General features: G+C 49.6%; 1 protein-coding gene across 2 annotated transcripts; it reads right to left on the bottom strand.

The window, feature by feature from the left end:
- Positions 1-16,801: 16,801 nt before the first annotated feature.
- LOC119965115 (hepatitis A virus cellular receptor 1 homolog) lies at positions 16,802-117,801 on the bottom strand. Of its 2 annotated transcripts, XM_038795443.1 has the most exons (6): positions 117,697-117,801; positions 117,141-117,488; positions 53,339-53,395; positions 47,311-47,390; positions 42,883-42,991; positions 16,802-17,343 (listed from the first exon to the last, which is right to left on the bottom strand). In XM_038795443.1, the coding sequence occupies exons 1-6, from the start codon at positions 117,749-117,751 to the stop codon at positions 17,312-17,314; spliced, it is 681 nt and encodes a 226-aa protein (XP_038651371.1). In that variant the 5' UTR covers positions 117,752-117,801; the 3' UTR covers positions 16,802-17,311. The 2 variants fall into 2 exon arrangements, with proteins under 2 accessions (XP_038651371.1, XP_038651372.1); XM_038795444.1 differs by lacking the exon at positions 42,883-42,991.
- Positions 117,802-130,120: the final 12,319 nt, after the last annotated feature.

Genomic DNA, 130,120 nt, shown 5'->3' with positions numbered 1-130,120 from the left:
CCCCCCCCCCCCCCCCCTCTTGCGGGTGTACTGGGAAGATCTCGCTTTTGCTCATGTTGCGTTTGTAGCCCGAGAAGTCTCCAAACTCTTTCAGGAGCGCATTGATTCCGTCCATGCTGCTCTGTGGGTCCAAGATGTAGAGGAGCAGGTCATCTGCATAGAGTGAGACTCTGTGCTCTCTGCCTCCCTTTCGGATCCCCCGCCAATTTTTTGCTGCCCTGAGCGCGATTGCTAGCGGTTCGATCGCTAGTGCGAACAGCTGCGGGGACAGTGGGCATTCTTGTCTGGTGCCCCTGTGCAGCTGGAAGTATTGGGAGTTGGTATTGTTGGTCCGTACGCTCGCCATGGGAGCGTTGTATAGGAGCTTTACCCAAGAGTGAACCCTGTTCCGAGCCCGAACCACTCCAGTACCTCTATGAGGTATTTCCATTCGACTCTGTCGAAGGCCTTTTCTGCGTCCAGGAAGATGATCACCTCTTGTGTTCTCTCCCCATAGGGGGTCATTATCATGTTCAGCAAGCGCCTGATGTTTGAGGTAAGCTGTCTACCTTTGACGAAGCCCGTCTGGTCCTCTGTGACCACCTCAGGTACACAGTCTTCTAGCCTTTTGGCTAGGATTTTGGCCAGTATTTGCATTCAACAGAGAAATGGGTCTGTATGACCCACATTCCGTTGGGTCTTTGTCTTTCTTAGGTATCAGCAAGATTGAGGCCTGTGCTAACTTGGGTGGCAGTGTGCCGCTAGCTAGCGAGTCTGTGAACATCTCCCGCAGGTGCGGGGCCAGCGCTGTCGCAATTGTTTTGTAGAAGTCCGCCGGACTTTTGTAGAAGTCTGCCGGGAATCAGTCCGGTGCCGGGGCCTTCCCCGTCTGCATGGAGCTAATGCTGACCATGATCTCTCCCAGTGCTAGTGGTGCTTCCAGGTCCCGTTTTCTGCCCTCCCCCATGACTGGTATGTCCAGTCCATCAAGGAACCGGTTCATCCCAGACTCCCCCCTTGGGGGCTCTGAGGTGTACAGCTCTTGATAGAAGGCATTGAAGGTTTTCTTAATCTTCTCTGGTTCTGTTTCCAACGTGCCTCCGGTACCCCTGATTTGCGCAATTTCTCTGGAGGCTGCCTGCTTTCTCAGCTGGTGTGCCAACAGGCGGCTGGCTTTGTCTTCGTGTTCGTACAGGGTCCCGCGCGCCTGGCGGAGTTGGTGTACTGCTTTCCTGGTGGAGAGCAGGTCAAAGTTCCTTTGTAGTTCTTTCCTCTCCGCCAGGAACTCTACAGTCAGGGCCTCGGAGTATTTACGGTCTACCTGCAGCATGGAGTCGACTAGCTTCTGCCTAGCCACCCTTTCCTCCCTATCTCTTTGCGCTTTGAAGGCGATGATTTCCCCTCTTAGCATGGCCTTTAGCGCTTCCCAGAACGTGGAGGGTGTGACCTTCCCGTTTTGGTTGTTCTCCGTGTACTCTGCTATGGCCCGCGCTATCCTTTCGCTGAAGGCCTTGTCAGCTAGTAAGGCACCGTCCAACCTCCATGTGGGGCCCTTCCCGTCTCTAGCCGCATGTCCATGTAATGTGGAGCGTGGTCTGATATCACAATTGCGGAGTATTCCACTTTGTCTATCCCTGGAAGCACCGTGTTCCCCACCACAAAGAAGTCAATTCTGGTGTACATGTTGTGTACTGGGAGAAGAAGGAGAATTATTTCTCCCCTGGGTGGGCGAACCTCCAGGAGTCCACTGCTCCCATCTGCTCCATAAAATGACTGAGTTCCCTTGCCATGCTTGAGGTTTTCCCCATTTTGGGGTTTGATCTGTCCGTCTTTGGATCCTGTACACAGTTGAAGATTCCCCCCCATGATTAGTCGATGCATCGCTATGTCCAGGATTTCTGCCATGGTCTTTTTGATGAAACTCGTGTCGTCTCAGTTGGGCGCGTACACGTTGACTAGAACTACCGGTGCCCCATCCAGGGCCCCGCTGACCATGACATACCGCCCCCCCGGGTCTGTAACCGTCTTTGTCGCCCTAAACATCGTCCTCTTGATGATCAGTATTGCCACCCCCCTGGCCCTCGTTCCATAGCAGGAATGGTAGGTTTGTCCCACCCAACCCTTTCTTACCCGCAGTCGGTCCTGCTCCCTCAGGTGTGTCTCTTGGAGGAAGACTATGTCGGCCCTCATATTTCTGAGGTGGGTGAGGACTCTGTCCCTTACGTTCCAGGTGATTATTCTGGTGGGGGGCTTCTGCCCCCTCGCTTCTGTGGGATTACCCATACTTATCTGGTGGACGTGCCCCTGCCCCCCGGGGTATCAGTTTGTCCCCGCTGCTGTCCCCGCTGCTCCGTCCGGATCGTCGCTGGTCGCACCCCGCGCTCTCCTGGTGGGGGTGGTCGCTGGTCGCTCCTCCGTTCCCTCCTCTCCGCAGGCTGGGCCCCGCTTCCGACCAGGCCGCTGCCGCTCCACTCCTGACCTGCGCCCTGGTGCCACTGGGGCGGGGGTGGACCTGCCGCTGCCTCTGCCACCGCTGCTGCTGCTGCTGCCGCCGCCACCGAGGATCCTCTGCCGGCCGTTTTGTTGGGGGGGGGGGGGGGGGTCCCTTCCCTGCCCTGGTCTCCCCGCTGCGGAGATAAAGGTCCCGACCTCTTCACTCTCCAAATCCTTCATGAAATTGTCATGGTGGAAGGAGGTCAAATGACCATTTGAAATCGCTATCTGCTGTTGAGAACTCAGAAACAGGCCAGTCAGCTGATTTATTTCCAACCTGTAACCCTCCAACAGCAAAATGCCAGGCTGACTAAGCAGCCTGCAACATGCCCTTCTGAGAGCCTGTATTTCTGGAAGCCATTGGCCACCATGTGCCAAGCAGACTAAGTGTCTGACTACCAACCTCATCTCACTACACTGGCATCATCAGGGCAGCATGGTAGCATAGTAGTTAGCACAATTGCTTCACAGCTCCAGGGTTCCAGATTCGATTCCCGGTTGGGTCACTGTCTGTGCGGAGTTTGCACTTTCTCCCCGTGTCTGCGTGGGTTTCCTCCGGGTGCTCCGGTTACTTCCCGCAGTCCAAAGATGTGCGGGTTAGGTGGATTGGCCATTATAAATTGCTCTTAGTGTCCAAAAAAGTTACGTGGGTGTTACGGGGATAGGGTAGATGTGTGGGCTTGAGTAGGGTGCGCTTTGTAAGGGCCGGTGCAGACTCGATGGGCCGAATGGTCTCCTTCTGCACTGTAAATTCTGTAAATTCTATGATCTTAAAGTAATTCTGTACCAGTGCCTTCAGCATGGAACCCACCTGAACTGGAACGTCCTGTGGGGGAGCTCCTTCTGGATTTCGACTTTCTGGACTTTAGAAATCTTATGAGCTGAATCCATTTCTGTGGTTCTTTTTACAGTAAGGTCATCATAGTTGTGAAACCCCTCTTTTCTATCCCTCCTACTTTATGTGTGTGTGTGAAATTGTGAAGCTCTCCGAATTTGCACGTATGAGTAAACTAAACTTCTATTTTAATCCGAAATGCAGTTGCTGAAAGTTACATTAAAGCGACTACACAGACCAAGGTCTATTTTAAGTAAGAATTTTGGTGTGCTTTGTCCCATATTAAACAGGAAGATATATTTGCTGAGTTCAGTCTCTTCTACTCCTAGCTATCTTGCCATAAACTAGGATCTACTGAAGATGATGAAACATTGACAATGCTCCTAGCTGATCTAATGCATGGATATTGTCAGATTGTGAATGACTCGGCCGATTTTCACATGCAACATGAATGTCTGATAGCGGTACTATACCCACCTGGGGTGGCCACGTCCCGATTACAAAATGGGCACTTGCAGAGAATGAAGGGAAAAATGGACAAAGCTGAGAAAGCAAGCAGGTGCAAGGTTTGTCTGTTGTTTGGAGTTTGCAGCTCCAAGACAAGACCGATACTGCCAAACCATTAGCATACTAATGAGCCATCTCCGGGGACAAAAGAGAAACATTTAAGCAAATGATACTAAAGTAGACACCCCGGCGCCAGAGGAGACTAGAACAAAGCAGGCCAACAGCCACCTAGGCCCCGCCCAGCAATCAGGATGGCCACCCCTTTATTGGAGGAAATCGATACCAATGATCAGGATATGGTCCAATTAATTGGGACCAAGTTCAAGGACCGCCAAAAAGCACGCAAAGCCCCCTTTGGGTATAAGAAGAAGCCCCCAAGAGACAATCGTTCTTCTTGGTCTTGGCTCTCAGCGAGGAGAGACCTGCCTAGCAGCTGCACCAGAGCAAGTAAGTCCAAAGTCAACGCACGCTACGAGATAGATGCTCCTAGCTACTATTCTATACCAGTTCGACCCCAACAGCCTCAGAACCGGACAATGGCCATTGTTCCTCTGACTGAGTGGGCACCCGAAGCTAAGTATAGGCTTTAGTAGTAGTGATAGTTTAGTTGGTAGAGTTTGTGCATGAGTATATTTGACTGTGAGTGTAAATAAATGAGCATTGATTTCGAACTTACTAACTGGTGTATCAAGTCTTTGATCAGTATTCGGTTTTGAACCTTGTGGCGGTATCGAAAGATACCTGGCGACTCTTGAGCAAACGTAATTAGAATTAAGGAAGGCGATCATATTAACCGCCATAAACAGAGCCAATTAAAGACCAAACACAACGAGCAACATTTACTGGCGACATCTGAGGGGATTCAATTTAGAAGTGGCCTAACCACTCCGAAAGAACTAAAATTTGAATTGCGAATCCAATTAGAAACAGAAAATAACCACAAGCGTTTGAACAATACTGATCAAGCCTCCGAGATTCGGAAGTGTGTTAATGCATGCATACTAACAGGGATATAAGGTAAACCTGAGAGATTTTGTTGCGTCGGGTGTTTTGTAGGCCGGAAAATAGCGTAAGCCATACCTGTGTTCAAATCACCACTTTATCACCCCCTGTTCCAAATTCAGTAGAGAACCCATAGATAGAAAGATGGCAATGAAGGCAATGGAAAGCCTTATGAACCCCCAGGAACTTGAGGTCGCAGCGACCAGTAGAGTAGGACAGTGTCCCGTTTGGGAAGAAGAGATCAGGAAATATCTCAACGGGAAAGGATGGCCCCTTTGGAGTGAATTCTGCGCTAATGAGGAAACAGGTCCCGGGAGTAGAGGACATACTTGGTGGGAGAACCTGCTCGCAAGCAGATGGCAATAGTGTCGTGCTGCGCACAATTGCGAGGTCATCCGGACGCTCCGTAGAGAGATAAAGGAGAGAGACAGAACCAGAGAGGTAGACGTGAATGAGGTAGAGAAGGAGAGTAGAGATTTGAGAGAGCAGTTAGCAACGAAGGAGAGACAGGTGGATGAAGCCAAGAGGGAACACCAGTCTTGTCTTACACACTTAAGTAGCTTCCAGACGCAGTATGATAAGGCCTACCAGGACACACAACGTACGGTCTTGGTAAGACAAGATACCGAGCAACAGGAAGAGAAATTGCAGAAACAGTGCAATGATTTAAAAGCAGCCCTACGAGCACTCCACACTTCCACAACGGAAAAAAGGCAGAGCTCCGTAGACCACGCAAAGTGCCGGAAGCAAATTGCAGAATTGCAATCTCTGCTTTCCGTTCAAAATGGATTTCAGAGTACAATCGGACCCCAATTAGATCAGGAAAACGACCCCGATTGGCAGGAATTGAATGAGACTGCCCATAGATACGTACATGGAGCATGTACGCAGGAAAAACCCCAGAAAAGGAGAGCATCCCAACCCCCCACTGAACAGGCAGAACATACCCCGTGAACCCAGTAACCACACACCGCAGGGCCGCAGCAGAAGGAGACACAGATTTCCTTTACACAACCCCGTTAACCGTGACCCAATTACGGGACGCATGTGGAAAAATTACACCGTTCCTTCCCACATCGGACCCCCACCAGTTTTTCGCAAAAGTTAAACAGCAGGCCACCATGTACGGCCTGGATGAGAAGGAGCAAGTGAAGCTCACGGTTTTAAGCCTCGACCCTTCAGTCGTGGCAGCCCTTCCCGACCCACAGAATGTAGGAGGAGGCACACTCCAAGAGATTGCACACAGAGATCCTTGATGCGATCGGCTACAACAAAGGAGACCTGGTAGAAGGCCTAAACAAGTATAGGCAAAAGAAAACAGAGCACCCCACAGCTTTTGCTGGACGCTTGTGGATACACTTCACAGCAGTTTTCAAAGAGTTAGCCCGCGTCCATTTGTCCGCAGATAATATGGCCAAATGGACTAGAATCCTGGTCTCTCACGCGACAGAGGCAGGACAGAGAGCTTGCGCAAATTATGACCACTCACACCAGGCCCACAATGAAAAATGGGTTTTGAAAAGGTTGCTTGGGAGCAATCGGTACAAGGTAAAACCACATTTATCAAACCCGAGGAAGAGAAGGCAGATGCAGACATGCATCCAGTTAGAGCGCACCAGAACCCCACATGGGTAAATGAGGGCAGGAACAGGCCACCCCAGCCCAAATCACAGGAGTGTTACAATTGTGGACAGCTAGGACACTTTGCACGAGAGTACAACACGCCACAAAAGCAGCAGAGAGTCCAACAGACAGGCACCCTCAATAAGAATAGGGCAAAGCCTATTCATAGCGTTAGCACCCGTTCAGAGAATGCAGACATGAATGGCACCAACTGACGGTGTTCGGGCTCCCCAACTTGGGTCTGCGACACCCTTTGGGACAAGTCCGGTCAACTGGTCGTAGCAGGCAAAGTCCAGGGACAGCCCGTAGAATTTCTTTGGGACACAGGAGGGTCCTGCACCACACACAATTCCTCCATGATGGTTCAGAGAGATGCATGGCCCACAACAGACACCATCACATTCAGTGGCTTTACAGGTCATTTACAACAGGGACACATCACAGCCCCTGTAGCGATACAGATAGGCAACATTACCACCAAGCATACCATAGGTTTAGTTGATCTGCCCCAGACAGCAGAACATATCCTAGGGATCGATTTTATGAGCAATCTTTCCTTTGATCCAGTTAACAAGTGTGTTTGGAGAATTGCAAAGGCAGCACGAGCTCCCGCCACGCTCACAGTAGGAGAGTATGTAAACAGGATTAGCTCAGTAGGAGACTTCTGGTTCGACCCTAGAACCATTAGTTCAGACAGACAGGTTGGGGCAGTCCTGCAGGAACACAAAGCAGCATTTGCACAGCACAAGCACGACTGTGGCAAACTGGCTGGCTCTATGCCTATCACAGGTCCTGGCCCCAGACCCCTGAAGCAGTACGGATTTCCCCAGGAAGCAGAGGGAGAAATCTCGAAAATAATAGATAGTTTACTAGACCAAGGCGTACTGAGATCAGTATCCTCCACAAACAATGCCCCAATTTGGCCCGTCAGGAAGCCAGATGGATCAGGGCGACTGACCATTGATTACCGGGAACTGAACAAAGTAACCCCAGCAGCAGCTCCTGCCGTAGCCACAAGTCCCGAGACCATGCTCAAACAGGGATTCCAGTCAAAATTCTTTTCAGTTTTGGACATTAGCAATGGCTTTTGGTCCATTCCATTGGATAAAGCGTGCCAGTTCAAATTTGCATTCACATTTCAGGGACAGCAGTACACGTGGACATGCCTTCCACAAGGCTTCCACAACTCCCCCTCCATTTTCCACGACAGCTGGCAAATGGATTAGCAAAATTTTCCCGCCCCGATTGTCTGGTCCAGTATGTAGACGACTTGCTACTACAGATAGACACAAAGGGAGAGCACATTTCGTTTCTCGTCGAACTCCTAGGACTCGTAAAAGAAATTGATTGTAAAGTTAATCCCAAAAAGGCCCAGATTTTGAAAGAAAAAGTGATTTACTTGGGTACAGTAATCACACATGGTAAATGCGAGATCGAGCAAAAGAGAATTGACTCGATCGTCAAATTGGCCCTTCCCCACAATGTCTCTGCACTCCGGTCATTTCTAGAAATGGTTGGCTACTGCCGAAACCATATTGATGGTTTTGCCACTAAAGCAGTGCCCATATCTGAACTTCTCAAGAAGCAGATGCCTTGGGAATGGCTTCCACAGCATACAGATGCCATGGATGCTTTAAAAAGAGCACTCAGCACAGCCCCCGCACTACAGATCCCAGATCCACTTTCCCCGTACGATATCGAAGTAGCAAGCACCGACTGAACCCATTCAGCCGTGCTCCTCCAGGAATGCCATGACCAATTACGACCCGTGGCATACGCCTCACGCATTTTAGATCCTGTCGAGCAAGGATTTTCTGCCTGTGAAAGCTCGCAGTTTTTTGGGCAGTACAATACTTTACATACATAACAGGACTCAACCCCATCACCATCCTCACTGAACACACCCCAACACAGCTATTGTTAGACGGCCGACTTAAAGATAGCACAGTCAGCCAAATCCGTGCAGCCCGTTGGACCCATCGATTACAGGGACGGGACGTTACAGTTAAACGAACCAAGACCCACACTTTCCATGCAGATAATTTACAGTACACAGGCACACCTCATGAATGTGAGATTATCACCACTAACCACAACACAGGCCCATTTATTCCACAAACACCTCCCAAGAAAACAGGTAGCACATCCCAGAAACCCCAGCCCACAGACACGTGCGCATCCGTGAAGATTTATGTAGGTGGCTCCTCCACAGTTTTAAATGGAGAGAGAATCACAGGTTGCAGAATTTATGTAGAGGATGCACAGGAACGCGCCCAAGAAGAGATTTCCCTAAAGTTGCCAGGACAGTTAGGCTCGCAGGCAGCAGAACTGGCGGAGATCGCATATATTGTAGACTACCCCGACTCGTTCCCGACCCCAGCCGACATCTATTCAGACAGCTTGTATGTCTGTAATAGTCGAACGGAATTTCTACCCCTGTGGGAGACAAGAGGATTTGTTTCTGCAGACGGAAAACCCCTACCCTCAGCCCCATTACTCCGGTATATTTTAGAAGCGAAAGACAGGAAATATGGAATCATAAAGGTTCACAGTCATCACCGTTCTTCCCCCCCTGGTAATGTCAAAGCAGACGCCCTAGCGAAGGCAGGTTCCAGGCATGGTTATTTTTGGAACCCCCCGAAAGCACCCCAGTACACGCAGTTCAGGTCTCACAGACCAACATACAGGATTTAGCGAAGGCTCAAAAGGAAGATGAGAAACTCAGGGAAGTTTTAAAGGGAACCTTCCCAGCCCCTTATGACAAGTTTTAAAATGTGATAACATGACGGTGTGATTCTGAAGGAAGGCATTTATGTAGTTCCCAGCCAGGACAGGAACCAGATCATTTGTCAGTTCCATGACAATCATGGGCAACAAGGAATTGAACCCACCTTAGCCCACCTCAGACCGCTCTGCTGGTGGCCTAATTTAAAAGCCGATGTCACCCACTACATTGAGAATTGCTTGATCTGTGCCCAGAACAATCCAGACAGATATGCAAAAAAGGCTCAACTTAGTCATACCCTCCCCGTTCATGGCCCCTGGACTAATCTCCAGATAGATTACATAGGACCCATACCCCCTTGCAGGAATGGATATAAGTATATGTTGGTGATCATCGACACCTTCACAAAATGGGTGGAACCTTTTCTATCACATACAAATACAGCAAAAACAACTGCAAAAATCCTAACCTACCACATCTTTACAAGATGGGGACGCCCCCACAACATAGAGTCCAATCAAGGCTCCCATTTCACAGGACGAAGTATGAAAAACGTCCTCACAATTTTCGGAATAACACAAAAGTTTCATATTGCATATCACCCCCAGGCAAGTGGTATTGTGGAGAGAATGAACAGAACATTAAAAGCCACCCTCAGGAAAATGGTGCCGCAGAATAACAGCACCTGAAATTCGGTTCTCCCATTTGCGTTAATGTTTTTAAGGAACACGGTATCCACGTCCACAGGATACACCCCCCACACTCTCATGACCGGACGCCCCATGAAAGGGACAGTATTTATTAGGATTGGATTTGGCCAGCCCCGCAGTCACAGCCCTCACACATGAAAATGCTGTACACCAGCTAATAGAGAACATTAAGGCAGCCCAACTCACACAGCTGTGAGACTTGGGACACAGAAGAAACAGAGCAAGGCTTGTTTCAACAAGACAGTACACACCACTGAGTTTGCAGTAGGGCAGCAAGTGATGCTTTCCCTATACAATCCCAGTTCATTCCTTTCCCCCAAATTCTCTGGACCGTACTCCATTTCGGACAAAGTCAGCCCCGGTATACAAGATTACATACCCCAATGGAAAGTCTGCGTGGTTTCACATCAACCAGCTCAAGGCTTATGGCTCGCAGAATAGCCACACACACCACATCCTGCTCGCAGCAGCAGACGAGCACGCCCCGCCCACAGATGATGTGTTCCTACTCTCCCCCAGCCAGTCCAGCCCGTCCTCAGACATGACTTGAACTCCACCCCCAGAGGCACGACTCCGCCTCTCCCTGCCCCCAACCAGCAGTGACAGCGACAGTGATTACGACAGCACTGACGACAGCCACAGCACACCACGTTACTACTATCCCCCTGTACCAGGCCCCACTCGCAGCAATTCCGAGCAGGTTTCTAATTACGCCTTTGAGATCACATACATAAAAGCCCCTGACCCAGACCCACCGGCCGACAATTACGGATTGCACCCCAACAGTTCCAAACTCGACACACGACTCTGGCACCGAGACAATTCGTTCAGGCTCATCTGGAACGATGAGATGGACCCCAATTCGCATTACGCAGCTTTGGCAAAGTTATTCCAGTCGAGAGTATGGCAGCCGGGAGAAGATGATGACATTGAGTCTGACTCCCACCAAACGAATCCCTTTGCGACTCTTTCGCTACTAGGAAATGAGGTGTCTAAATGATGGTAAAAAGGAACCAATGGAGAGATACGGTGTCCTTTCTGATGGAACCTGCACCATGTTTGTTGCATGTTTGTTTGTTAGTGTTACTGTTAAGTGTTGATTGTGAGAATTTGCACATTTTTCACAGCCCCACGCCACCACTCCTTCAACGCCCCCTGGCAGTTAATGGAACAGGTTTGTTCATGGACAACCGACTACTTTGTCTGCAGAAACCTCTGAGAACTTAAAAGTTTGCCCAAACACTATTTCGTAACTGCTCTTCTGTTTCGAGGGAGAAGAGGCATAACTGCAACCCCCCGACAACCACATTCTCAGCTGTTCTTGCCGGTTGCTCAGGCAGTGGAGAAACGGCACTAATCCCCGCCCTACCTGAGGAGCCCCCCCCCCCTCTGGTCAGCTACGCTCGGGTCGAGCACAAATGGCACTGATCACCGTCCTACCCGGGGATTCCATCGATTTCTTACCCGCCGCGGATACGCACCCCATTTGGCACTTTTGTTTCCAACATTTTTTGATTATTTCACGGCAACCCTTAGGTTGCTCTCCATATGCTGTTTACATCCACAAACACTAGGATGGTAAATCGCACAGGCTGCGAGCCGGCTCGCACTGTATCAGTATTGTTCTAGGATGTCTTGTCCAGCAATTCGTTTTTTTTTTAAATGAGGGAGTCACAGATGGTGACCAATTCTAAAGGGAGATTGGCAATAAAGGACAGACAGACAAATACACGAGATCTTAAGCAAGATAATAACAGGTATTATGCTTGTGTTCACAGAATTCCGGAACCCCAGGAAGCCACAAGAAGAGAAGAAGAAGAGAAAGAAAGAAGAAAGATGAAGACGACCTCCATTTTTTTCACATGGATCTTAGTGGGATCCCTTCGATTGCGCGTGGGCACTAACCCCCTCAACCGTACCCAACAGGCCGTCAATGATTCCCACCCCTGCAGTACACAGAGCCCAGCGACAGTTAACAATACCCCGACCTGGTGTGATAAGTTTATCACTTGATAGTCACTTTCAAACATTGTCGAAGCCCTCTTAGCACTGGCGATACTTTGCAGTGTCGTGCAGACAATTAGGCTCAGAAAATAGCGAAGGAGAGCCTAACGCTCTCGCACCCCGGTATACACGTTTAGGTCCCCAATTTTTGGACTCCACCAGACCGCTGAACCCCTTGACATGAATAAAGAAGTGTAATCTCTGTGCTTGACTGCCAAGCCAGAGAAATGTGTGTGTTGCTATTTGTACAGTTTAAGATGTTAGAATATTTTTCAATTGTTTGAGTGAGGATAGTTTATTAAGGATAGATAGAGGTTCCAGTTTTTTTATTTTGTAATGCATGCCTGAATGCCATAGCGCCCCGTAGAGTTTTTTTTGATAATGTATGTATTTAAAATGATTTTAGGTAAAATTGTATTTCACAGTATATGACAGTGTAGAGCCTTGTCATGGGTGCCCCGCTTGGTCAGAGAACGAAGACAACGCGGTAATGTGATCCTTCACGCTTCGCGTGGAGGATCACAAGGAGGGAGTGCAGTCACCTGGGGTGGCCACGTCCAGTTTACAAAATGGACACTTGCAGAGAATGAAGTGAAAAATGGACAATGCTGAGAAAGCAAGCAGGTACAAGGTTTGTCTGATGATTGGAGTTTGCAGCTCCCAGACAAGAACGATACTGCAAAACCATTAGCATACTAATGAGCCACCTCCGGGGACAAAAGAGAAACATTTAAGCAAACGATACTAAAGCAGACACCCCGGCGCCAGAGGAGGCTAGAACAAAGATGGCCAACGGCCACCTAGGCCCTGCTCAGCAATCAGGGCACCCACCCCTTTATTGGAGAAAATCAATTCCCATGATCAAGAGACGGTCCAATTAATTGGGACCAAGTTCAAGGCCCGCCCAAAAGCACGCAAAGCCCCCTTTGGGTATAAGAAGAAGCCCCCAAGGGAGAATCGTTCTTCTTGGCCTTGGCTCTCAGCGATGAGAGGCCTGCCTAGCAGCTTCACCAGAACAAGTAAGTCCAAAGTCTACGCACGCTATGAGATAGACGCTCCTAGCTACGATTCCATACCAGCTCGACCGCAACAGCCTCAGAACCGGACAACGGCCATTGTTCCTCTGACTGAGTGGGCACCCGAAGCTAAGTATAAGCTTTAGTAGTAGTGATAGTTTAATTGGTAGAGTTTGTGCATGAGTATAATTGACTGTGAGTGTAAATAAATGTGCATTGATTTCGAACTTCCTAACTGGTGTATCGAGTCTTTGATCAGTATTCGGTTTTGAACCTTGTGGCGGTATCGAAAGATACCTGGCGACTCTTGAGCAAACGTAATTAGAATTAAGGAAGGCGATCATATTAACCATCATAAACCGAGCCAATTAAAGAGAGAACACAACGAGGAACAGTACGAGGCATCAAGTTCAACCCAGACATACATATCTGTAAACCCATCTGTCTCCCGCCGCAAGGCATGTTTTTCATTTTTGGTGTGCTTTGTCTTATATTAAACAGGAAGATTGATTTGCTGAGTTCAGACTCTTCTACTCCCAGCATTCCTGCCATAAACTAGCATCTACTGAAGATGATGAAACATTGACAATGTTCCTAGCTGGTCTAATGCATGGATATTGCCGGATTCTGAATGACTTGGCCGATTTTCACATGCAACATGAATGTCTGGCAGCGGTATGAGGCATCAAGTTCAACCCAGACATACATATCTGTAAACCCATCAAGGGGACTGGAATAGTCATCCTTAATAAATGTGACCATATCAATATCAATCACCAGGCTTAATGATGGGTCCAAATTTATATCCATTGGAACTTCCACTCAGCATAATCCGACAGCTTTGTTCGAAAGCTAGCTAACAAAAGCACTTGTTGGCCTTGTGTAAGAGCAACAAACTGACAGATAATAGAGTTCATCCTCACAGCTCATTGCACCTGCTTCTGTATAGATTGTGTAGGACACACAAAAGAGGTGTCCCTTTATGCCCTATCTTATTTATGAGCAGTTCTGCACAATGTGAATTGACCAAATGGTTGGGCGATTTGTTACATCCAGTTCTGAACAAGTTTTCTAGATACACAGTGAAGGATTCTTTCATATGGGATTTGCATATCAATAGTGATGCCGTGTTCATGTGTTCATTTAACATTGCTGGCTTATTCATCAATGTACCGCCTAGACCCACCATCGTTGCCACCTAGACCCACCACCATTGCCTGAATCAATATTCATGGAACTTATGAAGTCAGTAACATGCTCAATTGAGGTCCGTTTTAACACCACCAGGTATATCCAAATATACGGCATTGCCATGGAATCTTCTCTTGGCCCACATCTCTTTTTTGTGTTCCACAAGAAACGTGTCTTTGATGGAATTACACCTAACCTCCTACCCCTTGCATATTTGCGATAGATGGATGATCTGTTTGCTATATTTAAATCTGCAGCTGCATCTACGAATTTCCATGCACAACTGAAGGGGTTCATTCTGCGTCCAAATTCAGTTTGGCAATGGAGAAGTCCAATGAGCTCCCTTTCTTGGACATGCCTGTTGAGAAAACTGCCAATGGGTTCTCCACTACTGTCTACAACCTTTTGTGGTCAATATACCCATTGCGATTCTTACAGTTCCACATGCTGTAAGATTGACCTTATTGGCAACCTCTTAAATAAGGCCCTTAGTAATTTTCTCACCGTGGAACCTTGAAGCTAAAATAGATGCATCAAAGCCATCCTGTGATATAATGGTTATGCTGATCAGGTCATTGAACTCTGTATATCGCAAAAACTCATGAAGGGGTCTAAGGCTGTCACTTTCAGTCCAGGAAAGTGCCCAGTCTACCTCAGATTTCCCTGGAAGAGCAAGATATCTCAAAACTCTGAGCAAACGGTCAACTAGCTGTTTCACACTGTTACTGTGCGGTAGCAACAACAGTGGTTTTTGCCCCTGACAGGATGCAGTCCCAAGCCAAATATTCTGCTTATCACACAAATGAGCAATGTGGTATATGTCGGTGTGAAACCAGTATGTAGGCCATATGTCCCAATGAGTGGCAGATCATATCAAACAGCACGTCCCTTTGGTTGTTTGCAACAGGAGACATGCTGACTGTGGCCAACCAGCCAGTACTTGCAAAACACAAAAAACAGCGTCCAACATGAGGTGTGATTGTGTGATTGAACAGCATTTGCTAAATAATCCAGATTGTGGTATGAATTAAACTGCCAACCAATTTAAGATTATCAGTCGGGCTGGCGGGATCAAGGGAAATGCCGATTTGGGGGAATCACAGATTTGAGCCAAGGAAGTGGGATGGGATTTTTCCGAGATGGGAGGAGAAGGGAGTCAGGGCATTAAAGGATTTGTTTCTATGAGGCCGGTTTGCGGGATTGAAGGAGCTGGAGGTGAAATATGGGTTGAGGCAGGGGGAAATGTTTAGGTATATGCAGTCCATGATTTTGCTAAGAAGGAGATACAGAGCTTTCCGGTGGTGCCGGCCTCCACACTGTTGGAGGAGATGCTTATGACAGGGGGAATGGAGAAGGGGGTGATGTCAGCGATTTATGGGGCAATTTTGGGAGAAGAAAGCGCACCGCTGGAGGGGATTAAGGCAAAGTGGGAGGAAGAGTGGCCTACTCCTGCTCCTAGTTCTAATGTTATGTTCTTATGTAAGAGTTGGGAGAGAGCATGGAGGAGGGGTCGTGGTATGAGCTGCTCTGGGGGATAAATGCCTCAACTTTGTGTGCAAGGTTGGGGCTGATGCAGCTGAAGGTGGTGTATAGGGCACACCTCACAAAGACAAGGATGAGCCGACTCTTTGAGGGGGTAGAGGATGTTTGTGAACATTGCAGGGGGGGAGGGGGGCATAAACCATGTTCATATACTTTGGTCCTGTCCAAAGCTGGAGGAGTATTGGAGGGAGGTGTTCAGGGTAATTTCAAAGGTGGTACATGTGAGGCTTGAGCCGGGTCCTCTGGAGGCCATATTCGGGGAATCGGATCAGCCGTGGTTGGAAGCGGGCGCAGAGGCAGGTGTTTTAGCCTTCGCCTCGCTGATCGCCCCGAAGACGACGGATCCTGTTGGGGTGGAAGTCAGCCTCTCCACCCTGTGGCCTGGCGTGGCGGAGGGGGGGGGGGGGGGGGGGTCTGTTGGAGTTTTCAACACTCGAAAAGGTGAAGTTTGAGTTGAGGGGAAGGATGGAAGGTTCTCCAATTCAGGGGCCTTGCTTGTAAAGCACTTTCAAGAATTGGATGACATTGAACATTAGGGGGGAGGGGTGTTCGACTGTGTATGTTGTTGGTGATTATGTTTGGGTGGATGGTGGATTCCTGAATCTTTTTCTTTGATGTTTGTATTTAAAATGTTGAAGGTTATTTGGGGGTTGCTGAGAGGGAGGAATTGTTGGCCACGGGATTGACATTGTATTTGTTACCATTGATTCTTTGTTGGTGGGTGCAAATTTGGATGAAAATGTGAAAAAGGAGGAGAAAAAAATATATTTTTTATAAAGATGATCAGTCGGGCTAGCAGAATGGCTCAGTTACGTGTGCTAGAAACTTCATATATTAATACACAGGGCCCTGTCCTTTGTAGACAGAAATTATGTGTACACACATTGTGCCAAAACAAAATAGGCCACAGGCATTCCCTGGCTCATTTCCCAGGGCAATGCCTTGACCAATCAGAATCAACCTGCCTGGCTTGAATGTAAACACAGTTTGGCATTTAACTATTAATTATCAGTTAACTGCTGCGTTCTCTGTGGCAATACCTTGACCAATAAGTCAATTTGCCAAACAATTAGCACTCTCTCCTCACCCAGTATAAATTGTTATCCTTTTAACAATTTGCTATTCTTGTAAATTGTTCTGATGACTGCAGGATGAAAAGTTTCAACAATGTGTGTCTTTTTTCAGCAATACCATGGTTTAATTCATATTTTAACCAGAAAATGTAACATTTTCACAACAGATATATAACTTTTTTTGAATGAGTCAGTGGAAACAAAAGACATTGCATACAGGTACAATGCACATTGCATTTACCATTAAAGTTAACTTCTATTTTGGCTTCACAATATTTTGGCCGAAATTCCCTGATCAAAAATACACTGGGAACTGTAAAGTTTAATGTCTCCCATTAAAATCTTCAAGAGGTCTTTCCCATGTCCATTGTAAATGCACAGCGCAGTGTTTATCAGTGGCACTGTATGCTGCTGCTGCTGGTTGTGCAATAATGCAGCAGATCTTCCCAGTCTTGATCCTCTGGTTCAACCAGGTAAACCTGAGTTGCAGTGAGGTCACAGAACATTGAGGAAACAACATCACATAGTTTGCTTGAATGATGCAGGATACACAGGCATGGGCTTAACCTGGAGAATGTCTCAACCCCTTCAGAACAATGGAAGTGTTTCTGTCATGACAATAGTTCCTTTGTCGAATATTTACCTGAAGGTCAGAAACAAGAGTATTAAACAACTCAGTCACAGGTTAAACATCGCAATATGATAGAGCTCAGTAAAACACCATACGGCTTCTCAAGCCTGTTCCACCATTTACTCTGATCATGGCTCCATTATCTTACCTGATTTCCAAATCTCTTAATTCCCCGAGTGACAGAAGATCTATCTTAGCCTTAATTATATTCATCAACAGGTGAATAGATATTGGAATTTCAAATATTCACAACTGTTTGAGTGAGGAAATATTTCCTCATCCCAATCCAAAATGATTAACCTTTATCTTGAGGTTGTGCCACCCCTCCCCCGTATTTTAGATTTTCTGACCAATAGAAGCAATTTCTCAGTGTCTGCCCTTTCAAATCCCTTGGGAACCTTGTACTTGTCTAAAGAAACCACCTCTCATTTTTCTGAGCATGTAGACCCCCTTGTGATGGAGAATGAACAGGAAAGTGGAGTTGAAGCTGAGTGGTGATCAGCCAGGATTGTATTGAATGGCAGAGGGAGCTCAAGGGCTGAATTGCCTACTCCTGCTCCTAGTTCTTCTGCCGGATTCTCCGTCGGCAGGATCCTCCGCCCTGCCAGTAGCGCACCCATGCCCACACGTTTCCTGGCGGCGTAGGATGGTCCACAATGGAAAATCCCATTGACCGGCTGTGGAAACTAGAATCACACTGCTGGTGGGGGCACGCCACGCCAAAAAACGGGGCTGGCAAAACGGAGGATCCCGCCCCTATATTTACTCAACTAGTGGGTAGCACCCACTACCCTCTGTGTAAAAAACTTGCCTCGTACATCTCTAAACCTTGCCCCTCGCACCTTAAACCTATGCTCCTCTACTTGGGAAAAAGTAATAATTGACTCCTCTACTTGGGAAAAAGTCTTTGACTATCCACTTTGTCCATGCCCCTCATAATTTTGTAGATCTCTATCAGGTCGCCCCTCAACCTCCGTCGTTCCAGTGAGAACAAACCGAGTTTATTCAACCTCTCATCATAGCTAAAGCCCTCCATAACCAGGCAACATCCTGGTAAATCTCTTCTGCACCCTCTCTAAGCCCTCCACATCATTCTGGTAGTGTGGTGACCAGAATTGAACACTATAATCCAAGTGTGGCCTAACTAAGGTTCTAAAGAGCTGCAATATGACTTGCCAATTTTAATACTCAATGCCCCGGCCAATGAAGGCATGCATGCCTTATGCCTTTTTGACTACCTTCTCCACCTGTGTTGCCCCTTTCAGTGACCTGTGGACCTGTACACCTAGATCTCTCTGACTGTCAACTAGGCAGGGTTTCCATAACGAGGTTCAATTCTCTGCCTCTACATCTAAGACATTAATATAGATTGTACATAGCTGAGACCCCAGCACTGATCTTTGCAACACACCATTAGTCACAGGCTACCAACTTGAAAATAGCTTAATTATGCCACCCCTTGCTTTGTTAACCGATCCCCTATTACCATATTCTCCTGTCCTACCTTTGCCACTATTCACACTCTCCAGTACCTAATGTCACCATTCAGAACGCCTTTGTCTCATGTCCATGACATCTTTGTCAATCTCTCCTCAACCCTGACCTATCTCTGACTTTCCATTCTGCCCAACCCCCTCTCCAAGTACAAAATTCATCATACTTCTGCCCTTTTTCAGTTCTGTAGCAGGGTCAAAGGACTCAAAACATTAACTCTGTTTCTCTTTCTCCGAGGTTGCTGCCAGACCTGCTGAGTTTATCCTGTATTTTCTCTTCTAATTTTAAATCATCCTATTTTATTTCCAAGGTAATATTACATACAGGAAGAGTAAAAATACAGCAAATTGAGAAAACAATTTCCCCACATGATTGGTCTCTTTTAAGAGTCTGGATAATGTAGAATGAAAAAATATTTTTACACAAGTGGTTCCGGTCTCGAATGCACTGCCTGGAAGTCTACATAGAAACATACATAGAAAATAAAAGCATGTGGAGGTCATTCGGCACTTCAGGCCTGCTCTGTCATTCATTATAAGTGATGTGGAGATGTCGGCGTTGGACTGGGGTGAGCACAGTAAGAAGTCTTACAACACCAGGTTAAAGTCCAACAGGTTTGTTTCAAACACTAGCTTTCGGAGCACTGCTCCTTCCTCAGGTGAATGAAGAGGAATGTTCCAGAAACATTTATATAGACAAAGTCAGAGATGCCAGACAATGCTTAGAATGCGAGCATTTGCAGGTGATCAAGTCTTTACAGATCCAGAGATAGGGGTAACCCCAGGTAAAGAGTTAATATTTTGCAAGCTTCTCCGGGTAAGCGTTCTCCAAGGCAGCCTTCAGGACGCGCGACAACGCAGAATTGCTGAGCCGAAACTTATAGCCAAGTTCCGCACACATGAGGGTGGCCTCAATCGGGACCTGGGATTCATGTCGCATTACATTCATCCCCCACCATCTGGCCTGGGCTTGCGAAATCCTACCAACTGCCCTGGCTAGAGACAATTCACATCTCTTTAACCTGGGGTTACCCCTATCTCTGGATCTGTAAAGACTTGATCACCTGCAAATGCTCACATTCTATGCATTGTCTGGCATCTTTGACTTTGTCTATATATATGTTAATGGAACATACCTCTTCATTCACCTGAGGCAGGAGCAGTGCTCCGAAAGCTAGTGTTTGAAACAAACCTGTTGGACTTTAACCTGTTGTTGTAAGACTTCTTACTGTATTCATTATAAGATCATAAGACATGGAAGCAGAATTAGGCCACTCGGCTCATCGCGTCTGCTCCGCCATTCAATGATGGCTAATATTTTTCTCACCCCCAGTCTCCTGCCTTCTCCCCATATTGGCTGATCATCAAGTTCAATACCATGATCCTGCCCCCCCACCCCCGCCCCGTACGGTATGGGACAATTGGGCGCGGCCGTTTTGGCGCGGCCGTTCGGACGCAGCCGTTTGGGCGCCATGGGACAATTGGGCGCAGCCAATTTGGCGCGGCCGTTTGGGCGCAGACGACAGAAATTTTTTTAGTTTTTGTGGGTAGTAAATTGTTGCAAGTAAATTGTTGCAAGATTCAGTATCATTCGAAGGAAGGACTTAAAAGCAAGCTTAAAACTGTAAATTAAAAGATGAGCTTTAAAAAGTTTTTAAACTAACTTTATTGTAAATTAAAAACCTTAAATTAGTACATTTAGTTTAGTTCATTTGGTAATTATGAGCAAGGCTCCTCAAGTACTTGATAGCATCCATGTTTTCAAATTTAAGAACAGTTTCATGTATTCTTTTATCTTTATTATAAATTAAAAACCTTAAATTAGTTCATTTAGTTAAAAACCTTAAATTAGTTCATTTAGTTTACTTCATTTGGTAATTATGAGCAAGGCTCCTCAAGTACTCGATAGCATCCATGTTTTCAAATTTAAGAACAGTTTCATGTATTCTTTTATCTGCATCTCTATACTTTTTTAGTTTTTGTGGCGGTTCATGGCCGGCTAGTAACCTTTCATAATATGCATCTCTACCTTTCTGTACTTTACGCAGGCCATCAATTAGTTTCCATATGGTGGGATGATGCATGCCAAGTTCGTAGTTCAGTATTATACAAACTACGGAACCCCATACTAGATGTTTTTGCATATTTTGAGCTAAATGAAAAATACATCCTTTTATTTGAACATCAGGGAATATGTCTTTCATAGCACTGTGCGCAGCTTGTTCATAATCACAGACGATTGAACTGGGTTTCAAGTTGGGTTCGATTTCTTTCAATAATGCGAACATTCTCGCATATGTGGTGCGTTGCTTGTTGGGCAAAAGAGCATAAACCGTAGGAGTAACTCCTCCGTGTTTTTTTACCATAATTACATAAATCTGAGAAAAGAGCCTGGGAGCAATACTGAATGTGCCATCTGCAAACCACATATTAGATGTCAATAAGTGATGTAGCCAGCTCTGTCTTCCAAAGATTAATATCCGGTCGTGACCTGGTCCGCTATCACAAAGTAAAACATTTTCTTCCACTCCTGGTTGAGGGACATATATCCTGTAGCATTCTGGCACAATCAATTGTTGTAAATCACTTGGATTGGTGGGGGCGTTCAATACATAATTACGCTTTCTGCTTATCATTCTCCTCAAAGCAGATATATTAGGAATGGCTGGTAGACTAGCTTGGGATATGTCTGTCAAACATTCATTAACAACTACAGTCGGTGCCTCAAGGGTTTCCTGTGCTCTCTTTTTTATTTTAGTTTTCACAAGTGCAACCTCTACTTGTGCAGCAGAAGCATCATGCGAATGGCTGTTCAGCTGCCTCACCAAGTTTGCAGCTTTAGTATGGAGCCGTGCTTTGCACCGGTTTTTTTGCTCACAACGCCAAAATTTCACTTCACTGTCACCTTTGCTTGTTTTGTCAAAGACGTAAAGGAATCCGTTATGAACAAATTTTTCTTTACCACGTTTCGTTGATACTTCTTCAGCCATCATATGGGTCTGCGAATTGGTTTAGTTAAAAAATATATAAAAAGATGGTGATAGAACGAAACACTTGTGACAGCGGACCCGCACCAGTAGCCAACTCAACTGAGGCTAATTTACAAATAAAGAAATGTTATTATGGCCAAAACGTCCGGCGCCAAAACAGCCGGCGCCAAAACGGCTGGCGCCAAAACGGCCGCGCCACAACGCCCGTGCCCAAATGGCTGCGCCAAAACGTACCTAACCCCGCCCCGTATACCCCCAGATCCCTTTAGCCCCAAGAGCTATTTCAAACTCCTTCTTGAAATTACACAATGTTTTGGCCTCAACTACTTTCAGTGGTAGCGAATTCCACAGATTCACCACTCTCTGGTTGAAGAAATTTCTCCTCATCTCAGTCCTAAAAGGTTTACCCCTTATCCTCAGACAATGACCCCCTAGTCTGGATTCGCCCATCATCTAGAATATTCTTTCTGAATCAACCCTGTCTAATCCTGTTAGAATTTTATAATTTTCTATGAGATCCCCTCTCACTCTTCTAAACTCCAATGAATATAATCCTGACCGACAGTCCCTTCTCATATGACAGTCCTATCATCCCAGGAATCAGTCTGGTCAACCTTCTCAACCCTCCCTCCAAAGCAAGGACATCCTTCCTCAGATAAGGACACTAAACTGCACACAATACTCCAATGCGCTATATAATGGCTATACTCAAATCCTCTTGCTATGAAGGCTAACATACCATTTGCCTTCTTTACTGCCTGCTGTACCTGTGCACTTACTTTCAGTGACTGATGCACAAGGACGCCAAGGTCTCACTGAGTGTCCACCTCTCTCAATTTACACCCATTCAAATAATAATCTGCCTCCCTATTTTTGCTACCTAAGTGGATAACCACATTGTACTGCATCTGCCATGCATATGCCCACTCACTCTGCCTGTCCAAATCCCACTGAAGCATCTCTGCATCCTCCTCACAGCTCTCCCTTTCACCCAATTTTGTATCATCTACAAACTTGGAGACAATACATTTAATTCCCTCATCCAAATCATTAATATGTAATGTGAACAGTTGGGGTCCTAGCACAGATCCTTGCGGTACCCCACTAGTCACTGCCAGGCAATCGGAAATAGACCAACTTATTCCAACATTTCATTTCCTGTCTGCTAACCAGATTTCTATCCGTCACAAGACACTACCTGCAATCTCATGCATTTTAACTTTACACAGTAATTTGCCATATGAGACCTTGTCGAAAGGCTTCTGAAAGTCTAAATAAACCACATCCACTGGTTTGGTGGAGGCAGGTTCAAACGTGGCATTCAAGAAGGCATTAGCTGATTATTTGAGTCCAACAATGTGCAGGTGTATGGGGAAAAGACAGGGGAATGGCACTCAGCCATGATGCTTGTTTGGTGAGCCAGTACATACATGTGGGGTCAAAAGGCCTCCTTCTGCACCGTAACGATTCAGTGATTCTGTGCTTACCAGTCAGGATCTCGTGATATATGGACTTCCTGTGATCTAGACTTATCACTTTGGTTTTCTTGTCATGGAGGTGCGTTGGCATTCTGTGTGCTGTCAGAGTGTTGATTGTTTTCGTACTGGTCTTCCACAATTTCACTTTCCGAGTTAAGTTGTGTTAAGGATGTGTTCAAATGCAATTTGAATGCTGGCCGTTATTCGGTTGTTCAACTTAGCTGGCTTTTGTTTCTCCTTGACATCATTCTGTGCTGTGACCTCATAGGATCGAGATTCACTGTACACTTTGGATACTTCTGTAGATTACCAGATTCCCTGGGAAGGTACAACCTGAATCTGTTGTCCTACACACAGAGTAGGAACTGATCTGCATGCCGGCCGTGTGCCGTATTCATTCTCCCCAGTTTTTCCAGAAGTGTTTCCTGTAATTGTGGGAATTGGGGCAGGTAATGGCTTCTCCTAATCTGCCTTTCAAATATATTTTCTGCTGGTGACAGTAAGCCCATATCTCAAGGTGTTCTTCTTAAACGAAACATGTCAATTTGGAAATCTTCGGCCTAAACTTCCATCAGTGTTGGATGGCAACTCTACTCCTTGTTACTTATCTCAAAATCCAATTTACGGCACTAGCCACCATAAAGCATCTACGTTTAAGGCTGCGTTTCCTGCCAATGTTGGCCCCCCCATAGTTCCTGCGTGTTGCTCCGTGACATCATGTGAAGCGACAGGACCAAAGATGCCGTTTGTCAAATCATCACAGCTGGGTTGAGGTAACCTTTTAAAGTGAAATGGAGAAAAGGAAAGGAAACAGGCTTCCCAGCCTTTGTTCCCAACTGCAGTATGTCCGGTTCACAGGGCACCCTGTCGTAATTCAACTTGCTTTTCTGTGAAAAAGAAAGAATCACACACATTGCATCGCCAGTTCTGAGGAGACAGGGACATCCACTTTGTTTATTGCAGAGAAAGGGGACGAACAGACAATATGGGTAGTGAATTAAGCTCCTTCAGAATTGAGTGGCCTGGACTTATGAATAATCTTGCACATGGCCACAGGTGGCATCAACGAGCTGGCTATAAGCTTTACCTTCCACTTTGCAAACTGCAGCAAATGAAACACCCCAGTTAATACCTTCTGTGAAGTTAGACAAGAAACGTCTTGGGTTGCGGTATTGTAAAACACACATCACTTCTGACATTGCATGTCTAAGTGATTTGAACACATGTTGATCATCCTTCTGTCGTACATCCTTCCTTAAGAGTTCTTTGTGCTGACGCTCGATTTTCAAAGTTGGGTATGGATGGCACTATGAAGTTGAAAAATCCAAGCCATTTTTGCCCTGGGAAGTAAGCATGTTTTGTAGGTCTTCCAGTTTGCCTGGGTCAGGCCAGATCTCGGAATGTTAATAGGCAGTACCGAAAAAGTTCATCTAAGCTGCACTCGCCTGGCATTTGTACGGCTGAAGATCTGTCTTTCACAATGAGCCATCAGTGAGTGTAGATTTCTGTCATGCTCTTTGGTTTTGCTCGTCACCATGGTCATCAGCAATGCACACACTTCCAGGGACAACTTCTGTAATTCTTGTCCACGTGCACTGCTGTAACAGATCCTGACTGATGAATAAACCTAAAGGTGCTGTATCTTTCACATGCTACCTTGAACGTGGTGACTTCTTGAGATTCTTCTGCCAAATGGGCCAACCAATATCGTGTTTAGCGTCCAACTCGGAGAAGAACTTTGCTCCTGTGAATTTGTGAATAAATTCTGTAATGTTGGAATCTCGTCTGGGCATCTCTTTATAAAGCGAGATTTAGATGTATTGTGCGCATGCCTAGATTATGCCATCTTTTTTCAATACGTACCATGTTGGAACTGGAGCCAGATTTCTCAGGCGAGTCTGATGTCTTTTTACACCTCGTACCTCACAATGATCTTGGAACACAAGACAGCTTTGTGTTGGACACAATAAACCACACTTTCCACATGACTTGCTTGCTCCCTGCGCCCTAGCTACTGGACCATCACTGGTGTTGCATGTAATACTAGCAAGTGTTGTTAACAGCCAAAATGGCTTCATATTTTCTGCCATCATTTAGCGCTGTGTCAATATTGTGACCTCTCTTTTCCTCCAAGTAGCCTTTTTTTGGACGTCTTTGATCGGAGCTATAACCAGCTCCATTATCTGTTCAGGTAACTCGGCTTCACAAAAACAGCAGTCCTTCCTGATTAAACTGATCAATTGATTCTTGTGGCTGTTGTCTGCAACATGAGCTCCAAAGGGTAAATGAATCCTGAAGTTTGCTGTCATACAAAGCTGGTCTTCCAGCATGTTCCACACTTCATCAGCGTCCTTCTGATCCTCCTCAGAAAGGCCCAAATTGTTGAATCTGTGCAACCCCTTATTTCCAATGGGTATCTTTATTTTCATGGCATATTTATCCGGTTCTGTGACAGATAAATCTAAAAAGCAAAGTTCCAACCTTTGTTTGAAAAGCCTTAACTTCGATAGGACATCTGTGGCCTTGCAATTCAATCTGGGGAATTGGGTTGCCTGGTTCCTGATGTTCCGTGGCTTTTACGGAAGCTCCCGATGTGTTAGGATTTCTTAACCTCTCTACTCCAGCTGCTGTGCTTTTTCTTCTCTTTTGTTTTTTTTTGGCTACAGGTTGGGTATTTTCTGTTCAGCATGCTTTTATCTTTTGCCAAGGGATGGCACCCAAGAACATAGCAATGTTCCTGAAGTTTGTGCTGCCTGATTTAAAACCGACTTCAGAGCATGCCTCTGAACTGATTTATTGCTCACATTAACTACCGATCTGGCTATTTCACAGATCAGGGGCGGAATTCTCCGCTCCCCACGTGGCGTGGGAGAATCGTGGGAAGGCCTCCCGACATTTTTTACGCCCCCCCCCCCCCCCCGACGTCCCCGCGATTCTCTCCCCCCCACCCCCACTCTCGGAAAAATAGCCACTCGCCGTTTTTCACAGCGAACGGCGATTCTCCGAGCCCGATGGGCCAAGCGGCCGGCCCGTCACGCCCGTTTCACCACGGCAGCAACCACACCTGGTCGCTGCATTCGTGAAATGGGAGCCGGATGTTCGTTTGGGGCATCCAGGGGCCCGATTGGGACGGGAGCACCGCGACTGTGCTCCGGAGGGGACAAGCCCAAGATCGGTGCCCACCGATCATCGGACCTGCGTCCAAAACGGATGCCCTCTTTCCCCTTTGGCGCCCGGTAAGATCAAGCCACCACGTCTTGCCGGGCAGCGGTGGAGAAAGACGGCACCACGGGTTCGTCGTCAGCACGCTAATGCCATCCGCGCATGCGCGGGTTCCTGCGCATGCGCGGATGACATCTGCGAAGCGCCGTTCGGGCTTCATTTCTGGCGGCCGAGGTCGCAGCCGGGAACGACGGGGGCCCGCTCCTAGCCCCCCGGGTGGGGGTGAATTAGGTGCGGGGAGCGGGCCCTGAGGCCGTCATGAACCTCGGCCGAGTTCACGCCGCCCTCCACGATTTTGGCCACCAGCGGAGAATTCCGCCCCAGGTACTCACTGTTCTCGAAAGCACTGTCCATAGAAAGATGCGGCCTCACAGGGTTTCAATGCACTTACAGCTTCTGTATTACACCAAATTTTGTCTGTGGCTTCCCCTATGATCTTCAAACATATATCACATGGTGGGCTGTACGGTAGCACAGTGGTTAGCACTGTTGCTTCACAACTCCAGGATCCCAGGTTCAATTCCCGGCTTGGGTCACTGTATGTGCAGAGTCTGCACGTTCTCCTCATGTCTGCATGGGTTACCTCCGTGCTCCAGTTTCCTCCCATAGTCCAAAGATGTCCACCGGTTAGGTGGATTGTCCATGCTAAATTGTCCTTCGTGTCCAAAAATGTTAGGTGCGGTTACTGGGTTATGGGGAAAGGGTGGCGGTGTGGGCTTAGATAGCGTGCTGTTTCCAAGGGCTGGTGCAGACTTGATGGGCCAAATGGTCTCCTTCTGCACTGTAAATTCGACAATTCTATGATTACTGCTACCATGTTGTGTATCTGTGTGAAAATTACCAACCTCAAACCAGGACAGATAAACTATACATTGGTCTGGTTTATTTGAAGGTCGATTGTAATAATCATAATTGTTATCAGTGTCATGAGTAGGCTTACATTAACACTGCAATGAAGTTACTGTGAATAGCCTCAAGTCGCCACATTCCGGCGCCTGTTCGGGTACACGGAGGGAAAATTCAGAATGTCCAATTCACCTAACACTTGTGGGAGGGGGGAACCGGAGCACCCAGAGGAAACCCACGCAGACACGGGGAGAACGTGAAAACTCCGCACAGACAGTGACCCAAGCCAAGAATCGAACCCGCATCCCTGGTGCTGTGAAGCAACAGTGCTAACCACTGTGCTACCGTGCTGCCCATGATTACACCCAGTTACACGCGCAAGAGAGAGCAGGAAAACGAGGATAGATCAGGTGAAGGAGTTGCTGGAGAGATGGTGTAGCTGGGAGGGATTCAGATTCTTGAGGCACTGGGACCAGTTTTGGGGAAGGTGGAACCTGTACAAACTGGACGGGTTGCACCCGGGCAGAGCGGGACCAATGTCCTTGCAGGGAATTTTGCTAGTTCTATTGAGCAACATAAACTAGTGTGGCAGGGGGATGGGATCCCAGGAGTAAGATTAGATCGGCCAAATTCAGATCAGGAAAATAGAGGTAGAACATTAGCTAGTGGTGTAGAAGATGTAATGGTAGACTTGGAATTACAGGAGAAGCAAATTTATAAAGTGCCCAGAATGTGAAAATGGTGATGTTAAACAAGGTAGATGAGCTAAGGGCACAGGTAGACACCTGGCAGCAGGGTGTCATTGCTGTAATGGAAACCTGGTTAAAGAAGGGAGTAAATTGGCAGCTCAATATCCCTCAATACAGAGTTTTCAGATACAATGAAATGGGAGGTAAAAAGAGAGGGAGAGTATCATTCATGGTTAAAGAATCATTTCCAGTAGTGAAAAGGGATGACATACTAAACGGGTCAACAAACGAGGCTTTGTGGATTGAGCTTAGAAATAAAAAAAGGGCAGTCACAGTATTGGGAGTACACTGCAGACCCCCAAATCTCTGCCTAAAAGAACAAAAGGGCAATAATAGTTGGAGACTTTAACTATCCCAATATCAACTCGGATTCAAACAATGTAACGGGACTTGAGGGAGAAAATTTCTTGCAATGTGTCCAGGAAAATATTTCAACCAATTAGTAATAAACCCAATGAGAAGAGTTGCAATTCTAGACCTAGACCTGGGGAATGAAGAAGGGCAAGTGCATGAAGTGACAGTCGGCGACCATATCGGGGATTGTGATCACAATTGAGTTGTGAAAAGGACAGAGATAAAGCAGGAGTAAAAATTTTGAACTGGAGGAAGGCAAATTTTGCAGAAATGAAAAAGGGCATGGCTGAGGTGGACTGGCCAGCACTGCGAGAGGATAAATCTGTGGAAAGGGGAAAAAGGGAGGCTTACAACAGATATCGAGAGCTTAAAACAGCAAAAGCCCGAGAGGTGTATAGAATGTGCAAGAGGAAACTTATAAAGGAAATTAGAAGAGAAAAAGGAGTCATGAAAGGATACAGGCAGGTAAAATAAAGGAAAATCCTAAGTTGTTTTACAAGTACATTAAGGGTAAAAGGATAACTAGGGAAAGAGTAGAGCCGATTAAGGGCCACAGTGGTAATTTGTGTGTGGAGCAGGAGGATGCAGGTCATATTCTAAATGAATACTTTGTGTCAATGTTCACTCATGAGAGGGTCAGTGTGGATATAGGAATCAAAAAGAAGGACTGTAATAAAATTAAAGAAATTAACATAGACAAAGAGGCGGTTCTGAGTGGCTGGCAGGCTTAAAGTTAGGCAAATCTCCAGGGCCAGATGAAATGCATCCCCGGCTGCTGAGTGAAGCAAGGCCAGAAGTAGCAGGGACACTGGCAATAATTTTCAATTCCTCTCTGGCCACAGGAGAGGTGTTAAAGGACTGGAGGATAGCCAATATGGTGCCATTATACAAGAAGGGAGGAAGGGATAAACCAGGAAATCACAGATCAGTCAGTCTGACCTCAGTGGTGGGGAAACTATTGGAAGCAATTCGGAGAGTCAGAATTAATCTGCATTTAGAGAGGCAGAGATTAATCAAGAACGGTCAGCATGGTTTTGTTAAGAGGAGGTCCTGTCTGACCAACTTGCTTCAGTTTTTCGAAGAGGTAGCCAGATGTGTAGATGAGGGAAATGCATTTGACGTAGTCTACTTGGACTCCAGCAAGGCTTTTGATAAGATCCCACATGGGAGGCTGATAGCAAAGGTAAGAACCCATGGGAATCCAAGGAAATTTGGCAAATTGAATCCAGAATTCGCTGAGTGGCAGAAAGCCACTTTAATGGTAATGGTCAAGGGGTGATTTTCTGACTGGAAGCCTATGTCCAATGGAGCCCCGCAGGGATCGGTGTTAGGGCCCTTGCTGTTTGTGGTTTATATAAATGGTTTAATGTGAATGTAGAAGGGTTGATCAGTAAGTTTGCGGATGATCCGAAAATTGGTGGGGTGGTAAATAGTAAGAAGGATATAGATGGGCTGGTCAGATAGGCTGATCAGTGGCAAATGGAATTCAATCCGGATATGTGTGAGGTGATGCAATTGAGCAGGACAAAGAAAGCAAGGGAATACATGATAAACGGCAGGACCTTGGGAAGCACCGAGGATCAGTGGGATCTTGATGTACATGTACAGCGATCCCTTAAGGTAGCAGAGCAGGTGGATACAATGGTTAATATGGCATATGGTATATTTGCCTATATTAGCTGAGGCACAGAGTTTAAGAGCAGGGATGCTATGCTGGAATTGTATAAAACGTTAGTTAGGTCACAGATAGAGTATTGTGTGCAGTTCTGGAATCCACATTATAGGAGGGTCAAGAAGGAGGGTCAGGAATGGTCAACACTGGAACGGGTGCAGAGGAGGCCAGAATGTTAGCTGGGCTGGAGAATTGTAGTTATGTATCGAGATTGGATAGATTTGAAATGTTTTCCTTGGGGCAGAGGAGACTGAGGGGGGACATGATTGAGATGTATAAAATTATGAGGGGCATAGACGGAGGAGACAGGAAAAAACATTTCCCCTTGCTGGAGGGATCAATGACCAGGGGGCGTCGATTTAAGGTAAGGGGCATGAGAGTTAGAGGGGATGCGCAGGAAAACATTTTACCGAGAGTGTGGTGGGAGTTGAGAACATTCTGCCTGAAAGGGTGGTGGAAGCAGAGACCCTCATAACATTTAAAAAGTATTTAGATGTGCACTTGCGACCCAGGGGCAGACAAGGCAATGGGCTAAGTGCTGGAAAATGGGATTAGAATGGTAAGGTGGTTGTTTCTGACCGGTGCAGACGTGATGGGCCTAAGGGTCTTTTCTGTGCTGTATGATTCCATGACGGTATGACTCTTTGACTCTATGACTAGGGCATCAAACAGACTAAAGCGATTGAAGGGTGCTAAGCACTGACCATCCAGCAGGACGGTTTCAGGAAAGGTGTTTATGATATTCCGAATCATCATAAAAAGGACAAGATTGAAGGGTCTGGCACTGCAGTCAAAAAGGAGGGTCAGGAACGGTCAACCTGACTCGCGGACCTATAATTCTGGCCAGAAGGCCAACTGCATAGGGGATTGTAAGTGAGCAGTGTGGTAGTATGACTAAGGGTATTACGGTACCTGGGAGTGTGAGCTGCCATTGGTGCAGAGGGCTCGCTGCCCATTGGCCAAAGTATCAAAGAACAAAGAAAATTACAGCACAGGAACAGGCCCTTCGGCCCTCCCAGCCTGCGCCGATCCAGATCATTTATCTAAACCTGTCTCCTATTTTCCACGGTCTACTTCCCTCTGTTCCTGCCCATTCATATACCTGTCTAGATGCTTCTTAAATGATGCTATCGTGCCCGCCTCTACCACCTCCGCTGGTAAAGCGTTCCAGGCACCCACCACCCTCTGCGTAAAAAACTTTCCACGCATATCTCCCTTAAACTTTCCCCCTCTCACCTTGAAATCGTGACCCCTTGTAACTGACAGCCCCACTCTTGGGAAAAGCTTGTTTCTATCCACCCTGTCCATACCTCTCATAATTTTGTAGACCTCAATCAGGTCCCCTCTCAACCTCCGTCTTTCCAACGAAAACAATCCTAATCTACTCAACCTTTCTTCATAGCGAGCACCCTCCATACCAGGCAACATCCTGGTGAACCTCCTCTGCACCCTCTCCAAGGCATCCACATCCTTCTGGTAATGTGGCGACCAGAACTGCACGCAGTATTCCAAATGTGGCCGAACCAAAGTCCTATACAACTGTAACATGACCTGCCAACTCTTGGACTCAATACCCCGTCCGATGAAGGCAAGCATGCTGTATGCCTCCTTGACCACTCTATCAACCTGCGTTGCCACCTTCACGGAACAATGGACCTGAACTCCCAGATCTCTCTGCACATCAATTTTCCCCAAGACCCTTCCATTGACCATATAGTCCGCTCTTGAATTTGATCTTCCAAAATGCATCACCTCGCATTTGCCTGGATTGAACTCCATCTGCCATTTCTCTGCCCAACTCTCCAATCCATCTATATTTTGCTGTATTCTCTGACAGTCCTCCTCGCTATCTGCAACTCCACCAATCTTAGTATCACCTGCAAACTTGCTAATCAGACCACCTATACCTTCCTCCAGGTCATTTATGTAGATCACAAACATCAATGGTCCGAGCACGGATCCCTGTGGAACACCACTAGTCACCCTTCTCCATTTTGAGACACTCCCTTCCACCACTACCCTCTGTCTCCTGTTACCCAGCCAGTTCTTTATCCATCTAGCTAGTACACCCTGAACCCCATACAACTTCACTTTTTCCATCAACCTGCCATGGGAAACCTTATCAAACGCCTTACTAAAGTCCATGTATACAACATCTACAGCCCTTCCCTCATCAATTAACTTTGTCACTTCCTCAAAGAATTCTATTAGGTTTGTAAGACATGACCTTCCCTGCACAAAACCATGCTGCCTATCACTGATAAGTCTATTTTCTTCCAGATGTGAATAGATCCTATCCCTCAGTACCTTCTCCAACAGTTTGCCTACCACTGACGTCAAGCTCACAGGTCTATAATTCCCTGGATTATCCCTGCTACCCTTCTTAAACAAAGGGACAACATTAGCAATACTCCAGTCCTCTGGGACCTCACCCGTGCTCAAGGATGCTGCAAAGATATCTGTTAAGGCCCCAGCTATTTTGACCCTCGCTTCCCTCAGTAACTTGGGATAGATCCCATCCGGTCCTGGGGACTTGTCCACCTTAATGTCTTTCAGAATACCCAAAACTTCCCCCTTCCGTATGACAACTTGACCGAGAGTATTTAAACATCCATCCCTAGCCTCAACATCCATCTTGTCCCTCTCCTTTGTGAATACCAATGCAAAGTACTCATTAAGAATCTCACCTATTTCCTTTGAGTCCACGCATAAATTCCCTCTTTTGTCTTTAAGTGGGCCAATCCTTTCTCTAGTTACCCTCTTTCTCCTTACATACAAATAAAATGCTTTGGGATTTTCCTTAACCCTGTTAGCCAAAGATATTTAATGACCCCTTTTAGCCCTCTTTATTGCGCGTTTGAGATTCGTCCTACTTTCCCGATATTCCTCCAAAGCTTCATCAGTTTTGAGTTGCCTCGATCCTATGTATGCTTCCTTTTTCATCTTAGCTAGTCTCACAATTTCACCCGTCATCCATGGTTCCCTAATCTTGCCATTTCTATCTTTCATTTTCACAGGAACATGTCTGTCCTGCACTCTAATCAAACTTTCCTTAAAAGACTTCCACATTTCAAATGTGGATTTACCCTTAAACAGCTGCTTCCAATCCACATTCCCCAGCTCCTGTCGAATTTTGTTATACTCTGCCTTTCCCCAATTTAGTACTCTTCCTTTCGGACCCCTCTTGTCCTTGTCCATGAGTATTCTAAAACTTACGGAATTGTGATCGCTATTCCCAAAGTATGATCGCTATTCCCAAAGTATTGTGTTCTCTGTATTCCTATTGGCCAAGAAGAAGGTAGCTCCGCCTATGAGGCGGGGTATAAGAACCCGTGTTCCCAGCAGCCAGGCCATTTCTGTACGTCTGCTGCCGGGCTCACTTCTTGCTGATTAAAGCCTTTCGTTTCGGACTTCACCTACGTTTCGTGTCCATTGATTGTGCATCAAGCAGCCAAATCTGAGAGGTATTCGGGTTCAGACTTTGAAAGTACATCCAAATTCCAGGGGGATTTGGGTTTGAATTGAGGAAGGTTTATGGAGAAATGTGAGGTTTTGCCTGTGTTTATTAAGTTGAGTCTTTCTGGATAAATTTTGACAATTTTATGTTTTAAGTGAAAGTCAAGGTTAAATTGTGGAGGGACTTAAATCAGACTAACCAATTGACTGTAGTACAGCATCATTTACACTATGTCAGAGCTCTTTGTATTCGGGCGTTAGGAGTTTAACAAACAACAAGTTTGCAATTGAAACAAACCCGTGTCTGTGTAAGTTTGTCCTTTATAAAATCCTAAAGTCAACAACCATCAATAAGGAGAAACGGGAGTGTGAACCTCTTACAATTCCTCAAACTCTTGCTTAGTGTCAGCATTCCTCCAATTATAATTTTTATGAGCTATTTATCAACCAGATAGGAATTATCTAATGAAATATGTTAGTATCGTTAAAATATTACTAAATATTTTATGGGTGCAAATTTGTAACAGGCAAGTCCAGTCATGCAGCCAGATATCACACGTTTTTACACCTAAATTAATCATCAACTGGAACACAGTAAGGAGTCTTACAACACCAGGTTAAAGTCCAACAGCTTTGTTTCAATTCACTAGCTTTCGGAGCACTGTGAATCCTGAGGAAGGAGCAGTGCTCCCAAAGCTAGTGCTTTGAAACAAACCTGTTGGACTTTAACCTGGGGCTGGATTCTCCGACCCCCCGCCGGGTCGTAGAATCGCCAGGGGCCGGCGTGAATCCCGCCCCCGCCGTCTCCCGACGTCTCCGAACGCTGAAATGTCGGCGAGGCATCAATCGCGCCGCCCGCCTCAGAGAATGGCGGGGGTCGGCGCAATGCTATGGACCCCCGGGCTGCCCAAATTCTCCTGGCCGGATGGGTCGAAGGCCCGCCGACGTGACCCGCAGAACACCTATATAACGGCGTCAACCAGTGCTGATGGTTGACGCCGTACAGCGTGGAGGTAGGTCACGGCATGGCAGGTGGCCGCAGGAGAAGTGATGGTGTGGCTGCAGTCTGTGTGTGTGGGGGGTGGTTGTGGGGGGTGGGGGCCCTGGGGGGGGGGGGGGTCTGTGGGTGGGGGGGGGGGGGGCTTTGGGGCTGTGGGGCGGGGGGGGCTCTGTGGGGGGCGGGCTGGGGGTGAGTGCTGGGGAGGGGGGGTGAGAGCGAATGCCGGGGAAGGGGGATGAGAACGAGTGCCGGGGAGGGGAGGAGAGTGCCGGGGAGGGGAGGAGAGCGAGTACTGGGGAAAGGGGTGAGAGCGAATGCCGGGGAAGGGGGATGAGAACGAGTGCCGGGGAAGGGAGGAGAGTGCCGGGGAGGGGAGGAGAGTGCCGGGTAGGGGAGGAGAGCGAGTGCTGGGGAAAGGGGTGAGAGCGAATGCCGGGGAAGGGGGATGAGAGCGAGCGCCGGGGAGGGGAGGAGAGTGCCGGGGAGTAGAGAGCGAATGCTGGGGGAGGGGGAGAGTGCTAGGGAGGGGGGTGAGAGCGAGTGCTGGGGAGGGGGTGAGAGCGAATGCTGGGGAGGGGGGGAGAGTGCTAGGGAGGGGGGTGAGAGCGAGTGCCGGAGAGGGGGGGTGAGAGCGAGTGCCGGGGAGGGGGGGAGAGTGCCGGGGAGGGGGGTTGAGAGCGAATGTTGGGGAGGGAGGGTGAGAGCGAGTGCCGGAGAGGGGGGGAGAGAGCTGGGGAGGGGGGTAGAGAGCGAATGCCGGGGAGGGGGGCAGAGAGCTGGGGAGGGGGGTAGAGAGCAAATTCTGGGGAGGGGGGGGTGAGAGCGAATGTTGGGGAGGGGGGGGAGAGAGCTGGGGAGGGGGTAGAGAGCGAATTAGGGGAGGGGGGAATGAGAGCGAGTGCCTGGGAGGGGAGGAGAGTGCCGGGGAGGGGGGTAGACAGCGAATGCTGGGGAGGGGGGAGAGTGCTGGAGAGGGGGGTAGACAGCGAATGCTGGGGAGGGGGGAGAGTGCCGGGGAGGGGGGTAGAGAGCGAATGCTGGGGAGGGGGGGAGTGCCGGGGAGGGGGGTGAGAGCGAGTGCCGGGGAGGGGGGGGAGAGAGCGAATGCCGGGGATGGGGGGAGAGTGCCGGGGAGGGTGGCGAGGGAAATGGAGGCCGTCCGCCTGGCCAGGTGCCATCCTCCAACAGTCGCGCCCATGCAGCCCATGGCAACTGGCTGCGCGGGGGGTGGGGGGGGGGTTGGTGCGGGCAATGATGACATGTTGGCGTTCCCCCTCCTCCCCCCGCCCCTGCAGACCGTCATGTTTTCTGATCAGTCAGCGATGTTGGCCGTTGTAGCGGCAGCCGTTATTTTACATGTTGCCCTGGAGGAGGAGGAGCGTGGCAGAGAGGCTGCATAGGCTGCCGCAGAGGGGCAGGCGGTAGGTGCCCAGGCTGGAGGGCCACCCGCCCGACAGGACGAAGAGGAGGAGGAGGGGCAGGGGGAGCACGAAGAGGAGGAGGAGCACGAGGAGAGAGAGGAGGACGTCGTGGCACCATGGCGACGGATACGCCGGAGGAGGCCCCATGTGTACCGGCCCCGTTCGTCGTACCAGGACCTCACGGACCGGGAATGCAGGAGGAGACTCCGGATGAGGCGGGAAACCGTGGCACACATCTGCCACCTGCTGGCACACCTGGCACCGCGTGGCACCGGGGGAGGACACCCTTCTCCCCGTGTCCGTCAAGGTTACGGTGGCCCTGAACTTTTATACCACGGGGTCATTCCAGGCACCGAGTGGTGACCTGTCCGGTATCTCGCAGACATTGGTGCACCGGTGCATCAGGGCAGTGACAGACGCCCTTTATGCCATTGCGGGCCGCTACATCCTGTTCCCTGTGGACCGGGCAAGCCAGGATGCCCTGTCCGTGGGATTTTCTGCCGTGGCCGATTTTCCCATGGTCCAGGAGGCGATCGATGGGATGCACGTCGCCGTGCGGCCACCAGCAGATAACAGGGCCGTGTTCACCAATAGGAAGGGAACGTATTCCATGAACATACAAGTGGTCTGCGACCACCGCATGATGATCCTGCACGTCTGCGCCCGGTACCCGGGCAGTGTTCACGACTCATACGTGTTGTCGCGGTTTTACATCCCTGGCATGTTCGAGGGACGCCACCCCCAGCTGAGGGGCTGGTTGCTGGGCAACAGGGTTTACCTGTTGTGGTCGTGGCTGATGACTCCTGTGCGGAGGCCACAGAGTGACGCGGAGAACAGCTACAATGATGCCCATGCAGCAACAAGGGGTGTGATAGAGAGGTGCTTTGGCGTGCTCAAAATGCATTTCAGGTGCCTGGACCTCTCTGGGGAGCCCTCCAGTACCCGCCAGATAGGGTCGGCCACATCATTGTGGTGTGCTGTGTCCTGCACAACATAGCCCAGCAGAGGGGCGATGTGCCGCAGGCAGAGGAGGGGGAAGGGGAGGAGCAGCAGGAAGAGGCGCAATCCTCCGTAAATGAGGGGGCTGGGGGCAATGGTCAGGGCAGACAGGCTGGACATGGGTGGGTGGCTGCCCACCATTACCGGCTGGGCCAGCGAGCACGGGACAGGCTGACAGCCGCCCGGTTCACTGACTCGGGGGCATGGGAATCGGCGAGTATGGCCACATACCGCACACCATGGCAACATCCGACCACCCTCACCCCCCCCTCACCCACCCAGCACCAACACCCTCACACGCCCCTCACCCACCCAGCACCAACACCCTCAACCCCCTCACCCACCCAGCACCAACACCCTCACCCCCTCACCCACCCAGCACCAACACCCTCACCCCCTCACCCACCCAGCATCAACACCCTCACCCACCCAGCACCAACACCCTCACCCCCCTCACCCATCCAGCATCAACACCCTCACCCCCCTCACCCACCCAGCATCAACACCCTCACCCCCCTCACCCACCCAGCATCAACACCCTCACCCACCCAGCACCAACACCCTCAACCCCCTCACCCACCCAGCACCAAAACCCTCACCCCCTCACCCACCCAGCACCAACACCCTCACCCCCTCACCCACCCAGCATCAACACCCTCACCCACCCAGCACCAACACCCTCACCCCCCTCACCCACCCAGCACCAACACCCTCACCCCCCTCACCCATCCAGCATCAACACCCTCACCCCCCTCACCCACCCAGCACCAACACCCTCAACCCCCTCACCCACCCAGCACCAACACCCTCACCCCCCTCACCCACCCAGCATCAACACCCTCAACCCCCTCACCCACCCAGCACCAACACCCTCACCCCCCTCACCCACCCAGCACCAACACCCTCACCCCCCTCACCCACCCAGCATCAACACCCTCACACGCCCCTCACCCACCCAGCATCAACACCCTCAACCCCCTCACCCACCCAGCATCAACACCCTCACCCCCCTCACCCACCCAGCATCAACACCCTCAACCCCCTCACCCACCCAGCACCAACACCCTCACCCCCCTCACCCACCCAGCACCAACACCCTCACCCCCTCACCCACCCAGCACCAACACCCTCACCCCCCTCACCCACCCAGCATCAACACCCTCACCCCCCTCACCCACCCAGCACCAACACCCTCAACCCCCTCACCCACCCAGCACCAACACCCTCACCCCCCCTCCACCCACCCACCAACTACCCCCACCCCACCCGCATGCAGACCACCCCTCCATTGCAGATCCACCTGCGGCACGACGGGCCGGGCTCACACGGATGCTGGTGGAAGGGTGTCTATTGCAGGCCATGGAGGATGATTATGACCCGCTCTGCGTTGAGCTCCTGGCTCCACATCGTTGGACAATATCTGACCCATGGCCACAGTACCACCATCCACCATGCATGCAGCCGTGACACTGCAGCGCATGGTCCCATCCTCTGCTCGGGGGGATGGAGAGGGCGACCCAGGTGGAGGGGGGGCACACTCGCCTGGGGCAGATGTAAGACCACCCCTCCCACACACACACAGGCGCTCAACGTACATGACACCCCCGCACGCTTCGGACAGAACACAAAGGCAGCTTCTGTAGGTGTGAAAGTGGTTTTAATAACAAACAGACAATACACGTGCCCTAGCCCCTAAACTCATCTGTGCCCTGCACCTGTGCCACCTTACTCAGTGTCTAATTGTTTGGCCTTCCGGGCCCTTTGACTACGCCTTGGTGGTTCCCCAGACGGTACAGCAGAACTGGAGGTGGACTCCTGCGATTCCTGCCCTCTGACTCGGGATCCCTTTGGCGGCCGTTTCCTGGCCAGGCTGCGGCTCGGGCGACTGGGATAGTGAGCTGCCAGCCTTTCCTGCCCGTTGCCCACCAGATGCACCTGGGATGGAAGTGGGGGGGGGGGGGGGGGGGGTCCAAGATGTCGTGGTGCTCCGGGGCCTCCCCTACAGGGGTGCGACTCCCTCGGGGTGCCCGATGGCCCCCGGGCTTCTACATGGGTCAGGGGTGCGAACGGACCGGCCATCCGACATCCCCCCCCGCCACCTGCCGCTGCCAGTCCTGGAGGCCTGCCCTGGTATCGACAAGGGTCTGCGGGTTTGCAGCCATGGAGCTCAGGGAGTTGCCCATCCCTGTCTGTGACTGTGCGACGCCGGGTAGCACCTGGGCAATGGCACCGATGCCCTCAGCGATGGCCTGCTGAGACTGGGCCATGCCGTTGAGCGCCTCTGCCATCTCCCGCTAGCCCTGGCACATGGCTTCCTGTGACAGGGAAGCCATGTCCTGGGCCACGGACGCCGTCTTCACGGAACCCCCCCCCCCCCCCCCCCCAGGCCTCGCATCCTGCTCCCCATGTCTGACACCGTCGCACCCATTGCCTCCACCTCAGACGCCACCCGTGCGGTTTCGGCCTGGGTGGCACACATGACCGGCACCACTCCCAGCTCCTGGACGTGGGTGGACTCCTCCTCCTGCGTCTGCAGCTGCTGCAAGCCAGCCATCATCCTCTTCCTTCGTCCCAGGTTTGGTGGCTGCATCGGGTCTATGGGTGAGTGTGGTAACTCCAGGAACCCAGGACCCGTCTGGGCGGCAGATGTTTGCTTGCGCCAGGATGCCCTCCGACCTCCCGGACACTCTGCTGCTCCTACCTCCATCTGCTGTACCGGTACGGCTGTGTGGTTCTCACCAGTGAGTGTACCAGATGCCTCATCACTAAAGTGCCCAACCGAGGTGAGAGTCTCTGCAATGGTGGAGGGTGTTGGAGACAACAGTGCCGTTGTGTCGTGAGCATCGTCCGACTCAGAGTCCATGGTACTCTGGGGTGGCGCCTCATCTCCACCCGTCCGCTGTGTGTCAGTGTCCTGTATTTCGGTGTCATGTGTGTCGGTGTCCTGGGTTGGGCTGTCCTGGGTAGGGCTGTCCTGGGTAGGGATGTCCTGGGTAGGGCTGTCCTGGATCGTGGTGTCCTGGGTAGGGCTGTCCTGGGTAGGGCTGTCCTGGGTAGGGCTGTCCTGGGTAGGGCTGTCCTGGGTAGGGGTGTCCTGGGTACGGCTGTCCTGGGTAGGGGTGTCCTGGGTAGGGCTGTCCTGGGTAGGGGTGTTCTGGGTAAGGGTGTCCTGGGTAGGGGGTGTCCTGGGTAGATGTGTCCTGGGCAGGGCTATCCTGGGTAGGGCTATCCTGGGTAAGGGTGTCCTGGGTAGGGGGTGTCCTGGGTAGGGGGTGTCCTGGGTAGGTGTGTCCTGGCTCGGCTGCGACGGGGGCCTGTGGCTGCTCCCCTCGTCGCTGGGTGTCACACGCCTGCGTCGCCGCACCCGCACGGGACGGGGGCTTCGTCTCCCTGTTGCTCCGGGTCTCTCCCTCTCTTGTGGCCGCCCTGGGGCGTCCTGCGGGCGTCGCATGCCAGAGGGGCCGGGTCTCTCCCTCTCTCTAGTGGCCGCCCTGGGGTGTCCTGCGGGTGCCTCGACGTTTGGTCCTGCAATACACCATACGGCATGCATGGTTGGACACGCGGGCGGTGATCGGGGGATATGGGGGAGGGGGAGGGGGATATTGGGGAGGGGGGATATGGGGGAGGGGGAGGGGGGCTATGAGGGAGGGGAGATATGGGGAGAGGGGATATGGGGGAGGAGGGATATGGGGGAGAGGGGATATGGGATGGGGGATATGGAGGGGTATGGGGAAGGGGATATGGGGGAGGGGGGATATGAAGAAGGGGATATGGGGAGGGGGATATGGGGAGGGGGGATATGGGGAGGGGGATATGGGGAGGGGAGATATGGGGAAGGGGATATGGGGGGTTATGAGGGATATGGGGAGGGGGATATGGGGAGGGGGAATATGGAGGAGGGGGAATATGGGGGTGGGGGCATATGGGGAGGGGGGTTATGGGGAGGGGTTATGGGAGTTGTGGAGGATATGGGGAGGGGGGATATGGGGGATGGGGATATGGGGAGGGGGGATATGGAGGAGGGGGGATATGGGGGATATGGGGGAAGGGGATATGGGGAGGGGTGATATGGGCGATATGAAGAAGGGGTTTATGGAGGAGGGGGAATATGGGGGATATGAGGAGGGGGGTTTTGGGGAGGGGGATATGGGGGAATGGGGGCGGGCCATGGGTGGCTCACTTGTTGGTGGGCCCCCGACCTCTGCATCGGCAACCTCCCGGTCCTCAGGTCCGCCTGCCAGTTTCAGGGCCCTTTCCTCATGAACGGCGAGTGGTCTTTCATAAGCTGGGCCCCCTCCAGTCCTCTCCCACTCCCTGTTGTTGTGTGCACGCTTCTCTTGTGGGGGGTGGGGGTGGGTGGCAGGGGTAAAGGGCAACAGTGTTAGACAGGTATATGAATGCACGCCAGCGGTTGCGTGTATATTGGCAGAGGTGCACAGCACATTAGGGTTAGGGTTGGTTGCACCTAGGCGTGTGCCGCACATCGGGGGGGGGGGGAGGGGGGGGGGTGGTACTCACCCTGGCTGCCCTGACGAGGTTGTTCACCTTCTTGTGGCACTGGGTGCCTGTTCTCGGTGTCACAGCCACAGCGCTGACGGCCCCTGCCACCTCCCTCCACAGGCGCCGGCTGAGGCGTGAGGCGACCCTGCAGCCATGTCCGGGGTACAGGGCCTCCCTCCTCTCCTGTACTGCGTCCAGGAGCACCTCGATGTCGCGCTCCTGGAACCTCGGGGCTGCGGGGTGGGCGTCCATCTTAGCGGGTCTTCCGGGGGGTGGGGGGGTGGTTTGTGCTGTGATGCCGCGTAGCGTTGATTACACCGCGCGGCGTCAGTGACACGGCGCGTCCATAGCGGGTGACGCCGTCGCGAATGACATCAGGCCGCTGCTCGCCCATTCGGGCCCGGATGCTTCGCGACGTTTGGGGGGGCCCAACGTCGGAGTGACCCGCGCAATTATTGGCGCCGGGTCCCGGCTATCATGCCTGTTTTCGGAGCATCCAACGGTGTTGTAAGATTTCTTACTGTGCCCACCCCAGTCCAACGCTGGCATCTCCACATCATTAACTGGAACAGTACTGAGGATACTGAGGATCACGAAACTGTGATCGCTGATCGGGCAGAAAATGGATTCCTACACTGGAATCGGGGTGGCGCAGGATAGACACCAGTCCACCATGCTCCAGCCCCTCCATCAGTGTCATTGGGACGTATGGCGCGTGCCGTTTCAATGCCGTTGACACGTCATTGGCCGGGCAACCCACGATGCTCTGCCCCAGATGGGCCGGGTTCCTGCCGGCATGGGCCACGTGTGGACCCAGAGGTCAGGAACCCGGTGTGCCCAGCGCCGCCACACTCATTCGGGATCCATGCCGCTGGCGGGGGGGGGGGGGGGGGGGGGGGGGGGGGGCTTCTGCTAGGGCGGGAGGATTGGTGGGAGTTGTCCAGGGGGTGGATTGTTGGGTCGTGGTTGGTTCGGTGTTTAAGCACGGCCGACGCCATGTTTTACGGCATGACCGGTGCAGGTTGTCAGCCCTGCGCAATGGCGGCCTCGTGCCCGCCCGTTTTTGGCGGGAGTTTCACACGGTGATTGTGCTAGCCCCTCACCGGTACTGGAATCAGTGAGGGGCTCGCGACAATTCTTCTGTTGCGAACCTCCGACAGATTCTCCATTCGTGCCGGCACTTAGCCTCAGAAACAGAGAATCCAGCCCAGAACGTTTCCATAGAAGGGTGAACCAGTACAATCTACATGTCAGCTCTTTCCTCTGGTTATCTTGGTGCAGAATCAAAACATAAAACATGTGAAAAGTACCTGTATAAAAAAACTTCAAATATTTGCGGATGAAGGCAGATTATTAAATGGTGGTACTTACATTTCCATTTACACAGGAACACAGTGATTACAATGAAGCAGATTAAAACTGAAGCACGGAAAGCCAATAAAACTGGACCAACCAGGCTGCGAGCGAGCTCTTCTAGTGCCTGAAGCAGGGAAATAGAATTAGAGAACAGGAGCTTTCTTTGCAATATGAAAAACCAGTGTCATGAATATCAGTTTACAAAGTGATTTTAATTGACCATTGAGCTCTACTTGAGGTCATTTTATCACCGAGTATCAGAGTTTCATATCAACCATGTCAATGGGATGTAACGTAGTCGATACCAAGTGATGCTCATGGTATGATTAGCTGAAATTCATCATATTCTGCCATCTCAGTTTCACTTCCCAGTTTTAAAGGTCTCTCTGATCACATTCTTATCTATTGCCAAGTCCTTCGGCCTGGATTTTCAATAAATCCACTCAGAAAGGTTAGAGTGGCACTTCTATCTGTTTTCTGAGTCAGGAGCTATTGAACATGAGATGGAAGGGTACATAGTGGAATCACTAGCAGCAACAGTGAGTTTGCCATTCATATCAGGTGGTGTGGAGAAAGGAGGCGGACTATTGAGGAGGCAGATGGGCACCTTACATTGGGTCATAATTTTAAATGGTGAGACCCAAGGAGAGGGAGAGATGTTCGTTAATGCATCCAGAAGGTGAATTGGGACTGATGTACCTTCAATTGAATGCGAGACGAGTTGCCGTACGAAAGTATTGCTTTAATCAGCTAGATGTTAGCCCTGCGGTCGACTACAGTAAATGGACGACCGCCGGGAGTACTGGGTATTTATACCCCGCCCTGGAGGCGGGGTTAACTCCGCCTCTCGGCCAATCGGGGAGCCATCACATGACTGGTCTCAACCAATCGGTTGAGAGGCACATGACCGACCAGGGCCAATGGTAAGCCGGTGTTCTGCACCAATGGCAGGCAGCTATGTTAATCATACCACCACATTCACCCCTTGCGGAGAAAGAAGCCGGAGGGGGGGGGTGTCAACGAGAGCTGGTGGGGGTGGGGAGAACTGGTGGTATGAGTAGTAGCGAGAGAAGGACAAAAAAATGTATCCTTGGCTTCCCACTGGCCCAGACATTTAACAACGGTACATACTGTCCATACAAGGTCCATGGTGGTGTTGAAAGTTAAATAGACTCGATCAGCCTTTTCGTTGCCCGTGACGTCCTGGCAGACCGCCACAGTGGAGTTGGTGACGCTGTTTCAGCCGATGATGGTGGTTCTGCTGATGTCCTGGAGTCCGGGAGCGATGGTCCTTGAACTGTCTCCATAACCCGGGCTGGTGGTGGAGACGCCATGGATGGGGGAGGGGTGGCCTGGGTGGGGCGCTGGGGTAAAAAGAACAGGGGCGGCTGCGGTGAAGGGGGGGGAGGGCCGCACGCCGGCAGGTACCAGGTCCGGGAGGAAGACCGTGTCCTGCCGACCGTCAGGGTACTCCACGTACGCATACTGCGGGTTAGCGTGGAGTAATTGCACTTGTTCCACCAAAGGGTCGGACTTGTGCACCCGCACATGCTTCCGGAGCAAGATGGGTCCGGGTCGGCCAGCCACGTCGGGAGAGGGGATCCGGAGGACGACTTCCTGGGGAAAACAAGAAGATGTTCATGAGGTGTCTGATTTGTTGTGGTACAGAGAAGTGAGCGGATAGAATGTAGGGCATCGGAGATAACCTCTTGCCATCGGGAAATAGGGAGATCTCTGGACCGGAGGCCAGTAGTATGGTCTTCCAGATGGTGCCATTCTCCCGCTCGACCTGTCCGTTACCCCGGGGGTTATAGCTGGTCATCCTGCTAGAGGCAATGCCCGTTGAGCAGGAATTGACGGAGCTCGTCGCTCATAAATGAGGACCCCCGATCGCTATGTATGTATGCGGGGTAGCCAAACAGGGAGAAGATGGAGAGGAGGGCCTTAATGACGGTTGATATGGTCATGTCGGGGCAGGGAATGGCGAAGGCGAAGCGGGAGTATTCGTTGATTACCATCAGGAAGTAAATGTTGCGGTTGTTAGAGGGAAGGGGCCCCTTGAAGTCAATGCTGAGACGTTCGAAGGGGCGGGATGCTTTGATCAGATGCCCGCGCTCGGGGCGGTAGAAGTGCGGTTTGCACTCTGCGCAGATGTGGCAGTCACGGGTTACTGTCCTGACTTCCTCGATAGAGAACGGCAGGTTGCGGGTCTTTATGAAATGATAGAAACGGGTCACCCCTGGATGGCAGAGGTCTGCGTGGAGGGAGCGGAGGCGGTCTATCTGCACGCTGGAGTAGGTACCGCGGGACAGGGTATCAGGAGGCTCATTGAGCTTCCCAGGACGATACAAGATATCATAGTTGTACGTGGACAACTCGATCCGCCACCGTAAGATCTTGTCATTCTTAATCTTGCCCCTCTGTGCATTATCGAACATGAAAGCCACTGACCGTTGGTCTGTGAGGAGGGTAAACTTCCTGCCGGCCAAATAGTGCCTCCAATGTCGCACAGCTTCGACTGTGGCCTAGGCTTCCTTTTCCACTGAGTAGTGGCAGAGTTCGGAAACCTGGAGGGTTCTGGAGAAGAAGGCCACGGGTCTGCCCACTTGGTTCAGGGTGGCCGCCAGAGCTACTTCTGATGCATCGCTCTCGACCTGGAAGGGAAGGGACTCGTCGATGGCGCGCATTGTGGCCTTTGCGATGTCCGCTTTGATGCGGCTAAAGGCCTGGCAGGCCTCCGACGACGGCGGGAAGGTCGTGGACTGAATGAGGGGACGGGCCTTGTCGGCGTACAGAGCGGGTCAGCCTTGCAAGTTGTTTAAAAATAAATAATACCATACCTGCAGATCCCTCTCGAGTTTTATTGAGGCCAGACTGACGGGTAAAGAACTTAATTTGTCAATACCATGAGAGTATTTTCCGCCTGAACTGCCTTTGAGCACATGTTTTGGATTACGCTTTGTCTGTTTTCTCACCTCCGATTTTACCATCATAGGTGACTTTGCCAGGAGTTTAAGACTCCCAACAGCATTGTTCTCAGGATCGACGAAATGTTCAAACCTCTGCACCACAGCAAGGTGGCAATCCAAGGAAATGTCTACATCAAATACCCCACCCCCTCAGCTCTTTCCTTTTACCAAATTAAGCTTTTTCCAAAACAGCTCAATAATTTACAGCACACCTCACATCCTTCTTTCCTCCAATTACATCCACGTGATCTCCAAACTAACATATAAACACTTACTATCACCAGGATCAATCCATTCCTTCTTGTCATGATTATGGACCAAAGCCCGAATTATGTACGAACGTATTGGCCTTTTAATTAAAGCATGTATTTTTTTAAATGGGCATACGAGCCTTAGACGGCTGAGAATTTAAATTCTGAGAATGTAAAATTCAGTAACTGTCTGAGAGGTTTCTGTCTGGGTGATACGAAGAGAGAGGCAACGGAATGTCACACACTTTCCCAGACCGACATTTCAAAGAAGGAGCCATGCAACAGTGAACTGCCATCTCCTGTGGAGATAACAGAAGCTGATTATCATCTCAGCAGGAATCTCATCCTGTAAGTTATATCCCTGACCAGTTTGGGGATTTCAGCCTTCCAAGAGCACATAGGAGACTGGGATAAAAAGCCAGCCTCAGACCTGGTCAGCATGGACTAGTGCTGGATGTGTCAGAGTGTGTGACACAGAAGCAAGGAACGAGAGCAGCAGTCACCCCTGTTCTGGCAGGTAAAATAAAAGTCCCGCTCTCTCTCTGATCGCTGAAAGCAACCAAATCAGCAAAGCCACAGCTGAAAAGGAACCTGACAACTCCCCTCAGTTAAACTGCAGAACCCTGGTATTGGGCAACCAACTATTCAACTGCTGAAGTTAACATTGCTGGAATCATGAATCTCAAACGGCCGTAACGTTTCGCCATCTGCTCTAACAGACGAGACAGACTGATTCGTATATATTTTTAAACCTATTTATAGATTAACTTCTCATTTCAAATCTGTGTGAATGTATATGCATGTGATATTTTTTATTTCTTCGCTTTTTGTAGCTAATAAACTCGCTATTTCTTTAACTCGAGAAAGCTTGATTAAATTATCATAAATACTGGGAGCGAAAGCATCCTTTTGAAGTGATTTTATTGCGACCAACTGAGGACGTCGAATAAAAAAAGGGAGCCCTGTTCATCACTCCTCACCAGGGGCATAACAATTTGGGGGCATCCCATCCAGAATTTAACAAATTGAAGCTCACGCTGAGACAGCTCGCACAGAGGGGATGGAGGGTAATAAACTTGGGCACCTCATTCAGGAACCAGGCGTAACACTTATCCAACATTGTATCCTCTGACAGCCCATCTGTACTGGGACAGGAGATTGACCAGCAGCAAATAAATACAGAAACAAAAGTAGAAGTACATTGAGAAGAGGTAATTGCTTACAGTTGAATGTGGAGTTTGAGTTGAATTTTGCTTAGTCGGTGAGATGGATGGTGAGTTAGTGGAAGATGAAAACTTGTTACCTGAAAAAAAAAGTGATCAGGTTTAAATGATCCAGAAATCCTGACGAGTGGCAACCCTCTCATCCACACAGCGCTGGAGGATCCCTGAACCTGAAAAAGCAGGAAGCTGAACAAGCTGTTATCTCAATTGAATATGGGAATAGGGCCGGAAAGTGGGAATGAAATGGAAGATCAACTGTGACCTTGTTAGACGGCAGAAGGGCTCAAGGGGGTCGATGATCTACTCCTACTCTTATATCTTACGTTCTAATCGCTGGGTTGGATGGGATGGTTCCTCCCAACAGAGGCTTCATTTGACAGGATTATTCATTCCCATTCCACAGAGCCAGAGTGAATGAATTCTTTAACCAGGAACTAATTACATAATGTGAGCTTCTTTTTTACTGCAGGTACAAATGTGCTGCAATGGATCACAGAAGCACATCATCATTGACAAGGCCACTGATGCAGCTTTCCACTATCCTGTTTCACAAGAATGGCCAGCTGCATGAAATCATTTGAACCTTCATCCCTCTGCCCGTTGACACTTTGGGCGGGACTCTCCGATATTGAGGCAAGGTGTCCGTGCCGTCGTGAACGCCATCGCATTTCACGACGGCGCGGACACTCTGCCTCAATATCGGAGAATCCCGCCCAAAGTGTCAACGGGCAGAGGGATGAAGGTTCAAATGATTTCATGCAGCTGGCCATTCTTGTGAAACAGGATAGTGGAAAGCGGTGGACTTGGTGCCAGAGCAGTGGCGTCATCACGCGATGCCCGGCTGATGCCGCCTCACGTCATTTAAAGTGCACGATCCGTGCACAGGACCCGAAGGATCGAGGTGGCTGAGCCCCTGGACGTTGTAGAAGAGCGCAGGGCCATCTTGTGCCCAGGACATGGGCACCGCAACCATCCAGCACTGTGAAGCGTGGCTGGCATGAGGTAGGCACCGTGGTTAGCGCCGTGGGGCAAACACCCCGCTCTGGGGACCAGTGCCAAAAGAAGCTCCACGACCTCACGAGGGCTGCCAGGGTAACTACCCCGAGGGTTCCCCCGGCCACACACCACCCCTCCCTCCTCACCCACCATGTCTCGTGGGACCCCCCCCCCCCACCCCCCCCCGCCCACACAGGAGGTGGGGGGGGTTGGGGATACCACTTTGGCAACACACCCCCCTTGAGAGCTGCCATGGCGTGGTGCCCAGTGTCCCCCACCCAGTCATATTGTTGCCAACATCTGCGCGTCTTGATGCTGACCGCCCAACTCTAATGCTCCCCCCCCCCCCGAGCAGAGGGCTCTGGACCTCGCTGAGGGAGCCGCCACCCGGGAGGTAGCGCCATGCCAGATCGGAGGCGCAGGACCAAGTGAGACTCCCCTGCCTGGCTACATCCCCTCAGCTCATCACCTCCCCCCCACCTCACACAGCACCGACACATACCCCTCCACCCCCTAACCCACCCGACACTCCACCCACTCACAATGCCCCCAAGCCGCCCCCTGTCAACCCACCCCCTCACACTGCCCCCTCCACCTCCTAACCCCCCTCACACTCCACCCCCTCACATCCGACTCTGCGTGTCTAACGATACATGCCTCATTGTCTTCCCCAGGGCCAGGAGCCGATAGTCCACGGACGTCTCGGACAAACCCCCACCGTCCAGCTGCAAGTTCATCCGCCCCCACAGACGCACGGCAGAGAGGGGAAGGAAGGTGGCCAGGAGGGCCCTCCTCTGAGGCCATGGCACTGGAGGGGGACGCACAGAGGACATACAAAGACGACATTGATGAACACAGGACGGACAGTCAGGACACTGATGGCCGTGAGACAGATGAGGAGAGGGGTGCGAGCCAGGACAGTGACGGAGAGAGGACGGAGACTCTGGACAGTGATGCACAGAGGACAGCCAGACAGACGATGGACAGATAGGACACGGCACCTAAAATGGGCCGCGGTCTAGTTGCATCGGTCCAAGGATCAACCCAGGAGACCCCAGACCTGGGGACAGATGAGGACCTCGAGTTTGCGGCACTGCTGTCACCAACATCCACCATCGCAGCGACACTCACCTCAGTTGGGCACATAAGTGATGAGGCTTCGGGGTCACTGACTGGTGCGCACCACACAGCCGAACCAGTACAGCAGGTGGAGGTAGGAGCAGCCGAGGGGCTGGACGGTCAGAGGGCAGCCCAGGCCCAGCATCCAGCTGCAGCCCAGATGGTTCCCGGGTTCCTGGACTTACTAGACCCACCCACAGACCCGATGCATTTGGAAACCCTGGGAGTGGACAACGGGATGAAGGCCATCTTCCAGCATCTGTAGATGCAGTTGGAGGAGTCCATCCGCGTCCAGGAGCAGGGATTGGTGCCAGTCATGGCTGCCACCCAGGCCGACACCGCACGGGTGGCGGTCCACGGTGGAGGCAATGGGGGCAACGGTTTCGGCCATCTGTCAGGTTCTGCAAGGCGTGGGACTTGATGTGCACGCGTCATCCGTGAAAGTGGTGGTCTGGGCGGTAGGGTTGTGCGATGGTGCGGGACGTGGGGGGTGCTGGGTGGTGCGGTTGTGCACGATCCATGGCACAAGTGCCTTGCTCGGCGATGCTCTCCCCGTAGTTAGTGAAACGTGCGGCGATCAACGCCTTGCATGCTCGCTCTCCTAGCCGGTGTCGTCGTCCAGCCTCCCAGCCATATCCCGCCCCCAGGTTATGTCTGTGACACGCTCTGCCCATCCTCCTCCTCCTCCTCTTGTGCAGACGCATCGCCTTCCTCGGGCTCCCCATGTGCATCCTCCTCCAGGACATCGCCCCTCTGTTGGGCAATGTTGGGCAATGTTGTGCAACACACAGCAGACCACAACCATGCGCCTGACCCTGTCGGGATGGTACTGCAGGGCCCCTCCATACCGGTCCAGGCACTGGAATCTCATCTTCAGGAGGCCAAAGCACCTCTCCACAACACCCCTGATTGCTGCATGAGCCTCATTATAGTGAGTCTCCGCATTGGTCTGTGGCCTCCGTATAGGCATCATCAGCCACGACCGCAATGGGTAAACCCCTGTCGCCCAGCACCAGCCCCTCAGCTGTGGGGGGGGGGGGGGGGGGTGTCCCTCGAAAATAGTGGGGATGAAAGAATGTGCCAGTATGAAAGCATCATGCACGCTGCCAGGGTATTGAGCGCACACGTGCATTATCTTCATGCGATGATTGCAGACCACCTGAATGTTCATCGAGTAGTTCCCCTTCCTGTAGAGGAAAACGTCCCTGTTATCCGAGGGTGGACGCATGCTGACGTGCACCCCATCAATCACCCCCTGGACCATCGGCATCCCGGCCACGGAGGCGAATCCTGCTGCCCGGGCATCCTGGTGTGCACAGTCCTCCGGAAAATTTGTGTATCTGTCGGCGATGGCATACAGGGCGTTGGTGACGGCCGGGATGCACAGGTGCACCGATGCCTGCGAGATTACAGACAGGTCCCCGCTCGGCGCCTGGAAGGACCCCATGCCAAAAAACTGAGGGCATCTTGACGGTCACCACGATAGCATGTCCTCCCCCCATTCCACGTGGTGCCAGGTGTGCCATGAGGTGGCATATATGTGCCACGGTCTCCCGACTCAATCGGAGTCTCCTCCTGCATGCCGTGTTCGGAAGGTCCTGGAATGACATGCGATCCCGGTGCACTTGGCACCACCACCTGCTCCTGCTCCTCCCCCTGCGCCCCATCGGGATCCAAATCCTCGTCCTCTGCATGCCCGACGATGTGGTGGTCATTGTCACCCTCTGCCTCCTCATGCACCTGTCCAGCGGGAGGTCCTGCAGAATGACCGGCTGGCACGGGGCCCTCTGCAGCCAGTCCAGCTGCTGCAGCCGCCGCTCCAGCAGCTGCTCTCAGCCGCCTGTGTCGAGGGCGCCAAATGGCTACCTGCACAGCTGCCGCTCCTGCCACAGCGGCAAACATAGCTGGCTGGTGCGCAAACATGACGAACTATGCGAAGTGGGGGGAGAGGGGGTGTTTGGGAAGGAGAGACAACAACATGTTTAACGATGGCGCTTTGACACCTCGACAGCCAGGGCCTATGGGACACATGGGTGCCCCAGCTGCCTGGTTTCGCTGAAGACACGCATGCAACCTTCGCCCTGCCCACAGTATCCATTCACCGTCCACTTCACCCCGTCCCTCCTCATTACGGCGCCACTGGCCTCAGACCATCAACATGACCTGCACTTGGAAGCATGTCTTCGCCAACGTCCTGCCATGGCAGGCCAGCTGGCATGTCGCTCCCACGGGTAACCTTGCCCGTCCTCCCCTCCCATAGCATGGCAGCATCATTTCCCCCACCCCCTCCTCATTCCTCCACCCCCTCCTCCTTTCCCTAACCCCTCCTCCATCCTCCATCACTCCTCCATGCCCACCCCGCCTCCTTTCCCCACCCCCTCCTCCTATCCCCACCCCCCTCCTCCTTCCTCTACCCCTCCTCCTTTCCCCATTCCTTACTGCAACCCCCCCGAGCATGGAGGCATCCTTCTCCCTTTATCTCACTTAAATTTTTGCTGTTTAATTGGCAAATTGTCAGAATCATACCTTTTGAATTAGTATTTTCTTTTAAAATATGGTAAGCCAGTACACGGTACTGTAGTGGCACGGTAGCACAGTGGTTAGCACTGTTGCTTCACAGCACCAGGGTTCCAGGTTCGATTCCCAGCTTGGGTCACTGTCTGCATGGAGTCTGCACGTTCTCCCCGTGTCTGCTGGGTTTCCTCCGGATGCTCCGGTTTCCTCCCACAAGTCCCGAAAGACGTGCTGTTAGGTCATTTGGACATTCTGAATTTTCCATCAGTGTATCCGAACTGGTGTCAGAGTGTGGCGACTCGGGGCTTTTCACAGTAACTTCATTGCAGTGTTAATGTAAGTCAACTTATAACAATAATAAAGATTATTATTATTATCATTCTTTGGGCACTGGGATGTTAATTTAAAAGGGTTATTTGGGCCCTTTGGGTTGGGAGCAAATCTGCCTTTTCCAAGAATTCACCTGGCCAGCATGATATCTTGAGAGGGGAGAGCTGTTTGCTTGTTTGTACTGCAATTATTTTAGTGAATGGAAAAAACTGGTTTAAAAACAAAGACCCGTGATTTACTGCATTCACATGACAAAGAGGAGCTTTCAGTTTTGAACGTTTTTTCAAAATTCAGTTCGAACTGAAGTGGGAAGTGAAAATGCTAACTACCTTGCATGCTCTTCGCCTTACCTGAAACTGTGTGATACTCAGTATCCAGCTAGGAATCCTCACCTCAGTGCAACCTGTCTGTCTTTGGAACCCCAAGAGACTGAGATAAGAAGCATTGATCTGGATCTATTTCCCTCCGTGCCAATGTGTCATTGATGATAAGAGCCAGGCCTGGATTGGGACTAATGACCTGTCTTCACATGAAAAAGCTCTAAATCAGCAACATCAAAACCCTGTGAACTTCATCCGTTTTTAATATAAAGTTAACTCTTCAACTGCCATCTCTGCGGAGACCCATATCTGCTTATTCTTTGTTTGTTTTCATATTTCAAAAGGAATAGTTAGTTACACCCACAGGTGACAAATTGTATGTTAATCAGTTCTTGCCACTTGATTTAAAAAATAAGTTTTGTTTTCTAATAAATCAATCATTTATTGAAAGACACCTGGTTAAAGTCTCTTTTATTCTGGATCTGACAACAGCAAAAGGAAATACCTGACCATTTTGGTGAGTGAATTAAACTTTTAAACTAATGGTACAATCTGTGGAGTAGTGGGGCTAGATGAACTGCACACTCCTTCCATCGGGTCATAGCAATATGTGATCTTTAACATGACTATTCCTTGAGAATAGTCGCATAAAATTTCCCTTAAAATTCGATATCAAATGTCTAAATTTGTGGCAACGGTTGAACAAATACAATCAATATATTTGTTCTCATTGCATTTGTTAAGCTCACCATGTTCAGTAGTATGGGTCACATCAGTGATCGGCGGAGTCATTACTGGGGAAGGAGCTGTGATAGATTAAAAAAAAGATATTACTGACAGTCAATTTAGCAACAACTTAAAACTATGCTGGCCCGAAGCTCTACCAATACTATTCATCTATGTCTAAAATATACCCGTGTATATATATATACTGTATATATATATATATATATAAACATATACATAAATATATATATACCAGCCAACAGGTAAGACAGAGGAAATAGTGAAGTGAGTGGAGTTGCCTTGATAAATAATGGTGATACCACTTCAATTACAAGAGAGAACGTAACAAGTAGTAAGTAGGCAGCAGAGAATTTATGGGTAGAATTAAGCGATAGAGAATTATTTAGGACTGTAATAGGGGTTTTATATATAGGTACCTGGTCATGGTTGTGAAGTGATATCTTGCACAAATACTAAGATTAAATAAGCATGTGGCAAAGAAAGAGTGGTTCTAACGGATGAGTTTGACTTACATATAGATTGGAGTAAGCAGATTAGCGTATGACATGTCAAAGGCACAGTTAATTTCTTAAGTGTTAATGTTGGAATCCTGTTACTGATTTCTAGTCTGTAATTGAGAGAAGTTGTTACTAATTGTGGAAAAATGAGGGCATGATTCTTAACTACACCAGAACCGGTTTCCACCTGTGGGGCGAAATTCTCCGACCCCACGCAGGGTCGGAGAATCGGCCGGCAGCGGCGTTAATCCCGCTCCCGCAGGGTTTTTAATTCTCTGACCGGCTAAAAACCGGCGTTGTGCAAATCCCGCCGGCAGCCTCTGAAAACAGCTGGTGCCGGCGGGATTTCATTATATTTTTGTTTCCACAAATCTCCGGCCCGGATGGGCCGAAGTCCCGCCGACGTGGCCACGGGTCACGTCGGCGAAAATCACAGTAGCTTTAAAACGGCATCAACCATTGATGATGGTTGACGCCGTTCAGTGTCGGGGGGGGGGGGGGGGGGTTGCGGCATCGGGGGGGGGGTTGCGGCATCGGGGGGGGTTGCGGCATCGGAGGGGATTGCGGCATCGGGGGGGGTTGCGGCATCGGGGGGGGTTGCGGCATCGGGGGGGTTGCGGCATCGGGGGGGGTTGCGGCATCGGGGGGGGTTGCGGCATGGGGGGGTTTGGAGGCAGCGGCGTGCAGAGAGGGGGGCAACGGTGCGTTGGCCCCGGGTATCCATCGCCCCCCTCCTCTGCACGCCGCTGCCCCTACCCCAACCCCCCCCCCTCACCACCCCTACCCCCTTCACCACCCCTACCCCCCTCCAACGCCGCCCCCCCTCTCTCAACTCAACACCGCAACCCCCCCTCTCAACTTAACGCCGCAAACCCCCCTCTCCCCCCCTCTCAACTCAACGCCGCAAACCCCCCCCCCTCTCCTCTCAACTCAACGCCGCAAACCCCCCAACGCCGGGTCTGTCTCTCTCTCCCCCCCCCCCCCTCCAAAATGCCGGTCTGTCTCTCTCCCCCCCCCCCCCCCCCCAAATGCCGGTCCCCCTCCGGGAACTGAGAATAGCCGCCTAAAAGAAGGCCCCCACGCCGGAGTCATCTACACCAATTTTGCTCGCCGGAAATCTGCGTTACGACGGTCTGCAGAGAATTTCGCCCGTGGAGTGAAAGGAAAAGGGAGTAATCCCCCCGCCCCCCCGGGTTTTCTGAATGAACCTATGTTAAGTGTTATGTAATGTGGCAAACTTCTGGCACTGTCAAGAGACTTCGGACTTTGTTCGGACAAGAAGGTATTTATTAATAAAAAATAACTTGGTGCAGGAGATTTTGCAGCACTAAGCTGTCTTTGAAGTACAGCTCCAGGTTGATGCATGCTTACTACATGGCTGCGAGATATATTCTGCCTGAGAGAGCACTCCACCTCTGGGGTGATCACTCACTCTCGGTTCCAATTGGTCCCTCAGTCAGGGTGACCATCTTAAGACCATAAGACCATAAGACATAGGAGTGGAAGTAAGGCCATTCGGCCCATCGAGTCCACTCCGCCATTCAATCATGGCTGATGGGCATTTCAACTCCACCTACCAGCATTCTCCTCGTAGCCCTTAATTCCTCGCGACATCAAGAATTTATCTATCTCTGCCTTGAAGCCATTTAGCGTCCCGGCCTCCACTGCACTCCGCGGCAATGAATTCCACAGGCCCACCACTCTCTGGCTGAAGAAATGTCTCCGCATTTCTGTTCTGAATTTACCCCCTCTAATTCTAAGGCTGTGCCCACGGGTCCTCGTCTCCTCGCCTAACGGAAACAGTTTCTTTCCGTCCACCCTTTCTAAGCCATGTATTATCTTGTAAGTTTCTATTAGATCTCCCCTTAACCTTCTAAACTCCAATGAATACAATCCCAGGATCCTCAGCCGTTCCTCATATGTTAGACCCGCCATTCCAGGGATCATCCGTGTGAATCTCCGCTGGACACGCTCCAGTGCCAGTATGTCCTTCCTGAGATGTGGGGCCCAAAACTGGACACAGTACTCCAAATGGGGCCTAACCAGAGCCTTATAAAGGCTCAGTAGCACATCGCTGCTTTTATATTCCAACCCTCTTGAGATAAATGACAACATTGCATTCGCTTTCTTAATCACGGATTCAACCTGCATGTTTACCTTTAGGGAATCCTCGACTAGCACGCCCAGATCCCTTTGTACTTTGGCATTATGAATTTTCTCACCGTTTAGAAAGTAGTCTATGCTTGGATTCTTTTTTCCAAAGTGCAAGACCTCACATTTTCTCACGTTGAATTGCATCAGCCATTTCCTGCACCACTCTCCCAAAATGTCTAGATCCTTCTGCAGCCTCCCCACTTCCTCAGCACTACCTGCCTGACCACCTAACTTCGTATCATCGGCAAACTTTGCTAGAATGCCCCCAGTCCCTTCATCCAGATCATTAATATATATGGTGAACAGCTGCGGCCCCAACACTGAACCCTGTGGGACACCGCTGGTCACCGGCTGCCATTCCAAAAAATAACCTTTTATCCCAACTCTCTGCCTTCTGTCAGACAGCCAATCCTCAACCCATGCCAGTAGCTCACCTCGAACACCATGGGCCCTCACCTTACTCAGCAGCCTCCTGTGTGGCACCTTATCAAAGGCCTTTTGGAAATCCAGATAGACCACATCCACTGGGTTTCCCTGGTCTAACCTACTTGTCACCTCCTCAAAGAATTCTAACAGGTTCGTCAGGCACGACCTCCCCTTACTAAATCCATGTTGACTTGTTCTAATCTGACCCTGCTCTTCCAAGAATTTAGAAATCTCATCCTTAAAGATCCATTCTAGAATTTTACCAACAACCGAGGTTAGGCTAATTGGCCTATAATTTTCCATCTTTTGTCTTGATCCTTTCTTGAACAAGGGGGTTACAACAGCGATCTTCCAATCGTCCGGGATTTTCCCTGACTCCAGTGATTTTTGAAAGATCTCAACCAACGCTTCCGCTATTTCTTCAGCCACCTCCCTCAGAACTCTAGGATGTAGCCCATCGGGGCCAAGAGATTTGTCAATTTTAAGACCTTTTAGCTTTTTTAGCACCATCTCTTTTGTAATGGCAACCATACTCAACTCAGCCCCCTGACCCTTTATAATTTTTGGGATATTACTCATGTCTTCCACTGTGAAGACAGACGCAAAGTACTTATTAAGTTCTCCAGCCATTTCCTCGTCTCCCATCACTAGCCTTCCAGAATCAGTTTGAATTGGCCCAATGTCTACTTTGGCCTGTCGTTTGTTTCTTATGTATTGAAAGAAACTTTTACTATCATTTCTTATATTACTGGCTAGCCTGCCTTCATATTTGATCCTCTCCTTCCTTATTTGTCTCTTTGTTAACCTCTGTTTGTTTTTGTAGCCTTCCCAATCTTCTGATTTCCCAGTGCTTTTGGCCACTTTATAGGATCTCTCTTTTTCTTTGATACATTTCCTGACCTCCTTTGTCAGCCATGGCTGTCTAATCCCTCCCCGGATAATCTTTCTTTTCTTGGGGATGAACCTCTGTACAGTGTCCTCAATTATGCATACAAATTCCTGCCATTTTTGCTCTACTGTCTTCCCCACTAGGGTCTGCTTCCAGTCGATTTTCGCCAGTTCCTCTCTCATGCCCTCGTAATTACCTTTATTTAACTGTAACACCATTACATCCGATTTTGCCTTCTCTCTTTCAAACTGCAGACTGAACTCAACCATATTATGATCGCTGCTTCCTAAGTGTTCCCTTACTTTAAGATCTTTTATAAAGTCTGGTTCATTACATAGCACTAGGTCCAGAATAGCCTGCTCCCTTGTGGGCTCCATGACAAGCTGTTCCAAAAAGCCATCTTGTAAGCATTCCATGAATTCCTTTTCTTTGGATCCACAGGCTACGTTATTTACCCAATCCACCTGCATATTGAAGTCCCCCATGATCACCGTGACCTTGCCTTTCTGACATGCCTTTTCTATTTCCCGGTACATGTTGCGCCCCTGGTCCTGACCACTGTTAGGAGGTCTGTACATAACTCCCATTATGGTTTTTTTGCCTTTGTGGTTCCTCAATTCTACCCACACAGACTCCACATCATCCGACCCTATGTCGTTTAGTGCCATAGATTTAATTTTGTTCTTAACTAACCAGGCAACCCCACCCCCTCGGCCCACCTCCCTGTCTTTTCGATAGGTTGTATATCCTTGGATGTTTAACTGCCAGTCCTGAACCCCCTGCAGCCATGTCTCTGTGATGCCTACCACATCATAATCATTCACGATAATCTGTGCCATTAGTTCGTCCACTTTGTTACAAATGCTACGAGCATTCAGGTAAAGTGCCTTAATGCTAATTTTCTTATCATTACAGATATTGGAAGTCCTAAGATGTCCAAAGTTATCCTTCCTTTTTGTTGCATTCCTAGTCTGCCTCAAGCTTAAATCCACCTGCCTACATGTTATCCTCCTGCGTATCTTGCCATTTAACTCCATGCTCCCTGTCGCTTTCACTTTCCCTTCCCCCAACTCAGAAGTTTAAAGTCCTACTGACCACCCTATTTATCCTCTTCGCTAGAACACTGGTTCCAGATCGGTTCAGGTGGAGACCGTCCCAACGGTACAGATCCCCCCGGTTCCAAAACTGATGCCAATGTCCCATGAAGTGGAATCCCTCTTTCCCACACCAATCCCTTAGCCACGTGTTTACTTCCCTAATTTTCTTATCCCTATGCCAATTGGCACGTGGCTCGGGCAGTAATCCGGAGATTATGACCCTTGAGGACCTGTATTTCAATTTTCCTCCTAGTGCTTGATAGTCCCCAAACAGGTCCTCCATCCTAGCTTTACCTATGTTGTTAGTCCCAACGTGGACCACAACAACTGGATCCTCCCCCTCCCGCTCCAATATCCTTTCAAGCCGGTCAGAGATGTCCCGCACCCTGGCACCGGGCAGGCAACACACCATGCGAGATTCCCGATCCGGCTTGCATAGGATACTATCTGTCCCCCTAATTATAGAATCCCCTATAACAACTACTTGTCTTTTTACTCCCCCCTCTTGAATGGCCTTCTGCACCATGGTACCGTGGTCAGCTGGCTCATCCTGTCCAGAGCCCTTTTCCTCATCCATACAGGGAGCAAGAGTCTCATACCTGTTGGACCATCTTCTGCTGTACCATCTTAAAGAGACAGACACCACAATCACTACAGTAAGGAAAAGACTGCCTCCAGATTCATCACGTACTCAGTCAATGAGCAGTGAATTGTATCATCTGCAATAGTCTTCTGCAACGAGATTCAACAATGGGGCAAGTCATATTAGATTTGTAATGAGCCAAATTTAATTAACAACTTTACTTTGCATGAACATCTATCAAATAGCAATCTAAAGTATTCGGCAAAGGGAAGTCCAAAGAATTCAAAAGAAAGATGTTTACTCAGCATAACAGCAATATTTACAGAGGATCCAGTTACACATTTCAAGATCCTCATCCCTTCCTGTCAGCTGCTACAGCAGCTGACCTGTTATACTAGTGCTGGTTAACTCACAACCCAATCAGCACTGAGGAACAATTATCCCCAGCTGGATGAGTCCCACGCAGGATTATAACACAATCATAATATGACGCTCAGCAGTACAGAACTGGAGCCCTGCTGAAAAAAGAGACATGCTGTCAAAGCTTTTTGTCTTGCACTCATCAGGACAAATTTACAGGAATACCAATAGTAAAGAAAACAACCATTTAGACTGCATGAGAAGAGAGTGCTGACTGGTTGTCAAGTGGACCCCGATTAGTAGAGGCATTGCCATGGTGAACAAAGAAGCTAGTGGACTCTAATTGGTAGAGGCATTGCTATGGGGAATGCAGAAGAGAGCAATTAACTGCCAAGCTTTTGTTCAAAATTAAACCAGGCAGGTTGACTCTAATTGATCATGGCATTGCCATGGGGAATGAATTAGAGACTAGCTGTACCCCAATCTGTGGACATGCTGCTTCTGTATGAAAAGGACAAGGGCCCTGTATGTAAATATATGCACCATTCAGCATGGGAAGTGGCCCACACTACAAGCCTGACTGATAAACTTAAATTGTATTGCACAATTGGGATTGTTCAACAATGTTGTGCAATCGCAGAATCACATCTAATGCTGGTTTGCTTGGTTTGAATTTGAACAAAAGCTTTGCAGGTAACTGTTCCTTGCTGCATTCAGCATGTCTTCACCTCTTCCAATCAATCAGCACTCTCTTCTCATACAGTATTATTATTTTTCCCTTTACATTTGGTATTCTTGTGATTCTGTTCTGGTGAGTGCAAGATGAAAATCTTCGAAAGCCTGACTCTTTTCAGCAATACTCAGGTTTGAAAGAGAGTTTAAAAGTTAGAAAGCTGAAACAGCTACAAAGATTTAGATAAGACTGACTTCAATGGGATGAGACATAGACTGTCCATTGAAAGTTTAACAAACTTTTAATGGATAAAACAACAGAAGATCAAGGGAGAGCACACAATATTTTTTAATGGGACACATACCATGGGCAGGACGGTAGCATTGTGGATAGCACAATCGCTTCACAGCTCCAGGGTCCCAGGTTCGATTCCCGGCTGGGTCACTGTCTGTGCGGAGTCTGCACATCCTACCTGTGTGTGCGTGGGTTTCGTCCGGGTGCTCCGGTTTCCTCCCACAGTCCAAAGATGTGCAAGTTAGGTGGATTGGACATGATAAATTGCCCTTAGTGTTGGGTGGGGTTACTGGGTTATGGGGATAGGGTAGAGGTGTTAACCTTTGGTGCGGTGCTCTTTCCGGGAGCCGGTGCAGACTCGATGGGCCAAATGGCCTCCTTCTGCACTGTAAATTCCATGTAAAAATCTATGTAAAATATCAGATTTTGCTGGTGCATCACCAGCTCAGTGAAAGACTCTTTGGTTTCCCAAAACATGTTGGTCTTCCAGTGCAAAAAAGTATCCCTGACCAAGTGCTGCAGACTGGCACATTCCAAAGTCCAGGACCACGTGCTGAGGGATGCACTAAAGCTTGAGGCAGCCACCACAGAGGTACAATGGAAGGTCGCTGTCTAAGACTTTTCAGCCATAGTAAACAGAGGGGCTGCGAATTGTAAAGAACCCAATTATTCACATTGAATGTATACAGTGAATGTTACATATATCACAATTGTATTGAAACACCTCAGATTGCAACTTGATCTATGCAGACAACTTAAATACCTTGGCACCATTTGTAGTCACTATTTTGAAATGTCTGTAATGTTCCTTTGGCTGTATTGAAGCACCTCAAGAGTGCAACGTGATGTATGTAAAGAACCTGAATATTATTGTACTTTGTGTGATGGCCATTGTGAAATGTTTGTAATGTTCTTTCAGATATTTTACGAATAAAATATATTTTTGCAACAAAAGAAAATAGACTTTCACGTGATACAGAAAAAGTTGATACATAGAACATAGAACATAGAACAGTACAGCACAGAACAGGCCCTTCGGCCCTCGATGTTGTGCCGATGTTCACCCTACTCAAACCCACGTATCCACCCTATACCTGTAACCTAACAACCCCCCCTTAACCTTACATTTTAGGACACTACGGGCAATTTAGCATGGCCAATCCACCTAACCCGCACATCTTTGGACTGTGGGAGGAAACCGGAGCACCCGGAGGAAACCCATGCACACACGGGGAGGACGTGCAGATTCCGCACAGACAGTGACCCAGCCGGGAATCGAATCTGGGACCCTGGAGCTGTGAAGCATTTATGCTAACCACCATGCTACCGTGCTGCCCCTCGGTCATTACAGGTCAAGAGTTCTATCTGCCAAAAAAGACAGCAAGGGACAACTGAAGAGTTAAGAGGCAACATAAAACTTAAAGGAAAGGCATTACATTGTAAAATGAAATCACAGTTCCTGGCAAATAAGAAAGATACAAACAGCAGTAAAAAGTAGATAGTGAGAACTATAAAAAGGAAGTAGGTACTTTGGGGAATAGAATGCATGAGAGAATGAAAGTCATGTTTCAGATATACAGAGCCCTGGTTAGATCACATCTGGAGTATTATGAGCAGTTCTGGACATCAAACCTTAGGAAAGATATATTGGCCTTAGATGGAGTACAGCATTGATTTACATTAATACCCAAGAGAAAGAAAATATTTCCGCTGGTTGAGGAGTCTAGTAATAGGGCCATAATCTAAAATGTAATCTAACATTTCGACACATAATGCTGAGCAGAATTTTGGAAAACACTTTCTCGAATGAGAGAATCTAAACACCTTGCCTTGACATTAAATCATCGCCGAATTCCCCCACTATCAACATCCTGAGGATGACCAGAAACTGAGGCTGATAGATTTCTGTCAACCAAAAATATTAGGAGCAAAGGAAGGAGTATGCAGTTAGATCACAAATCAGCCATGATCTTACTGAATGTCGGGGTAGGATTGAGGGGCTGAATGGCTTGCCCTTGTTCAATGTTCCTCAAAACTGCACAGCAGTTTCCCTCAAAACTGCACAGTTGTCCGGAGCCTACCCAGCTGGGGACAAACAGCCCGCAAACAATCTGCACACAAAAAGTAATCCCTTTAGGTGTGTCTAAGTGTGTGGAGAACATATCAACCCCCTACATTAAAAAATACTCTGCAGGTCGCTATAGTTCTTTGGCAATTGGTATCTGACCGTTCTGGTATTAGAAACAATTCTTTCCTTATTTATTCTTTCAAGACCCTTCAAGATTTTGAACACCTTTACCAAACCTCAGCTTAATCTTCTTTGTTCCAAGGAGAACAATCTCAGAGTCCAATTCTCACCACGAAACTGAAGTCTTTCATATCTAGCATTGGTCTAGTAAATCTCCTCTGCACCCTTGCTAAATGTCTTGACTTTCCATCCTTGCCTGTGGTATGCAGAACTGGCTACAATACTATTGCTGGTGTCGGATCAGTAATTTATTATGGTTTGGCATAGAACATAGAACATAAACATACAGTCCAGAAGGAGGCCATTCGGCTCATCGAGTCTGCACCGACCCACTTAATCCCTCACTTCCACCCTATCCCCATAACCCAATAACCCCTCCGAATCTTTTTGGACACTAAGGGCAATTGAGCATGGCCAATTGACTGAACCTGCACATCTTTGGACTGTGGGAGGAAACCGGAGCACCCGGAGGAAACCCACGCAGACAGGGGGAGAACGTGCAGACTCCGCACAGACAGTGACCCAAGTCGGAATTGAACCTGGGACTCTGGCGCTGTGAAGCCACAGTGCTAGCCACTTGTGCTACTGTGCTGCCTGGGTTTCTAATTTCTGCCCATAATTTGCATGGTTTTGTACTTTATATATATATTCATAAAGACAATAATCCTGTGTGCCTTTTGACAGCCTTTTGACAAAATGTAGAAAAAAAAGTATAGAAAGAAAGAAACAAGAGCCAATAATCCTGTGAGGCAAGAGCTGTGGCTATAAGTTTTAAAAAGTATAACTTACGTGAAAAAAATGAGAGTTCGGCAAAGTTTTTTTAAAAGAGCACACAGAAAGCAGCAACTTGTACTTCTACCTTCAAAGGTTTTAGCGCACACACACCCATTTTCACAGTTCCTGTACCCCCTTTAAATTGTACCATTCTATTTTACTACATTCCCTACAAAAATTAAGTACTTCACTGTCCTCATTAAATTTCATCTGCAATGTGTGTGCTCATTTCAAGTCCTCCTCTGTCCTCCTAAAGTCTGCTTCACGGTTTACTGCATTCCTGAGTTTTATGTCAACTGCAAACACTGAAATCATGCTGTGGTGATTGTCCCTTTAAGGGAAGCACTGCAGAGTAATAGCGACGTGGTTTGACGGATCAACTGGGACTCAGAGTGGGTCATCACCCCAGGCGGTGGAGTTCTCTTTGACGGGAGGCATGTTGGGAGCTAGGTGCAGCCATGAGGCTGCTAATTCGTATTAAAAAATAATTTTTGTGTTCATACACAAAGAACATAAAAGTGCATCTTTACAAGTGACCATGAGAATAAAATTATCAAGGCACTGCCTCTGGCCCGACACATGTGAGTATCCTGTTTTAGTCAAAGTCTAATCAAATACTCAACAGAATGCCTCTCTTTGGGCAAATGCAAGCCCCTGAGTAATATAGAATCAGAAAAGATGGACAGTTACAAGACGTGTGAGCAGCAGAGAGAACACAGTAAAGTCCCTTGTTTAGAATCAACAAGAAGGATGAGCGAAATGCAGAAACATACTTCCACTTCCATTCTAGACTAGGAGATGGTCCAGGAGATTCAGTGCATTGGAAAGACTGAGGGCCAGACACAGAACAAGCCTGAATTGGCTGGTGCAGTCAAACGTTTAGAAAAAAATGTATTAGAGAGAGAAAACAAGAGAAAATAACCCTGTGAAGCAAGAGCTGTGGCTTTAAGTTTAAAAATTAGAACTTAAGTTAAAAATAACACAGTTGCTGTAAAGTATTTTTTTAGAAGAGCTCAGAGAAAGCATTGATTTAAGTTTAAAAAACTGCCTGAAGTGAGCTGCAGGGAGGTGTCCTGAAATACAGGAAAATCAAGGAGCCGAAAGTAACAAGTTCCCGATGTGCAGGAACCGAGCCTGTGGGGTTCTGTGACAACAATTGGCTGCACTGATATGCTTTAAGAAAAAGAAGAAAAGTTCTCAATGTTCTAAAAAAAATAAGCTAGCAAGCGTTAAAAGAAACACCAGGGCTGGACTTCCGGTGGCGGCGATGTCCGAGTGAGCCGCACATTCGGTGGGCTCTCACTCCGGCGGGGTGGAACAGCTGATTCCCCGCGATAGCGGGATCACGGGGGCGGCAGAAAAGCTGCCGTGAAAGAAGAGGAGAGCGAGCTGCAGCAAATGGAAGTGTGGGAGGCCAGCAGGTGAGGAAGAAAGAGAGAGAGACGGAGGCAAGGAGGAAGCTGACCTGAAGGGTAAGATGGCGGACCCACGGACCTTCCTTCCTCCAGGACAAAGGGAAGAAAAAGTTTGGAGTTGCTGAGGAGGGACAGCTTGGACCCGCTTCAGATGCCCAGGAGGGGAAAAATTTAAGGAGCTGGGCAAAGGAAAGCGGCAGCGAAGGCGCTGAGGAGCGGGCTGCGGCATATGGAACAGCGGGATTCCAGAAGGCAGAAGAAGAAGGAGAAAAAGGGACAGAGACAAGGACCTGAAGAAAATTACCTGGGACCTAAGATGGCGGACACACAGACCCCGGACTCAGCAATCCAGCTGGCGCTGGATAACATGCTCCAGGTAATGAAGTCCAGTTTTGAAGCGCTGAAGCGGGACAGCTTGGACCCAATCCAGAAAGCGGTGGATCAGCTGAACCAGAGGCTGGACGCCCAGGATGTTAAAGTTAAGGAGCTGGGAGAGGCGGTGGAGGAGCAGGTGGATGCGCAAACGGTTGCAGCGATAGAAGTGGACGGCCTGAAAGAGCGGCAGAGAAGACTGCTGGACAGAGTGGAGGAGCTGGAGAATAGAGTCCGCAGGAACAATCTGAGGATGGTCGGCCTCCCGGAGGGGGCGGAGGGAGCTGATGCTGCAGCGTTTGTAGCAGACCTGCTGAAGCAGCTGATGGGGGCCGAAGCCTTTCCACGACCGCTGGAGCTGAAGGGGGCACACAGAGTGCAGGCAAGGCAGGGGCGGCCGGGCGGACCCCCCCGCCCGATGGTGATTAGGTTCTACAGGTTCGTGGACAAGGAGCTGGTGCTGCAGTGGGCAAAGAGCGCCAGGAGCAGCACGTGGAACAACAGTGTTCTCCGCATTTATCAGGACCTAAGCCAGGAGGTGGCTCGGCGGCGAGCAGCCTTTAAGAATGTCAAGGAGGTGCTGTTCAAGAAGCACGTGAAGTTTGGTCTGCTGTTCCCAGCCCGGCTATGGGTTACGCACCAGGGTCAACACCACTACTTCTCCGAGCCCGAAGAAGCGATGGATTTTGTGAGGGACCTGGGGCTGGTCCCGAAAGGAGGCCCCAAGGACGCGAGTTAGGGCCCGAGGATTTCTGTGGGAAGGAACGCCGAATGTGCCTGGACTGCTGCGCAACGGTTTGCTGGGCCAAAGGGGCCAAGCGGAACATTTGAGACTCTTTCCTTTGTTCATGGACATTTATGTGCTTTTTCTCTTTTTTCTGTGGTTTTTTTCCCTTTTTTTGGTTGTTTTTTTTTTTCCTGTTTGGGCTTTTTGTGCAGCTCGCGGAAGACACTGGAGCCGGCTTGCCCCAGTGGGTGGGGAGGAGGACGGGGGAACAAGGGGAATGGGATAGGAAGGCGCCGGAGTGTTGAGTCACCGGGCTAGCAGATTGGCTAGTCAAGGAAGTCAGATGGGGGGGGAAGTTACAGCCAGTAGATGGCGGGGGTGGGGGTATCGGGGGATGGGGTTAGGGGAGGGGGGGGTTGTTCTGCTGACGGGAGAGGGACTTGAAATAGGCACTGGAAAGGAGGTCGAGGGTGGAGGCAGCCAAAGGGCGGGCCAGGAATGGCGCGACGCACGGGTCAGGGGCCAGCCCGAGAAAGGCTATGGCTGACCGGCAGGGTGGGGGGGGGTGGTATGTGCCCCCCGACCAGGCTGATCACCTGGAACGTCAAGGGACTGAATGGGCCGGTTAAGAGGGCGCGGGTGTTCGCGCTCTTGCGGGCCCTGAGGGCGGACGTAATTATGTTACAGGAGACACATCTGAAAGTGTCAGACCAGACCAGGCTAAGGAAGGGCTGGATTAGCCAGGTCTTCCACTCGGACTTGGACTCGAAGTCCAGAGGGGTGGCAATCATGATCAACAAGCGCGTGCAATTTGAGGCAGAGGGCATATCCGCAGACAGGGGGGGCAGATACCTGATTTACGGGGCAGACTGGAGGGGAGAAGGGTGGTGCTGGTGAATATATATGCCCCGAACTGGGATGACGTGGACTTCATTAAAAGAGTGCTGGGGAAGATCCCGGACTTGGATTCTCGCAGGCTAATAATGGGAGGGGACTTTAACATGGTCCTTGACCCGACTTTGGATCGGTCGTGTCCCAGAACGGGTAGACTCTCAGCAATGGCAAGGGAGCTGAAAGGGTTTATGGAGCAAATGGGGGCAGTGGACCCCTGGAGAGAGGGACAGCCAACAGGAAGGGGCTACTCGTTTTACTCACACGTCCATAAAGTATATTCCAGGATAGATTTCTTTGTAATAAGCAGGGACTGTATGGGGGAGGTAAAGAACACGGAATACTCAGCAATTACCATTTCAGACCATGCCCCGCATTGGGTGGACCTGCAGTTCGGGGGAGCGAGTTATCAACGCCCGCAATGGAGGCTAGATGTGGGACTGCTGTCGGAGGAGGGGATCTGCGAGAGGCTTCGGAAATGTATAAAAAATTACCTGCAGGTGAATGACACTGGGGAGGTCTCAGCGGCGACCGTGTGGGAGGCGCGAAAGGCAGTAGTGCGGGGGGAGCTGATTTCAATTGGGGCCCACAGAGCCAAGGCAGACCGGGCAGAGATGGATAGATTGGTCAGGGAAATGGGTCGGATAGATGAAGAGCACGCGGAGTCCCCGGGGGAGGTTTTACTCAGGGAGAGGCAGAGGCTACAGGCGGAACTGGGGGCACTATCCACGAGCAGGGCCGTAGAACAGCTTAGGAAGGCGAAGGGAGTGGTGTACGAGTATGGGGAAAAGGCTAGCAGACTGTTAGCGCAGCAACCCAGGAGGAGGGAGGCGGCCAGGGAAATAGGTAGAGTGAGGGACGAGGGGGGGCGCAAAGTGGAGGATCCGGCAGAATTGAATAGGGTATTCCGGGACTTCTATCGTAAGCTGTATACTTCGGAGCCGCCGGAAGAACCGGAGGGGATGAAAAGGTTTCTGGACGGGTTAACATTCCCAACAGTTGGGGGGGGGCGAGTGGAAGAGCTGGGCGCCCCGATTAGAGTAGAGGAGGTATTGGGGGGCCTAAAGGCCATGCAGTCGGGGAAGTCCCCGGGGCCGGATGGATACCCAGTAGAGTTTTATAGGAAGTTCTCTGAGCTGGTGGGCCCGGTCTTGGCGAGGGTTTTCAATGAGGCAAGGGACAGAGGGACCCTGCCGCCGACAATGTCACAAGCCACCATATCTCTGATATTGAAGCGGGGTAAAGACCCGGAGGTGTGCGGGTCCTACAGGTCAATCTCCCTGATTAATGTAGACGCCAAGCTCCTGGCAAAGGTACTGGCAGGTAGAATGGAGGACTGTGTACCGGAGGTGATTGGGGAGGATCAAACGGGGTTCGTGAAAGGTCGGCAGCTGGCGGCCAATCTGAGGAGATTGCTCAACGTGATAATGATGCCCCCGGCGGGTAAAGAGGTGGAGGTAGTGGTGGCAATGGACGCCGAGAAGGCCTTTGACCGGGTGGAGTGGGACTATCTATGGGAGGTGCTCGGACGGTTTGGGTTCGGGGAGGGATTGGTGGATTGGATCAAATTATTATATCAGGCCCCGAGGGCCAGCGTCAGGACCAACAGAGAAGTGTCGGAGCACTTTAGGTTGTACCGAGGGACCAGGCAGGGCTGCCCGCTCTCCCCGCTGCTGTTTGCACTGGCCATAGAGCCGCTGGCGATGGCGCTGAGAGCCGCAGAGGGTTGGAAGGGGATGGTGAGGGGCGGGGTTGAACACAGGGTTTCTCTTTATGCAGACGACCTGTTCCTGTACGTGTCGGACCCAGTGGCCGGGATGGGAACTATACTGGGAATGCTGAGGGAGTTCGGCCAGTTCTCAGGATACAAATTAAATACAGTCAAGAGTGAAATGTTTGTGGTCCAGGCAAGGGGCCAGGAGAACAGATTGAGAGGGCTACCGTTTAGGCTGGTTGAGGAAAATTTCCGGTATTTGGGAATCCAGGTGGCACGTGACTGGGGCAGGCTGCATAAGTTAAATTTGGCCAGGGTGGTGGAGCAAATGAAGGGAGAGTTTCGGAGATGGGATGCACTCCCGCTGTCGCTGGCATGGAGGGTGCAGACTGTAAAGATGACAATCCTCCCTCGATTTTTGTTTATTTTTCAGTGCCTCCCGATCTTTATCCCACAGTCCTTCTTCAAAAGAGTTAACGGGCTGATCATGAGCTTTGTCTGGGCGGGAAAGTCTCCGCGGGTGAAGAAGGCGATGTTGGAGAGGAACCGCAGCGAGGGAGGGCTGGCTTTGCCGAGTCTGGTCAATTATTACTGGGCGGCCAACATCGCTATGATAAGGAAGTGGATGGTGGGTACGGGGTCTATTTGGGAGCGGGTGGAGGCGGCTTCATGCAGGGGCTCCAGTTTGGAAGCCCTGGTCACGGCTCCTCTACCCCTGCCGCCGGCCAAGTACACCACCAGCCCGGTAGTGGTGGCGACCCTGCGGATATGGGGCCAGTGGAGGAGGCATGTGGGGGAGATGGGGGCGTCTGTCTGGGCGCCAATCTGCGACAACCATCGGTTTGCCCCCGGCAGAATGGATGGGGGGTTCCGAGTATGGCGGCGAGCAGGGGCGGGAAGGGTGGGTGATATGTTCCTGGAAGGGAGCTTCGTGAGTTTGAGGAGCTTGGAGGAGAAATTTGGGTTGGTAAGGGGAAATTATTTTAGGTACCTACAGTTGCGGGACTTTGTTCGTAGACAGGTCCCATCTTTCCCGCGCCTCCCGCCAATGGGGATCCTAGACAGAATAGTCTCTGGGAGGGATGAAGGGGAGGGTAGAGTCTCGGGTATTTATAAGGTGCTCATGAGGGAGGAAGGGTCCCAGACAGAGGAACTGAAACTTAAATGGGAGAAGGAGATAGGCGGGGAAATGGAGGATGGGCTGTGGGCAGAGGCCCTGAGTAGGGTAAACTCGACCGCGACATGTGCTAGGCTCGGGCTGATCCAATTTAAGGTCGTTCACCGGGCCCATATGACGGTGGCTCGGATGAGCAAATTTTTCGGGGTAGAGGACAAATGCGCTAGGTGCGCGGGAGGACCAGCGAACCATGTTCACATGTTCTGGGCATGCCCTGAGCTGAGGGGGTACTGGGAGGGATTTGCGGGGGTCATGTCCCAGGTGCTAAAAACAAGGGTGGTGATGAGCTCAGGGGTGGCAATTTTTGGGGTTTCGGAAGACCCGGGCGTCCAGGGGGAGAAAGAGGCCGATGTGTTGGCCTTTGCTTCCCTGATAGCCCGGCGACGAATATTATTGGCGTGGAGGGACTCAAAGCCCCCGAAGACTGAGTGGTGGCTTGCGGACATGTCGAGTTTCCTGGGGATGGAAAAAATTAAGTTCGCCTTGAGGGGTTCTGTGCAGGGGTTCACCCGGAGGTGGCAACCATTTATTGACTTCTTTGCGGGAGAGTGAGCGTCAGCAGGGGGGGTGGGGGGAGGGGGGGGGGGGGTAGACTAGAGTAGGAGGGAAAATATGGCGGGGAGTACCGGTGGGAGGGGAGCGGGCTTGTGCAATATGTTACGGTGGAAGTATTGAAAGTACGTGGATGTTTGCACATTTTTGCCTTTTTTGCTTCCTTTCTGATGATGTCTGTAACTGTTTATAAAGCCAAAAACTACCTCAATAAAATTGTTTATTAAAAAAAAAGAAACACCAGGTATCCAAGTGAAATAGAAAGTTGGCAGCTGAAATGAAAATGAAAATTGCTTATTGTCACGAGTAGACTTCAACAAAGTTACTGTGAAAAGCCCCTAGTCGCCACATTCCGGTGCCTGTCCGGGGAGGCTGGTACGGGAATCGAACCGTGCTGCTGGCCTGCTTGTGCAGAATTAGTGAAGTTCCACGACACCAAGACTGGTGCTACACCTGGACCAATTCAGCCACTGTGGAGGGGCTAACACCGGCACCACGCGGAACACAATCGATTCCAATGGGAAACAGTGCCAGATTCGCCAGTAATGTGATTGACAAGCCGCATATACACACTGCACTCCCCACACACACCATCCCAGCCAACAAGATGGCAGCGAGGAGAGCGGCACCACATTTCACGGATGCCAAGCTGGAGACCCTGCTGGATGAAATGGAGGATAGGCGAAGCACACTGTACCCCAGCCCGGGATGGAGGATGCCAGCCACCACCGTTCGCCATGCTTGGACGCAGATGGCAGACGCCATCAGCGCCACGAGCAATACCATCCAGACCGGACTGCAGTGCCGTAAAAAACTGCACGACTTCCTCAGGGCAGCCAGGGTGAGCAGGCAACACTGTGCCCCTAGCACTAACCCCTGTCCCACACACTGGTAATCCTAACCCGCCCACCCGGAGGGTGGCCAAACCCCCACCCGACACCACATGCCGGCACTCATATCGGCCGCCATGGCTGGGTGCGCTGACCACTGATGCCACCAGCTGCCCACCCACTGGGCTACATGGTCAGACTGTCAAACACTGTCATAACACAGCACGGGTGGCATCCATGGTGGAGGCATTGAGGGCAAGGGTTTCTGCTATGGATCTGCAAGTCCAAGGCCTAGGGAATTCTGTGCAGGTACTGGCCAAGTCTGAGGACAGGGTTACCGTCTCACAGGTAGCCACATGCCAGAGCCACCTGGAAATTGCAGCGGTGCTCCTGAGCGTGGCCCAGTGCCTTTAAATTTACTTACCTTTCAGCGGGTGCAGGGTTTGAGGTAATATCAGGTAAGCTCTTCCTTTCTTTTTCTTTTTCTTGTTTTTTTTAAATCTAGAGGTGATGTCAGGGAAGGCAGTACAATGCTCCTCCTGCAGAATGTTTGAGGTGAGGGACGCCGTCAGTGTCCCTGCTGATTTCATCTGTGGGAAGTGCACCCAACTCCAGCTCCTCAAAAACCGTGTTAGGGACCTGGAACTTGAGCTGGATGAACTTCGGATCATTCGGGAGGCAGAGGGGGTCATAGATAGGAGCTTCAGGGAAGTAGTTACACCAAAGACTGGAGATAGAAGGGTAACTGTAAGAGGGACTGGGAAGAAGCAGTCAGTGCAGGGACCCCCTGCGGTCGTTCCCCTGAGTAACAAGTATACCGTTTTGGATACTTGTGGGGGGGGGGGAGGCTTACCAGGGGTAAGCCATGGGGTACGGGCCTCTGGCACGGAGTCTGTCCCTGTTGCTCAGAAGGGAAGGGGGGAAAGGAGTAGAACATTAGTAATTGGGGACTCAATAGTCAGGAGCACAGATAGGAGATTTTGTGGGAGCGAGAGAGACTCACGTTTGGTATGTTGCCTCCCAGGTGCAAGGGTACGTGATGTCTCGGATCGTGTTTTCCGGGTCCTTAAGGGGGAGGGGGAGCAGCCCCAAGTCGTAGTCCACATTGGCACTAATGACATAGGTAGGAAAGGGGACAAGGATGTCAGGCAGGCCTTTAGGGAGCTAGGATGGAAGCTCAGAGCGAGAACAAACAGAGTTGTTATCTCTGGGTTGTTGCCCGTGCCACGTGGTAGTGAGATGAGGAATAGGGAGAGAGAGCAATTAAACACGTGGCTACAGGGATGGTGCAGGCGGGAGGGATTCAGATTTCTGGATAACTGGGGCTCTTTCTGGGGAAGGTGGGACCTCAATAGACAGGATGGTCTACATCTGAACCTGAGGGGCACCAATATCCTGGGGGGGAGATTTGTTAGTGCTCTTTGGGGGGGTTTAAACTAATTCAGCAGGGGCATGGGAACCTGGATTGTAGTTTTGGGGTATGGGAGATTGAGAGTATAGAGGTCAGGAGCACAGATTTGACTTCGCAGGAGGGTGCCAGTGTTCAGGTAGGTGGTTTGAAGTGTGTCTACTTGAATGCCAGGAGTATACGAAATAAGGTAGGGGAACTGGCAGCATGGGTTGGTACCTGGGACTTCGATGTTGTGGCCATTTCAGAGACATGGATAGAGCAGGGACAGGAATGGTTGTTGCAGGTTCCGGGGTTTAGGTGTTTTAGTAAGCTCAGAGAAGGGGGCAAAAGAGGGGGAGGTGTGGCGCTGCTAGTCAAGGACAGTATTACGGTGGCGGAAAGGATGCTAGATGGGGACTCTTCTTCTGAGGTAGTATGGGCTGAGGTTAGAAACAGGAAAGGAGAGGTCACCCTGTTGGGAGTTTTCTATAGGCCACCTAATAGTTCTGGGGATGTAGAGGAAAGGATGGCGAAGATGATTCTGGAAAAGAGCGAAAGTAACAGGGTAGTTGTTATGGGAGACTTTAACTTTCCAAATATTGACTGGAAAAGATATAGTTCGAGTACATTAGATGGGTCGTTCTTTGTACAATGTGTGCAGGAGGGTTTCCTGACACAATATGTTGACAGGCCAACAAGAGGCGAGGCCACATTGGATTTGGTTTTGGGTAATGAACCAGGCCAGGTGTTAGATCTGGAGGTAGGTGAGCACTTTGGAAACAGTGACCACAATTCGGTGACCTTTACGTTAGTGATGGAAAGGGATAAGTATACCCCGCAGGGCAAGAGTTATAGCTGGGGGAAGGGCAATTATGATGCCATTAGACATGACTTAGGATGTGTAGGTTGGAGAAGTAGGCTGCAAGGGTTGGGCACACTGGATATGTGGAACAGCTGTTCAAGGAACAGCTATTGCATGTTCTTGATAAGTACGTACCAGTCAGGCAGGGAGGAAGGGGTCGAGCGTGGGAACCGTGGTTTACCAAAGAAGTGGAATCTCTTGTTAAGAGGAAGAAGGAGGCCTATGTGAAGATGAGGTGTGAAGTTTCAGTTGGGGCGCTTGATAGTTACAAGGAAGCGAGGAAGGATCTAAAGAGAGAGCTGAGACGAGCAAGGAGGTGACATGAGAAGTCTTTGGCAGGTAGGATCAAGGAAAACCCAAAAGCTTTCTATAGGTATGTCAGGAATAAAAGAATGACTAGGGTAAGAGTAGGGCCAGTCAAGGACAGTGGTGGGAAGTTGTGTGTGGAGGCTGAGGAGATAAGCGAGATACTAAATGAATACTTTTCGTCAGTATTCACTCAAGAAAAAGATAATATTGTGGAGGAGAATGCTGAGACCCAGGCTATTAGAATAGATGGCATTGAGGTGCGTAGGGAAGAAGTGTTGGCAATTCTGGACAAGGTGAAAATAGATAAGTCCCCGGGGCCTGATGGGATTTATCCTAGGATTCTCTGGGAAGCCAGGGAAGAGATTGCTGAGCCTTTGGCTTTGATTTTTAGGTCATCATTGGCTACAGGAATAGTGCCAGAGGACTGGAGGATAGCAAATGTGGTCCCTTTGTTCAAGAAGGGGAGTAGAGATAACCCCGGTAACTATAGGCCGGTGAGCCTAACGTCTGTGGTGGGTAAAGTCTTGGACAGGATTATAAAAGATACGATTTATAATAATCTAGATAGGAATAATATGATTAGGGATAGTCAGCATGGTTTTGTGAAGGGTAGGTCATGCCTCACAAACCTTATCGAGTTCTTTGAGAAGGTGACTGAACAGGTAGACGAGGGTAGAGCAGTTGATGTGGTGTATATGGATTTCAGTAAAGCGTTTGATAAGGTTCCCCACGGTCGGCTATTGCAAAAAATACGGAGGCTGGGGATTGAGGGTGATTTAGAGATGTGGATCAGAAATTGGCTAGTTGAAAGAAGACAGAGAGTGGTAGTTGATGGGAAATGTTCAGAATGGAGTTCAATTACGAGTGGCGTACCACAAGTATCTGTTCTGGGGCCGTTGCTGTTTGCCATTTTATAAATGACCTAGAGGAGGGCACAGAAGGATGGGTGAGTAAATTTGCAGACGGCACTAAAGTCGGTGGAGTTGTAGACAGTGCGGAAGGATGTTGCAGGTTACAGAGGGACATAGATAAGCTGCAGAGCTGGGCTGAGAGGTGGCAAATGGAGTTTAATGTAGAGAAGTGTGAGGTGATTCACTTTGGAAAGAATAACAGGAATGCGGAATATTTGGCTAATGGTAAAATTCTTGGTAGTGTGGATGAGCAGAGGGATCTCGGTGTCCATGTACATAGATCCCTGAAAGTTGCCACCCAGGTTGATAGGGTTGTGAAGAAGGCCTATGGTGTGTTGGCCTTTATTGGTAGAGGGATTGAGTTCCGGAGCCATGAGGTCATGTTGCAGTTGTAAAAAACTCTAGTACGGCCGTATTTGGAGTATTGTATACAGTTCTGGTCGCCTCATTATAGGAAGGACGTGGAAGCTTTGGAACGGGTGCAGAGGAGATTTACCAGGATGTTGCCTGGTAAAATCTTATGAGGAAAGGCTGGTGGACTTGAGGTTGTTTTCGTTAGAGAGAAGAAGGTTAAGAGGTGACTTAATAGAGGCATACAAAATGATCAGAGGGTTAGTAGGGTGGACAGCGAGAGCCTTCTCCCGCGGATGGAGGTGGCTAGCACGAGGGGACATAGCCTTAAATTGAGGGGTAATAGATATAGGACAGAGGTCAGAGGTGGGTTTTTTACGCAAAGAGTGGTGAGGCCATGGAATGCCCTACCTGCAACAGTAGTGAACTCGCCAACATTGAGTGCATTTAAAAGTTTATTGGATAAGCATATGGATGATAAGGGCATAGTGTAGGTTAGATGGCCTTTAGTTTTTTTCCATGTCGGTGCAACATCGAGGGCCGAAGGGCCTGTACTGCGCTGTATCGTTCTATGTAACTCTATGTAACAGCGAGCCATGGCTGAGAATGGGGGATTGGGGGCTATAGGGGTGGGATGATAAGGCAGATATGTCGCACTGTCTCCCTGCTCATACGTCATGCCTGGTCCGGCAGGTCCTCGAATGACAGGCTCTGCCGGTACACACAAGGCCTCATGCGATGCCTCCTTTGCACCTCCTCTTCAGCCTGTTGGGCAGTCGGCTCTCCATCCTGGGAGGCTTCCACCTGTTCCTCTGCGGCATGCTCTGTTGCTGCACACTCTGCTGCTGCAGTTTCCGCCTTCTCAAGCATTTCCAGCTAGTACAGCCGCAGTACATCTCCCAGGGCTTCGGAGACCAGCAGGAAAGCCACCATTGCTGATTGAATTCCAATATCCATTGTCCGCAAGGGGTAAAAGATCAACATGTTGCATGATGCGTACCCCCATGCCCAACCAGGCCCACCAGCTACATGGTGGTCCCGGGTGGCACTGTGGGCTCAGCTCTCGCAAGCCCCCCCCCCCCCCCCCCCACCCACCATCTCCACACCTTTCGCCCCATCGCTGCCCAGTGCGATGTGGGCCTCTGGCTCTAGCACCTGTCTCAGCTGCCAGGGGTACCCTTACCAGTGGTACGCTCCAGTGCCCCTGTCCGGCACCCCCGTAGGGGCTACAGTGGGTGCTGCCCTGGTTGGACCGCCTGATGACCCGCCGGCATTTGGCAGCTGGTTGGGTGGTGGGGGTATGGCAGAGGATGGGATGCGGGGGTGGGGGCGTGTGTGGTGGAGGGTGGGGTGCTGGGACGGGGAGGGTGATGGCACCCATACAGCTGGTGTCACCCTACAGAACCAGGGCCCAAGGTGGTTGGTCAGTAGGATGCGCAGCAAGATGGCTGCCTTGCAGGCCACAACAATGGCGGTCCATGCCTGAGCACCACCCAGTTCCGTTGGGAGTCACACCAGCCTCACAGCCCTTCCCCTTCATCACCCACCCCCCCCCCCCTGCCCCCCCCCCCCCCCCCCCACCCCAGTCCTGGCACAGCCAACCCTTCCAGCCAGCCTGGCCAGTGTCAGGACTGGCAGCCCACCATCGCGCCTCTCTGTGTCCTACCTTCTCTCGTCAGCCACAACGCCGGTTTCATGATTTTTAAAAGCACGAGTGAACCACACCATCAGGAATTCAGCCCATCAGAGGAGGAGAATCGCGGATGCCCTGGAGAATACTGGCTCAGGCCCGCTAATGATATGCAAACGGCGTTTACTGTACATGCATTCCGGAACGCATTAACGCCGCTGTCGAGGCAATGGAGAATAGTGATTTGGCGTCAAATCAACTCCCGCCCAATTTCGGAGCCAGAACCGATTCTTCACCCAATCGCGTTTCCCGAATTCGGTGTCTGCCAATGGAGAATTCCGCTCAGAGACTTTGTTATAATGTGATGATATGTATTTGCATGCACTGCATTGTCCGTGGGTGGGAGATGTGCGCAACCTCAAGCTCACTTAGAGATCGGGGCACTCTTTCGAAATGATGCCCCAATGTCTGTGGAGCCGGTTTCACTGGCGATGAGGAGCCGGTTTCACTGGCGATGAGGAGCCGGTTTCACTGGCGATGAGGAGCCGGTTTCACTGGCGATGAGGAGCCGGTTTCACTGGCGATGAGGAGCCGGTTTCACTGGCGATGAGGAGCCGGTTTCACTGGCGATGAGGAGCCGGTTTCACTGGCGAGTTCAGCTCCCCACTGCTGAAATCATTTCTCAGTGCCGGTTAGACCGACGAGAAACTCCCCTAGGCCCAGAGAAATGACTAGGGTCGTGATCTATTGGCTGCACCACGCCGGACGTTAATCCGAGCGAGCCGTAAGATTGTGGGAGAGCCCGAAATCGGGAACTGCGTCAGGCGCCAAACAATTTCCGATCAAACTGGCCTGCTCCCGTTGACGAGATCTGGATCCCGCCGTGGCGTGGCAGGAAACCAACAATTAAGGCTAAATAATGGGAAGGACCCTCTAGCTAAAGGCCTCCCGAGATCTAACCAGCTCCCCAGCGAGCAGTCACGTGGGTGCCATTTAGCGCACCTATTTAAAAACGTGAAGATAGCAAAATGGCTGCAGTGGGTCTCGCAGGAGGCGAGCAGCCATCTTGGAAAATGGGCTGTCAGCCCGGGGACACTGGAGCTGCCACCCTAGTGCTCGAAGGTTGGTTGGGGGGGCGCAGTCGACTGCCATGGGTGGGGGGGCCACCCCTGTGCTGGGGGAACGAGGGGCTCAGCGCCTGCGGGTCCGACATACTACCAGCAGAATCATGGATACCCATATCAGGGGAAACTTCAACTTCTGCCTAATCATCCCACCGAACACCCCCAGGAGAGAGCTGATCCCAAGATGCGCCACTGTCAGGAGGAGGGGACTCAAGAGAGCTCGTGACCACCGTCGTCTTCCTGTAGGGTGGCTCTGGGTCATCCTCCAATGCTCCCTCCTCCCAGTCGATGCCTGTCGGGCTCTGGGGGTCACTTAGGGCAGCTAGACTGAGTTCCAGAGGTCCCGGCATCATCTGGCACTGCCAGATGGAGCGAGCTGCTTTATGGGCGCAGCCTGGCCATTGGATCGCACCCTTCACCATTTTTGGGGTGAATCGCGCCTGCAGTTAGCTTTGTGAAGATTAATCTGTTGTATAGAAACAGACTTGTACCGCTTTTCATGACCGCCAGATGTACTTTTGAATTGTGTTTGTCGTAATGTGAGCAACATGGCAGACCAACTTACATCCACAAACAGTGATGTGATATTGGACAAATAATTTGTTTTTTTGCAATGTTTTTTTTTATAAATTTAGATTACCCAATTATTTTTTCTATTAAGGGGCAATTTAGCGTGGCCAATCCACCTACTCTGCACATTTTTGGGTTGTGGGGGCGAAACCCACGCAGACACGGGGAGAATGTGCAAACTCCACACAGACAGTGACCCAGAGCCGGGATCGAACCTGGGACCTCAGCGCCGTGAGGCGGTTGTGCTAACCACTAGGCCAACGTGCTGCCCTGTTTTTTTGCAATGTTGACTGAGGGATTAATATTGGCCAGGAAACCAGGCTTAACTCTCTTTGAAACTGTATCATGAGTTCTTTTATATTGAACTGACAGAGCAGACAGAGCCCCCTTTTGGCATGGCATTCAAAAGGCGACAGCTCCAATGGCGCAGGAATCCCTCAGCACTACTGTCAGCCGAGATTTTTGTACTCAAGTCCCGGAGAGGAACTTGAACTACAACCTTCCAACTCGGCAAAATCGCTGTCAGCTAAACCAGAATTGACACGAGTGACCTGGTGTCCTGAGATTGTAATTTGCTGATGTCTTTTTTTTTTAAGTCACTCATTTGCAGGGTTATAGGGAAGAAGCCAGGGTGTGAAACTGTGGTGCGGGGTAGAATTTGACAGCTCTTTCAAAGAGCTAGCACAGGAATGGCAGGCTGATTGGCCTCCTGCCAACCTGTAAAAGTTTCAACATACATGTAAGTCCTGTGCTGTAGCTTCACCAGGATAGCACTTCATCACCAGGTATACCTGATGCTGCTCCTGACATGTTTTTGTGTACCCGTTGCACCAGAGTTGGTCACCTGGCTTTTGGCATCAATTTCAAGACCAGGGGCGCGATTTAACGGGAAAAAAACAGAGTTCCATTTTGGGCGCGAATAGCAGGTTGCTTCTCGGCATGCCGAGAACGACCCCGCTATCAAACGGGACTCAGCAAGGGAGAGAAAGAGAGGGGGAGAGAGAGGGAGAGAGCTGATGTGCTGAGCTTGTCGATGCAGGAAGAGATTGCGGTGTCCTTTTTTTTAAAATATTTTTATCGAGCTTTTAATATTTTATACAAATCGAAACAAAGCAACAGGAAAACATGTATCAATGCCCAAAAAGACAAACTCCTATCAATAACTATAATAATGCCCCCTAAAGAAAACCTAGAACACCCCCCTCCTCCACTCCACCCTAGCCCCACCCTGCACTAACAGCGACCAGATCCTTAAAGTGCAAGATGAATGCCCACCATCTCCGATAGAACCCATCGATCGATCTCCTCACAATGAACTTGACCTACTCGAGGTACAAAAGCTCCGCCAAATCACTCAGCCACAATGTTGCACTGGGTGACATCGCCTGCCTCCAACTCAGCAGAATCCGCCGCTGAGCCAACAACGAGGCGAAAGACAAAGCATCCGCCTCCCACACCCGTCCTCAATTCCGCTGGTCAGACACCCCAAATATCACTAGTAATGACAGGACTCCAGATCCGCGGTCAAGATTGTTGTTGAAAAAAGACCCCAAAAACCCACCAACTTGGGGCAGGGGCAGAACATGTGCATTTGTTTCACAGGCCCTCTCGAGCACCGCTCACACCTATCCTCAATCCCCTTAAAAAATCGACTGATTCTGGCCTGGTGAGGTGCGCCCTGAGCACCAGTTTGAGTTGTATCAAACTTAACCTCACACAGCATGACATAGCGTGCACCCTGCAGAGGGACTCACTTCACACCTCCTGCTCCAAAATGGGTCCCAGTTCCTCTCTTCGCCTGGTCTTCACCCATGATTCATCCGTACATCCCGGACATGCTGCCTGTCATAATATACACCAGTATATCATGGTGCAGACACACACACTGATTGACATACAGCAAGACCAATCAGCACACACAACACCGCAGCCAATCACAAGTTAGAGCACACTCACTATAAAGACAGAGGGCATCAGTTTTCCCGCTCATTCGGGATGCAGCCTCTCAGAAGGACAGAGCTCACAGCTTACAGCACAGATCTTCACCATGTGCTGAGTGCATAGACTGGTTAGGACAGGCGTAGGTCTTTAGTTTAATCCAACATAGTGTCGACCCACAGTGAAAGTATGTTCAACAGTTTCTAGCTTAATAAAATAGTGTTGTACTATTTCAAGTGTTGGTAGCCTGTATGTGTTACTGCTGAGGTAAACGCAGTCTCCACGGATCCAGAGTACCCAACACATCACTGCCCTCCTCCGAACCCACACAGGAGAGCGGCTCCTCTAGAAACATTGGAAAAAGTCAGCCGAACCCAGTGACAGTACCTGAACATATCCACCCCCCAAGTCCTGCTTTCTCCCTCAGCACATAATAATAATAATGATAATAATAATCTTTATTAGTGTCACAAGTAGGCAATGAAGTTACTGTGAAAAGCCCCTAGTTGCCACACTCCGGCAGCTGTTCTGGTACACTGAGGGCGATTTCTGAATGTTCAATTCACCTAACAAGCACGTCCTTCAGGACCTGTGAGTGACATTCTGGCAGTGCCATCACCAGCCTGGCACTGCCACTCAGGTGCCCTGGTAGGGATGCCCTGGCAGTGCCGGAGTGGCACTGCCTGTGTGCCCTGTTGGCACTGCCAAGGTGCCAGGCTGGCATTGTCAATTTGTCAGGGTGGCAGCAAGAGTACCCTACCTAGAGGCCGACCACCCGGGGGCCTCCGATAGTCTGGGAGACCCCCCCCCCAACTGCTGTTACGCCTCATCCATGTTTGTGTGGACAAGTGCTAAACGGTACCTTGGTGAAGTCTCCCAGGTGCATGTGTTTGATCCAGACTTTGGGAGAAGCCTAACTGCTCACTTAAATATGCAAATCTGGATCCCGCCCAATGAGGGATCGCGTTAGATCTTGTGAGGCATCCGAGCGTTGCAATCTCGCATGAGCCCTCTCACGGGATTTAATGGCCTCGTCGCGTCCCGAGTCAGGAGCGACAGGTCTGTTCAATTGGGCCCCATGTCTTTTCACACTTCCTCTCGACACATGTCTTGTTTCTTGGTTTGTTCAATTTTCGGCCCTGCTGCTTCTCCTGTTTCTGGACCCCTTATGCCACCTCCACCCCTAACCCCTTTAAACCTCCCCTTCACATCCATCGCGTGCCCAGATTTGGGAGACATTGCCATATGTTTGGGGCTATGATTTGATTGTAGTTAGGTTTGGGTTAACCTTTATGGTAACCTGACAAGGCCAACTTTTGAGCCCGATTAAATTGGATATCCTAAATTAAAGAATTGAACGCTTTAAATGTAACTATAGTCCAAACCTAAGGCAGGCTGATGGGAAATTGGACTTAAAAGACACAATACACAACCCACAGACAACTGCCAGAAACATGTCTGAACAGACCTGTCAATCATCCAACAGGAGGTTATCGCACCCTATTAATATGCTCCAGTCTATTGTCAGGAGCCCAGATCGAGCCAGACTCCCAGGCCCCCTGAGCCCCTGCCATTACAGGTTATTTGTTAGCAACACCACCGGAGATGGACACCTGGGGGCAAGCCCCGGTGTCCTGTCAAGTGACATCAAGGAGCCCCCTGGGTGTAAGGACCCGCTCTCGAGAACTCGTTGGCCGTAAGCCAGAGATGTTTCTGGATAGGCAGGGAGGGAAGGGGATAAAGATACACGCCCAAAACACACCAGCAGCGTAGACTCCATGCAGAGGCAATCGATAGATCTGGCCAGAGGCGGATGGAAGCAACTTGCGAGACTCACCTTCGTGATGATGGACCAGAGAGGCTTAAGAATCGGACCCATGGTTCAACCAAGCCATCAAATATAACTGAATCTTGGGGCAGCACAGTGGAGTAGTGGTTAGCCCTGCTGCCTTATGGCGCTTAGGTCCCAGGTTCGCTCCCGGCTCTGGGTCACTGTTCGTGTGGAGTTTGAACATTCTCCCCATGTTTGCGTGGATTTTGCCCCCACACCCCAAAGATGTGCAGGGTAGGTGGATCGACCACACTAAATTGCCCTTTAATTGGAAAAAGTAAATTGGGTACACTAAATTTATATTTTAAAAAGTATAACTGAATCTTGGATGTTTCTTGTATTTTTGTGGGTTAATTTAGGGGATAATATTGTTGTTTAATAAAGTTGATTTGTTCTCCTCGCTACTAAAGTCACTTGCGTAAACCTTTGAATAAATAAACTGGCCAAAGTATCTGAATTGGGCAGATACAACACCTTAAAAGCCATTATCGACAACACTGTTATGGTTAGATTCAATGTTAGGATTTAAACCAATATTGACACATCACTGTCACTGGGTGCTTTCTTTTACTCCCTCGAACAGACTAGTCAGGGGACTTCCGGTGGTGGCATATAGGGAGAAGGTGCACATGAGATGACTCGCGCCAGTGTGCTTTGTTTTGGCTCTTTTTGCTCAGTTTTGGGGAATTTTTCACATAAAACCCTATCTGATTGATGGTACAAGGCACCCACATAAGATAAATACTTAGAAAGATCAGGGCCCAAAAAAAACGCTGATAGAAATTTGTCGACAGATTCGGAGGCTTCTCGAAGCTCCTCGGTGGAGCAAATGGCAGACTCCTGTGAGTCCGGCCACTCCAATAACAACCAAGATACTTGCTAGCAGTGGGGTTTGAGTAACACTGGACGATTGTGTCCAGGGACCTTCGCAATTCAATAGAGGATGCCCTAACTCCCATTGGAAAAGGCCTCCGAAATGGTAAAAGCGCATGGCGCGGTGGTTAAGGGCGTAGAGGTGGAGCTTTTGAAGCACGGTGACCAAATCGTCCCATTGGAGGCTGAGATCTCCTTGAGGGCCGGAGAAAATAAAGCTCTGGGGGCCAAGGTAGATGATATGGAGAACCGCTCTGAGAGGCAGAAGCTCAGAATTGTGGGGTTACTGGAGGTTTAGAAGGCACAACAACACAGAGTACTTCTCGAAGATATTTGGGAAAATGTGGGGGAGAGTAGATTCATGTTCCCTCCCAAGCTGGATCGTGCCCATTGGACAGTCCGGCAGAAGCCCCCAGTGAACCGCCATGACCTGTTATTGTGCAGTTCCATAGCTTCCAGGAGAAAGACTGGGTCCTGAAATGGGCTAAGAAGCATCAGGAATAAAACTGGGAAGGCCATGCCATCAGACTTTACCAGGACATTGGCCAGGACCAGGAGCTGAACTGTCAAAAAAGCAGGCGGCGTTTAACAAGGCCAAAGCCATCTTGTATAAGAATTGCAGGGGGGGGGGGGGGGGGGGATCTTAAACTGTGTTCTTGATCCAAATTTGGATCAATCTAGGTACAGGTCCATCAGGGATTGTAGCCACCTGGGTTGGCCACTTCCCTAGTTTAAAATGGAGATTCGCAAAGAACGCAGGGAAAAATGGACAGGCTCAGAGAAGCAAGCAGTTTGCAAAGTTTTCCTGTATATTCAGTCTTCAGAAAGCAGACAGCACTGAAACCAGCAGTAATCTGCATATTGATGAGCGATCCCAGGGAACAATTAGCTACATTCGAGATACTCAATAACAAGTCAGACTCCTCGGCGCAGCAGGAGTCCAAGACAAAAGAGGCTAACGAGCACCCACCGAACGCCCAGCGATCAGGGAACAGCCCCAGTATTGGGGAATTCAAACCGATTGATTGGTACGTGATCCAATCGATTGGAGTCAGGAACGGGGTCCGCCCAAAAGGGCGCGAAGCCCCTGGGGCCTATAAGAGACAGGTCCCAAGTTCAGTTCACTCTCTTAGCTGGCCCTCCCAGCAGAACATCTTAGCAGCTTGGAAGAACTCTTGACCGTGAGAAGGAGAGGCCTAGCTAACAGCTACACCGACAAGTAAGTGTCCAGTCAACGCACGCTACGAGATAGGCGCTCCTGACCCTTAGTCCGTACCAGTTGGAAGCCCGCAGCCCCAGGATTGAACAAGAGGCCATTGTTCCCTGACCCAGTGGGTTCTTTTCCAAAGATAAGTATTGGCCTGTAGTGGTAGAGATAGTCTAGTTTTGTAGTGTTTATGCATGAGTAGCGATTAACTGTGTATATAATAAACGTGTTTTGATTTGAACCTTACTAATTGGTGTACCGAGTTATTGATCAGCTCTTGAACTTGAACCTCGTGGTGGCATCATAAAGATACCTGCCGACTCTAGAGCAAGGTAATAAAACAGAGCCAATTGAGTTTAAAGAACACTCACCAGAACGAGCAACATTTAGTGGCGACTCCGCCGAACTCGATTTAGAAGTGGCCCCTCCACTCCAAGGGAACCCAGAAATTTGAAATCAGAAATCCAATTGTGAACAGAAACAACCACAAGAGTTTAGGCAGTTCTGATCAATCCTCGTAATTCGGAAGTGTGTTTTTGCATGCGTAACTAACAGGGTTATAAAGTAAAACTGATAGATTTTGTTGCGAAAAACTGTCGGGAGTTTGTTTTCCGGAAATTAGCGAAAGCCGTACCCACGTCTACAACACCACCTTAATATCCCTCGTTCCAAATTTTAAAAGAGAGCATGAGATAGGAGAAATGGCCATGCAGGTAATGGAACACCTCATGAACCCTCAACAATTTGTGGTCGCAGCGATCAGCAGCAGAGTAGGTCAGTGTCCCGTTTGAGAAGTTGAATTGAGGAAGTACCTCAAAGGGAAGGGGTGGCCCCTTTGGAGTGACTTTTGCTCAAATGAGGAAACAGGTCCCGGGAGTATAGGACATAGTTGGTGGGAGAACCTGAGTGAAATACACAAGAAGAGTTTAGGAAAAGCACGTAAGCCGATGGAAATTGTGTCCTGTCTGGCACAATTGCGAGGCACAGAGGAGGTTGTTCGGACGCTCCGCAAATAGTTAGAGGAGAAACATCAAATGAGTAAAGTCGATGTTAGCGAAGTAGAAAGCGAGAATATAGAGTTAAGAAAGAAGTTGGCAGAAAAGGACAGAGAGGTGGATGATGCCAAGAGGGCACACCAGTCTTGTCTAGCGCATCTGAGCAGCTTCCAAACGCAGTACAATAAGGCCTATCAGGATACGCAGTGTGCAATCCTGGTAAGAGAGGAAACGGAGAAGCAGGTAGAGGCATTGCGAAAGCAATGCAGTGACTTAAAGGCAGCTTTAAGAGCACTCCATGCTGCTACCACGCAGCAGAGACAGAGCTCCTTAGATCATGCGAAATGTCGGAAGCAGATTGCAGAACTTCAGTCTTTGCTTTCTGTACAAAATAGGTTTCAAAGCACATTTGGATCCCAGTTAGAGGAAGAAACTGAGTGAGACAGCGCAGAGATATGTTCAGGGAACATGTGCGCAGGGAAAGCCCCAGAAAAGAAATGCACCCCATCCCCCCACAGAGCAGATAGAACAGGCACCAATGAATCTGGTCACCACCCACCGCACAGTCGCAGCGGATGGAGACGCGGAATTCACGTACACCACCCCCTTAACCGTAACCCAACTAAGGGACGCGTGCGAGAAAATCCCACCGTTCCTCCCCACCGCAGACCCCCACCAATTCTTCGCTAGAGTAAAACAGCAGGCGACCATGTACGGCCTGGATGAGCGTGGGCAGGTGAAGCTCACCGTTTTAAGTTTAGACCCCTCAGTTGTAGCGGCCCTCCCCGACCCCCAGGACGTAGGAGGAGGCACCCTTGCAGAGATGCACACGGCGATCCTAGATGCGATCGGTTATAACAGAGGCGATCCAGTTGAAGGATTGAATAAGTGCAGGCAAAAGAAAACAGAACACCCCACAGCGTTTGCAGGACGTCTGTGGATACATTTTATAGCAGTTTTCGGCGTCTTAAACTCATTTGACCCCAGACAATACGGCCAAATGGACCCGCACCCTTATCTCCCATGCCACAGAGGCAGGACAAAGAGCCTGTGCTAACTATGACCCCTCAGAGGAAACTCATAATGAGAAATGGGTTTTAAAAAGGTTGTCCCGCACTTGGGAGCAATCTCTACACAGTAAACCCGCAGTTAGGAAACCCAAAGATCACCAGGCAGAGGCTGATATTCAGGCAGTCAGAGAACACCAGAACCCCGCATGGGTGAGTGAAGGCAGGAACAGCCCCCCACAGAAACCACAGGAGTGTTACAACTGTGTACAGTTGGGACACTTTGCTCGAGAATGTAATGCCCCACAAAAGCCACAGAGAGCCCAGCAGACAGGCACTCTGAATAGGAACAGGACAAAGCCAGGACATAGTGGAGGTACTCGTTCAGAACAGACAGACGTGGACGGAACGGACTGACGGTGTTCGGGCTCCCCGAAGGGTGTCTGTGACACCCTTTGGGAAAGGTCCGGACGACCAGTAGTCGCACCAAAAATACGGGGGCAGCCCATTGAATTACTCTGGGACACAAGAGGGTCCCGCACCACAATTAATTCCTCTAATGTGTTTCAAAAGGACACATGGCCCACTACAGCCACAATCACCCTCAGCGGCTTCACAGGCCACTCACAGCAGGGACACATTACAGCTCCTGTACCCATTCAGATAGGTAACATCACAACAAGACACCCCATAGTATCAGTGGATCTGCCCCACACAGCAGAGCACATTTTAGGCATAGACTTTATGAATTCACACAGCCTGTCATTTGATCCAGTGAATCAATGTGTCTGGAAAATGGCAAGGTCAGCAAGAGCCCCCGCAACGCTCACAGTAGGTGAGTATGCAAACAAGATTAGCGCAGTCGGAGAATATTGCTTTGATCCGACCACACTTAGTACGGACAAACAGGTTAGGGCAGTTTTGCAAAAGAACAGACCAGCATTTTCCAGTCACAGGCACGACTGCGGCAGAATGGCTGGACTGGTTCATATTACAGGACCTGACCCTAGACCCCAAAGGCAGTATGGATTTCCCCAAGAGGCAGAGGGAGAAATCACGAAGGTTATCGACAGCTTATTAGAGCAGGGCATACTTAGATCAGTAGCCTCTACTAATAATGCCCTGATTTGGCCAGTGAGAAAGCCCAATGGATCATGGCGACTGACCATCGATTATCGGGAACTCAATAAAGTTACCCCCGCAGTAGCCCCCATGGTAGCCATAAGTCCCGAGAACATGCTCAAACAGGGACACAACTCACGATATTTTACTGTTTTGGACATCAGTAACGGCTTCTGGTCAATCCCATTGGCAAAGGTGTGCCAGTACAAATTTGCCTTCACATTTAAAGGACAGCAGTATACATGGACATGCCTTCCACAAGGATTTCACAACTCCCCCTCTATTTTCCACCTAAGCTGGCAAATGGTTTGTTTAAATTCTCTCGCCCCGAATGTCTGGTCCAGTATGTGGACGACCTATTACTGCAGACAGACACCAAGGCAGAGCACATCACGCTTCTGTCTGAACTCCTGGAACTACTACAGACAATTGGGTGTAAAGTGAACCCCAAAAAGGCCCAAATTTTGGAATCTAAAGTGATATATTTGGGTACGATTATCACGCACGGCAAACGAGAGATCGAGCACAAAAGGATTGACCCGATTGTCAAATTGCCCCTTCCCCAAAATGTATCAGCCCTCCGGTCGTTTTTAAGACTGGTTGGGTACTGTAGAAACCATGTTGACAGTTTCACAATCAAAGCAGCGCCCCTCTCAGACCTCCTTAAGAAAGGAGCCCCTTGGGAATGGCTTCCGCAGCATACGGATGCTGTGGACGACTTGAAAAGAGCCCTTATCGCAGCCCCCGCACTACAAGTTTCAGACCCGCTTTCCCCCTATGCTATTGAGGTAGCTAGTACGGATCTGACCCTTTTGGCCGTGCTCCTCCAGGAACGGCACGAGCAGTTACGACCAGTGGTTTATGCCTCCAGAATCTTAAATCCTGTGGAGCAGGGATTCTCAGCCTTTGAAAGGCACCTGCTCGCAGTTTTCTGGGCAGTGCAATATTTTTCCTACATAACCGGACTGAACCCCATCACAATTCTGACTGAACACACCCCCACACAGCTTTTGTTAGACAGACGACTAAAGGACGGAACTGTTAGTCAGATTAGAGCAGCTAGATGTACCCTTCTTTAGCAGGGACGGGACATCACAGTAAAAAGTACAAAGACTCACACTTTCTTAGCCGACAACCTCCAGTACCCAGGCACCTCCCATGAATGTGAAATCATCTCCCCACTTAGTAACACAGGCCCCTTCATTGCAAAGACACCCCGCAGAAAGATAGGAAGTTCACCCCGATGCCCCAAGCACACAGACACGTGCGCACCTTTAAGGATTTATGTGGATGGTTCGTCCACTATATTAAACGGAAAGCGCATTACAGGATGCGGTATCTATGTTGAGGACGCGCAAGGACGCGCCCCAGATGAAATTTCGTTACAGTTACCAGGTCACTTAGGCGCGCAAGCAGCAGAGCTCGCGGCCATTGCGTACATTGTTGAGCACCCAGATTCCTTCCCCAGCCCGGCAGACATATACTCAGATAGCCTTTATGTCTGCAACAGCCTCACAGAATTCCTACCCCTGTGGAAAGCAAGAAGATTTGTTTCCACGGACGGTAAACCCCTTCCTTCAGCCCCATTGCTCCACCACATTTTAGATAAAGCCAAAGATAGGACATTTGGAATTATAAAAGTAAGAAGTCACCACCGTTGATCCCCCCCTGGAAATGTGAAAGCCGACGCACTGGCTAAGGCAGGTTCCAGGCATGGACATTTTTAGAACCCCCCCCAAAAGCGCCCCAGTGAATGCAGTTCAGGTCTCGCAAACTAATATAGAGGATTTAGTGCAGGCCCAGAAGCAGGATAGTAATCTCAGGGAGATTCTAAAAGGAAACTTTACAGTCCCATTCGATAGGTTTAAAAATGCACTGACCACACATGACGGTGTGGTTCTGAAAGACACCCTTTATGTGGTTCCTGAACAGAATAGGAATCAACTAATTTCTTTGTTCCATGATGGTCATGGACACCAGGGAATCGACCCCACTACAGCCCACCTGAGACAGCTCTGTTGGTGGCCAAATTTGAAAGAAGACATTACCCATTACACAGAGAATTGCCTTATCTGTGCCCAAAATAATCCGGACAGATATTCCAAGAAAGCGCAGTTTAGCCACACCCGCCCCGTTAATGGCCCCTGGACTAACCTCCAGATTGATGTCATAGGACCATTGCCCCCTTGCAGGAATGGTTACAAGTATGTTCTAGTAGTGATAGACATGTTTACTAAATGGGTTGAAGCATTCCCATCTAGGACCAATACAGCAAAGACCACGGCTAAAATTTTAACCCACCACACCTTTACGAGAAGGGGACTCCCACGCAGCATTGAATCGGACCAAGGTTCCCATTTTACGGGACGTGTCATGAAGAACGTCCTCACAATATTTGGCATAACACAAAAATTCCACATAGCATACCTCCCCCAGTCGAGTGGTATCGTGGAGCGCATGAATCGGACTCTAAAGGCAACCCTCAGATAAATGGTCCAACAGAATAACACGACTTGGGATTCAGTCCTCCCATTCGTTCTAATGTTTTTGCGAAATACTGTTTCGACTTCTACAGGTTTCACCCCACACACTCTCATGACCGGACGCCCCATGAAAGGTACCAAATATCTCTTGGGACTTGACTTGACCAGCCCCGAACTGACGGCCCTCACCCACGAGAACGCAGTTAAGCAATTGGTTGAAAATGTAAAATCGGCTCAGCTAGCAGCTGCAGTAAAATTAGGCACACGAAAGAAACAGAGCAAGGCCTGTTTCGATAGGACAGTACATGCGACTGAGTTTGAGGTAGGACAGCAGGTCATGCTGTCTATTTACAACCCCAGCACATTTCTGTCGCCAAAGTATTCAGGTCCGTATTCGATTGCGGACAAAGTTAGCCCCTCAGTTTATAAAATAAAGTACCCCAACGGAAAGACTGTGTGGTTTCGTATAAACCAGCTAAAGGCATATGGCTCGCAGTCTAACCACACACACGTTATGCTTGATGCAGGATACCACGCCCCTCCAACAGAAAACTCAACTCCACCCTCCCCCAGCACGACTGGCACACCCACGGACTCGACCTCGACTCCACCCCCGAACTCCAGGCTCCGCCTCGGAACGCCCACAAGCAGCAGCAGCAGAGATAGTGACTGTGACTTAGACGACAGCCACAGCATGCCTCCCTACTTTTCCCCAGCAACAGGCCCCACACCCGACGATTCTGAACACGATTCTAGTGACCCCTTCCTCATCACCTTCCTCAACAAACCCCACCTAAAACTGCCACCCTACGATGACGACCCCGACTTTGTACACTCGGATTTAGATAACACTGTTTGGCACCGTGACAACACGTACAGGCTCGTCTGGAATGACGAGATGGACCCAAGGTCACACCATGCAGCCTTAGCAGCCATCATTCATTCACGAGTCTGGCATCCGGGAGAAGAAGATGACAATGAGTCTGACTCCCAAAACCAGAACCCCTTTGCGACCCTGTTCGCAGATGACAATTGAGGTGCCCAGATGATGTAAAAAGAGGAACCGCTTGAGAGAGAAACGGTCTACTTTTCTGATGGAACCTGCACATTTTATGTTGCATGTTTGTATGTTTTTTTTTCCAGAAACAGCAGCTCTGCGGACACACGCCCCATTTGTCCGCTGATACCTTTGAGAATTTGCCGGCATGCATGTCAGCTGAGACCGCTGAGAGCTTGCCCGACCCCTGTTCACAACTGCTCCTCTGATTTGACGGCACTCTTATCTGCAGAATCCTCTGGGAACTTGCCAGAACCCCGTTCGTAACTGCTCTTCTGGTTCGAAGGTAGAACCATTACAGCAACCCCCACGATGACTACACTCTTGCCCGTTCTTGTCAGGTCACTCAGGCAGTGGAGTAACGGCAGTTGTCCCCGCCCTGTCTGAGGACCCCCCCCCCCCCCCCCCCCCCCCCCCCCACTCCGGTCAGCTAAGCTCGGGTACAGCACAGCACGCCCTACCCGGGGATTCCATCCAAATCTTACCCGTCGCGGCCCATACGCACCTCATTTCGGCACTCTTGGTTTTAAAAGTTTTGTTTTGTTTTGTTTTGTTTCAGGTGACCCTTTGGTTGCCACTCCCCATGCTATTTACATCCACAAATTTTTGGATGGTAGATTGCAAAGCTTGCGAGACGGCTCACACTGGTACTGTATTTTTGCAGTATGTCTGGTCCTGAAATTCGTTTTTTGAAAAAAAAATGAGGGAGTCACAGAGAGTGACCAATTGTAAAAGGGAAATTGACATTAGAGGACAGACATGCTAATGTTCAAGATATTAAACAAGATAGTAACAGACACTATGCTTGATCCCACAGATTTCCAGAAGCTCCAAGGAGAGATCAAGAGAAGAGAAGAGAAGAAGGAAGAGAAGAAAGAAGACCGCGGTGAAGACCTATATGTTTTTAGTTATTATTTGTGTATATTTGCGCACAAACACGAACCCCCTCACCCCAACCACCCCCCCCCCCCTCCCCAGTAAAATGGTACTCCCTTTCCTATGTAATCAAATCACTTTTAGTGTTGGCAATATTCTGCAGCATCGTACAGACGATCCGAATGAGAAAATGGCGAAGGAGAGCCTGCCGCTCTCGTACCCCGGTTTACAGGATGAGATCCCCTATTTTCAGTTTTCACCAAGCCCCCGAACCCTTAGAGATGTAATAAAGAACTTTCATTCGTTCGCGTTTTGTAAATAAAGAAATGTGTTTCGTTTCGCGACTCTAAGAATGTATTGCTCTGAGCTTGACTGCCAAGCCAGAGAAAAATTTAATTGCTGTTTTATTTGTCTATCGTTAGGAAGCTAATATGTTTGGATGTTTCAGTGAGTATAGTTTATGAAGGATAGTTAGAGGTACCGTTTTTGTTGTTTTGTAGTGCATGTCCCTTTTATGACATAGCGCCACTCAGAAATAGTTAGGTAAAATCTTTCTCGCATAGTTGAGGACAATGTAGAGGCCATGGAAGAGGGTTCACCATGGTCAGGGAATGAAGACGACATAGTTATGTGATCCTTCACGCTTTGCGTTAGGATCACAAGGAGGGAGTGTAGCCACCTGGGTTGGCCACTTCCCTAGTTTAAAATGGAGATTCGCAAAGAATGCAGGGAAAAATGGACAGGCTCAGAGAAGCAAGCAGTTTGCAAAGTTTTCCTGTAGTCTGCAGAAAGCAGACAGCACTGAAACCAGCAGTAATCTGCATATTGATGAGCGATCCCAGGGAACAATTAGCTACATTCGAGATACTCAATAACAAGTCAGACTCCTCGGCGCAGCAGGAGTCCAAGACAAAAGAGGCTAACGAGCACCCACGGAACGCCCAGCGATCAGGGAACAGCCCCAGTATTGGGGAATTCAAACCGATCGATTGGAACGTGATCCAATCAATTGGAGTCAGGAACGGGGTCCGCCCAAAAGGGCGCGAAGCCCCTGGGGCCTATAAAAGACAGGTCCCAAGTTCAATTCACTCTCTTAGCTGGCCCTCCCAGCAGAACATCTTAGCAGCTTGACCGTGAGAAGGAGAGGCCTAGCTAACAGCTACACCGACAAGTAAGTGTCCAGTCAACGCACGCTACGAGATAGGCGCTCCTGACCCTTAGTCCGTACCAGTTGGAAGCCCGCAGCCCCAGGATTGAACAAGAGGCCATTGTTCCCTGACCCAGTGGGTTCTTTTCCAAAGATAAGTATTGGCCTGTAGTGGTAGAGATAGTCTAGTTTTGTAGTGTTTATGCATGAGTAGAGATTAACTGTGTATATAATAAACGTGTTTTGATTTGAACCTTACTAATTGGTGTACCGAGTTATTGATCAGCACTTGAACTTGAACCTCGTGGTGACATCATAAAGATACCTGGCGACTCTAGAGCAAGGTAATAAAACAGAGCCAATTGAGTGTAAAGCACACTCACCAGAACGAGCAACAGGATGGTAAAGACGCTGTTGGCTTTTATGGAGCAGATAGGAGGGGCAGTTCCATGGCATTTTCTGCATCCAAGGAAAAAAGACTTTTAATTGTTTTCCAGCTCCATCAGGTATATTCACGGAATGGCACGGTGACGCAGTGGTTGGCATTTCTGCCTCACGGCGCTGAGGACCCAGGTTTGATCCCGGCCCCGGGTCACTGACCGTGTGGAGTTTGCACATTCTTCCCGTGTCTGCGTGGGTCTCTCCCCTACAACCCAAAGATGTTCAGTTTAGGTGGATTGACCATGCTAAATTTCCCCTTAATCGGAAAAAAAAGTATTGGGTACTCTAAATTTATATATTTTTAAAATTCACGGATTGGTTTCTCTGGTGAGTAGGTCTCTTCTCCCCTGGATGACGAGGGAGAGGTATTCAGCTATCGTGATGTTGGACCATGCTCCACAATATGTGGACTTGATCCCAGAGTCAGGTCCCTCTCAGCGCCCACCATGGAGGTTGGATATGGCGCTGTTAGCAGATAAAGGATTTTGCAAATGTATATCCTCTGCCATTGAAGAATATATCAAGTTTAACAAGAGCGAGTCTATCTCATCCTGTACGCTATGGGAAGCCCTCAAGGTGTTTTTTAGGGAGGAGATCATCTCCGAGAAAGCAACTCCAGGGTAGGGGCAAGATGTGCTGTTTGGTAATTTGAACATTCTGAATTCTCCCTCTGTGTACCCGAACAGGTGCCGGAATGTGGTGACTAGGGACTTTTCACAGTAACGTCATTGCAGTGGTAATGTAAGCCTACTTGTGACAATAAAGATGATTTTATATGGAAAGGACTACGAGGGTGGAGCAGCAGAGGCTTTTGGACTCCATTCTTGAGGTGGACCATCAGTACCCATTTGCCCCTACCCCGGAGTTGCTTGCAAGCAGGAGAAAAGTTGCAGATACAATTTGAATTGTTAAGGGAATGAGTCAGTTCTAGTTGGTAAGGCAGTGAGTCAGCTGTGGCACTCGAAGAGGGTATGTAATGAATATGGGGGGGAGAGGGGAGAGAAGGCCTGTCACCTTTTAGCTCATCAACTGAGGCAGCAGGCAGCTTGCCAGCAGATTATACAGATTAGGGATTCGGGTGGCAGTTTGGTTTCCACCCTGTTTAAAGTCAACACGGTTTCCAAAGCACTTTATAGGAAACTCTTCGGAGGAGAGTTCGGTCATGGCGGAATTTTTCGATGAGCTGTCCTTCCTATTGATGGAGAGAGAAAGACGGGAGGAAGTGGAATCTCCGTTGAGTCCTGAGGAGATTCTGGAAGGTACTGTGTTAATGCAGATGGATAAAGCTCCTGGCCCTGATGGATTCCCCATTGAGTTCTACAAGAGGTTTGTCGGTCAGTTGATTCCGTTAATATTGGATTTGTTCCAACGATTCCTTGTCCCAGGGTTTGTTTCCCATTCCACTTACACAGGCTTCTATTTCTTTGATCCTGAAGGGCAAGGACTCTATGGAATGCGGGTTGTCTCGACCCATATTGCTTTTGAACGCAGAGGCTAAATTACTTGCCCAGGTGTTGGCGCTGTGATTGGAGCCCTACCTTCCAGAGGTTATTGCGGAAGACCAGACAGGCTTCGACTAGAGTCGGCAATTGTCAGCCAATATAATTTGGCTGTTAACGTTCTTTACCCCTCTGCTGTGCCCGAGCCAGTGCGATTGTATCCATGGATGGCAAAAAAGTGTTTGATAGGGTGGAGTGGTAATATATTTTCAAAGTCCTTGGGAGATTTAGTTTGAGGCAAAAGTTCATATCAAGGCACTAATGCCTTGAACTCGGGCTATTTTTTGTTGAACTGGGGTATGAGGCAGGAATTCCACTGTCTCCGCTTCTATTCGCTTTAGTAATTGAACCATTGGCCTTAGTTTTGAGACCTTCCGATAGGTGGAAGGCGATAAGTAGCGGAGGAAGGGAACATAGGATGTCCTTGTACGCAGATGATCTGCTTCTTTATATTACCAACCCAGTCCGCACTATGAATGAGATAATGAAGCTAGTTTGGAGGTTTGGCATATTTTCTGGATAGACGTTGAATCTGGATAAGAACAAATACTTCCTGGTCAATCCCCCGGAGAAGGGAGCCAATCTGGGGCTGTTCCCCTTTCGCCTTGCCAGACCTAGCTTGTTATCGGGGTATCCGGATGGCTCGCGATTGTGCCTCACTTCATAAACTGAATTATGCCAGTCTGGGGAGTGGGGTCAAATCTGACTTGTAAATGTAGCATAACCACCCTCTGTCCCTCGCAGGCAGGGTTCAGACTATTAAATTGAATGTCCTCCCGAGGTTTTTATTTATTTTTCAGTGTCTCACCACTTTTCTCCCTTGGTCCATTTTAGATAGAGTTAGCAAATTAGTGTGCTGTTTTATTTGGGCGGGCAAGACCTCGAGGATCTGTAGGGCCTTTCTCCAGAGAGATAGACAGTCAAGTGGTTTTACTTTACCCAATTTATTATTTTATTATTGGGCTGCCAGTATTGAAAAAGTGTAGGGTTGGCTTAGCAATCCGGGGAAAATGGAGATGGGTTCCTGTAGGGGATCTAGTTTGGGTGCCTTAGTAACTGCCTTGCTTTCATTCCCTCCTGCGCAATTTTCTTCGCATCCAGTGGTGGTGTCCACCCTGAGCATCTGGAAGCAATTCAGACAATGGGCAGGATTCTCCATTTGGGAGACTATGGGTGGGAATCTCCAATTGCCGAAATCGCGTTCGTCGATCGACCGGAGAATCCGGTTTTAGCCAAAATCGGAACGGCGCTGTTTTTCGGACACTCCGCCCCCTTAAAAACACGCCATTGGGAAAGCATTAGGACATCACCTGAGGCCCTCCCCGATACTTCGCTCCCAATGGGCCGACTTCCCGATGGCACGGGACACGTGTCTGCACAACTTTTGTGAACCTGGATTGGCGGCTGCAGATTGCGTCCGGCGCCGCCACAGTCGGGAGGGGGGGGGAGCCGTTCCACTGGCAGGGGGCGCTGTGGTGGGTGCTGGGGGGACTGGTGAGTGGTGGTCCCGGGATGGCAAGGGGGGTTACAGGGGTGCACTATCTGGCAGGCCGGGTCCATGTGTGGTCAGTGCCATGTTGCACGGCGTGGCCGCCGCAGGCTGCCAGCGTGCGCATGCGCGTCCACGGACCTGGCCATTCTGCGTCCGTATCTGCAGGGAATAGCTGGGGGCTTTATGTAGCACGGCTGCTAGCCCCCCCACCGGGTGGAGCATCGATGCGGAGGCAGTGCCGACGTTTTCGTTGTAAGACCAGACACTTCCTCTGGACACAGCCGCAAAATTGGAGAATCCAGCCCTATGTTCTCCCACCAGAGGTGAATTAGAACTGATTTGCACTCCCTGAAGCAATCCAGCATCCCTCACCAAATTTATGCATGGTGAGGAATTATAGGGATTCCATCCTATTGGGCAACTATTTTGAGCAGACAGCCCAATAGCGAGGTTCCACGATGGGCCATACGCCCACCGGCATCGTAAAGGAGCCCCCCACACCCTCCCACATCATGGATCAGCCCCCCTTCCCCCCCACATCGCATTTCCTAACCATAGCGATATTAGCTGTCCAGTAGCAATTCGATAAGTTCCACAACGGTAACCGTGCCCCCCCACCCTCCCCCGCCCCATCGATCCCTCTCCAAAAACATCCTCATAACCTGCGGAGCCTTCTCCACCCATACAAACCTCAAGATGATCCCATTAACATTCCTAAAAAAGGACTTGGGCACAAAAACGGGTGGTTCTAGAACACAAAAAACTTCGGCAACATCGTCATCTTTACCGTCTGGACGCGACCCGCCAATGACAATGGCGACATATCCCACCTCTTAAAGTCCGCCTTCATTCCCTCCACCAGCTGCACCAAGTTCAACTAATGCAGCTGGACTCAACTCCGCGCCATATGTATCCCAAAGCCCCCACCAACCGAAGCGGTGATTCCCCCACCCTCCTCTCCTGTCCCCATGCATTAATTGGGAATACAGCACTTTTCCCCAAATTACGCTTATACTTCAAAAAGAGGGCAAACTCCCCCAAAATCCCCATGGTCCTATCAAAGCTCCCGACCAGGTTCGAAATATATAGCATAAGATCTCCGTGCACAAAGAAACTCGGTCCTCGAATCTGTTGCTCGTTCTGGTGAGTGTGCTTTACACTCAATTTGGCTCTGTTTTATTCCTTAGCTCTAGAGTTGCCAGGTATCGTTATGATACCGCCACAAGATTCAAGTTCAAGTTCAGACCAATGGCTCAATACACCAGTTAGTAAGTTCAAAACAAGACACGTTTGTTATTACACAGTTATTTACTACTCATGCATATAACACTAAAAGACTAGGCTATTCCTACCACTAACAGGCCAATACTTATCTGGAATAAGGGAACTGCCGGATCAGGGAACAATGGCCTCTTGCTTTGTCCTGGATCCGCAGGCTTCCAGTCGGTGTGGACTAAAGGGGTCAGGAGTGTCTACTCTTGTAGCGTGCATTGTATGACACTTACTTGATGGCGGCTGCTGACCAGGCCTCTCCTTCTCAAGGTCTTCTGCTGCAACGGTGTTCTGTTGGGAGGGCCGGCTGGTCAAGAAGAAAGAATCAGTCCTGTGACCAGACTTTTATAGGTCCCAGGGGCTTTGTGCCCTTCTGGGCGGACCCTCTATAAACTTGAAATCGATTGGGTCTCTTCCCAATCGATTGATTTGAATTTCCCCAATAACGGGGCTGTTCCTCGATCACTTGGTGGTTCCTTCCACCTTATTTGAGTCTTTTTGTTTCAGACTCCACTGGCGCCGGGATGTCTGACCTTCTATAGAATGTTTCAATCTCTTCTAATTGTTGTGCCCATTGTACCTGGGAATCACCGGGAATCGCTCACTTAATATGCACAGCTCGTTAGTTACAATGCTGTCTGGTTTCTTTAGCAGCTAGAATACACGGGGGATTCTGACAACTGCTTGTCTCTTTGCCAATGTCCATTTTTCCCTGTAACCTTTGCGTTCTTCCATTTTGTGTGAGGAAGTGGCCAACCCAGATGGCTACAAACCCCCCCACCCCCCCTCCACTCAATATCCGTCCACTCCCTCGAAATTCCAAACACCATTGCCAGCGGCTCAATCACCAGGGCAAAGAGCAGCAGAGAGAGACGACACCCCTGCCTCGTCCCCCAATGCAACACAAAATATTCCGAACTGACCTTGTTCACCCCAACACTCACCTTAGGCACCTTATACAGCAATAGAACCCAATCCACAAACCCCTGCCCAAACCTGAACCGCCCCAACACCTCAAACAAATACGCCCATTTGACCCGGTCAAACACCTTCTCTGTATCCATTGCCACAACTACCTCCATTTTTCGGCCCTCAGAGTGCATCATTATAACATTAAGCAATCTCCGTACTTTTGCCGACAACAGCCACCCCTTCACAAACCCCGTCTGGTCCTCACCTATCACCCCCGGCACACACAATATTCTATCCACGTCGCCAGCACCTTCACTAACAACTTCAAGTCTACCTTCTTTAGCGAGATCAGGCAGTATGATCCACACTGCTCTGGGTCTTTGTCCTTCTTTCGAATGAGCAATATCAAAGCCTGAGAAAGAGTGGGGGCAAGCTTCCCCTCACCATTGACTCATTATACACCTCCACCAGCAGGGGCCCCAGTTCCAACCCAAACTCCTCATAGAACTCGACCGGGAACCCATCCGAACCCTGGGCCTTCCCTGCCTGCATCGATCCCACGCAATCCATTGCCTCCCTCAGCCTGATCAGGGCCCCCAGCCCCTGTACCATCACCTTCTCAACCCTCGGAAACTCCAACACATCCAAAAACGGCTTCATCCTTTCATCCCACTACGGAGGCTCCAAATTATACAACCTCTGGTAAAAGGCCTCAAAAGCCCCATTCACCCCCTTGGGCTCCGATACCACCATGCCTCTATTGTCTGGACACGGATCCACAAATAGAACCTGTCGAGTCTGATGGAGGAGGTAAAGAGGGACCTAGGGAGGTGGGAGTCACTCCCGCTCTCCCTGGTGGGAAGAGTGCAGACAATTGAGATGAATGTGCTGCTTAGGTTCCTCTTTCTGTTCAGATCCTTCCCGATCTTCATTATCAAGGCCTTCTTCACCAAAGTAGACAAATTAATCATGCCGTTTTGTGGGAGGGTAAGAACCTGAAGATCCATGAGAGTGGCTTACAGAGAAGGAGGAATATGGGGAGCCTGGCACTTCCAAACCTCCTATTCTACCACAGGGCAGCCACCGCAGAAAGAGTACGGACATGGATCAAAAGAGCTGGGAGCAGAATGGGTAAAAACGGAGGAGGACATCCCTCTGACCACTGGCTATGGCTCCTCTCCCTCCCCCCACCAGCCAAGTACTCAAGAAACCCAATGGTGGTGTCCACACTGTGAACGTGGAATCAACTTAGGCACCACTTTGAGTTGGCCTCAATGTCCACCATGGCCCCCATCTGCAAGAACCATTGATTTACCCCTGCGACGATTGACGCATCCTTTAAAAAGAACAAAGAACAAAGAAAATTACAGCACAGGAACAGGCCCTTCGGCCCTCCCAGCCTGCGCCGATCCAGATCCTTTATCTAAAACCTGTCTCCTATTTTCCAAGGTCTACTTCCCTCTGTTCCCCGCCCGTTCATATACCTGTCTAGATGCCTCTTAAATGATGCTATCGTGCCCGCCTCTACCACCTCCGCTGGTAAAGCGTCCCAGGCACCCACCACCCTCTGCATAAAAAACTTTCCACGCACAGCTCCCTTAAACTATCATCTGCAAACTTGCTAATCAGACCACCTATACCTTCCTCCAGGTCATTTATGTAGATCACAAACAGCAGTGACCCGAGCATGGATCCCTGTGGAACACCACTAGTCACCCTTCTCCATTTTGAGACACTCCCTTCCACCACTACTCTCTGTCTCCTGTTACCCAGCCAGTTCTTTATCCATCTAGCTAGTACACCCTGAACCCTATACTTCACTTTTTCCATCAACCTACCATGGGAAACCTTATCAAACGCCTTACTAAAGTCCATGTATATGACATCTACAGCCCTTCCCTCATCAATTAACTTTGTCACTTCCTAAAAGAATTCTATTAGGTTTGTAAGACATGACCTTCCCTGCACAAAACCATGCTGCCTATCACTATTAAGTCAATTTTCTTCCAGATGTGAATAGATCCTATCCCTCAGTATCTTCTCCAACAGTTTGCCTACCACTGATGTCAAGCTCACAGGTCTATAATTCCCTGGATTTTCCCTGCTACCCTTCTTAAACAAAGGGACAACATTAGCAATTCTCCAGTCCTCCGGGACCTCACCCGTGCTCAAGGATGCTGCAAAGATATCTGTTAAGGCCCCAGCTATTTCGACCCTCGCTTCCCTCAGTAACCTGGGATAGATCCCATCCGGTCCTGGGGACTTGTCCACCTTTATGTCTTTTAGAATACCCAAAATTTCCCCCTTCCGTATGACAACTTGACCGAGAGTATTTAAACATCCATCCCTAGCCTCAACATCCATCTTGTTCCTCTCCTTTGTGAATACCGATGCAAAGTACTCATTAAGAATCTCATCCATTTCCTTTGAGTCCACGCATAAATTCCCTCTTTTGTCTTTGAGTGGACCAATCCTTTCTCTAGTTACCCTCTTGCTCCTTACATACGAATAAAATGCTTTGGGATTTTCCTTAACCCTGTTAGCCAAAGATATTTCATGACCCCTTTTAGCCCTCTTTATTGCGCGTTTGAGATTCGTCCTACTTTCCCGATATTCCTCCAAAGCTTCATCAGTTTTGAGTTGCCTCGATCTTTTGAATGCTTCCTTTTTCATCTTAGCTAGTCTCACAATTTCGCCCGTCATCCATGGTTCCCTAATCTTGCCATTTCTATCTTTCATTTTCACAGGAACATGTCTGTCCTGCACTCTAATCAAACTTTCCTTAAAAGACTCCCACATTTCAAATGTGGATTTACCCTTGAACAGCTGCTCCCAATCCACATTCCCTAGCTCCTGCCGAATTTTGTTATACTCTGCCTTTCCCCAATTTAGCACTCTTCCTTTCGAACCACTCTTGTCCTTGTCCATGAGTATTCTAAAACTTACAGAATTGTGATCGCTATTCCCAAAGTAATCACCGACTGAAACTTCAACCACCTGGCCGGGATCATTCCCCAATACCAGGTCCAGTATGGCCCCCTCCCGAGTTGGACTATTTACATACTGCTCTAAAAAAAACTCTCCTGGATGCTCCTTACAAACTCTGCTCCATCTACACCTCCAACACTACACGAATCCCATTCAATGTTGGGGAAGTTAAAATCTCCCATGACAACCACCCTATTGCTCCGACATTTTTCTATAATCTGTCTGCATATTTGTACCTCTACTTCATGCTCGCTTTTGGGAGGCCTGTAGTAAAGTCCCAACAATGTTACTGCACCCTTCCTATTTCTTAGCTCCACCCATATTGCCTCAGTGCTCGAATCCTCCATCGTGCCCTCCTTAATCACAGCTGGTGGAGACAGGACAAAGGAGTACTGACGGTAGGGGACTATACATAGATGGCAGAGTAGCAATGCTGGGGAACTGACGGACAAACTCCAGCTCCCGAAAGGGAACGAGCTCCGATACATGCAAATAATGAACGTCCTCAGCAGGGAGACAGCAACATTCCCCCAGGACACTCCCTACTCGACAGACTACAAACCATGGGCGAACGAGATGACTACTGGAAGAGGTATGGTCACCGCTGGAGGAGACATGGGAGAAGTGGGAGGTGGAGCTGAGCATGGAGATAGGGGGAGGACTTCCAGTGGAGGCGATGTGCTGTGCAGACACACATCAGGTGGCTCTCCTCCCAACCAGACACAAAAGAGTGAATTTTCTGAGATTTCTGGCTCGAATAGCCGCCCAAAAACTTCCCAAACCTAGACAGGACGAAGAACAACACAGTGGAGAAGAAGATGTGGTGAACGGCAGCTGAAAGAGCCGATGAGAAGGCAGAAGCGGCGGAAAGGGGCACGAACGACAGGCGGACAAACCAGCGGACTCACGAGGCGAGGTGGAAGCCCCGGCAAACCAGGAGCAGGGAAGACCGGCGACCTGAACGGCAGAACCAGAGCGAACATCGGCATCTCCCTCCACTCCAGGGCGCGGATGGAAACATTTCCTAAAAAAGGAACTGGCCGCCATGAGGGAGGCAATAAAAATGGAGTTCCAGGTGGTGATGAAGGACGTCATGAGGGAAGCGATGGCAGAGGTGAAGAGACTGGTGGCGGCCCAAGGGAACGTGAAGGTTGAGGACCAGGAAAACAGGTCCCAACGGCAAAATGTCCGTATTGTGGGCTTGCCATAGGGCATCAAGGGAAAGGACTCAATGGACTACGTCGCCCAAATGCTGGGTACGTGGTGGGGAGGGACAGCTTCCCCAGCCCCCCAGGACTCGACAGGGCACACAGGTCGCTCCAGCCAAAACCCAGCGCAGGGGAGCAGCCAAGAGCGATCATCGCAAAGCTGCACCGGTACCAGGACCGGGAAAAGATCCTGAGGTGGGCCCGGCAGACAAAGTCGTGCTCATGGGAAGGATACAGAATCAGGGTCTACCAAGACATTGGGGCAGACCTTGCAAAAGAGAGGGCCGAGCTCAATATGGCAAAATTGGAGCTATATAAGAACGAGGTGAGGTTCAGCATGCTGTTCCCAAACAGACTCTGGGTCATATACCAGGGGAAGGAATGCTGCTTTGGCACCCTGGTTGAGGCTGACGAGTTTGTCAAAGCGAACAATCTGGAGAGGGAACAAACTCGGCAGCGGTGAGGGCGCACCGAAAAAGGACTGCAGTGAGATGGAAGAACGGTGAGCAGAGATAACTGTGGACTCTGTGTCTGCACGGAATTGTGCTACCTCGTTCACACTTTAAAGTTGGAAGACAGAGAGAAGGGAGCGACAACAGGGGAAGCAGGAGAGGAGGCGAGGAAAGGAAAGGAGGCAGGCAGACAGAATGGATACAGGACTGAACCAGCCTGGGGAGGGGTTCCACCGTACTAGCAGGGAGGACTAGCATGAGAAGACAGGTAGTAAGGGGGGGCCGCAGCACACCTCTCGGGGGAGAGGAAGCATCTGGCCAAAGGGGGGACAGCTCAAGCAGAAGGGAGGGAGAATAAAGGGGAGGGACAAGGGGGGAGAGGGGATAGAAAGAACAGAAATGGGACAAAATGATAGGGAAGGGTTGGCAGCAAGATAGGCACAGGCTTCGCCGGGCATGGAGCAGACCAAGAAATCAAGATGGTGCAGCAAGCAGCCACTTTGGAGGGTACCTAAACAAAGGGAAACCCCGGAGTGCAAGGGGCCCACCCACGTGGCGTACACATAGTTGGCGGCCATGTTGGGTGCCCCTGACAAAGGGAAACCCCAAAGTGCAGGGACCTGACCTCATGGTCAGAGTGGCGTCCGCAGTCATTGTGGATGTGCAAGGGGAGTGCAGGGGCACGTCCAACAGGTAAGTATAGTTGATCCCGCAGGAACTGGGGGACAAAAAAGACCCACCAGGATAGTCACCTGGAATTTAAGGGGACCTAACGGCCCAGATTAGACGGTTAAGGAGCCAGGGGACATTACGTCATGGTCAGCAGTGTCCTGGAAGGGGCACCATAGTGCTGGTGAAAGTGTCTGCTCCCAACTGGGATGACACAGAATTTATTTAAAAAGACCATGGCAGAAATCTCTGACATTGACACACACCAACTGATAATGGGAAGCGACTTTAATCACGTGCAGGACCAGCTGACCGACCAATCGAACCCCCGAACAGGGAACAAACAGGCATGGCTAAGTCACTGAGAACATTTATGGAACCGATGGGAGTGATGGACCCAAGGAGGTTCCTACACCCGGGAGAAAAGGAATTCTCGTTCTTTTCACCAGTGCACAACTTCTTTGCAATGAGGAAATCGGTGCTTCCTGGAATAGTAGGAGCGGAATACTCCACGATCGCCTTCTCCGACCACACTATACACTATGTGGATGTGAGGTTGGAGACGGGCCGTGCCCAGGGCCCACATGGAGGCTGGATATGGATCTCCTGGCTGACAAGGCCTTCTGCCAGAAAACATCACAGGCCGTAGGCGACTACATAAGTAACAACCAGAATGGGGAGGTCTCACCTTCCACGTTCTGGGAGGCACTGAAGGCAGTGATCAGAGGGGAAATCATAGCCTACAAGACAGGCAGGGACAGGGAAGAAAGGACGGCCAGACAGCAGCTGATCTACTCCATCCTAGAGGTCGACAGAAAATACTCCGAGGGCCCGACCATAGAGCTTCTGGCGGAGAGGAAAAAGTTACAAATGGACTTTAATCTGCTATCCACCAGGAAAGCAGTGTGTCAACTCCGCCAGATATGGGGGACCTTCTACGAACAGGGGGAAAAGGCTGGCCGCCTACTGGCTCACCAGCTGAGAAAGCAGGCAGCCACAAGAGAATAGAGCAGGTAAATGATGACAGAGGCAGACTGGCAGCTGAACAAAAAGAGGTCAATCGAGCATTCGAGGCCTTCTACCGAGGGCTGGACACCTCCGAGGCCCCCGACGGGGATGTGGGGATGAAACAGTTCCTCAATGAACTGGAAATGCCGGTTGTGGGAGAGGAAAGGCGGGGGGGGGCTGGAAGCACCAATAGATCTGGGAGAAATCATGAAGAGCATCAGCTCCATGCAGGCGGGGAAGGCACTGGGACCCGACGGGTTCCCGACGGACTTCTACAAAACATTTGTGCAAGCCCTGGCCCCACACCAAGGGACATGTTTCCAGACTCGCTGGCAAGGGGCACCTTGCCTCCTACACTAGCACAGGCCACGATCTCATCGATACCCAAATGAGATAAAGACCCAATGGAATGTGGATCATATAGACCCATTTCGCTGCTAAATGTGGATGCGAAAACACTCGCAAAAGTCCTGGCCAAAAGGTAGGAGGGCTGTGTAGCAGAGATGATCGCAGAGGATCTGACGGGCTTTGTCAAGGGTAGGCAACTCACTGTAAACATCAGACGTCTGCTTAACATAACAATGATTTCCCCCCCCCCCCCCGCCCCGGGGAGAGAACACCAGAGGTGATCGTCTCCTTGGATGCAGAAAACGCCTTCAAAAGAAGATGGAAGCACCTCTTTGACGTACTGGAATGGTTTGGGCTAGGAGCAGGATTCGCCTCCTGGGTGAAACTCCTGTGCAATGCCACCAAGTCAAGCGTTCGAACCAACACCACCAGCTCTGAATACTTCCAATTGCAAAGAGGCACAATGCCCACTGTACCATTCCTGTTTGCCCGAGCAATTGAGCCCCTGGCTCTAGCTCTGCTGGACGCGAAAAAGCTGGAAGGGCATTCAAAGAGGAGACAGAGAGCACAGAGTTTCACTTTATGCGGATGACCTGCTCCTGTACATCTCAAAGCCACAGGGAGGACTGAAAGTCATTATGCAGATCTTGAAAGAGTTTGGTACCTTCTCGGGTTACAAGCATAACCTGAGCAAGAGTGAGGCATTCTCAGTGAATCCAAATTGGGGAGGGACAGAGTTGGAGGGACTCACTTTTAAAATAGCCCAAAATAGATTCCGATGCCTGGGGATCCAAATAGCCAGAGACTGGACACAGATCCACAAATGGAACCTGACCAGCCTGGTGGAGGTCAAAAAGGACCTGCAACGGTGGGACGCACTCCCACTCTCCCTGGCGGGGGGAGTGCAGACGATCAAAATGAACGTACTGCCGAGGGTCGTCTTCTTCTTTAGATCCAAACCAATCTTCATCACCAAGGCCTTCTTCCAAAAAGTGGATAGCTTAATCATGGCATCTGTGAGGAAGGTAAGAATCCAAGAGTCCCCAGGCCAACACTGCAAAGGAGGAAAATTAAGGGTGGCCTGGCACTGCCAAACCTGCAATATTACCACTAGGCAGCAACAGCAGAAAGAGTGAGGGGATGGGTATACAAACCCAACTCAGAGTGGGTGCGGATGGAGGAACCCAACTGAGCAGATTCTTCCGGGAGGTAGAGGACAAATGTGAACGGTGTCAGAGTGGGCCGGCCAACCACACCCACATGCTTCGGGCCTGCCCAAACTTGCTGGGTTCTGGACAGCCTTTTCCGAGGCGATTGTGGGAATGAGGATGAAGCTACAGGGCGGGGGCTAGGGAGGGGAGGGGCTTAGGAAGTGGGGGCTAGGGAGGGGGGTAAGGAGGATAGCACTCCAAGTCAGATGACAACAAACTGTAAATAGGTAGACAGAAGAAAAACTTTGGTACTGTGCAGCAAACAAACACGAATCGCAATGTATATAAATCTGAAAATAGCAAAGAACAAAGAAAAGCACAGCACAGGAACAGGCCCTTCGTTTGCCCAAGCCCGTGCCGACCATATTTAAAAAAAAGATAATTCTATCTCCTCATGCGCAGCTCTGAACCGAACAGAGTCAAAGGTAGTGTACAGGGCGCACTTGACCAGAACACACATGAGTGGGTTCTTCCCGGAGCTGGAAGACAAGTGCGAACGGTGCCAGAGCGCCCTGGCCAACCACACCCACATATTCTGGTCCTGTCCCAGACTTGTCGGGTACTGGACCACCTTTGCTGGGGCCATGCCCAAGGTTGTGGGCGTGAGGATGGAGTCAGGCCCACTAGTGGCGGTCTTCGCGTATAGGAACAGCCAAAAAGCTTTACTGGTAAAGGTGCAGGTGCCCTAATCTTCACCTGCCGGAAACTCTTGCTCGGCTGCAGAACAACAGCACCACCCAAGGCTGCAGACTGGCCGTCTGACTGTTTTTTTAAATTTTAGAATATCCAATTCTTTTTTTCCCAATTGAGGGGCAACTAAACATGGCCAATGCACCTACCCTGCACATCTTTTGGGTTGTGGGGGTGAGACCCATGCAGGCACGGAGAGAATATTCAAACTCCACACGGACAGTGACCTGGGGTCAGGATTGAAACCCTGTCCTCGGTGCCGTGAGGAAGCAGTGCGAACCACTGCGCCGACATGCTGCCCTCTACTGGCCGTCTGACTTAGCGCAATTCCTTAAATTGGAAAGGATAAAATTCTCCAACGAGGAAGGCTTTCACCATATGTGGAAACAATTCACAAACCTGTACCAAGACCTGTTTGTGACCAGCAACTAATAAGGGAAATGGGGATGGAAGGGCCATGACAGAAACGAGCAATGGAAGAAAACCGGGGGTGGGGGGGGGGGGGGGGGGGGAGGACACCAATGGGATTATGGGATTCGGGCAGGAAAGGGGAGGGGAACAAAGGGCAAGGAAGCACATGGGTGCAATCACAACAGCCACAACCAAGGTAAGCCCAGGTGGCGCCAAACATGCCCCTTGTATGTTTTAATATCAGGAGGCATTATGTATAAAATTAATACCGATCATTGGGGGGGGGGGGGCCTAAGTTGGGGCCCCGCAACTGTACATACATTACCTTTGTATTCATACCTGCTTATATTCCTAATTTTTTTCTTTTTTTTTTAATTGTCAGTACCCACACTGTAAATTTATTTTTATTACTGTGCGATATTCCTTGCAATGTTGTGATAGATACAAAAGCGATAAGAACTCTTTTTATAAAAAGTCAATAAACCTTTGGCTGATGCACCACATTCCCCGCAGCAGATCCCGCCACATCCCTGCCCATATAGCTATTTATAAAAGCCACTGAAACTTGAGGTTTCAGTAAGATACTTGGGGCGATGATTAGATTGTAGTTAGGTTTCGGTTGCCTTAAAAACCATTATTAACAACATTGTTATGCTTAGGTTTAGTGTTAGGGTTGAAACCATTATTGACACATCACTATCACTTTTACATTTCCTTTTACTTCCTCAAACTGACCAGTCAGAAAGCAACCAAAAGCATTTTGTTGATTTAAGGAACTATAGAACATAGAACATAGAACAGTACAGCACAGAAAAGGCCCTTCGGCCCTCAATGTTGTGCCGAGCCATGATCACCCTACTCAAACCCACCCTATACCCGTAACCCAACACCCCCCCCCCCCCCTTAACCTTACTTTTTTATTAGGACACTACGGGCAATTTAGCATGGCCAATCCACCTAACCCGCACATCTTTGGACTGTGGGAGGAAACCGGAGCACCCGGAGGAAACCCACGCACACAGGGGGAGGACGTGCAGACTCCACACAGACAGCGACCCAGCCAGGAATCGAACCTGGGACCCTGGAGCTGTGAAGCATTTATGCTAACCACCATGCTACCCTGCTGCCCCCTAATGTTCCCACCCAATCTCGATTTCCTCATTGCTTCCACATCTTTGCGCTTCTCACACAAAATAAAAAGTCGAGGACACTAGGCTTGGATTTGCTCAGAAGTCCAGGTGGATTCAATCATTCCACTGGCACACTGGAGTTATCAGGATTCCTGAAAAGCTCTCATTCCAATAACATGTCACCGGGTGCCACCAGCCCCTCTCTGCATCCAGCTGTCGAATCTCCTGTGTTATTTCTTTCGGGTTCAGGTTATGGTTTTGTGTCTTTCCTTTGCACTGCTCCACCTTTTACCATCAGTTATATCTCATTGAAAAGGGTCTTGTAATGATGCACTTTCAGAGAGTCCATTAGTGAAAACAAAAAGGATTTATTTGTTTAGCAGCCTCATGGCTGCACCTAGCAACCAACATGTCTCCTGCCGAACTGAGCTCTGGCGTGATTACCCACTCTGAGTCCCAATTGGTCCCCCAAGCCAGGTGACCCTTACTCTGCTCAATTGTCATTAAAGGGACACTCACCATAAGTGTTTAACCGCGAAACTGAGAAATATGTTCCTCTCCGCTACCAGAGAGACTGAAATGGCTGACTCGAGCAGAGAATCGAAACCCAACCGGGAAAAGAACAGCAGGTGGAGAGAGGTGGGCAGCACGGTAGCATGGTGGTTAGCATAAATGCTTCACAGCTCCAGGGTCCCAGGTTCGATTCCCGGCTGGGTCACTGTCTGTGCGGAGTCTGCACGTCCTCCCCGTGTGTGCGTGGGTTTCCTCCGGGTGCTCCGGTTTCCTCCCACAGTCCAAAGATGTGCGGGTTAGGTGGATTGGCCATGATAAATTGCCCGTAGTGTCCTAATAAAGTAAGGTTAAGGGGGGGTTATTGGGTTACGGGTATAGGGTGGTTACGTAGGTTTGAGTAGGGTGATCATGGCTCGGCACAACTATCTATGTAGATGGAGAAAATATGAGGTGGTGATTGGAGTTTCAAAAAGTAGGCCTTTTCTCCACTTCCAAATATCACGGCTTTGGAGGCCACTGGTTGAAGTGTCCCAGTTTGCCAATAGCAAGTCCACCTAAGGGAGCTGGAGATTTGCCACCAGCCCTGTGAGAGCCCATTAAAGGGGCTGACAAGTGAAATGTTTGACTTGGAATGTGTGATAGCTCAGGGAAACAAATATTCCACTTTACTGCAGATTGCACAGCTCCCTCCCATTTACTTCTTCATTTTTTAGGTTCAACAGATAGTTTTCATTTGACTTTGCTTGTTTGGCAAATATGATTTCATTAAAAAATTTAAGCATAGCTATACTATTCCAAATATATCTCAACCAGCCCCCCTCACTGGCGGGAAGAGAGGGTAGTGCACATTGCAGGAAATGCATGTGATCATCAGGAACACACTATGCACATTTGTTGCTTTGAGTTGTAATTAATTCAGGCTGGTGAAAAACTAACCTGAAGAAATAATTCAGGTTAAATTCAATTTGAAGGGGTTAGTTGCAGAACTCAAAAGTAAAATCCCTCCCTGCTGTTCCGTGAACTGTGACCCAGAGACCTTGACGGACCACAGTGATCGAATTTTGGAGGCAGAGGTGGCGATGCGGGGAGCGGTCTTTAATGAACTGAAAATGAACATGATCAAGAGAATAGGTCCAGCGGCAGAATCTGTGCATTGTGAGTCTGCCAGAGGGGGTGGAGGGACGAAGGAGGGCCTATGTCTTGAAGATGTTGGCAAATCTGGTGAATGAGGGGGCCTGTAAGGAGACCCCGGAGGTGGACCGGGCACATTGGCTGTTAAGGCAGAGGCCGAGAGCAGGGCAGCCACCGAGGGCAGTGATAGTGAGAATGCATCGATTCCTGGTGAAGGAGCAGATATTGAGGTGGGCAAGGACGACGAGAGACAGTGCTTGGGAGGGTCAGCGGATCCGAATAGACCAAGACATTGGTGCCAACCTAGCCAAGCGGCGGACTAGCTTTAGCCGGGCCAAGGCGGTACTTTTTCAAAATAAGGTCCAGTCCGGTGTGTTGTACCTGGGTGACTTTTAAGGGGAAGGAATATTATTTGATGATGCCTGAAGAGGCATTACTAAGGGACATGGTTTGGAGGAGGGTTGATGGGGGAATGTTCTTGATGTTTTGGTTTCTGAGAAGTTTGTAAAATGTTTTACCAATGTTTTGTTGTCTTTTCACATGTTGGCCTTGTTGGTATCTTACAATGGTTAAGGGGGGTTGTGTTGGGTGTCTTTCTCCTGTTGGTCGGGGGAGGGGGAGGGTCCAGCTGAGGGGGTGGGTCAGGGCTGGAACCCTTCCAAAATTTGGAGGTGGGTAGACATTGTGGGGGGAGGGGTAGCTATCTGTGGGGGCCTGTGGTTTGGTCTTCAGACGGGAGTTGCCACGCTTGCAAGTATGCTGGAGCACAGCAGTGTAGGGGTGGGGGCTGCGGCAGGTACCTGAGGGTGGGGGGATCTGTGCAGTGAGATTGGGGTGGGGGGGTGGTGGTTGCAGGGAGAGGGGAGAATGCTGATGACGCAGGTGTGTTAGATTGGGTGAAGGGAGGGCAGAGGGGAGCAGGCGGACATTTTCGGTGGGCTTGGACAAGAAAGGAAAATGGGGACAGAGATGGTTTTGTGATGGATTGGGATGGCAGTTGGGATGATGGTCAGAAACCCCCGGCGAAGGGGTTTGGAATGTGAAGGGGTTGAATGGGCAGCTGAAATGACATAGGGAGATTGTGAAAAGTTTGAAGGCGGAGATAGGGTTTCTTCAGGAAACACACCTGCAAGTTAAAGATCTAGGAAGGGAAGGGAACGCCTGGCAGAAGGGGGGCAGAATAAAACAACAAGTATGGGGTGATGCGACCATCAATTCACTCTGAGACACGAGTTGAAGTAAACTGTGGCTTTAATCGGCTTACAACTGAGCCTGCCTGCGACTATGCTGAACTGAAGGCAGACTCGCAGGACCGCAACACTTACACTTCCTGAAGGGGGTGGAGCCGAGGGCGGAGCCCTGTACATGCTCCTCATCTCCCCCTGTGGGCAGAGCCGTGCAACGGCTCACAGACAGAGCCCACAGGGACACAGTAATGTACAGTGTGAATTATAGTGGTTACACATTCACCACATGGGGGAGGGGGAGAAGGGCAAGGGGGTAAGCCCACAGGGGCACATGGAAGGGGTGTTCAAGAAGGGCAGAGGGGCACAGGGAATAGTTAGGAGGGAGGGGATAAGGGGGGAGGTAGAATGCTAATTACACATGGTGGTGGCTGGAACAAAGAAGGCAATTGCGGCTATCTTGGATGGCCACCAAACAAAGGGAAACCCCAGAATGCATGGGAACATCCACATAGTAAGTATGGCTGACCCCACAGGAGTGTAGGGGACAGAAACCCCCCATCAGAATGGTCACATGGAATGTCAGAGGACTCAACGGTCCGGTGAAAAGATCCAGATACTTCGCCCATCTAAAAAGCCTGAGGGCCGACATAGTCTTCCTTCAAGAGACACACCTGAGAGAGAAGGACTGAATGACGGTAAGGAAGAGCTGGATAGGACAGAGCTACCAAGCGTGCTATGGGACGAGGGTGAGGGGCGTGGCCATACTGTTCAGCAAAGGAACGATCTTTACAGCGATGAACATGGTGATGGACCCGGGGGGACAGTATGTAATGGTCAGTCGTGTCCTGGAAGGGGCACTGGTGGTGCCTGTGAAGATATACATCCCTCATTGGGATGGCGAAGACCATGACCACCCCCGACTTAGACTCCCGCCGACTCATCATGGAGGTGGGGGGTACTTTAACTGTGTACAGGATTCACAGACAGACAAATCCAGCCCTAAATAAGGGAAACCATTGGCTATGGCGAGTGAGCTAAACGCCTTTATGGAGCAGGTGGTGGCGGGTGGTAGGGTGTTGGTGGTGGACCCATGGAGGTTTAAACACCTGAGGGAGAAAGGGCTGTCCTTCTCCCTACTCCACAAAGCATAATCCCGCATTTACTTCTTTGTAGTGGGAAAATCGGTGCTTCCAGGGGTGGTAGGGGTTGAATGCTCCGCAATAGTAATCTCGGACCACGCCCCACACTACACCGATGTGAGGTTGGAGACGGGCCAGGCCCAGCATCCTCCATGGAGGCTGGACACAGCCCTCCTCGCCGACAAGGCGTTCTGCAAGAGAATATCACAAGCCATCGACGGATATGGATCCTGAAACCAGAATGGGGAGGTCTCACAATCTGGGAGGTCCCACTGAAGGCAGTGATAAGTGGGGCAATAATAGCGTACAGGGCACTTGGGGACAGGAAGGAGAGGGCCGCTCAGCAACAGTTAATCGATTCCATGTTGGATGGGGATCGGCGGTACTCCATGGCCCCGAACATGGAACTACTCGTAAAGAGGAAAAAGCTACAAATGGAATTTGACCTGCTCTCCATCGGGAAAGCAGTGCACCAACGCCACCAGACACAAGGGACATTTTATGAACATGGAGACAAAGCCAGCCACCTTCTGGCTAACCAGCCGAGAAAGCAGCTGAAACACAGGAACGGCAACCTAGTCACAGTGTCTGGAAGTACGAGCGGTAGGAAATCATGGAGAATATCAACTCAATGCAGTTGGGGAGGCACCGGGTCCACACAGGTTCCTGGTGGACTTCAATAAGAAAGACAGTACTGGCCCCGCACCAGCGTGAGATGCTCAATGACTCGCTATCAATGAAGACCCTGCTACCCACGCTGTCAAATGCCTCGATATCACTGTTCCCTAAAAAAGACAAGGACCCACCAGTGTGTGTCATACAGACCCATCTCACTCCTAATCACTGACGCCAAAGTCCTGGTGAAGGCCCTGGCGAGGTGACTGGAGAGTTGAGTGCCAGAGGTAGTCGCGGACGATCAGCCGTGCTTTGCCAAGGGCAGACAACTACCAGCGAACATCAGGCGCCTGCTGAACATGATTATGATACCACCCAGGGTGCAGAAACCAAAAGTGATCAGCTCCCTGGATGCAGAGAAGACGTCTGACAGAGTCAAATGAAGGCAGTGGAACGGTTACGGTTTGGGTCAAGGTTCACCTCAAGGATGAAACTACTGAAGAGCACTCCCATGGCGAGTATTTTGATAAACACCACCAGCTTTGACTACTTCCAGCTGCACAGAGGCACGATGCAGGAATGCCCATTGAGCCACTGGCCATTGCTGTCAGATCAGCGAAGGAGTGAAGAGGCATCCGGGGGGGGGGGGGGGGGGGGGGGGGGGGGGGGGGGGCGGTCAGAGAGCACAGATTCTCATTGTGTGTGGATAACCTGCTCCTCTATATCTCGAATCCCATAACCAGCATGGGAGGAATAATGGAATTCCTGAGGGAGTTCGGAGCCGTCTCAGTTTACAAACTCAACCTGAGCAAGAGCGAAAAATTCCCCATGAGCCCGCAGGAGGGGCGGAATCGGAGCTGGGAAATTTGCCATTCAAGCTGCCCCAAACTAAATTCTGATACCTGGGTATCCAAATAGCCTATGACGAGATATAGATCAAGAAATAGAACCTGTCGAGTCTGATGGAGGAAGTGCAAACAATCAAGACGAATCTACTGCCTAGGTTACTCTTCCTGTTCAAACCCCTCCCGATCTTCATCCCCATGTTCTGGTCTTCGGGGGTATCAGAACAGCCAGAACTCTTTACGAGAGAGGAGTAACCTGGTCACCCGCTGGAGACTCCTACTCGGCTGGAGAGTGGCAGCGCCACTCAAGGCCGCAGACGTGCCACCCAACCTGGCGGAATTCCTTAAATTGGAAAAAATAAAATTCTCCTTTCGGGATTTGGAGGAAGGCTTCCACAACACGTGGAAGCAATTCACCAGCCTGTTCAAGACCTGTTTGAAACCAACAACCAATTGGGGGTGTGGCGACTAGGGCAGGAATGGACAACGGAACAAAGGAAATGGGGTGAGGGTCAGAAGCCGGGGGGGGAGGGTAAAGGAGTGGGAGGGAGACGGGGAGGGGGAGAGACACCAATTAGGTGAAGGGAAAGCAGGGCAGAGGAGCCATAGAGGACAAAAGGCAGGGAGACACATGGGTGCAACTTCACCAGAGTGCACCCAGTTGGCACCACACACGCACCTGGTATGTTTTAATACCAGGAGGCAACAGGTACAAAGTAGGTGCGACACAGATGGGATAGCCAAGTTCAGGGGGCTTGATGCCGGGGCACCCGTACCAGTATCTGTGTTAGTTCCTATTGTCTTTTCATTGTTTTGTTTTTTATCTTTTACACTTTGCTATTGTATAATATACATATACCCATTCTGTTGATATCTCTGTATTATTGTGTCATTTCCTTGCAATAGTATTATAAATGCAAACCAATTAAACTAAAATTTAAAAAAGGAGTATGTAGAGGTCAATCAGAGTGCGAAGGTCTCGCCCTCCACGATTTGGGAGGCTTTGAAGGTGGTGGTACAGGGGGAGGGGGGTGATCCTATACAAGGTCCATAGAGACAGGGTGGAGAGGATGGAGAGGCAGCGATTGGTGGATGCAATTTTGTAAGTCGACCGGCGTAACTCTATGGTCCTGATCTGGGAGATCTTCGCGGAGCGGAAGAATCTGCAGGGGGGGAATTTGATTTGTTGATGACAGGGAAGGCGACAGGCCAGCTTCGGAGATTGAGGGAGGTTCTCTATGGGGAGAAGGCCAGCCACTTGTTATACATCAACTGAGGTGACAAGTGGCCGCACAGGTGGAGGAGATGTCATGTATGGGGGTAAGTTTGAGGCCTCTGCCTACAGTTCCCCTTCCGTTTGCCCCGGCGAGATAACCCGTGAGTCTGGTGGTGGCTTCATCCTTAACAGTCTGGAACCAGCTAAGGCAGCATTTTGGTGTGGGGGAGGGGTAGGTCAGGGCTGGCTCCTATTTCCGGGAATCACCGATTCTCCCCAGCAGATTTGGATGCGAGATGGTGGCACGGAAGGGGTGGAAGGAAGGTTTGCAAGTTTGGGCGAGTTACAGGAGGAATATGAGTTGCCAAGGCAGGGGGAGTTCAGGTATATACAGTTACTGGATTGTGTGTGGACAGAGGTGCCCTTGTTCCTTATGTTGCCAGTGCACACTTTGTTGTACAGGCTGCTGTTGCCAGACGAGTTGGGGATGGGAAGATTGCAGATATTTATGGATGGCTGCTGGATACAGGGAAAGCACAAATTGAGGAGGTGAGGAGGAAGTGGGGGGAGAAACTGGGTATGGAGCTGCGATGGGGTTGTGTGGAGTGAGATTATGCACTGGCTAAATGCAACACCATCCTGTGCTATGATGAGCTTGGTACTGTTCAAGGTGATGGATAGGGCCCAATTGACACCGGCGCGGATGAGGGGGCTCTTTTCAGTGGTAGAGGATAAGTGTGAGAGATGTGGAGAGGAGCTGGAAAATCATGTCCACGTGTTTTGGCCATGTCCGAGATTGGTAGGGTTCTGGGGTCCAATATTTTGAAGCATTATCGAAAATTGTGGCGATGGAGATGTCGGCGGGCCCTCTGATGGCGATCTTTGGGGTGTCGGATCTGCCAGAGCTGTTGGAGGGGAGGGGGGCTGATGTAGTGGCCTTCACCACTCTGATTGCCTGGGGGTGAATTCTACTGGAGGTAGTATTCGGTAGATCCACCGAGGGTGTTGGCATGACTGGGGGATGTAACAGAATTCCTTAAGTTGGAAAAGATTAGATTCGCCCGTAGATGTTTGGAGGGGGGGGGGGGGTGGTTCTTGGTGAGATGGAGGTTGTTCTTGTCCATGCTTGAGGACTTATTTGTTGCCAGCAGGTTGGGGGGGGGGGGGGGGGGGGTGTGTTAAGGGGAGAAAAAAAGGGAGAGGATGGCAAACTGTGGGGATTGATTTAATTTTTGCATGATTATGTGTTCATGTTTATGTTTGCTCTAGTTTGAATAAAAATATTTTTAAAAAATCTTTGGATACCGAGGGGCAATTTAACATGACCAATCCATGATTTAGCTCACTTGGCTAAATCGCTGGCTTTTAAAGCAGGCCAGCAGCACGGTTCAATTCCCGTACCAGCCTCCCCAGACAGGCGCCGGAATGTGGCAACTAGGGGCTTTTCACAGTAACTTCATTGAAGCCTACTCGTGACAATAAGCGATTTTCATTCATTTCATTTTCATCTCACCAGCACATTTTTGGACTGTCGGAGGAAAGCGGAGCAAACCCACGAAGACAGAAGGGGTGAAAGTGCAAACTCCACACAGACAGTCAGCCAAGGCCAGAATCGAACCCTGGTCCCTGGTGCTGTGATGCAGTAGTGCTAACCACTGTGCCACCATGCCACCCACATGGCTTTCCACTATTCATTTCGGTCCCACGGTTCAGGTTTTGGATTACTGAGCCCACCAGTCAGGATTGAGGTGATCAACATTCCCTCAGGAATGTACCACACATCAAAGGGAAATTAGAGGGAATATTGGAGGTGGCCCGAAACTTGGGAATACATTGCTTATTCCTCCTTGACCCATTACAAAGAGGACAATGACTGACTGTTATTAGAGCACTCACAAATATGGAACTGAGCCCTGACATTATATTAAACGTATGAGGGTATGACTGCCTTCCCTGTGCTCCACGTGTCTTGAGTATAACTACCAAAGCCTTTGAAATTCAACAGATTTATCAACGATCAATCTGGTTGCAGCATGTATACTGGATAAAAAATGACATTAAACTGACTTACCCTCCAAAATCAGCAGATCTGAATAGTCTATCTGATCATTAAAAAGGCCACGAATCTGTACACGGCAGCAATACCTGCCACCGTCTTCTTCACCCAGATTGTCCACGGTGAGCGATACATCCCCTTCCTCTATTTTACCATCAAGGTGGTATTTTGGGGAGATTGTTGAAGTTACAGCTTTCCCATTTGTTGTAACCAGTGTCTCTGAACAGTAGGTTCTCGTGCACCATCCTCTGCCCCAGCACATTTTAGTTTCACCATTCACTCTGACAGAGTAGCTGCACGGCAGTGTGATCGACTGTCCCAGGAATCCTCGCACTTCAGATCCTCTCACAAAGGTGACTGGACCTGAAACATTTCAAGTAAAGGGAGTAAAAATCCAGTGTCCATCGCAGTGGCAGAGAAAGTGCACAGACTATGGACAGACAGCACAGAACAAAACTATCAGCTGGATTGTCTCAATAACATACTGGCACAATTTACGTATTGCATTGAATTAATTTGTATTTACTTGCTACAATGTAAGAAAACGTATGTTTTAAACTTAAAAACGTACCTAAAAGAACAATTTGTGCAATCAAACGAGCGACAACCCCAATGGTAAACATCATGCTGGACACTGCGGGTTGGAACTATCTAAGTTAACGTTGGTCAGTTGAATGTTCTAATATTAGTTCAGTGTGTGGTTAAGAATTTCCTTCAAACTTGCAGGGCGGTGCTTCCAGTAATGTAGAGCCACTATGAAATCAGGGAAGTGTTTATCAATCATTTATTTTCTGCTCTGGCTATACCGCAGGTATGTTTTTTCCTTTCACAAGCTGTGGCCGCCACTGACAGGGCCAGCATTTAATGCCTATCCCTAAACACCTTGAGCAGATGGTACTGACACACATTCTTGAACCACTGCAGGGGGTGACCAATTTACATGGGAAGAATTAAGGGACAAGCTGCCATGGGGGTCCACACAAGCGGGTGGGGGATTTTGCACTGCCAGAGCTGTGTGGGGGTGGCTGGTGCCACTACCGTGAGATCATGCAAATATCAGGGCCGGGATTCTCCGACTGGCTTCCCCATTCTCCGCTGCCAATTCTCGGGAATCCGTGGGATTCCCGCCGCGCTGGTCAGGGGCCGTTGACAGTGCCCCCCCCAGCGATTCTCCGGGCCCCGATGGGCCGAGTGGCCGACAGGTTTGGCCGAGTCTCGTAGGCGTGGGTTACTCAGGTCCCACACGGCGGGGCCTGGAAGGTGCGTGTGGAGAGTGTCCTGGAGAGGGGGCGGGGGGATCCGCCCTCGGGGGCGTCCACAGTGGCCTGGCCCGGGATCGTGGCCTACCGATCGGCGGGAGGGCTGGATCCGTGGTGGCCTATTTTACTCCGCGCCGGGCGATCCCTGGTACGCCCAGGGATCCGCCATATTGCCTGGGGGCCGGTGCAGAGAAGGGAACACCCGCGCATTTGCGGATTTACGCTGGCCGTACCGTGCATGCGCGGAATCACACCGGCCATTCCGCGCATGCGCGAACTCGTGCGGGCCGTTCCACGCTAGCTGAAGCTGCGAGGACCACTCCAACGCCAACCTAGCCCCCTAGGAAGGGGAGCATTCCCCGTTATCGGGGACCGTTGACGCCGGAGTGGTTGGTGCCGCAAATTACGGAATAGACATCATTCCAGCCCTATACAGCCTGTGACAAAGTACAGTGCACACAGATGCCAGATAATCCTATAAAGGATCATTGATCACCCTGCTGCTGTGGTCCATGTGGTGTCGGTAAATAGTTCTATCGCAGGGTTTTTCAAACTGTGAATTGCAACCTGCGGGTGGGTCATGGGCGAGTGTCAGAAGGGTCGTGGCATTCCCAAACACGGGAGAAGCGCCCAAAGGCCGCAAACAGCTTTTAACAATGCTGCCAGCGACCGGCTTTTAAGAATGCTGCCAGCGACCGGCTTTTAAGTTGAGAATGGCAGCCACAACCGGCCTTTAAATGTAAACAATGCAGTCTTCCCACCAGAAGCTGCGGCATAGAGCAGGTCATGCACCCGGCATGTACTCTGACATCATGCGGCCTGTGTGTCCATTCTTTTGGCGTGAAATCACCGAGGAGAGAGTCCTCCATTTTCCAGCTGCCAGTAAGCAAGGCCAGGGGATTGTAAAGAACTGAAGATAGGAAGAGAGGGCTAGGGAGATAAACAAGGCAAACAGGAGAAATCCATGCTAGTGTGAGCTATATACAGAGCTCTAGCACCTCTGGTAAACAGCTCACTAAAAGGAAACTGAAATTGGGAACAAAGCAGTACAAAGATGATTTCTTGAAGTATGGCTTTGTTAATTGTGCCGATGCAAAGACCCTGTATGTTATATGCAGGGAAGAACTGGCAAATTTTAATGCTAACTATGTCTTCCCTGCAGACATCGTTTCAATTCTAAATTAAATGAACCTCAAATTACAAAGGAAAGATGATGATTTCTTTTGGCATTGTGAAGAAGTAATGCTTTCTAAAAATCATTTAAGGTTTGGCAAGCGTGAGTACATGTTCCCCACACTGCTATGACACATCGAAGAAAATAAGGCGCGATTCTCCTCTCCCCATGCCGGGTGGGAGAATCGCGGGAGGGCCGCTCTGGCACCCCCTGCGATTCTCCCACCCCCCCCCCCCCAATGGCGTTTTGCGTTTTGCGACACGCCGCTCGGAGAATCGCGGGTCGCAGTTTTTCACGGCGACCCGCAATTCTCCAGCCTGGATGGGCCGAGTGGCCTGCCGTTCCCGACCTGTGCACGCCGGTGCCCACCGATCGTCGGGCCGGCGTCTCTAAGAGACGCACTCTTTCCCCTCCGCCGCCCCGCAAGATCAAGCCGCCACGTCTTGCGAGGCAGCGGAGGGGAAGACGGCAACCGCGCATGCGCGGGTTGGCGCCGGCCAACCTGCGCATTCGCAGCTGACGTCACTAAGGCGCCGCCGGCCGCGTCATTATCGGCGCGCCGCCTTGACGCCAGTGTCAAGGCCCGGAGTGAAACACTCCGGGTTTCACGACGGCGTTGGCCGTTGCGGAGAATTCCGCCCATAGTGTTAGTAATGGAATTGTCACTAGACTGGCAAGCCATATTCAGTCGCATCTGGCTGCGCTGATTCACAGTTTTCGTCACAACTTTCCAGAGGAGAAGTTTCAACTTTTGAAAGAGAAGTGGTGGGTGAAAAATCCTTTTGAGTTTGAGACCCCCGAGTCAATTATTTAAAATATATATATTTTTATTCAGAAAAAAAATCAATATAACATCATAACATCTAATACACAACAAATACTATTACAGACTCAACCTCCACCCCATCCCTACCCCTCCGACTTTTGAGTCACTCTGTTGTAATTCAATCAAGCTCTTTGAATCAAATACATTTGCCTCGTTCTCTGTGTCTGTCTGATTGTCATTTAGCTTGCTAAACCTTCTGTCAGATAAACTGGTCTCTCTGCCTCATTTTCATTCAGCCTGATAAAGATGGAGCCAGATAACCTGATCTCATTGGTCTGGCCTCCCACTTGGGCTCACAACTCCTCCTTCTTTTGTCTTAGTTTAGTAGCCTCTGAATGAAACACCATGCAATCCAGAAATACTCCAGGGGGGTTCTGGTTCTAATTTCTCTGCGGGAGGATTCTCTATCGGCCGTTCGGCTACAGTAGGCATCACTGCCATCTGGGTTCCTGCGATATCATTCCCTGGAATGGACTGAATGCCTGCAATGGGCAAGGTTTCTACCGCACCTACCATTACTGCCCCTATCTTCTGTCAGCTTATTTTTACTAAACAAATTTCTTTCCTTTCTCTGAGAATGCTGCCCGTTTCTTTTAATATCTGTTCTGGACACTAAATGTCTTTATCCCACAACATTAGGTATTGACTCGCCCCTGCACCTGGTAGGATTTTAATATCTTTTCCCCTTTGATTCTGTCCACATGGAAATATTTTAACCTTGCACACAAATTCTTCAAACATATCTGCCACCTGCTGGTCATTCTGCCCCGATGCAAGTTGTGCACACATGTTCCCTCCTATTGTCTGTTCCTTTACTAGGTGTACAAATCCCACCTGTTTCTCCTGTTCTCCAGCCTCTAATTTCATATTTCCAGTTTTAAGATTTAGAACACCCACCGACCAGCCCTTTAATCTCCAGCATAGTGATATCGTGTGGCCCAGTTTATCGCAATGAAAACTTTTTCATACCTCTCACACCTTCAGCAGACTCTGTTGTATTCTGAGATGAAACCCCCTTGGAGTTTCCAACCACTCCTTCTCTGGCTGACCTGTCCTCTCTTGCACCTTCCCAATTTCAAAGTTTCTCCAATTTCAAATTGGGCCTAAAAAGGGGTTTTGGTATGAACCAGCTCATAGTCGTCCATAAACTCCACAGCTTGTCTGGCAGTTATAACTTTCTGCTCCTCAACATCAGTTCTAATCGTGGTAGGCAATGAATCTTTAAATTCCTCCAACTGAATTATCTCTTTGAAGGATTCATGGGTTTCTCCTATTTTCAAGGCCCTGACCGACCTATCAAAATGGCTTTGCTTAACCCTTTTAAACTCAAGCTAAGTGTTCAGCCTGCTTACTCTCAGCTTTAAATTTCTGTCAGTATGCCTCAGATACTAGCTCATATGTCTCAAATATAGCTTTCTTCACTGTCCCATAATCTCCAGACCTTTCCTCTGATAAGGACAAATATACTTCATAAACCCTACCCACAAGTTTAGCCTGTAAGAGAAGGGTCCAACAATCTTGTCACAATCTCAACTCTTCAGCTATTTTCTCAAAAGGACAATTAAATGTTTCAGCATCTCATTGATTTTTGGTAGAGCTTGTACATATCGGAACGTCTCCCCATTAAGTTCCTTTCTAGAACCACCTTCCTTTGCCGTCTGCTCTAACCTTTCAGTTGCTGCTGCCTGTTTGCAAAGTTGGACATCTCTCTCTTTCTCTCTTTCCTCCCTGCAACTTTTTCCATTTCCTGTTTAAACTCCCTCTCTTCTCGTTCTCGGTGAAATGCTCTCTCCCATTCTTTTTCCTCCATTTCTAACTTCTTTAATTTCTATGTCTCTTTGTAATTTTGGATTCTGCGAACCCCTGTCATCATAGAATTTACAGTGCAGAAGGAGGCCATTCGGCCCATCGAGTCTGCACCGGCTCTTGGAAAGAGCACCCCACCCAAGGTCAACACCTCCACCCTATCCCCATAACCCAGCAACCCCACCCAACACCAAGGGCAATTTTGGACACTAAGGGCAATTTATCATGGCCAATCCACCTAACCTGCGCATCTTTGGACTGTGGGAGGAAACCGGAGCACCCGGAGGAAACCCACGCACACACGGGGAGGATGTGCAGACTCCGCACAGACAGTGACCCAAGCCGGAATCGAACCTGGGACCCTGGAGCTGTGAAGCGATTGTGCTATCCACAATGCTACAACGTGCTGCCCCCAATATATTTAAATCGGTTGCTAGGCTTTCAATTATTTCAGCCTTATTAGGGTTAGGGTTAGATAAAGCTACTTCCAATTTATCTGCCAATTCCATTAATTTGGTTTTAAACACACTTTCCAAACTTGCTGCGGTTTCATTATCTATGCCCAGGTAAGATCGAGCTGGATCAAGAGACATTTTCTGTAGCCTTCTTACTTATTATAACAAGTTCTTACTTGGTTACACTTGTTTCTCATTCTCGTTGCGTTCAAAAATCACAAATAACCTACACCCAAGGAATTTATGATCCCAGGCAAGGACCCCCAATTTTCTGTCACTGAGCACGCTGATGTTATCTGTGAGGGTATCCCAATGTGGAACACCAGTTTGTGGGGGTGTATCCTTTTGTTTTGTTTTGGTGTGGGGAAACAAGTGAAACCTCAGTGAGAATAAATCCATCGTCATGTAACTATTTATATAACTATTTATAGAAGTAAAGACAAATACACCTAAACAGGACTACTCTACTCTCATGCAATTAGAATTACTAGCCTACCGTTTATATGAAACATATGCCTTGTTACAGGGGCAGCACAGTGGCATAGTGATTAACACTGTTGCCTCTCTCTTTCTTCTGGCCTGTAAACTTTAATCTGCAGGGAGAGAACCAGAGAGCACCTGAGACCCTGGGTGAGTTCCCCCAGTGAGCCAGAGAAGACACAGCCAGAGTGGCATAACCAAGAGTGAGTTTGGAAATTTGAAGCTAGGTGGGAATTCGAAGCTGGGTGGGGAGGAGGTGCTTTTTAACCCTGGTAAGTGACTGGTAAGTAATTTTTCTTTTCATTGTCTAATTTATTTATTTTTCATTCATTTTTTGAAATTGTAGTTGTATAGGTTTACCTAAGGTTTCAGACATGGCAGGAGATCCCAGACCCGTGTCATGCTCCTCATGTGCAATGTGGGAGCTCAGGGACATGCCCACTGTCCCTGGCTCGTTCACGTGCAAGAAGTGTGTTCAGTTGCAGCTCCTGTTAGACAGCTTAACGGCTCTGGAGCTGCGGATGGACTCACTTTGGAGCATCCGCAATGCTGAGGACGTTGTGGATAGCACGTTTAGCGAGTTGGTCACACCGCAGGTGAAAGTTACTGAGGGAGATAGAAAATGGGTGACCAAAAGACAGAGCAAGAGTAGGAAGGAGTGCAGGTGTCCCCTGCGGTCATCTCCCTGCAAAACAGATATACCGCTTTGGATACTGTTGAGGGAGATGGCTCACCAGGGGAAGGCAGCAGCAGCAAGGTTCATGGCACCGTGGCTTGCACTGCTGCGCAGCAGGGCAGGAAGAAGAATGGCAGGACTATAGTGATAGGGGACTCAATCGTAAGGGATGTAGACAGGTGGTTCTGCGGATGCAATCGTAACTCAAGGATGGTATGTTGCCTCCCTGGTGCAAGGATCAAGGATGTCTCGGAGTGGCTGCAGGACATTTGGGGGGGGGGGGTGAACAGCCAGCTGTCGTGGTGCACATAGGCACCAACAATATAGGTGGGACGCGGTCCTACAAGCTGAATTCAGGGAATTAGGAGTTAAACTAAAAGGTAGGACTTCAAAGGTAGTAATCTCAGGATTGCTACCAGTGCCACGAGCTAGTCAGAGTAGGAATTTCAGGATAGATAGGATGAATGCGTGGCTTGAGAGATGATGCAAGAGGGAGGGATTTAAATTCCTGGAGCATTGGAACCGGTTCTGGGGGAGGTGGGACCAGTATAAACCATACGGTCTGCACCTGGGCAGGACTGGAACCAATGTCCTAGGGGTGGTATTTTCTAGAGCTGTTGGGGAGGGTTTAAACTAATGTGGCAGGGGGATATGAACCGATGCAGGAAGTTGGAAGATAGTAAAACAGGGACAGAAGCAAAAGGAAGTAAGGGGGAAAGTGTAAGGCAAAGAAACCATAGTTAAAAATCAAAAAGGGCGACAGTACAAGGTACAGTGACTGAGGGGAGCTCGGTGAATAGGCCCAGTAGTACTAAAAGGGATAAAACTGGAAGTAAAAACATTAATGGTAAGCGACGCATCAGGTTGTTACATGAAGATATGGGTTCAACGACAAGGAAAATTAGGAGAAAAGTTAAGAGGAAATATAACTTAGGAGAGGTTACTGATCGAGGTGTTAAGATTCAAAACAGAGGGAAAAAAGCCAACATAAGTGTCCTTTACTGAATGCTCGTAGTATTCGGAATAAGGTAAATGAGTTGATGGTGCAAATCATCGTGAATGACTATGATTTAGTGGCCATTACTGAAACATGGTTAAAGGATGGTCACGACTGGGAGTTAAATATCCAAGGGTATCTAACTATTCGGAAGGGCAGAGTGGATGGTAAGGGAAGTGGTGTAGCTCTGTTATTTAAGGATGACATCCAGGCAATAGTAAGGGATGACATCGGTGCTATGGAGGATAAGGTTGAATCCATTTGGGTGGAAATCAGGTGAAAAAGTCACTGATAGGAGTAGTCTATAGGCCACCAAATAGTAATATTAAGGTGGGGCAGGCAATAAACAAAGAAATAACGGATGCATGTAGAAATGGTACAGCAGTTATCATGGAAGATTTTAATCTACATGTTGATTGGTTTAACCAGGTTGGTCAAGGCAGCCTTGAGGAGGAGTTTATAGAATGATTCCGCAATAGTTTCCTAAAACAGTATGTAATGGAACCTACAAGGGAACAAGCGGTCTCAGATTTTGTCCTGTGTAATGAGACAGGATTGATTCATGATCTCATAGTTAGGGATCCTCTCGGAAGGAGCGATCACAATATGGTGGAATTTAAAATACAGATGGAGTGTGAGAAGGTAAAATCAAATACTCGTATTTTGTGCTTAAACAAAGGAGATTACAATGGGATGAGAGAAGAACTAGCTAAGGTAGACTGGGAGCTAAGACTTTATGGTGGACCAGTTGAAGAACAGTGGAGAACCTTCCAAGCGATTTTTCACAGTGCTCAGCAAAGGTTTCTACCAACAAAAGGGAAGGACCGTGGATATCTAAGGAAATAAGAGAGAGTATCAAATTGAAGGAAAAAGCATACAAAGTGGCAAAGATTAGTGGGAGACTAGAGGACTGGGAAATCTCTAGGGGGTAACAGAAAGCTACAAAAAAAGCTATAAAGAAGAGTAAGATAGATTATGAGAGTAAACTTGCTCAGAATATAAAAACAGATAGTAAACGTTTCTACAAATATAAAAAACAAAAAAGAGTGGCTAAGGTAAATATTGGTCCTTTAAAGGATGAGAAGGGAGTTTTAATAATGGGAATAGAAATGAGCCTTTGACAGGGTGCCACACAAAAGATTGCTGCATAAGATAAAGATGCATGGCATTAAGGGTAAAGTAATAGCATGGATAGAGGATTGGTTAATTAATAGAAAACAAAGAGTGGGGATTAATGGGTGTTTCTCTGGTTGGCAATCAGTTGCTAGTGGGGTCCCTCAGGGATCAATGTTGGGCCCACAATTGTTCACAATTTACAATTACATCGATGATTTGGAGTTGGGGACCAAGGGCAATGTGTCCAAGTTTGCAGACGACACTAAGATGAGTGTTAAAGCCAAATGTGCAGAGGATACTGGAAGTCTGCAGAGGGATTTGGATAGGTTACGTGAATGGGCTTGGGTCTGGCAGATGGAACACAATGTTGACAAATGTGAGGTTATCCATTTTGGTAGGAATAACAGCAAACGGGATTATTATTTAAATGATAAAATATTAAAACATGCTGCTGTGCAGAGAGACCTGGATGTGCTAGTGTATGAGTCGCAAAAAGTTGGTTTACAGGTGCAACAGGTGATTAAGAAGGCAAATGGAATTTTGTCCTTCATTGCTAGAGGGATGGAGTTTAAGACTAGGGAGGTTATGCTGCAATTGTATAAGGTGTTAGTGAGGCCACACCTGGAGTATTGTGTTCAGTTTTGGTCTCCTTGCTTGAGAAAGGATGTACTGGCACTGGAGGGTGTGCACAGGAGATTCACTAGGTTAATCCCAGAGCTGAAGGGGTTGTATTACAAGGAGAGGTTGAGTAGACTGGGACTGTACTCATTGGAATTTAGAAGGATGAGGGGGGTATCTTATAGAAACATATGAAATTATGAAGGGAATAGATAGGATAGATGCGGGCAGGTTGATTCCACTGGCGGGTGAAAGCAGAACTAGGAGGCATAAACTCAAAATAAGGGGAAGTAGATTTAGGACTTAATTTAGGAGGAACCTCTTCACCCAAAGGGTTGTGAATCTATGGAATTCCTTGCCCAGTGAAGCAGTAGAGGCTCCTTCATTAAATGTTTTTAAGATAAAGATAGATAGTTTTTTGAAGAATAAAGGGATTAAGGGTTATGGCGTTCAGGCCGGAAAGTGGAGCTGAGTCCACAAAAGATCAGCCATGATCTCATTGAATGGCGGAGCAGGCTCGAGGGGCAAGATGGCCGACTCCTGCTCCTAGTTCTTATGTTCTTATCACTCAGGACCTGGGTTCGATTCCAACCTCGGGTGACTGTCTGTGGAGTTTGCACATTCTCCCCGTGTCTGCGTGGGTTTCCTCTGGGTGCTCCGGTTTCCTCCCACAGTCCAAATATGTGTAGGTTATGTGGATTGGCTATGCTAAATTGCCCCTACGTGGGGTTGCAGGGATAGGGTGGGAGTTCGGGTTAGGTAGGGTGCTCTTTCAGAGGGTCGGTGCAGACTTGATGGGCCAATTGGCCTTCTTCTACACAGTAGGGATTCTATAATTCTAATCTATTCTATGATCTACGATACCTGAACTCTGTAAGACTTACCCTGTTCCCCATGCAACTTTCAAATTGATTAACCAGCTTTAATTACCACATAATACAGGGATGATACTCAAAACTGGAAACTGTTTTTTCCTGGTCCAGACAAGATATTTAAAAACTGCTGTTAGGAAGGTTTTTTGCACTGCCTTGGGTAGAAGCTTGATTGCTATAAACTTGGCCTTTTGCCTTAGTGGCTGAAAACTGACCTGTCTGCTTTCGCAGATTGCTAGATGGTAACTGCCTCTCCTGCATTCTCAGGGTCTGCGAAATTATACCTTTGTTTTTATTTTATTATGCCCTTTAGACACTGTCTATTGCTGTCTCCAGGTAGAATCATGACAGGGTGTTACAGGATTTTAATTCTGTGACAGTGAAGGAAAGACAACATAGTTCCAAGTCAAGATTGCGTCCTACTTGGGGCCGTGTTCCCATATTTCTGCTGCCTTCGACCTACTGGGTGATGTAGGTCCCGGATTTGGAAGGCATTGAAGGGGCCTTGGCAAGTTGCTTCAGTTTTCCTTGTTTAATGTGGGGTGGGGTGCCAATCAAGCCTGTCTGCTTTGTTCTGGATGGTGTTGAGCTTCTTGAGTGTTGTTGGAGCTGCACTCGTCCTGGCAGGCGGGGAGTATTCTATTACATTCCTGACTTGTGTCTTGGAGATGGACAGAATTTTGGGGGACAGAATGTGAGTTACCACTTGCAGAATTCTCAGGATCTGGTTTGTTCTTGGAGCCACAGTATTTACATTGGTGGTCTGCTTCAGTTTCTGGTCAATGGCAAGCCTCTTGATGTTGATGGAAATGGATTCCACAAGGGTCATATCATACCTGGGGCAGCACGGGTGCGTGGGCAGCACGATGGAGTAGTGGTTAACACTGTTGCTTCACAGCGCCAGGGTCCCAGGTTAGATTCCCGGCTTGGGTCACTGTCTGTGTGGAGTCTGCACGTTCTCCCCGTGTCTGCGTGGGTTTCCTCCGTGTGCTGCAGTTTCCTCCCACAAGTCCTGAATGACGTGATATTCGGTAATTTGGACGTTCTGAATTTTTCCTCCATGTACCCGAACAGGCGCCGGAATGTGGCGACTAGGGGCTTTTCATAGTAACTTCATGTAATGTAAGCCTACTTGTGACAATAAAGATTATTATTATTATGAAATGTCAAAGGGAGGTGATTCTCTTTTGTTGCAGATGGTCATTGCCAGGCACTTGTGTGACATGAGTGTCATTTGCTAACTTTCAACCCAATGAATGTTGTCCAGTGCATTCATTATCAATGGACTGCTCCATTATCTGAGGAGTTAAGAATGGTAGTGAACATTGTGCAGTTATCAGCATGGGATTCTCATTGTTCATTTTTTGTCCATTCATTGTGCCCCAGTGACCCAATACAAATGGATGCAGGAAAAGGAAGATCTCCCAAATAACCCATTTATGGTACAATTCCACAACAAATGTTTAATGACCTTTGAAGGACTCAGCAGAAATCAAAGACATGATTGTCAGTTACTGGGTCCTGATGCGTATTGCGTATTGGTGCACCATTAAAATTAACAAATGGTAAATCACAGGCAGATTCCCAATACAAGTATCTGGACTGAACATACATCGAGCACTAGAACATTAAACTTCTCCTGTTAAAAGCTTTAATGGGAGTTTCCCCATGTCCATGATAAGTGTGCATTGCAGTGTTTATCAGTAACACTATAATATACCGGTGCTGCCTTTGGATACAGTCCGGCTGGCATATTTCCTGGATTTGATAATGTTCTTGTTCAGACAGGTGGAGGATGGGCTTGGGTTGCAGAGAAATCACGACACTCAGGTGCAGATTCACATGCTTTGTATCAATTGCGTCGGTTCATTGCGCATGGATTTACACTGAGACATCTCAAGCCATTCAGAACAAAGGAAATGCTTCTGCCATAAGTGGCTCATTTTGCTGGATATTGACCGGAGGATCAGAAACAAGAATATTAAACAATTCCTCCACTGGTTTGAGTTCACAATCTGACACAGCAGCAGAATAAAACACCAAGTGAAAAACACATTCCCATTTTGTGCGAACTGCAAGTTTAAAAATGCAAATAATCAGCAGTCCTCAGATCTGAATGTTAATTTCAGTAAATTCGGACCCAAGTTTAGCCACCATTTTCTTTACAGGAAATGACATTCATTAGAAAGGCAGAGTAGTGTTAATGTTACTGGACATGTAGTCTAGAGGCTATGGCTAATTATCTAGAGGAAAGAGTTCCAGTCTCATCACAACACCTGGACAATTTAAATTATTCTGGACTAAAAAGCTTTTATCAGTAAAGTTGACCATGTAACTGCTGGATTGTTATTGTCCTTACCTGGACTGGCCTATATGTGACTCTGGACCCACAGCAATGTGGCCAGTCTTTAACTTACTTCTGGAATGCCTAGCAAGTCACTCAATTGTGTTCAAGGATGCAGTTCACCACCAGATTTGACAAGCAGCTGAGATCCTCAAATTGTAGCGATGTTGGACACTTTCGGTATCCCTTCTGTTTCCCTCCGCAGCCACGGCGCCTGTTTCACGATTTTTGAAAGCACAAGTGAACCTCACCGTCGGGAATTCGGCCCATTGGAGACGGAGAGTCGCAGAGGCCCTGGAGAATACCGGGTCGGGTCCACTAATGATATGCCAATGCCGTTTACTGTACGTGTACTCTGGAACGCATTGACGC

This window comes from Scyliorhinus canicula, chromosome 4, assembly GCF_902713615.1.
Source record: "Scyliorhinus canicula chromosome 4, sScyCan1.1, whole genome shotgun sequence".
NCBI classification, from domain to species: Eukaryota; Metazoa; Chordata; class Chondrichthyes; order Carcharhiniformes; family Scyliorhinidae; genus Scyliorhinus; species Scyliorhinus canicula.
This window is presented reverse-complemented; position numbering and strand designations above follow the sequence as displayed.

Coding starts and splice junctions, on each gene's coding strand:
- LOC119965115 (XM_038795443.1), bottom strand. CDS start 117,751: ATGATGTTTACCATTGGGGTTGTCGCTCGTTTGATTGCACAAATTGTT. Junction 47,391..53,338: donor GACCCATACTACTGAACATG/GTGAGCTTAACA, acceptor TTTTTTTTTCAG/GTAACAAGTTTTCATCTTCC. Junction 17,344..42,882: donor GTTCCTGTGTAAATGGAAAT/GTAAGTACCACC, acceptor TCTGACCTTCAG/GTAAATATTCGACAAAGGAA.